Here is a 144,179-nt window from a genome sequence, read left to right as displayed (position 1 = left end):
CCATGATGGCTCATGCTGAAAATTCTAGCACTGCAGAGTCTGAGACAAGAGGATCACAAGGAGTAAGGGCCAGTCTGGGCTACACAGCTAATTTCAAGATAGCCTAGGCTACAAAGTGAGACCCTGCCAGAAAAAAAAAAAAAAAAGCAATAAAAATTTAGCACCAAACATTCCAGAGTGCCATGCCAATGACTTCATACATACTGTTTTTTTTTACCTGGTCTTTTGGTTGTGTCATTTCTCCTGTTTGGCTTAATCTCATGGTTTTTGTTTTCGTTTTCGTTTTTGTTTTTTTTGTTTTTTTTTTTCTTTATGGTCCCTAAGCATACAAGATCCACTGCTAACATCATCAGTGATTGACATGGGAATGACAGTACAAAGAACTAAGGACCACAGTGGTGGAACACTGACGGGTATTTCTTGGCAACTAAACAAACCCCATCCCATAATCCTGCGATCCTGAAGAACAGAAACCAAATGACAAAAGTTGTTAAAGAACATGCCTCCTCAAGGAATTAAGAAGGGCCTATATTTTAGTATTTTTGTTTTTGTTTTTATTTGAGACAGAGTTTCTCTGTGTAGCCTTGACTGTCCTGGACTCGCTTTGTAGACCAGGCTGGCCTCAAACTCACAATGATCTGCCTGCCTCTGCCTCCCAAGTGCTGGGTTAAAGGCGTGCACCACCACGCCTGACTAAGAAGGCCCTATATTATAAGCAGAGATACTTCTAATAACCTGGACTGAGGACCAGAAACAGAAATATATTCCATGACCATCACAGCCGAAGCAAAAAGCCAGACAGTTAAGGAAAAGTTTTGACAGGTATGGTAATACAGGCCTCTGCAATCCCAGAGCGCAGGGAACAGAGGCAGGAGGTAGAGCCCCAGACCAGCCTGGCTACATAGTCAGACTTCACCTCAACCACTCCTAGCTCAGGCTGATTTGCACAACTCAAAAATTGAGCCAGGTATGGTGGCACACATCTGTAATTTCAGCATTTGGGAGACAGAGTATCTCTGTGTAGCCTTGACTGTTCTGGACTCTCTTTGTAGAGAGAGTCAAACTCACAGAGATCCACCTGCCTCTGCCTCTCGAGTGCTGGGATTAAAGGCGTGAGCCACCACTGCCCAGTTTATAAACCAAAGGTTTGTAGCATCCTACATCAAGGGAGTCTCTAAGCATTAACTCCAATGATGCCGAGCACATTATCAGCACATTGCTCACGGAGACCCCTCATCAGTGCTCTTTGATGTTACAGAAGTTTTTGCTGTCCTCACATTTTTTTTATATGCATGTGTGTGATCCAGAAGAGGGTACTGGATCCCTTGGTGACATTACAGGCTGTGTGAGCCATCCAACCTGTCTTCTGGTAACCAACTCTGATCATCTATCTGCAAGAGTAGCAAGTGCTCTTTTTTTTGTTATTTTTTTGTTTTGTTTTGTTTTGTTTTTCGAGACAGGGGTTCTCTATGTAGCCTTGGCTGTTCTGGACTCGCATTGTAGACCAGGCTGGCCTCGAACTCACAGTGATCTGCCTGCCTCTGCCTCCCGAGTGCTGGGATTAAAGGCGTGCACCACCACGCCCGGCTTAGCAAGTGTTCTTAAGCACTGAGCCTTCTCTCCACTCTGGAATGTTACAATAATTTTGAGGTGACACAGATCAAATCCATATAAGAAAGAGAAGTTAGTCGATGTGTGTTCTTTAACTAGAGTTTTTGGGGAAACTCCATCTCCACCAGCCCCGCAGCCTAGGCTCAGCATTCACCTCTAACCCCAGTTTATCTTCAGGGTGCTGAAATGAGGCTTAGGAGAAGGGAGATGGCAAGAGCAACGTGTAGCGAAGCCATACCGGTGAGTATAGTCCATCCTCCATCATCAGCTGTCAATCTGCTGGTCATTGTCATCCCCAAAGGGGACCAATCTGCTTCTTATAAAATGATAACCTTAGCTGGGTGTGGTGGCACATGCCTTTAATCCCAGCACTCAGGAGGCAGAGGCAGGTGGACTGCTGTGAGTTCGAGTCCAGGATGGCCAAGATAACATAGAGGAACCCTGTCTCAAAAAACCCAAAAAATTAAAAAATAAAATTAAATAAATAAAAGGATAACTTTTTTTTTATGTCACCTGGGAATGATCCAGAGCCTCAGACATGCTAAACAAATGTTCACCACCACCACCACCATGACCCCAACCTAAATCCCCAGTTCTGAGTGCTCCGTTTGGTCCATATGAGGAGGTGTCATCCTCGTGGGTGACTGACTGCCTCCCCGCAGGTGAGGGAGGATAAATGCCTCCTCTGGGTGAGAAGCAGAAGCCCACTCTTCCTGGGACCAAAAGGGACTACAGACTTTAGGCAATGAGCTGTTCATCTGCCTTCAGAGAACAAAGGAGATAGACAACAGAGACAAAGGTGACAATCTGTCATCTGTGTTTAGTCACCTGCCCAAGTGAGCAGTCAAAGCTTTTCAGCAAAAGCAAAGTGTGCCTGTTTCACCGAGACTGAACCAATTACAAGCTGCTCCCAAGGGACTCTAGTCTTTGCTACTATCTCCTTCCTGAGACAGCACTGTTGAAATTGGTCATTGTGCCAAGTGGTGGTAATGCAAGCCTTTAAACCAAGCATGGGGAGGCAGAGACAAGTGGAATTCTATGAGTTCTAGGACAGCCTGGTCTACAAAAGCAAGTCCAAGACAGCTAGAGCTGTTTCACAGAGAAACCCTATCTCAAAGAAACCTAAAAAACAACAACAACAACAAAAGAAAGAAAGAAAGAAAAAGAATGAGTTCCAGAAATTCCAGGGGTACACAGTGAAATACTGTCTCAAAAAAATGAAGACTGGGTGTGGTGGTGCACACTTTTAATCCCAACACTCCCCAAGCATGGGGAGGCAGAGGCAGTTGTATCGCTGTGATTTTGAGGCCAGCTTGGTCTACAAAGTGAGTCTAGGACAGCCATGACTACACAGAGAAACCCTGTCTCGAAAAACCAAAAAAATAAAAAATAATACAAAATAAATAAAGAGGGGAAGAAAGGAAGAAAAGGAAGAGGAGATGGAGAGATGGCTCAGCCATTAAAGGCTAGGCTCACAACCAAAAAAATATAAGAACACTGGGCAGTGGTGGCACATACCTTTAATCACAGCACCCAGGAGGAAGAGACAGGTGGATCTCTGTGAGTTCAAGGCTAGCCTGGTCTAAAATGTGAGTCTAGGACATCCAGAGCTGTTACATAGAGAAACCTTTCCCTAAAAAGAAAGAAAAAAAGAAGGAAAGAGGGAGGGAGGGAGGAAGGGAGGAAGGGAGGGTAAGAAGGAGGGGAAGGAAGGAAGGAAGAAGCTGGGCACTTCACCATGAGTTCTAAGCATTCAAATGAAAGGAAAGCCCTCAGTTTAAATCAAAAGCTAGGGCTGGGCAGTAGTAGCGCGTGCCTTTGATCCCAGCACTCAGGAGGCAGAGGCAAGTGGATCCCTGTGAGTTCAAGGCCAGCCTGGTCTACAAAGTGAGCCCAGGACAACCAAGGCTACACAGAGAAACCCTGTCTCAAAAAACAAACAAACAAACAAAAACCCAAAAACAAAAGCAAAAGCAAAAACAAAATCAAAAACAAAAAAAACAAAACAAAAATCAAAAGCTAGGAAAGAATACGAGGTGGTGGCATGTATCTATACTCCCAACACTCAAGTCAACCTTATAGCTCATAAAGAGAAGGCTTAGGTATACCAAACCAGCCAGAGTCTTCCCTTAATCCCAAACCTAAGCCAATTCGCTTCAGTTCCAGGAAAGAGGAAAATTTAGAGTCAGTTCTCATGTCACACCTCTAATCCCAGTACTCAGAAAAATGACTGTTTCTACCTCCCTAGTGCTTGGTTTAAAGGTGTGCAGCAGCAGCAGCACCACCACCACCACTAACTACCACCACCTCCACCATCACCACCACTACCACCACCACCCAGGTGGTGCCCAATTTCAACAGCACTGCCTCAGGAAGTAGATGAAACCAAAGACTAGAGTCCCTGGAGAGCAGCTTGTAATTGGTTCAGTCTCAATGAAACAGGCACACTCTAGCTTATGTGAGGTTGACATAAAACTAGGCAGCATAGCATCACTCTGTAACACCTCGTGTAACACCCTGCAATACCACATAGCACCCCTAACAACACTACGTACTACCCCATACTACGCAGTAACACCCCATGCAGCTCCAAATGTGCACACTACTCTGTAACAATGCAATGCACAGCCTACACAAGAGCCCTAGACAGATGTGCAGTGAGATTGAAGCTGTTTTCATGATTTCTAACACAACAGCCACTCTGCCCTCTGTGGCCCAAGGAATATTTTTGCTTTATTTTTTTAAATTTTGATTATTTATTTACTTATTTTGGTTTTTCGAGACAGGGTTTCTCTGTTTATCCCTGGTTGCCCTGGAACTCTCTTTGTAGACTAGGCTGCCCTTGAACTCATAGAGATCTGTCTGCCTCTGCCTCCTGAGTGCTGGGATTAAAGGCGTGTGCCACCAGGTCCAGCTTACTCATAACCATTTATTTTTTTTAAAGATATATGTATTGATTATTATGTATGTATACAGGGCTCTGCTTACATGTACACCTGCAGGCCAGAAGAGGGCATCATATCACATTAAAGATGATTGTAAGTCACCATGTGGTTGCTAGGAATTGAACTAAGAACCTTTGGAAGAGCAGACAGTGCTCTTAACCTCTGAGCCATCTCTCCAGGTCCTCATAACCATTTATAATGAGATTTGTTGCCCTCTTCTGGCCTGCAGGTACACATGCAGGCAGAATACTGTATAAATAAATAAATAAATAAATAAATAAATAAATAAATAAATAAATCTTTTAAAACATTAGGCCGGGCAATGGTGGCACACACCTATAATCCCAGCACTCTTGTCTACAACGGCAGTCCAGGACAGCAAAGCCTACACAGAGAAACCTTGCCTCAAAAAGAATTTAATTAATTAATTAACTAATTAATTAATTAAAAATTTTTAAAAAGAGAAATAGATTTTTGTAAGCATCCAGGAAAAAAATCTTTATTCTTTTTGAAGTTATTCTCATTCATGATTGTTGTTGAGATATGCTATCATGTAACCCAGCCTGGTCTCACACTGATTGTGTAACCCAGGGTGACCTTGAACTCCCAATCCTCTTGCCTTAGCTTCCTGAGTACTGGGATTTTTATTTTTATTCATCCATTTTTAATTGTTATTATTACATATATGATACTTGTATGTGTGTGCCATTGTGCATATGTGACTTTGAGAAGAAAATGTTTGGCATCAGTTCTCTTACTCCAACTTTACATGGGTGTCATCAGCGGGCTTAGTCATCAAATACCCACCGAGCCATTCCACTTGCCCCAGTAGTGCTTTGTTTTGAGACATGGTCTCAAGAAACCCAAGCTGGTCTGAAACTCACTATGAAGCTGAAGATGACCTTGAATTCCTGATTTCATGCATCCACCTCCCACGTGCTCAGATTATAGGAGTACGTCATAACCTAGACAAGGACTTCTGGTCCATAACCCATAAAAACGTTTATGGTTCAAGGCAGGTGTGCTGGGTCACAGTTTTGACCCCAGCATTTGAGAGGATGGAACAGGAATACATAGGTGGATTGCTATGGGTTTAAGGCCATCCTGGACTACATAGTAAATTTCAAATAAGTCTGAGCTTCTGAGTCAGACTCTGCCTCAAAAGGGCAGAGTTTGGGGGAGGACAGTCATGATTCAAAATGAACAGTAATTTGAAAGTTGATCCAACCCTTGTGGAACTCTGAAAGCCTGAGTAACTGCCTGTGTTGTAGACATAGATCTTGAAGAATTGACTGGGAAAATCCTTTCTCAAGATTGAACGAAGTTAGGGTCTGGAGCAATGACTCAGTGGTTAAAATGAGTGGTTAAATTTTTTTTAAAGATATATTTATTGATTATTATATATGTATACAGTGCTCTGCTTACATGTACACCTGCAGGCCAGAAGAGGGCAACAGATCTCATTATAAATGGTTATAAGGGCCTGGAGAGATGGCTCAGAGGTTGAGAGCACTGTCTACTCTTCCAAAGGTCCTGAGTTCAATTCCCAGCAACCACATGGTGGCTCACAACCATCTATAATATAATCTGATGCCCTCTTCTGACATACAGATGTGCATGCAGATACAGCACTCATTATCATAAGATGAATAAATAAATCTTTTTTTTTAAAGGATAAATGAGACTGATATCTTAAAAAAAAAAATTGAACAAAGTCATTTCTTGAGATGGGCACTCTCCCCCATGAAAGTGATATAAACATTCTTGGAAACAACAAGAACAACAGCAGATGACCGTGATTTATCACAGCTTGTTAAGAAGAGCAGCTTCAGAGCAGGATGTGCCAGCGCCCACCTTTACTCCCAGCACTTGGGAGGCAGAGACAGGAGGATCTCTGTGAGTTCAAGGCCAGCCTGGTCCTCAACGTGAGTCCAGGGCAAGCCCTGTCTTGGAAAAGAAAATCGTGGACTAAACATATCAAAAACACTTAGGTCTACTGGGAAACCATAATATACCTATGCTTGTCCTACTGTGACAGTCTCTATTCTAGTGACAGGGAAATAAGCCACAATGTTTGCCAAGTGTGCTCATAGCTTAATGTTCCTCACTCAGCTACATGCACATGCAACACGTCACTGTGCAGGACACTGTAGCCAATTAATTAAAGGGCAATGGCAAGAATGTGGATATCTCAACACATGTAAAAGATAAAGCCTAGGGGCTAGGCGATGGATCAGCAGTTAAGACCACATATTGTTCTTGCAGAGGACCTAGGTTCAATTGCCAGCACCCACATGGTGGTTCACAATAGTCTGTAACTCCAATCCCAGGGAAGCTAGCTGCCACTTCTGGCTTCTGTTAGCACGGCACAAATGTGGTGCACAGACACACATGCAGGCAAAGTACCCCCTCACACACACAAAACATATAAATAAATAAACAAAATAAAATAAATAAGTTAAAAAGTTTAAAACTAATCATATCTAAACACAGAAGAGGTACAGTAAAAATAGAGCATTCAAAATGAAAAGTCAACAAACAAAGAAGGCGAAGTGCTAAATCTGCAAAAAAAGCGGGTCCTCATTTGATTTGTGCTATGATAAGCATCATTACCAAATACAAGTGAGAGGAGTTTATTTCATCTTGCACTTCAAGTCATATGACTGAGGAAAGCTGGAGTAGGAGCTGAAGAGGGAACTGAAGAGAGACTTTGAAGAATTACTGTTTGCTGGCTCATGTTCAGCTAGCTTCCTTACATAGCCCAGGAGCTCCTGCCTAGGGATAGTAGTATTCCCACAGTGGGAATCGTCAGTCCCGACAACTTCTCATGGGCATGTCGATAGGCCAATATGATCTGTGAAATTTTGCAGTTGAGGGCCGTTCTTCCAAGGAAGTCACCTAGGTTTGTGTCAAGTTGACAACAAATATTGATCAAGGGCAGAGCGGAGAATGGGAGTAGAGTGGAGCGTCTGAGCACCACACCAATCTCCTCTCCCCCTCTTCACCTCACTCCAGCAGCCTGTCCACCCCCACCACCATCCCACTGCTCAGACACCTTCCATCATGGCCACCTCAGGAAGTTCCCACTTGAACAAAGGCATCAAACTTTGTACATTTCCCTGCCTCGGGCTGAGAAAGTCCAAGCCATGTATAACTTGTGTTGATGGTACCAGAGAAGAACTATGCTGAGAGGCCTGTAACTGGACTGCTGAGCCCAAGTGTGTTACCTGAGTGGAATTTTGATGACCGAAGGCCCCAACAGTGACATGAATCTCAGCCCTGTTGCCATGTTTTGGGACCCCTTCCGGAAAAAACCCAACAAGCTGGTTTTCTGTGAAGTCTTCAAGTATAACCAGAAGCCTGCAGAGACCAATTAAGGGCATGTCTGTAAATGGATAATGGACGTGATGAACAACCAGCTCCCCTGATTCTGGAAAGAACTGGAATATACTCTCATGGGAACAGATGGACACCCTTTTGCTTAGCCTTCCAGTGGTTTCCCTGGGCCCCAAGGTCCATATTACTGTGGTGTGGGAACAGAGGTCTACAGCAGGGATAGAGTAGAGGCTCACTACCAGGCCTTCTTGTTTGCCGGAGTCAAGATAAAAGGGACAAATGCTGAGGTCATGCCCACCCAGTAGGAATTCCAAATAGGACCCTGTGAAGGGATCAGTACAGGAGATCATCTCTGGGTGTCTTGCTTCATCTTGCTTTTGCTTGTTTGTTTTTGCTTTTGCTTTTCTAGACAAGACAGGGTTTCCCTGTGTAGCCCTGGCTGTCCTGGATTCGCCGTGTAGACCAGGCTGGCCTTGAAATCACAGAGATCCACCTGCCTCTGCCTCCCAAGTGCTGGGATCACAGGTGTGTGCCACCACGCCCGGCTTCTGCTTCATCTTGCATTGTGTATGAAGACTTGGGATGATAGCAACTTTTGACCTCAAGCCCATTCCTGCGAACTGCATTCGTACAGGCTACCATACCAACTTTAGCACCAAGGCCATGTGGGAAGAGAATGGTCTGAAGTACATTTAGGAAACCATTGAGACACTAAGCAAGTGACACCAGTACCATATTGGCACCTACGAACCCAAGGGGGAAGGGGGGATGTACAATGCCCAGTGTTTCTGACTGGATTCCATGAAACCTCCAATATCAATGACTTTTCCGCTGGTGTTGCCAACCGCAATGCCAGCATCCATATTCCCCAGACTGTTGGCCAGGAAAAGAAGGGTTACTTTGAAGACTGTCGCCCTTCTGCCAATTGTGAACTCTTTTCAGTGACAGAAGCTGTCATCTTTCACAAGCCTTCTCAATGAGCCCTTCCAATACAAAAACTAAGTGGACTGGACTTCCAGTGATCTTGAGCCTTCCTAGTTCACCCTACTGCAACTTTTCCCTCTCTCAGTTGTCCCCATTATAACTCAGTCCTTTTATTCTTCACGTTCAGTTAATCTTGATGTTATTGGTCAGAAGAGAGGGGTCAAGTTCTTAATCTCTACATTCCCACCTCTCCCCCTTTTTTCCCCTATCATTAGGAATGCGTGTCCGCTAGACATCACTGTCTCAAAGCTGGTATATTTGCAGTGAGGGAGGACTTTTTTTCTTCAGGATAGTTGAAAGGGCAGGTCAATGGCTTAGACTGACATTTCCCCTGTTGGTGGAGAACTGTTATTTTTTCAGGTGAAATCAACTTTCTATTCCAATTGTACCATGCTTCTCTTGCTTGGGGGCGGGGAGTTTCTGCTGCCCCCACCATAAACACGGTTCAATGTGTCGCTTGATAGATAGCCCTACCATAAAGGAAGAAAAGGTTTCTATTTCTTGGTCCTCCATTTATAACACAAAGCAGAGTAGTATTTTTATATTGAAATATCAAAACAAAACAGTTAGAGCTGGGAATGATTGTGAACGCCTTTAATCCCAGAACTCTGCAGGCAGAGGCAGGTGGATCTCTTGAGTTCCAGACCAGCCTGGTCTACAAAGCAAGTCCAGAACAGCCAGGGTTACACACTGAAACCCTGTTTTGAAAAACCAATAAATAAATAAATAACATCATATGGATGTGTAGATATATGTTTTTCTAATTTCTAATTAAGAAAACCATCCTTGTTACTGGGTGCCAAGTTTAAGTGAAGAGCTTGTCCGGGCTCTCTTGAGTAGTGTGGGAATGCAGTACCAGGAAAGTTGGTTATCTGAGGTTCAGCTTCTTCGTCACGACTTAGGGTTTCTCTGCCCACTTTGCAGGAGCAGGTGCTGGACAGATAGCAGGTGGGATGGCGCAGCTTACTACCACCTATTCCTGTGCTTAGGTTTAGAAGATGCATATTTATCCACACATGAGTCAGAAGTATGAACTGGCTGGTCAGTTTGGACATTGTTACTGACAGGGGTGGGTGAGTGTTATTGCGTTTTTTTGGGGTTTTGTGTGTGTGTGTGTGTGTGTGTGTGTGTGTGTGTGTGTCTTGTTTTGGTGGGACTAGCATGTCACTAAAGCAGGTCACTTTTGATATACTATATGCTTAAAAGCAAAACAAGTTTAGATTTTAACCAACTCTGTAGGTTTGTCTGGTTGTTTGTTTGTTTCAGTATGTCCTTCCACTTGGCTCTGGGAGGACCTGAGGACAGGCCTGGAGTTAAACCCTTGCCATTTTGTGTCCTTGTGTCTTCTCCCTGGGCAGAACAATATTCTTTTCCTCCTTAAAAAAAATTATAGAGTCCTATTTTTTTTTATTTTATAATAAACATACCTCACCTCCAAAAACAATACGTTGATCAAAACAGAAAGAAAACTTGCAGTTGTTGAAGCTTTCAGGATCAGGGGCTGCTTGAGGAAAGCCAGTGAATGAGGGTCCAGAGGACACAAAGGTCTGGGGCACTGGTATAGACCATTTTGAAACCACAATAATGTACCACAAGCCATCACAACTGCCAGAGCTATTAAAAAAAAAAAAAAAAAAAAGAGGCAGGCAGATCTCTGTGAGTTCAAAGCCACCTTGAGCTCTAGGAAGCCAGGGCTACCCAGGGACACTCTGTCTAGAAAAACCAAATAAATAAATTTTTTAAATTAATTTATTCTTGTTATATCTCAATGTTTATCCCATCCCTTGTATCCTCCCATTCTTCCCTCCCTTGTATCCTCCCATTCTTCCCTCCCTCCCATTTTCCCCTGATTCCCCTCCCTTATGACTGTTCCTGAGGGGGATTACCTCCCCCTGTATATGCTCATAGGGTATCAAGTCTCTTCTTGGTAACCTGCTGTCCTTCCTCTGAGTGCCACCAGGTCTCCCCCTCCAGGGGACGTGGTCAAATGTGAGGCACTAGAGTACGTGAGAAAGTCATATCCCACTCTCCACTCAACTGTGGATAATGTTCTGACCATTGGTTAGATCTGGGTAGGGGTTTAAAGTTTACCGCCAAAGCCTTCACTTACCAGGAAACTGGGATAGAGGGGACTCTAGATGAGAGAAGCATGGGAGATTAGCAAAGTAGAAGGATCCAGAGGGTCCTAGAAACCTACAAGTAGAACATTATGATAGGCACATTTGGGCCCAGGGGGCCCGCTCAAACTAAGGCACCAGCCAAGGACAATACAAATAAATAAATTTTTAAAAATCTAATCTTGTATATGTGACATTACACATTGCATGGTTATGTTTTCACATTATTAGAACACCCAAGATCTTCAGACTCTAACTCATCCACCACCTAACCTGGGGGCAGGTGCAGCCTGAGTATTGTTATGCCTGACACATCTCACATTAACCATTCTTTTTTTTGTTTTTCAGCCTTTAGAGGCAGGGTCTCTCTGTGTAGCCTTGGCTGTCCTGGCCTCACTTTGTAGACCAGGCTGGCCTTGAACTCACAGAGATCTGCCTCCCAGGTACTGGAACTAAAGGCCTGCACCACCACACCAGCCTCACATTAACCATTCTTCTATTCAGAAAAAGAGTGACATGTACCATATACCCCACCCCACACACTGACCTATATTATACAAACTAAGTTTTGGGGGAACTTTGGTGTTTTTGGTTTGATTTGGTTTGGTTTTTTGAGACAAGGTTTCTCTGAGTAACAGAGGCCTGACTGTCCTGGACTCACATTGTAGACCAGGCTAGCCCCGTACTCATAGAGATCTACCTACCTCTGCGTTCAAATGCTAGGATTAAAGGGGTGTGCCACCACACCTGGCGACACTATTTAAGTTTCATTCCTATACCTTTATAACATGACATAGCTCACATATTAACTAGGTCTGCTTCCCTGTGGTGTGGGGTCTCCCCTTCCCTAAGAAACCTTTAAGAGTAGAAGTGCTGCTGAGTGTGTGTGTGTGTGTGTGTGTGTGTGTGTGTGTGTGTGTGTGTCCTTATTGAGGAGTTGGAGAGATAGCTAAGCAGTTAAGAGCATTTGTTCTAGAGGGGCGTAGTGGCGCATGTCTTTAATCCCAGCACTCGGGAGGCAGAGGCAGGTGGATCTCTGAGTTCGAGGCCAGCCTGGTCTACAAAGTTAGTCCAGGATACCCAAGGCTACACAGAGAAACCCTGTCTCAAAAAGACAAAAGAGAGAGAGAGAGAGAGAGAGAGAGAGAGAGAGAGAGAGAGAGAGAGAGAGAGAGAGAGAGAGAGCTTGTTCTTCCAGAGGAGGCAGGTGCAACTCCAAGCACCTACCTGGTGGCTCACAACTATTTGTAACTCCAGTTCCAAGGGATCCAATACTCTCTTATGACCTCTGAGGGCATACACACTCACAAGAAAAATAAACATAAATGAGTTTTTTAAAACATAAAACAGTGGTCAGGCACTGTGGCACATGCCTGTACTCCCAGCACTCCAGGAGGCAGAGGCAGGCAGATCTCTGTGAGTTCAAGGCGAGGCTGGTCTACAAAGTTAGTCCAGGAAAGCCAAAGCTACACAGAGAAATCCTGTCTCAGAAAAACCAAAAAGAGCCAGGTATGGTGGCACATGCTTTTAATCCCAGCACTCAGGAGGCAGAGGCAGGTGGATCTCTGTGAGTTCGAGGCCAGCCTGGTCTACAAAGCAAGTCTAGGACAGCCAAGGCTACACAGAGAAACCCTGTCTCGAAAAACCAAACCAAAAACAAAAAAATTTTTAAAAAAACACAAAATTGTGTGTTTGTGTGTGTGTGTGTGTGTGTGTGTGTGTGTGTGCAGGTGAGGGGAGGCGGGACGGGCGTGTTTGAGTGCATGCACACACCAGCAAAGCATACTGAAAGAGAAAGGCCCCCATAGTCTCATGTACTTGAGTACTTTTGAATACTTTGTATCCAGTTGGCGGTGCTCTTTCAGGAGGTTTAGGAAGTACATCTTGCTGAAAAATGTAAGCCACTGGAGACAGGGTGGGAGGATGTGAACAATCTCCATGATCCCACTTCACTCTCTCAGCTTCCTGAGTTTAAGATGGAAGGTCTAAACTTCCTGCTCCTACTGTTATGCTGCTTGCTGCCATGTCTTGCCACCAACATGGATTCGTATGCCTCTGGAACCATAAGCCAAAATACACCCTTTCTTCTATAAATTGCCTTGTTTGTGGTGTTTTTTGTTTTTGTTTTTGTTTTTTTTGGTTTTGTTTGTTTGTTTGTGGTTTTTCAAGACAGGGTTTCTCTGTGTAGCCTTGGCCATCCTGGACTTACTTTGTAGACCAGGCTGGCCTCGAACTCACAGCGATCCGCCTGCCTATGCCTCCCGAGTGCTGGAATTAAAGGCGTGCGCCACCACGCCCGGCTCGTTTGTGGTGTTTTATAACAGCAACAGAAAAGTAACTAACACAACATATAAATGAAGGTAGTGAGCACAGGTATTCTGCCTGGTGACAGTGCTTCCGCTAGAAGACATGGGTTATGAAATGAAAACTTCGATACCATGTATGGGCATGCTTGTGACTCTGGTAGTCTCCAGAGCATCAAAAAAATAAAAACAACAAGAAAACTGAACCCACAGACTGTTACCATTGCTTTTCAGGTCTTGTTGATAAGACATTATTGCAAACAGCCTAATGCACTTTGATTGCAGAATAATGAAAAATCACACTAGAAATTAAATAAATAAAACCTTCTGCCAGATATGGTGGTGCTTGCCTTTAATCCCGGTTCTTGGGAGGCAGAGGCAGGAGGATTACTGTGAGTTTGAGGTCAGCCTGTGTTCGGAGCCAGCCCGGGGTCATTCAAGGTTAAAAGAGTCTACTGCCTATGGAAAGATACTGATGCCCCGTTCCAAAGCTAACTTCCTCCTTTCAGCCCCTGCAGATGTTGTTTAGCAGGTTAGCTAACTTCCTCCTTTCAGCCCCTGCAGATATTGTTTAGCTGGTTAGCTCGGGACTTTCCGAGAGATAGTTAGCTAAGATAAAATAGAAACTGTTCCGAGATAAACCACAGGATGTTCCCCTGATGGTATTATCTAGAGACATTCTCGGGCCCTTCCTACTGCTTAGTTCCTACCTCCACCTCATATAAGCTTCTGTTTTTGATTCAATAAACGGACCTTGATAGGAACGCTACTTGGTCTCGCCTCTTTCTTTCCCATCCCATCCCTCAGGTATGGCTCCCCTCGCAACCCGGTAATTACTGGTCCTGCTGGACGGGACAAGTGGCGCCCAACGTGGCCACGAGGTATGAACCCTCTACCATGACAGAGACCCTTCGTGGGCAATAGTTCGAACCGCCACGGTCAAGTCTCTCGCCGAGGTCAAACTGAAAGTACCTCCGATTGTCTCCAGTGCGGGCCTGCTGCTCACAGGACCTCTCCTCACTTCAGTAAGTGTTCATCTCAATACGATGGGTAAAAGTCTCTCGAAGGAGGCACAATTTATTCGCCACCTTAAAACTTGTCTCAGGGAAAGAGGAGTTAGAGTTATGGGAAAAAGACCTTGTACATTTTTTCTTATTTGTTTCCCAAGCCTGTCCCTGGTTTGTCACTGATGGTCCTACTATTAATCCTGACCGTTGGGACTGTGTTCATCGAGAGTTAGACTCCTATTCTTCCCAACATGGTCCTGAGACTGTTCCTCTTCAAACTTTTAATTACTGGACTTTAATTAAAGATCTTATCTCTTCTGATGCCCCTGACATTTCTTCTGCGGTTGCTTCAGCTGAGGCCTTTATTCGGCCCTTATCTCGTTCCGCTTCCTTGGCCTCCCTTCGGTCGCACGGCTCCAAGTCGTTACAGTCCCTGAAATCCCCCTGTCCCTCCCTTGTCGTAGACATGGGGGATGACCCTCTCACCTCCAATAAGCCTGTATATCCTTCCCTGTCCAAGTTCTCTCTGGCGGATGATGCCCCCACAGACCAGAGCCCTGCAACCCAGGCTTATCCTGTTGTTAAGACAGTCCCCACCTCGGATGATTTAAGCCCCTCTGAGGAAGCTACCTTAGAGGAAGAGGCTGCCAAGTACCATAACCCAGATTGGCCGCCCCTTTCCTGCCTGCCCCCTTATCGGCCCCCTCCCTTTATTGCCCCCGCACTTCAGCCTCACCTTCCCGGTAAATCCTCCTTACATTTGACTAAATGCAACTTAAAACTACAGATTCAAGACCTTAAAGAGGTTCTTAGTCTTCAAAAAGAATACTCTGAACTTTCTATGGAGGTCCAATCCCTCCAAGATACCCTCCGACAAGCTCTTCTACCGCCCGCCCCCACGACAGGGGCCACAATTCAGCGCCCCAGGGCCCCCTCTAAAAAACGCCCTATGCTAATGTTTCCTGTGATGACCCAGCTTCAAGCCAATTCCAGAGAGTTTTCCAGCGCCGAGGCCTCTACTGAGGATTCTCCGCCACAGGGTGACGAGACGGCCAATGATTTAGAAGATACTAATGGTGTTGGCTCAGATGATGAGGAACAGGGGGGCTCTGACCTCTCCCCTTCAGACCCCAATCCAACTTTTAAGCCCCTAAAATTCAAGATCCTAAAGGAACTCCATAGTGAGGGTAAAAGCTATGGGCCCACTGCTCCCTTTACTCTTTCTCTGCTCGATTCTCTTGCCCCCGAGGGCTACCTCATCCCAGGAGAATGGCTCAAACTTGGCCAATCGGTCCTCCAGCGTGGACAGTATTTACTATGGAAAGCTGATTTCATGGACCACTGTCAAGAAACGGCAAAAAATAATCAAAGAAAATCCACTTCTTCTTCCTGGACTTTTGATATTTAACGGGGCAGGGCCGCTATTCTTCAGAAACAAGGCAAGCGGCATTGCCTCCTGGGCTTCTTGCCCAAGTTAAAAATGCAGCCTTGGGGGCATGATGCGCTCTACCAGGGAAGGGTTCTCTTACCACCCCGTTAACCAAAGTAGTTCAGAGCCCCCATGAACCTTACAGTGATTTCATTGCACGTCTATTTGAGACCGCAGAGAGAGTCTTGGGGCCAGATGAATCTGAAAATAAGCTTTTAAAACAGCTTGCTTATGAAAATGCTAATGGTGCCTGTAAAACCGCCTTGCGAGGCCATAGGAGGGGTAAGGATATTAAAGATTATATCAGACTCTGTGCTGATGTTGACTCCTTTGCCCATAAAGTATCTCAAAGTGCACATCTGGCAATAGGAGCCACCCTCCAGGCGGCCTATTCTGGCCTCGGGACCTGTTTCCGCTGTAAGCAGCCCGGTCATTTTGCTACACAATGCACTGTCTCAGCCACCACCACCGGTCTCCCCGACAATGCGCCTTCGCCTACCTCGAGCGCTGCACCAGCAACTGTTTGCCTGTGCTGTAAACGTGGAAAACATTGGGCAAACCTTTGCCGTTCCAAAACCGATATTCAAGGTAATCCCTTGCCTCTACTGCAGGGAAACAGATGGAGGGGCCAGCCCTGGGCCCCAAGACCCATACCTTTTTGCCCAGCCTCAGGGACACGGACAGGCTCGACACAATCAGTCCCCCTACAATCAGCCCCACCTCCTCGCTCTGCCGAGCCACTGCAGGGAGCGCAGGACTGGACCTGTGTACCTCCACCGACACAATATTGACCCCTGAAGATGGTGTCCAGGCCCTCCCTACTGGGATATGTGGGCCTCCGCCCCAAGATATGTTCTTTCTTATTCTTGGCAGAGCCTCAACTACGCTCAAGGGTTTGACTGGTCACCCCTCGATCTTAGACAACGATTATACTGGGGAAATAAACGTATTGGTCGGTGCTCCCTCTGGCCCTGTGACCATTGCTAAGGGACAGAGATTGGCCCAAGCCTTGCCATTGCCTATGTCTCACCAATTCCCTCATATGTCACGTCTTCGAGGTGCATCCTCCCCTGGGTCCTCAGATGTCTATTGGATACAGGCCATTTCCCAGAGCTGCCCCACCCTCCGGCTACATCTGGATGGGAAACCTTTTGAGAGTATTATAGATACTGGGGCTGATGCTTCGGTCATCTCCGAGGCCCATTGGCCATCTACATGGCCTCTCCAGCCCTCTCTTACCCATCTACAAGGGATAGGCCACTCCAACAATACTCTCCAGTGTTCCAAAATTCTAACTTGGACTGATTCAGAGGGTAACACAGGAACGGTGCAACCCTATGTTATCAAACACCTCCCCGTTAATCTTTGGGGCAGAGACATCCTCTCTCAAATGAAACTTCTGATGTGTAGCCCTAATGAAGTTATAGCCCAACAGATGCTTGCCAATGGGTCCCTGCCAGGTCAAGGCCTGGGAAAAAAATAATCAAGGCATTGTCCAACCCCTCCCCATGTCATCAAAATCCAATAGAAAAGGGCTGGGATATGAGGGTTTTTCCTAGGGGTCACTGTGTCCCCTGCACCCCAGGCAGATAAGATCTCTTGGAAAAGTGATGCCCCTGTCTGGGTAGACCAGTGTCCCCTGACACCCCCTAAATTACAGGCTGCCACAACACTTGTGCAGGAGCAGTTGTCTGCCAGCCACATTGAACCCTCCACTTCCCCTTGGAATACACCCATTTTTGTTATCCAAAAAAAGACAGGTAAATGGAGGCTCCTGCAGGATTTAAGAAAAATAAATGAAACTATGATGCCCATGGGAGCCCTCCAACCCGGCCTTCCGTCACCTGTAGCAATTCCTAAAGGATATCATAAAATTGTTATCGATCTCAAATACTGTTTTTTCTCCATACCTCTCCACCCAGATGATTGTAAACGTTTTGCGTTTAGCCTCCCAGTCCCTAATTTTGCTGGCCCCATGCGACGATACCAATGGAGAGTTCTCCCTCAAGGCGTGGCAAATAGCCCTACTCTTTGCCAAAAGTTCGTTGCACAAGCTGCTGATCCTCTTTGGGGCTCTTGGCCTTCCATTTGTTTTATACATTATATGGACGACATACTACTAGCTGGCCCTGATATTCGCTCTCAATATAATGCCTTACAACAGCTTACCTGTCGCCTTCAGGCACTGGGCCTTCAAATATCCCCTGAGAAAATTCAATTAAAACCTCTTCATTTATTTTTAGGATTTGAACTCTTTCCTCATAAAGTCCTATCCCAAAAAATGAAACTTAGAAGAGACTCTCTTCATACCTTAAATGATTTCCAATGCCTTTTAGGCGATATTAATTGGCTACGACCGTATCTAAAACTTACTACAGGGGATCTAAAACCACTTTTTGACATTTTACGTAGAGACTCTAACCCGACCTCTCAACGAGCTCTTACCCCAGAGGCTGAGGCTGCCCTAGCTCACGTTGAGTCTTCCATTAACAACCAAAATATCTCCTTTTTTGACCCTGCTAAACCCTTGCAATTCATTGTCCTTCCCACCCCTTTTACGCCCACAGGGGTGTTTTGGCAGGGCGCCCCCCTTTATTGGATACACCTTCCTTCAGAATCGTCTAAGGTTCTTGCCACCTACCCATCTCTGGTGGCCCAGCTCATAAAGGATGGCCGCCTAAAATCAAGAAAGACCTTTGGAAAAGACTCCGACATTTTGATCCTCCCCTATACTCCAGCTCAGATTAATTGGCTATTTATCAATTCCGATATCTGGGCCATTAATTGCATAGATTTTCAAGGCAAAATTGATAACCGTTATCCCCCCGATAGGCTGCTTCAATTCCTTTACAAAACGCCTATTATTTTCCCTAAAAGGACAAAATCATCCCCTATCTCCCAGGCTCATGTCGGGAGCCGAGAGACCCTGGCTGAGCTGAGAGACCCGGGTTGCGTTGAACTCCAGCTGACCCTTTCCAGCCAGCCTATACAGAAAGAACTTATCAAACATTTTGCCTGGCAACGGACAAACCGCAAACGTCGTGCTTGGCCCTAGGAGAAGGAACTTGGCCCTGAGAAAAGGAACACTCAGCGTACCGTGGCTTTGTAGCCTTTCACAGGAGTCACGGTACATGAACATCTGACGTGCTGTGCTCTCTGGGAGAGGACCGCGGGGCCACCTGTCTCCTCCCCCGCCCCATACATTGTCCCAGGGGTTCCTACCCCAGAAGATTCTGTACTTTCCCACTGCTCTCCCTCCTTCGCCCGCCCTTCCTGAAGCACACTTTAAAAATCATACACCTGCTTTCAGTAAATGACTCTTGATAAGACCAACCTTTCAAGGGTCGTGTCTCTCTCTCACCCGTTCTTATTTACAGGCCGCGACCCCCTTCGAGAACCCGAATAACTAAACCCGCGGGACGGGGACAGGCTCATTTAGTTTTTAGAGATGGTTCTTCTAGTGGTATAGCAGCTTATTCCATTGATGGAGTAACCACCCATGTGTCTTCCCCTTTTCTTTCGGCACAGCTAGTTGAGTTATATGCTATAACACAGGTATTTACAGCCCTCCCAGACCATTCCTTTTACCTATATACCGACAGCGCCTACATTACCTGTTCGGTCCCCTTGCTAGAAACAGTGCCTCACATAAAACCCACCACCAACGCTGCCCCATTATTTGCGGCATTACAAAGCGTTATCCATCGGCACACTGCCCCTTTTTTTGTTGGACATATTAGGGCACATCCTAGACTCCCTGGACCTCTTGCCCAGGGAAACCGGTTAGTCAATGCTGCCACCCAAATGGTCAGGTCAATTCAGGTTCAAGATGATCCCTCTGATCTAATTTCCCAAGCCCAACAGGCCCACGAGCTCCATCATCTTAAGGCCCATACCCTTAGGTTGTAGTTCAAAATCACCACAGAACAGACTAGACAGATAGTTCGGAATTGCAAGAGTTGTCTGACTTTTCTTCCCGAAGCCCATTTTGGGGTCAACCCTTGAGGGCTGGTCCCAGGTGAATTGTGGCAAATGGACGTTACCCATGTTGCCTCCTTTGGAAAACAAAAATATGTCCATGTTACCGTTGATACATATAGTGGTTTTCTTTACGTCTCCCTTCGAATGGGAGAGGCCACTAAAAATGTCATCAACCATGTACTGACTTGCCTTTCAGTCATGGGACAACCCAAAACTATCAAAACAGACAATGGACCTGGGTATACCAGCACCAAGTTTAAACAATTTTGTGCCCAATTAAACATCAAACATATTACTGGCATTCCCTACAACCCACAAGGACAGGGAATTGTCGAGCGTGCTCACCAAACGCTTAAAAATACGCTGCTCAAATTACAAGGTACAGGGGGAATACTCTTCCCCACATTGGCAATAACAAAACCCTTCTGTGCCATGCACTTTTTGTCCTAAATTTCCTTACCCTAGACAAAAATCACAGATCAGCAGCGGATCGCTTATGGCACGCTACAACCTCTCAGACTTACACCCAAGCCTTATGGAAAGATCCATTCACCTCCCAGTGGCAGGGTCCCGACCCTATTCTTATTTGGGGAAAGGGACATGCCTGTATCTATGACTCAAGGAGGGGAATGCCCATTGGCTGCCTGAGCACCTAATTAAACAGATTGATTCACCCAGGGAAGAATGCCCTGAGGAAAGGCTTTAATTGTGCCTTGTTACAGAAATATGACTTGATTCAGCCTTTTCCTGCTCCTGGCCTGCCTCAGATGCACAGCCTCATCTGCCTCATATCAGGTGTACAACTATACCTGGGTAATTATGAATGGGGCAGGGGACATCGTTAACTCCTCTTCCTCTACCACTCATCAAACACCCTGGCCTACTTTGGAAGTGGGCTTATGTATGCTGGCCTTGCGGGCCAGCGAGGCCTGGGGAACACCCTCCCATTATATGCCCCAAGATAAGCCATTGGATCTCCAGCCTAAGATTGTCCAAGCAGGATGTGATGGACAAGTGCCCAGGCGCTTTTTGGGAGTAATACCCATTTATGTGTGTCCTGGGGGACACAGAGACCGCTCCCTTGGTCACAAATGCGGCTTCTCTAGTGACTTTTACTGTGCCGCTTGAGGATGTGAGACCATGGGAGATACCTATTAGAAACCTTCATCTTCTTGGGATTATATAACTATTAAAAGAAAAGATCCCCCAGAGACAGTTGACCCCTCTGGCACGCGTGACTGTAGTAAATGGTGTAACCCCCTTGTGATTACCTTTACTGACAAAGGAAAGAGGGCCACATGGGAGGATCGAGACCTAGAGTGGGGACTTAGGTTATATACAATTGGATATGATCCTGGCCTCACTTTTAAAATTAAACTACTCAAGACCATTCCCAATTCAAAACCAGTGGCCATTGGCCCAAATCAGGTCTTACAGAACCAGCGGTCTGATACTGATGCACGCCACCCAACAGCCACTGTTACACCCCATACCACCCTGTTTCAACCCACCATACCTCCCAGTCCCTCACCTTCTATTAATATTATCCTGACCATGGTTAATGAATCCTGGTCTGCCCTGCACTCTGTTCGTCCCAACCTTGCAGATGATTGTTGGTTATGTTACCATGCTCCCCCCTACCTTTTTTATGAGGGCATTGCTATCCTTGGCAATCTTACTGCTACCAACGACTCTTCCCTGGTTCGCTGGAACCTGGAGGCCAGGGAAGGCATGACCCTGGCCCAAGTTTCAGGCCTGGGTCTCTGCATCAGAGGACCCAGGATGTGTTTACCCTCCATTATTTCCCCTTTGTGTAATCAGACCGTTGAGGTCAGTGGCGGCTCCGCCTACCTGTTAGCCCCAAATGATACCTATTTGGCATGTTCCATTGGCCTAACCCTGTTTATTGTGATACAGTCCTTCTTACGCCAATATGATTACTGTGTGCTTGTTCAACTACTCCCCCGATTAACAGTTTATTCTACAGATGAATTTCTCCACTTCTGGACTTCTCCGGGTACACTGTCCAGGGTCAAGCATGAGCCTATTATGGCCGCAAGGATCGCCGTCCTACAGGGGCTCGGAACCATAGGGGCTGGGACAGGCATCTCCTCCCTGGTGCTCTCCAACCAAAGCTACCATCAACTTAGCGCAGCCATAGATCAAGATATTGCTGAAATACAGACTGCTATGGCTGCCTTAAAAGAGTCCCTCTCCTCCCTCGAGGAGGTGGTTCTCCAAAACAGGCGTGGCTTGGATTTGCTGTTTTTACAACAGGGGGGATTTTGTGCAGCACTCAAAGAAGAATGCTGTTTCTATACCGATAAAACCGGGATCGTAGAAGATAGCATGAGGAAGGTCAGAGAAAGTCTAGAAAATCGCAAGCAGGAGCGAGATAGAGCTGAATCCTGGTATAAAAATTGGTTTTCTGCTTCCCCTCTTCTGACTACCCTCCTCCCTTCACTGCTGGGACCTCTTATAGGGTTCTTGCTACTAGTATCTTTTGGACCGTGGGCTTTCAGAAAGATTACTGACTTTGTCAAACGCCAGATAGACTCTGCCATAAAGGGACCCACCCATGTGGAGGTTCATTACCACAGGCTCGAACGACTCAACCCCGAGGCGGAAGACTATGCCGCCCCTGATAATGCGGCTAAAAGTGGTCTCGACTTCAACAAGCTGAGACCTAAAGGCTTGAGTCGATTGTTCACTTGAGAGGGTGCGAGGCTAAGCACTTCAGGGAACCATGCCAGATACCTCGGTAGGTTCCTCAGGAGCACGCCTGACTGCATACAGGATGACGGGCATAAAGGATGTTACTATCCTTTCCCTGTCCTCCGCAAATGCACCTGAAAAAATGGCCACGCATTGACCTCTGAATGCAACGCCCATCTCGAGGGGGGCGTTAGGCCCTCTACTCCCCCCTCTCTTTCTCTCTCCCCCCCCTCTGCCTCCACTTAATAAAGAAGGGGGAGATGTTGGGAGCCAGCGTGGGGTCATTCAAGGTTAAAAGAGTCTACTGCCTATGGAAAGATCCTGATGCCCCGTTCCAAAGCTAACTTCCTCCTTTCAGCCCCTGCAGATGTTGTTTAGCAGGTTAGCTCGGGACTTTCCGAGAGATAGTTAGCTAAAATAAGATAGAAACTGTTCCGAGATAAACCACAGGATGTTCCCCTGATGGTATTATCTAGAGACATTCTCGGGCCCTTCCTACTGCTTAGTTCCTGCCTCCACCCCATATAAGCTTCTGTTTTTGATTCAATAAACGGACCTTGATAGGAACGCTACTTGGTTTCGCCTCTTTCTTTCTTTCCTATCCCATCCCTCAGGTATGGCTCCCCTCACGACCCCGTAATTACTGGTCCTGCTGGATGGGACAAGCCTGGTCTACAACATTAGTTCAGGACACCCTGTCTCAAAAAGCCAAAATAAATGAATAAATAGATATACAACTTTCTTCCTATTGTCTATAGGGGCAAAGTTGATGCCATATCTGAAGGAAAGACAAACCTGTTTTTTAGGATCCCAAGTGCAGGATCAGAATGGTCTTGTGAGAGAACAGGTGAGGTTAATCCATTAGAAGACCAACCACCTCCTGCAGGAGCTTAATTGTTGTCAGCTGAAAAGATCTCATGACCAGACTCTGGGAGGAGATATATAAAAGAGCCCAGAACTGGAGGCGGGGCTTTTTGGAGACTTCTCATAGTTTTGGCTGATCATCGAGATGGTCCAAGAGAGAACCTGCTGGAGGGAAGGCTTTGGGGCTCTGGCTCCTGCTGAGGTTCCGGGTTCTGGTTACTCCAGGTTCCAGCAGATTAAATCCTGCTGATTACGCCAGGAGAATCGTTCCTCAGAACTGATATCCTTTCAGTTTTGTTATTGTGTTCCTTAATCCTCTTTCCCTATTGTGTTGGTTACTCGGGTATAAGTGACATATGCTCAGTTAATAAGCTGTAATAAAATATATTGGATAAGAAAATTGAGCTCGAGCCGGGCGTGGTGGCGCACGCCTTTAATCCCAGCACTCGGGAGGCAGAGGCAGGCGGATCGCTGTGAGTTCGAGGCCAGCCTGGTCTACAAAGTGAGTCCAGGATGGCCAAGGCTACGCAGAGAAACCCTGTCTCGAAAAACCAAAAAAAAAAAAAAAAAAAAGAAAGAAAGAAAGAAAAGAAAATTGAGCTTACACATATCCTATATGTAATTTATATTCTACAATTAATGATAGTCTATATGAGAACTTGTTGTCTAGGTGCCCTTCCCCCTGCATTCTGGGAATGACACCTGCCAACACTTTCCAGAAACTGCACCGGAACAATTTGGATACAGTTAACACCCAATGATCCTCTGAGATGGGACAGCTTCATTGGAGTTTCAGCCTCCTGGACCCAGCCTGCTGGAAGGTCTGTATTCCTGAGACTCACAACTTTCCCTGGAGATCCGGTCCCCACCCAGCCTGCCTAAAGGACTGCATTCCTGAGACTCACAACCCCCACTTATGGTTTAGTCCTTGCTTCCCTATGACTCCCACCCCTAATTACAGTTGTTCCTTATAAGCCCATTGCCCTTGAAGCTCCAGCATCACTCTCCTATTCTGCTGCGTCAGGAAGGATTGTGACCAGAAGCTCTGAGCCCGTAATACAGCACCCTGTGTTTGTTGCATCGGTATCGAGTCCTGAGGGGGAAAATGTCTGTTGAGTGCTCATGCCTAAACAGAATGTCCATATCACCTTTCCCTTTTCCAGGTTTCAGGGAGCATTCTAGAAGAGAAAGCAGAAAGACTGTAAGAACTGGCAGGTGGAAAGGAATGACGTGAAATGTTTCTCAGACATGAATGACCATTGCGTTCACAAACTCCACTCGCTGCAGCTGTGCTTATCTATCTGTGTAAGGCTGGTGAAAGATCAAGCCAACAAAGCAAACCTCAGTGGGGAGCACTAACTGCATTTGGTGGGTTTTTCAAAGAGAGAGGAGGCATATTTGACCATGTCCCCTGGAGGGGGAGGCCTGGTGGCACTCAGAGGAAGGACAGCAGGTTACCAAGAAGAGACTTGATACCCTATGAGCATATGGGGGGGGGGAGGTAATCCCCCTCAGGCACAGTCATAGGGGAGGGGAATAAGGGGAAAATGGGAGGGAGGGAAGAATGGGAGGATACAAGGGATGGGATAACCATTGAGATGTAACAAGAATAAATTAATAAAAATTTTTTTAAAAGTCTGGGCGTGGTGGTGCACGCCTTTAATCCCAGCACTCAGGAGGCAGAGGCAGGCGGATTGATGTGAGTTCAAGGCCAGCCTGGTATACAAAGTGAGACCAGGACAGCCCAGGCTACACAGAGAAACTGTCTCAAAAAAAAAAAAAATTTAAAAACATAATAAAGTGCTGAAGGTGCTCATCTAAAAGAGAGAGAGAGAGAGAGAGAGAGAGAGAGAGAGAGAGAGAGAGAGAGAGAGAGGAGGGAAAGAAAAGAAGGGGGAAGATGTGTTGGAGGGGGCCAATCGGAGTGGTGGAAGGAGGGTAATATAATTAAGATATACTGTATACATATATGGAGTTCTCAAAGGCTAAATAAAATATATTTTAATTTTTAAATTTGTTATTTAATTTTAACCAGCAGGGAGGCACATGCCTATAATCCCAGCACTCAGGGAGGCAGACTTACTTTGTAGACCAGGCTGGCCTCGAACTCAAAAGTGATCTGCCTGCCTCTGCCCCTCAAGTACTGAGATTATAGGCATGTGCCACCAGACCTGGCAATTAAAGTATTTTTTTGGGGGCTGGGCGTGGTGGTGCACGCCTTTAATCCCAGCACTCGGGAGGCAGAGGCAGGCGGATCGCTGTGAGTTCGAGGCCAGCCTGGTCTACAAAGTGAGTCCAGGATGGCCAAGGCTACACAGAGAAACCCTGTCTCGAAAAACCAAAAAAAAAAAAAAAAAAAAAAAAAAAATTTTTTTTTATGCTGGGAGTGGTGGCGCATGCCTGTAATCCCAGCACTTCAGAGGCAGAGGCAGAGGCAGGTAGATTGCCATAAATTCAAGGCCAGCCTGGCCTACAAAGGGAGTCCAGGACAGCCAAGGCTACACAGAGAAACCCTCTCTTAGGGGGAAAAAAAAGAAGAAAAAAATTTTATTAAGATTGTTTTTAAAATATAAGTCTGTCCTAGCAGACAATTTGATTTAATGCTTTTCTCCCAGATCCCACTTCTCTCTTGTCCTACCTCAAAACATAATACACATAACCTATGCATATATATGGGTCTTTAAGCATGCGTGTGTGTATGTGTGTATGTGGGTGTCTGTGTATGTATTTTGATACAGGATCTCTCTACATAGTACTGATATCCTAGATCAGACTTGTCTCTAACGAGATCTGTTTCTGCCTCTTGGATGCTGATATCAGAAATGTGCAACATTACACTTGGCTTTCACATTATTGTTTATATAATATTCATTTATTATTATGTTCATATTTATTGAAAACAATGTCTTACCTAGACTAGGCTGGCTTCAAGTTCTTTATGTAGCCAGGGCTGACCTTGAACTCCTAATCCTCCTGCCTCCACCTCCCACATAGTGAGGAAAGGCCTGATCACCTGGGTTTCCCCTAAACTTTTTAATTTTGTTTGAAACAGAGACTCAGTAGCTCAGGCTGTCCTCAAACTCCGCATTTAGATAAGGATGTCCTTGAATTCTCCTGTGTTTACCTCACAAGTGCAAGGATTGCAGGCATGTATGTGCCAGAATGCTCAGCTGATCCTTACACTTGTCACCTTTACATTATCTATAATAACTAACAATTCCATATAAGTTGTGGTGTTCCCTTTATTGCAGAGGAGGGAGGGAGAAAGAGGGAATAGTAAGAATAGCAGAAGCCGGGGGGGGGGGGGGGGGGGGGGGGTGGCGCACGCCTTTAATCCCAGCACTCGGGAGGCAGAGGCAGGCGGATCGCTGTGAGTTCGAGGCCAGCCTGGTCTACAAAGTGAGTCCAGGATGGCCAAGGCTACACAGAGAAACCCTGTCTCAAAAAACCAAAAAAAAAAAAAAAAAAAAAAAAAAAAAAAGAATAGCAGAGAACAGCAAGGTTATAGGAGAGTGGTTGGTGGGGTAGGGAAACCTGTGCGTTGGAGCATGCTTAGGGTAAGGGTGGAGGTGAGAAAGGCTAGGATGCCTATACGGATTTGTAAATGTGTAACAGGTACTTGTGACTGTGGGAACCTGAAGGCCAGCATAAAGAAGCTTTGATACACTAATAGGCACCACAGGTAGCTAGAGAGGAGGGAAATGACTCCTTTCAGTAGGCAGGAAGCAGTTTCACAAGTTCCTGAGGAATGCTGCCTTGCAGGAGGGGGTGTTTAAGATAGGGTTTCTCTGTGTAACAGCCTTGGCTGTCCTGTACTTTGTAGACCAGGCTGGCCTTGAACTCAGAGATCCTCCTGCCTCTGCCTCCCAAGTGCTGGGATTAAAGGGGTGCACCACCACCACCACCACCAGGATATGTCCTGTTTTTGAGATCTCATGCTTGCCTATGAAAAAAAAAAAAAAAGGATATCTTTGCCCCTCAAAGAGAGTAAGAGAGATAATTTATTCTGTGACCACACCCTGGGAACACTAATTCAGGTTGCCACAAATACAATATTCCACTGGAGGAAACAAAAGAGTGTCATAAACCAAAGTGTTTCTCTAGTGCGTTGGTGGGGGCCGGGGAAAAGCAGATTGCAGCAAAGCAGGGGAAATGCTATTTTAGGTTTTGTACAATAGCTGATAGCATTCTTAGCTTTATGATTGCTGAAAGCAGCTGGGCATGGTGGCACACACTTTTAACCCCAGCATTTGGGGAGGCAGAGGCAGGTTGATCTCTGAGTTTGACACCAGCCTGGTCTACAAAACAAGTCCAGGACAGCCAAGGCTACATAGAGAACCCCTTTCTTGAAACAAAACAAAACAAAAAAGACTGATGAAAGCTAGTGGTCTGCCAAAAATAGATTATAAAGTTTTCATAGTCACAGGAGGCTAGGTCCAACACAGATATGTGCAGTGGATGGCATACAAGGGAGCTAAAAGGCAGCCTGAGATAGTTGGCTCTGGCCTGCAATGTTTTTGTTTGTGTGTTTGTTTTATAGTTTAATGTATTTTTTTCTTTTTTCTTTTTTTAGTTTTTTTGTTTGTTTGGTTGGTTTGGTTTTTCAAGGCAGGGTCTCTCTGTGTAGCCTTGGCTGTCCTGGACTGGCTTTGTAGACTAGGCTGGCCTTGAACTCACAGCAATTGGCCTGCCTCTGCCTCCCCAGTGCTGATTAAAGGCGTGTGCCACTATGCCTGGCCTTTTTGTAGCATTTTAATCATATAGTACATTGCATCCATTCACTATGCTTTTCTAACTGAGTTGTCCTATATGCAAATACATGTTTTTAATGTTGTTTATCTTCTGTGCTCTTCCTGTAAGTTAGCTATTAAAATACATTAAACCAGCCGGGTGTGGTAATTCCAGCACTCAGGATTGTCACATGGTTCTCCCTGCTGTATGTAGTTGTTTTATACATGTATAATAAAATAAAAGTATTAAAAAAATTTATTTAGCCGGGCGCCTAAATTTATTTAGGTGGCACACGCCTTTAATCCCAGCACTTGGGAGGCAGAGGCAGGTGGATTGCTGTGAGTTCAAGGCCAGCCTGGTCTACAAAGTGAGTCCAGGATGGCCAAGGCTACACAGAGAGACCCTGTCTCAAAAAACCAAAAAAAAAAAAAAAAAAATCTATTTATGTATGAATGTGCATGTGCACCTGCAGGCCAGAAGAGGGCATCAGATCCCATTATAGATGGTTGTGAGCCACCACATGGTTGCTGACAGTTGAACTCAGGACCTTTGGAAGAGCAGCCAGTGCGCTTAACCACTGAGCCATCTCTCCAGCTCTGGAATTTCTCTGTGTAACAGCCTTGGCTGTCCTAGACTTGCTTTGTAGACAAGGCTGGCCTAGAACTCACAGATCTACCTGCCTCTGCCTCCAGAGTGCTGGGATTAAAGTCATGTACCGCCACGCCTGGCTCATCATCATCATTATTATAATTTTTTAGTGTCGTACTATGTAGCCCTAGGTGGCCGGGAATGCTTTATGTAGACCCAGACTCTCCTTAAACTCACAGAGGTACCTGCCTCTCTCCCTGAGGGCTGGATCAAAGAGGATTAAAGAGATGAAGATGCTGCACCTCTTTGCCTGGTTTATGGGATACCAGAGATCTAATACAGGGCTTTGTGGGTACAGGCAAGCTCTCTACAACCTGAACTACATTCCCAACCCTGAAATTTATTTTTACTTATTTCTTACCACCTATTATGCACAATGTGGCCTTAAAATGATAATAGAAATGTTTATGGAGAGTAGTGATAAAAGTTCTTAGGACCACCAGGCATGGTGGTGCACAACTTTAATCCCAGCACTCGGGAGGGAGAGGTAGGCAGGTCCTATATACCCTTAGCTATCCTGGACTCACTTTATAAACCAGGCTGGCCTCAAACTCACAGAGATCTGTCTGCTTCTGCCTCCTGAGTGCTGGGATTAAAGGTGTGTACTACCTTAATGAATGTTAACCACCTGTTTCCTCTCCACCAATGTCTACTTTATAAAGAATCTGCCCAACCCTTCCCCTTTCATCCTATTTATCACAAATGAAGAACCCACCAAGTAAAAAATAAAGTGCCCAACTAGGCATGGTGGTACACACTTTTATTCCCAACACTCAGGAGGTAGAGGCAGGTAGATCTCCAAATCTGAAGCCAGTCTGATCTACATAGCAAATTCCAGGCCAGCTAAGTCTGCAAAGTAAGGTACTGTCTCAAAAAGAGGAGGAGGAGCAGCAGCAGCAGCCTAATTTACTTCAGGGACAAATTGCCTACCTGTCTGCATTTTACATGGGAAATCTCTGATTTTCAGAGGTAACACATTATTTTCATAGCTGACATGAAAGACGACTACCCCTTCCTTCCAGACTATGATATCCACATTTTACTTTGTTATGGGCATCCTGAGGGACAAGTTCTCTTCAACTAACTGCAGCTTCCCTGCAGATGGCATTAGCCTGATTGTAGATCCCAAATGTCCCTTGCTACAGCAGGAAGAGTTGCTTTGGTTCCATGGAGCCTTGACCCTTAGCAAGTCAGGCCAAGGCTTTGTCCTTCTGATCTCAAATTGGGGAAAGAAAAAACAAAGAACTACTTATTGGGCATTAAAATAAATTACTGTTAATTGTGGTGTCCTTGAAACTCCCTACAGCTTTGTTTGGGCGTGTAAGGACCCAATCACCTTGAAAAGGTTATGGAAGTTTCTGTAGGCAAGGCTGCCTGGCTCCCTTTGCCTGCTTTCCCTTGTCATTGTTTGGAACTCCCAGTCTAGAGTACAATAGCCTCTTTGTTGCAGAGCCACAGGTAAAAACTATACATGTTCAAAGGTGACAGGATCGCTTCATCATTAATCCCAGAGTGACCCCACCCCACACTGCAGAAGCTTAGACTAGAAAGGTTCTCAAGTGTCTGCCTGTTAAAACCAAGTCCTCTTAGCCTCCTCCTTGCTCCTCGTCCCACCTCCTCTGTGCCTAATTTTTCCTTTAGGCATTTCAAGTGGAGGTTCAACCTTACATAAAGGAGACAAAGAACATTTTCTTAGCCTTCCAACTAGAGTTACCTTCTGAAAATAAGTTTAAGACAGGATTAGAAAAAAGAGAAAACCTCCTGCCAAAAAAAGAAGAAAAAAGTTGTCAGTGGTGCCCAGAATTAATTAGATGGGCATTAATTTAACATCAAAATGGCATTTTGGATGTTTTCCCCTTAACTTCAGCATTTACAAGACTGACTTTGCAGGCATATTTCCAGGCCAAACATTATTCCTGTGGAAATTTTTGCTTTATCTAGGCAAAGCACATAAAAGGATGGATTATTAGAATAGATACATTTCCAAAGGATGAACTGGGCCCGAGTAGAGAGAGAATTCAGTGGCTCTGCTCAGCGGTTGGGTCACATGAAAGCTTTGTAGGGTGTTCCCACAGCGCCAGCTCTTTGGTCTGCTTGGCTGCTACCATGGGTTATCTTATAGTAACTAACTGATGCTTTACAGCAACGTCATGCACCCTATGTCCATTAGCATATGGACACCTCCCAAAGTTGGACATTGTCACGATGAGCTCACAGTCACCTTTAAACACCCTGGAGTGTGCTAGCACCTGTTGGATGGGTTTAGAAGCTTCCACAGCAAAGGTTCTGAGAAGTTACAGCCTTGTCCCTACCAACTTGCTCTTTTTGTACACTAATTTTGCAGCCTTTCTGCCAGATTGTGGTGATACCCATCTCTACCCTGTTCTCCAGACTCAGCAGGAGTTACTGAAGGTTGGTATCAGTCCTACTTGTATTTGGAGTGAAAGGACACAGCCCCAGGGACCCCAATCTGCCACCGCTCCGCCAGTGACCCCAGTTGCTTGACTAGACCAACTCCATGACAGGCTTCAAGTTTTCACTCTGCCTAACAAGGCCAAGTTTCTAGCAATTCCTGAAGAAAAGAAAAACAAAACAAAAAACCACAAGATACAGACAGCTCATGGGCAGCTAATCAGCTTATAGAACAAGTTGACTAGATAACGTGTATTTATTACTTCATGGCCTTGGTAAAGAACACAGCTGGGGGCTGGACAGATGGCTCAGAGGTTAAGAGCACTGGCTGCTCTTCCAGAGGTCATGAGTTCAACTCCCAGAAACCACATGGTGGCTCACAACCACCTGTAATGAGATCTAGATCTCTTCTGGCATGTAGGCATACATGCAGACAGAACTGTATACATAATAAATAAATAAATCTTGGGGGGCAAAAACAACACAGCTGGGGGCTAGACAGATGGCTCAGAGGTTAAGAGCACTGGCTGTTCTTCCAGAGGTCCTGAGTTCAAATCCCAGCAACCACATGGTGGCTCACAACCATCTGTAATGAGATTTGGTGCCCTCTTTTGTAGTGCAGGTGTACATGCAGGTAGAACACTGTATACATAATAAATAAATCTAAAAAAAAAAAAAACACAGTTAGCCAACTTCTGAGTAAGAGCCAAAATTTCATTGACTCAAGAGTCCACAAGAAGCAAACAAACAGCCAGTCCTGAATCCCCTCGTATACTCTGACTCAATTCTGTCGTCACAGATCCCTCCAACTATCTATAAACCAAGCCTGCGTGCTCATTTCGGGGTTGCCCTCCAGAGGAGAGAAGTGACCCTAGTGTGCTAGAATAAAAACACTCTTTGTTTTTACATACTGCCTTGGTTGGAGTCTTTCTTCAGCAGATAGCCTGAATCCTAACAGGAGGCCTAATCATGGCACACAGGCGAACATAACGACAATCTTAAATTTTCCATAGGGTAAATCTTCCCTGAGTTACAACCATAGATACAATGGTGCCCAACAATGCATGTAATTTAAGCACTGAGAGGCTCAGGCAGCAGGAACCACATGAGATAAAAGCCTACAGTGTCAGGCCCTGCCTCACAAAAACAAACAGAAATGAGAGAACAACAAAAGACCTGCTCAAGGAAAAACACAAATGGCCAGTTAATATTTGCGAAAGCTGGAATATCTTATTCAGAGGAAAATATAACTTAAAACTGTTTTGAGATTCCCATCTCACCCCAATAACAATGGTTATAATCAAGCAGACAAAAGACCACAAATGCTGGTGAGATCATGGGGCAGTTTTGGTAGGAATGCAAACGGATGCAGCCACTATGGACATCATCAGTGTACAGGTGACTCAAATGATGAAAAGTAGAACTGCCATAGGACCCAGACTCCAAGGATGCAGCTGAAGGACTGATCATAAGTCAGGATGCCCTGAAGATATTTGCAAGCCCATATTTGTTATTGCTCTATTCACTGTAGCCAAGATACAGAGCTGCCTGGATGTCCACACATGAGTGAGTGAAGAAAATGGGTATAGTATAGTTGGCAGTGGTGCAGGGGGTAAAAGAGCTTGCAATGTGCTTGGCATGGTATCACACTCCTTTAATCCCAGAACTCAGGAGGCAGAGGCAGGCAGATTTCTTTGAGTTCAAGGCCAGCCTGGTCTGTAAAATGAGTTCAGGACTGCTAAGGCTACACAGAGAAACCCTGTCTCGAAAAAACAAAGACGAGCTGGCCATCCAACACTAACAACCTGGCTATAATCTCTACAACCCACATCAGGTGGAGAAGCCACTCCCCAAAGTTGTTCTCTGATCTCCACATATACTATGGCCCCACACACATACAGTAAATAAATATATTAATTAATTAATTAGCAAACCAGTGTAAAGAAGGGGTGGAGGCTTCTTTGCCACATTGGCTTAATTTTGTCTTTCATATAATTTTACATGCTAAGCTGCACTATCTCCTAATACCTCTGAACTCTTCTGTCTATCCCCAAAGCCAGTCCTAATATCTAGAAATAATTAAGAGTGAAAACAGTCCACCTGCTGCTTTATTTGCTCCTGGTTCCCTCAGAATCACTCTTCTGGTAATTAATTAGCCTAAAAGAAGGCATGTATCCACACTCTTTTCCAGTCCTAATCCTAGCCAATGTAGGGTTTGTTTTTTTCGTTTGTTTGTTTGTTTTTCGGGACAGGGTTTCTCTGTGTAGTCTTGGCCATCCTGGACTCACTTTGTAGACCAGACTGGCCTCGAACTCACAGCGATCCGCCTGTCTCTGCCTCCCGAGTGCTGGGATTAAAGGCGTGCGCCACCCAATGTAGGTTTTTTAAAAGGCCAAATGAGCCAGGCAGTGGTGGAGCATGCCTTTAATCCCAGCACTCCAAGACGGAGGCAGGTGGAGCTCTGTGAGTTCCAGGACAGCCTGGTCTACAAAGAGAGTCCACAATAGCCAGGATCTTAAGAGAAACCCTTGTCTAGAACTGAAAAGGAAAAAAGAAAAGATCTTCAGCAAAGAAAGGAAAAATGGAACAATAGTAAATAATTTACAGGTTTAGTCCATAGACTAAAACTGTGGTTCTAAACTACAATTGATTGAATCCTCTTAGAAGACTGGGATAGCTGCGCTGTGGTGGCGCACACCTTTAATCCCAGCACTTGGGAGGCAGAGGCAGGCAGATCTCCATGAGTTCAAGGCTAGCCTGGTCTACAAAGTGAGTCCAGGACAGCCAAGGTTACACAGAGAAACCCTGTCATGAAAAACAAACAAACAAAAAGACTGGGATGATATAAATATCTAGAGCTATGTAAACTTGTGACTGATAGTTAATAAGGAAGCCTGGCTAAATAAGTCTAGCCCACTTCAGTTTCTTGTTCGCTTGGAGCAAGCCTGAGCCTCCAGTCTTCAGAAATGAGCTCAGCAGTTACTCGGGAAACCACAGATAATGGGCAGCCACTCAGGAACAGGCTAGCCACCTGGCCTGAAGATAAGGCTTCTCAAGGTTAGTTTACTGCCTGTCTTAAAAATCTCTTGTCTTTTTTTTTTTTTTTTTTTTAAATGTATATAGCACTCTCCCTGCATGGACAGAAGAGGGCATTAGATCACATCTATAAATGGTTGTGAGCCACCATGTGCTTGCTGGGAATTGAACTCAGACCTCTGGAAGAGGAGGCAGTGCTTTTAACCTCGGAGCCATCTCTCCAGCCCGAAATCTCTTGTCTTATGATTAACTTGTGACTGCTGACTAAGGTTGCCTGTACCTTTCCAGTCTGCCTGTACTTTTTTAGTTTGAATGGTCCCATCATAATAAGGTCACCAACCCCTCCCTTGGAATTCCCCCCAAAAGCCTTTAAGAGCCTGCAAGCTCACCTCAGGATTGCCATTTTCTCTAAATGATGACACCAGCATGCTGGACTTTTGCCAAAATAAGGACCTCTAGCTTTTGCATACGGCTTCGGACTGCTGGTAGTCTTTGGGGATCTGGCAATCTGGGCATAACATTAATCTGTGGTGGGGACTTCCTAACAGCATGAATACTGATAGCCAGGGTTTCAACACTGAGCCACTAGATTTTGTAAGTATAGAAATTGATGATATTACCTATACATAAACACTCAGCACAGTGTCTAGCCTACGGTAAATGCTCCATAAATGTCTTAAGATTTTATTTTGTTATATGTGTGTGATTTGTACACATGAATAGAGCACTCTTAGAAGTCAGAAGAAAACACTGGGTCCCTTGCATCTGGATTTCCAGATACTGCTGAGCGTCTCAATGTGAGTTCTGGCTGAATCCCGGTCTCCTAGAAAAGCTGCTCATGCTCTTAGCCACTAAGCCAACTCTTCCTAACCCAAAATATCTGGGATTTTATTGTTTGTTTGTTTTAGTCAGAAACTCAAAATATAGACCAGACTGGCTTTGAACTGAGAAATTAGAAAAGACGGTGAAGTAGCCATTTTAACAGAACTTTTGACTTGACTCGGCCCCTGGAATAGATAACCACTTGACCCGGCCCCTGGTTCCAGGAATAGATAACCACAAAATTGCCCCAGGTCAGATGTCCTAATGTCCATATGGTTTCCAGTGATAAGCAACCCCACCTGCTTTGCGGTTTTTGCCTTTAAAACTAGCCTGTAACAGTCACCCAAGGTCCTTCACCTCCCGAGTGCTGAGTCAGAAATAAACCTTTGCTTTTGCGTCAGTGCTCCGTGTTTCGAGTGGTCTCTCACGGCGACCCCCTTCCCAAGTTGGACATGAGGGTCCAACAGAACTCCATCAGCCTGAGCTTCTGCCTCTCAGGTGCTGGGGTTAAAGGTGTGTAACACCACACCCATAAATGTTAGAATTTAAATAACAATTTACAAACAACAACTTACTTAATAGTTTGCAAAAGTCTGACATATACAATAGTTAGCCCATTTTTTGACCTTCAGACACTACAACAACGGTCAATATTTACTCCACCATCAAAAATTATTCAATGGTCCCAGTGTGGTGGTGCCTACCTGTAATCCCAGCACTTGTGGAGGCAGAGGCAGTAATTCTGTGAGTTCAAGGCCAGCCTGGTCTACAAAGCAAGTTTAGGACAGCTAAGGCTACACAGAAACCCTGCCTCAAAAACAAACAAAGAAAATAGAGCTGGGTGTGATGGTGCACGCCTGTAATCCCAGCATTTGGGAGGCAGAAGCAGGTGGATCTCTTGTGTTTGAGGTCAGCCTGGTCTACAAAGTGAGTTCAGGACAGCTAAAGATACACAGAGAAACCCTGTCTATAAAAACAAAAAACAAAATAAAAACAAAAAGTGTCTCTTTCAGATGGAATGAAATAGCAACCTGGAGGTCTCTTTAAAATAAAGCCTAGGAGTTGGGTGTGGTGGCACACACCTTTAATCCAGAACAGCTAAGGCTACACAGAGAAACCCCATCTTGAAAAACTAAAACAAAAACAAACAAACAAACAAACAAAGCCTGGGAGCCAGGCAGGCTGTGGTAACTCATTCCTGTAATCCTAGAAAGAAAATTGATTAAGACCAGGGTGGGCTAGATAGCAAGCTCCAGGCCAGTCTGGCTACCACCATGTGTGTGAGAGCTTGTCTACAAAGGGAGCCTAGGACAGCCAAAGCTACACAGAGAAACCCTGTCTCAAAAAAACAAAAACAAAAATAAATAAATAAATAAATAAACAAAAGAAAAAAGAAAGTATTTTTCAGTCTGAAAAAAAAAAAAAGACTATGTGCTCTTCCAATGGCTTCATATAAGCACTGGACTTTGAATAACACAGTCTCTAGGATATCTAAGAGGTATTGAGAAAATAGACGGCATGGTGCCCAGCTATACTCCCTACACTTGGTAGGTAGAGGCAAGAAGAAGTTCAAGAAAGCCTTCCCAGACAAAGGAAAATAAGGGAGGGGGAAGGAGAGAGAGAGAGGAGAAAAGAGGAGAGGTGTTGAAAGTCCTTAGACCCACTGATAATTAGAAGGTTGAAAGGAAGAATGGCGGTTGGGCAAGCAACGCTCTCCTCCCTGTATGGAAGATGGAAGGAAGATCATAGTCCAAATGCATCCATGGGGGTGCTGCACCTACACTTCGCTGAAGAGCAGGACACATAAGCTGCTCACAGAATCAGAGCCCAGACTGTGCAGTTCCTATCTACTCACTGCACAGCTCCAGAAATCACCAGGCAAATTTGTTCAGATCCTTGCTTCTGCGAAGCCCAGCTGAGTGGTGTAGACTTGAAAGTGAGGACAGTAAACGAGTGTGCCTGATAGAGGGAGCAAGCTCTGTTGGTAAGCGACTACAAGGCACGCACACAAACAAATATGTTAACACTAGGTAAGGAAAATCTACTATAATCCTGGCAGGGATGGAGAGCCCAGCAATTTACATGTGAAGATTAAAAAGTATGAAGAGGAGCCGGGCGTGGTGGCGCACGCCTTTAATCCCAGCACTCGGGAGGCAGAGGCAGGCGGATCGTTGTGAGTTCGAGGCCAGCCTGGTCTACAAAGTGAGTCCAGGACAGCCAAGGCTACACAGAGAAACCCTGTCTCGAAAAACAAAACAAACAAAAAACAAAACAAAACAACAAAAAAAGAGCATTCATATAGAAACTCATCTGAAGTTGGTTTTCTAGCTTATAATTTACAGTAATGCAGAACACCCACTTTCAATGATGTTTAGTAACTCTTGGGAACAGGTCCTGACAGGTGTGCTGTAAAAGTCTAATTCTGAGATAACAATGATAATTCTCAATTTCAAAAAGTGTTCTAGAATGAGTTGTGTGCCAATATGTTGACAACTTAAAACAATCATTGATCGGTGACCAAAAATTGAGTTGTGTGGCAAACAGTCCTGACTATTCTTACTCTATTACACAATTTTCTTTTCTCTTTTCTTCCTATGTTTCTTTTCTTTTTTTCCCTTGTCTTTTTTTGTTCGTTTGTTTTTCTTTTTTCTTTTTTGTTTTTGTTTTTGTTTTTCCAGATAGGGTTTCTCTGTGTAGCCTTGGCTGTCCTAGACTTGCTTTGTAGACCAGGCTGGCCTTGAACTCACAGAGATCCTCCTGCTTCCCAAGTGCTGGGGTTAAAGCATGTGCCACCACACCCAGCTCTTTCTTGTCTTTTTGCGGGGAGGGAGGTTTTTTTTTTTTAAAGATTGATTTATTTGGGTTATGAATATGAGTGCTCTACCAGCATGTACACCTGCAGGCCAGAAGATGGCATCAGATCACATTACAGATGATTGTGAGCAACTATGTGGTTCCTGGGAATTGAACTCAGGACCTCTGGAAGAGCAGTCAGTGCTCTTAACCACTGAGCCATCTCTCCTTTCTTTCTTTTCTTTTTTTTTTTTTTTTTTTTTTTTTGAGACAAGGTTTCTCTGCCTTCACTATCCTGGACTCACTTTGTAGACCAAGCTAGTCACAAACTCACAGAGATTGGCCTGCCTCTGCCTCCCCAAGTACCAGGATTACAGTTCTGTACCACTGCTCCCGTCTTGCACAATTTCCTTAACTACACTAAATTATTCACATTGAGTTTACAAAATTTTAAACAAAATATATCTTTTTGTTAGGATTTTTTGTTTGTTTTGACATTGAATCTCATTGTGCAGTCGGGGCTGGCAGGGAGCTCAGTATCCCCTGCCTCACCTCTCAAATACTGAGATTATATAGTCAGATGCTACTATGTCTGGCCCTGGTAGCTGTCACTTCACCAAATATTTTCATTTACAGATAAGATATTTAAATGAATAATAATGGTAATATTTTACTAAGGTGTTTGTCTGTGCAACATCAACTAAACACATGGTTTCATTCCTGGTTTTTGAGACCGGGTTTTTCTGTGTACTCTTCAATGTCCTGGAACTTTCTCTGTAGACCAGCTTGGCCTTGAGCTCAGAGATCTGCCTGTATGTAAGTGGAACAGGAACCATTTCCACCTTTTTTTTTTTTTTTCTTTTTTCCCTTGAGACAGGATTTCTCTCTGTATACTTGGCTATCCTGGACTTACTTTGTAGACCAGGCAGGCCTGGAACTCACATTGATCCGCCTGCCTCCGAGTGATGGGATTAAAGGCGTGCTCCACCAGGCCTGGCCACTTCCACCTTTGTAACAGCAGAGTCTTCACTCTCTAAAATGCCGACTAATTTACATACTCGTTATTGTATTGTTATGTTAGGTGATTTTCCTATTCACACACATCTTGAGCTGGGATTAGAATATGCATCTCCTTCTACGGGTTAACAAATAACCTGCATAACTATTGAGCTGCACTGTGCAATCCACCCACAAGTTCCCTCTTTGCTTTCAGGAGGAGGAAAATGCTTTGAAATGCCGATGTAGTGGCCCCACACCAGAATGAGTGCGGGGAGTTCAAGGTCAGCCCGATTTACATAGCAAGTTCCAGGCCAGCCAGAGCTACATAGGAAGACCCTGTCTCAGAAACACAAATCAGAACATCAAAGAAGGGGCTGGAGAGATGGCTTAGCAGCTAACAACACTAAATCCCAGCACCCAAATGGCAGCTCACACCTGTCTATAACTTCGTGATCTGACACCCTCACACAGACACACGTGCAGACAAAATACTAATGCATGTAAAATAAAAATAAATAAATGTTTTTTTTTAAAAAATCAAAAGACAGAGGTAGATAGATAGATAGAGAAGAGAGCGTGTGATTTGAAAGCTTGTACTTTAGAAGCCGAGTGCCAGGCCTTTCGTCGTACAGCATTCACACTCACGATTAGCTATGTGATTAGCAACTAGAACTGAGGCACAGTGTAGAGCTGTTGTGACTCACCCAGCATAGGTTTTTGGGTGGCTCTTTGCCTGTGGCAGTTCAGGCCTGTAATGGCAGATCATCACAGGAATAATGATTTTCTACCTCCCGGTTGAAATTCTCTATCAAATGGATATAACAAGCGGAGTACTGCAAACATAGATGGTGGCTTATGCTATTAATGTGCCTTTCCCAAAATATTCCCCAGGAGTTGATATTTAAGCACTTATAGTTTGGTCACCAGCTTGTCCTTGTATAAACAATTCTATACTACGACTCCAAGTTCAAAGGTGTTTATATAACAGATCACTCTTCTTTTTTTGGTTTTTCGAGACAGGGTTTCTCTGTGTAGCCTTGGCCGTCCTGGACTCACTTTGTAGACCAGGCTGGCCTCGAACTCACAGCGATCCGCCTGCCTCTGCCTCCTGAGTGCTGGGATTAAAGGCATGCGCCACCACGCCCGGCTCATAACAGATCACTTAAACCTTTCCTAATTTTTTGTTTTGTTTTTTGAGACAGGCTTTCTCTGTGCAGCCCTGGCTGTCCTGGACTCGCTTTGTAGACCAGCCTGTTCTGGAACTCACAGTAATCTGCCTCCTGAGTGCTGGCATTAAAAGTCTGTGCCACCATGCCCCTGCTCTAATTTTATTTTGTTTTTTATTCAGTTTTGATTGGTGAGCTTCACTCTGAACTCACTTTATATAGCTTAGGGAATAAGAGAAGGAACAGAGTAATTACAACCAGCTCTTGGTTTATTTGAGACAGTCCATGTGTCCCAAGCTGGCCTCCTTCCTGAGCCCCCCTTAGGACTGCTATAACGAACGCCATTGTGGGATACCAACACTTCACCTGCATACATCGCGTCCTCTAAGAACACTAGGGATGACTGAAGTAAGTCATCAAAGTCTTCACCAGAAGGCAAGGAATAGTTAAGGTTTGGGGAGGGGCATGCAGAGCAGCAAGTATAAGAGCTAGAAAAAGGCAGGGCGTGGTGGCACATACTTTTCATCCCAGCACTAGGGAGGCAGAGGCAGGCGGATCGCTGTGAGTTCAAGGCCAGCCTGGTCTACAAAGTGAGTCCAGGACAGCCAAGGCTACACAGAGAAACCCTGTCTCAAAAAACCAAAAAACAAACAAATTGTGAATGGCTATTTCCTTTAGCTGGGATATCCAGAAAACCAGTCCTTAGAGGTTTACATTTGGCGAACAACTGCACGAGGACAGAATAATAAGTTTTCTTTATTGCCAACTTAAAAAGAGATTTTATCTGCATTCATCATTCCTTGTTTGTTTGGTGGATTTTTTTCCTGTTGTTTTTCAGACAATATCTCACTACTTGGCAGTAGGTAGTCCAGAACTGGTTGTGTTGCCCATGCTGGCTTGGAGTTCATGGCAGTCCTCCGAACTAAGCTTCCAGAGAACTGGATTGCAAGGTTGAAACTCCTTGCCGGGCTGCGGTTCTTTTTGTTTGGTTGTTTGGTTTTTGTTGTTGTTTTTCAAGACAAGGTTTCTCTGTGTAGCCTTGGCTGTCCTGGATTCACTTTGTACCCCAAAGTGGCCAAACATCTATCTACCTGCCTCTGCCTCCTGAGTGCTGGGATTAAAGGCAGCTCCATCATGCCTGGCGGTTTTTTGTTTTTCTTGATCTTGTGGTAACATTTTATTTTCAAGCCTGTCTCTTCTACTTACAACAAGATCCACAGAGACTGCATGATAATGTCTTGGTACCCTTACCACCAATCTACCCTATAAGATGCTGTCAGCTGGGTAAGAAGCCAGGCCTGGTAGCTCACACCTGAAATCCCACTTTAGGGGATGAAAATGCTATATCATAGCTGTTACATGACTATATATATTTTCAAAAATTTCCAAAGTAGACACCAAAAAGAGAACAATTTTACTGTGTATAATTTGTCTTGATCAATATTTATTATAAAAGCCTAAATAGGAATAAAGGTATAAACTTGAATGCATAAAAGACACAATGAAATATTTACCTGAAATGTCACTTTCTCAAGGACCTTAGGAATGTTTGTTGTCTTTATTGCTGAGACAGGGGCCCACTAGGTCACCCTGACTGTCCTGTAACTCACCATGTTAACAAGGTTGACCTTAAACTATGGCAATCCTTTGGTCTCTGCCTCATAATGGAATTATGTGTGTGCCTTGGCTTGCTTTGCTTGTTTGTTTTATAACCTTAGGGTGACCTTGAACTCTGTATAGTTTAGGCTAGCCCTAAACTCCTGACCATCCTTCTAAGTGTTGGAGTACAGGTAACTGCCAACACACAAAGTGTCTCAGTCACTGTTGCAGTGCTTTAAAGGGAAACCATAACCATGGTAACTCTCATGAAGAAAGCATTTAACTTAGGGCCAGGACACTCAAGGCTACACAGAGAAACCCTGTTTTGGAAAAAAAAAAAAAAAGAAAGAAAGAAAGAAAAGAAAAAAAGAAAGCTTAAAGTCCACCCCAGTGACACACATCCTTCAACAAGACCATACCAGTTAATCCTTCTAATTCTTTCAAATAGTGCCACTCCCCAATGACTAAACATTCAAATAAATGAGCCTATGGGTGGGAGCATTCTTATTTAAATCACCAAACACAATTTTACTGACTTGATTTTGTTATTTGCTCCTGTTCCTCCCCCAATTCTTTTTTCTTTTTTCTTTTTTTTTTTTTCTTTTTTAAAGACAGGGTCTTTCTGTGTAGCCTTAGCTAGCCTCTGCCTCTGCCTCCGACTTCTTCTTTTTTTTTTTTTTTTTTTTTTTTTGGTTTTTCGAGACAGGGTTTCTCTGTGTAGCCTTGGCCATCCTGGACACACTTTGTAGACCAGGCTGGCCTTGAACTCACAGCGATCCGCCTGCCTCTGCCTCCCGAGTGCTGGGATTAAAGGCGTGTGCCACCACGCCCGGCTCCCCACTTCTTTTCTGAAAACATTTTTTTTTTCATAAAGTATATTCTGATTATGGTTTCCTTTCCCTCAACTCCTCCCAGACACTCCCTGTGCACCCAAATGCACATCCTTTCCTGCTATCTCTCTCTTTTTAGGAAACATATATCTAAAAAAGAAGGAAGTAATAATACGATAAGGTAAAACATAAACAGACAAACAAAAAACTGGATAGGATAAAACAAACAAATTAACTGAAATATAAACTAGACAAAGACAAGGAATAAGAAACACAGATGCACTGACACATTTGCACACATAGAAAACCCACAGTGACACAAAGACATACAAGAAAACGATTTAAAAGAAAGGAGGAGAGATGGGCATGGTAGCATACGCCTGTAATCCCAGCACCTGGGAGGCAGAGGAGGTGAAGACTCCAAGTCAGCTTCAGTTAGCTATAGCTCAGCCATGTTACTTATATGCTTGCTGCTGAAAGTAGCCAAATAGGTCAAGTTCAGAAAAATTTCCACTAGTACACCCCACAGCCCTTACCCGACCTTAACCGGAATCGGTAGCCTGAGGTAGTGTAAGATTCCAGGTGGCCTGAGCTCAGCCACCTTAACAACAGCATCGTAGGCTGATAGCAAGAACAGAGTAAGTTAGCATTGTTAGCCTAGCAAGAGCCCTCTACCCCACCCTGCTGTTCAGAATGTATTGCCTCCACCTCACCCTCACCCTGCTTGGAATTTATGAGCCTCTGAGAAAAGGCTACATCCATTTCTTACCTCAAACATTTGCCAGAATCAACTGTCCCTAACCCTCAAAATGTCCACTTTGTTAGCCAATCAGTTGTTAACTAATCATTATGCTGAGTTCTGCTTATGTAAAGAGCATTTAAAAAGCATTTGCTTTTGCAGGATGGGGTCCCCAACTCTTCTGAGCTTGATGGACCCTGACATGTCAGCTAATTCATTTGCTTTTACATCAACTCTGGACTCTGACTCTCAATTGGGCTTCCAAGAATAGACTCTGACTATGTGAATCTAACAGAGGCAGGCAGACTGCTGTGAGTTCGAGGCCAGGACAGCCAGGCATACACACAGAAAAACCCTGTCTCAAAAAAACCAGGAAAAAAAAAATCAGTAACATCAACAGACTTTTATCCAAATTAACTAAAAGAGAGATGGCTTTAGCACAGAATTCTACCAGACTGTCAAAGGAGAGTTAATGCCAATATTTCTGAGATTATTCCACAAAATAGAACCAAAAGGAACATTTCTCATTTTGTTTTTTAAAAAACATTTATTTATTTATTTATTATTCAGTATTCTGCCTGCACACCAGGAGAGGGCACCAGATCTCATGTATAGATGGTTGTGAGCCACCATGTGGTCGCTGGGAATTAAACTCAGGACCTTTGGAAGAACAGCCAGTGCTCTTAAACTCAGCCAACTCTCCAAATCCTATTTTGTTTTAAGGACACAGTTACCTTGATACCCAAAAAACATAAAGACCCAATAAAAAGAATAACAGTTCACCTATCTCTCTCTCTTTCTTTCTTTCTTGCTATTTTTTTGGTACACAGATGCAAAAATTCTCAATGAAATACTTTCAAACTGAATCCAACAACATATTAAAAAGGTCATCTGCCATGATCAAGTAGACTTCAACTCAACAGGAATGGTATGATTACTTCATTATATATATAAAAGACATTTGACAAAATACAACATCCCTTTGTGATAAAAATCCTTGAGAAAGTAGGGATGCAAGGGGCATACCTCAACACAATAAAGGCTCTTTACAAGAAGATCATAGCCAATATCAACTAACATGGAGAGACTCAAAGCTATTCCACTAAAATCAGGAACAAGACAAGGTTGTCTACTCTCTATATCTATTCAACATGGTTCTTGAAGTCATAGCTAGAACAATAAGACAACTGAAGGAGATAAAGGGGATACAAATTGGAAAGAAAGAAGTCAAAGTTTCTTTGCAGATATGATAGTATTCTGTCTTAGTTAGGGTTCCTATTGCTGCAATGAAACACCATGACCAAAACGTAAGTTGAAGAGGAAAGGATTTATTTGGCTTATCCTTTCTTACCAATTTATGATCAAAGGAAGTCAGGCTGGGAGCTCAAACAGGCAGGAACTAATGCAGAGGCCATGGAGGGCTGCTGCTTACTGGCTTGCTCCACATGATTTGCTCAGCCTGCTTTTTTCTGTTTTTTTTTTTTTTTTTTTTTTTTTTGAGACAGAGTTTCTCTGTGTAGCCCTGGTTGTCCTGGAACTCTCTTTGTAGACCAGGCTGGCCTCAAACTCAGAGATCTACCCGCCTCTGCCTCCCAAGTGCTGGGATTAAAGGCATGTGCCATGATACCCAGCAGCAGCCTACTTTCTTATAGAAGCCAGGACTACCAACCCAGAGATAGCACTACCCACAATGGACTGGGCCCTCCTCTATCAATCATTAATTAAGAAAGTGCTCTATAGGCTGGCTCACAGCCCATTCTTCTTCTTTTTTTTTTTTTTTTTTCTTTCTTTTTGATTTTTTCGAGACAAAGATTTCTTTGTGTAGCCTTGGCTGTCCTGGACTTGTTTTGTAGACGAACCAAACTGGCCTTGAACTCACAGCAATCCACCTGCCTCTGCATCCTGAGTGCTAGTATTAAAGGTGTGCGCCACCATGCCCTGCTAAACTCCATATTTAAAAAAAAAAATGGAGTACACATCTAAATAGAGAATTTTCAAAAGATGAACTCAAATGTCTGAGAAGCACTTAAAAATGTTCACCATCCATCGGGGACATGCAAACCAAAACTATATTCAGATTTCATCTTATACTGTCAGACTAACTAATAATAAATCTGCTCCCTGAAATAATTTCATAGTGTACTTCAGATCTCTGAGAAAATGTTGTTTCCTCTTCTTCTTCTTCTTCTTCTTCTTCTTCTTCTTCTTCTTCTTCTTCTTCTTCTTCTTCTTCTGCAAAGTTTGTCTTTGTAGCGCTTACCTCTGGCTGTCCTGGGTCCTGGTACTCACTTTGTAGACCAGTCTGGCCTTGAACTCATAGCAATCTACCTGCCTCTGCTTTTGTTTGTTTTTGTTTTTTGTTTTTTGTTTTTTGTTTTTTGTTTTTTTTTTTTTTTTTGATATAGGGGTTCTCTGTATAGCCTTGGCTGTCCTGGATTCCCTTTATAGATCAGGCTGGCCTCGAACTCATGCAGATCTACCTGCCTCTTCCTCCCTGAGTGCTGGGATTATAGGTGTGTGCCGCCAACACGGTACCATTGCTTCTCCTCTTTCTTTCATATGGGTCTAGGTGGCCATCAAGTTTAGCTAACAAACGCCTTTCTTTGCCCACCCAGCCATCTCGATAGCCAGGCCTCAGCTTTTTTATTTCTTAAAACTATCATGTAATGATTGAGCTTATACAATTAAAACTATCAGGTCCAGCCGGGCGTGGTGGCGCAGGCCTTTAATCCCAGCACTCGGGAGGCAGAGGCAGGCGGATCGCTGTGAGTTTGAGGCCAGCCTGGTCTACAAAGCGAGTCCAGGATGGCCAAGGCTACACAGAGAAACCCTGTCTCGAAATACAAACAAACAAACAAACAACAAAACAAAACAAAACAAAACCCCATCAGGTCCAAAATGAGAAACAGTTATAGTAAAAAAAAATTATATTGCATATCTGACTTTGTGGAACACGGTTAGCAAACCATGTTTTAGTTATATATTACGACGCCATTTGTTATTGTTGTGCTTGCTATTGTTCTACTAGCTCCGTAGTTAGCGTGGAGAAAGGAACCAAGGAACAATCCCACCCTTTGGAACCTAGCAGAGGTAGACACGAGTTACCATGACAACAGCGCGCTCAGACATTTTCCTGACCACGCGACGCTAGGAAGGAGAAGGCCTGGGTTGCGTGTTGCGTCATCACTACGCGCTCCGCAGCTTGCTCGGCGCTGTCTTGAAAGGCCCCGGCCAGGATACCGTCTTCTCCCGCTAGGGATTGTTTTGTTCTTTCCCACCTTTGTTACAACGCGGAGCCTGCGAGGCTGTAAGTGCGGGCGGCCGGGCGGACGGCGGGCTCCCTTCGGCGGTGCGCCGGCCTGTCAGCTTCCTCCTAGCCGGGGCCTCGCCGCGTCTACTTCCGGGCGGTGCGCCGCTCCCCGCTCGGCCCTTTGTGTCCCTGCGGCTTGGAGGCGCGGGGCCTGGCGGGCCGTGTGTGTGGTTTGTATGTGTGTGGTGTGTGTGCGTGTGTGCGTGTGTATGTGGAGGCGGCTGGCGCCCGGTGCGGGCGGCGCGGCGGGAAGGCGGGCGCGCGCCCCTGCTGCCCGGGTGAGGACCGGGACCGTGAGGGTCTGCTCGTGGGGCCGCGCGGGCCGGGACGACGACGCGAGGGCGCGATGGGCATTTGGCAGGGACCGCCCGTCGGCCACCTCCGTGTGGCCTAACAAAGCGCAGCCGGAACCGAGCCCCGGTAGACGTGTGCCGACCCCCTTTCTCCGGGAGCCAAGTGTGGTGGCTTTGTGTTCTTCCTTGTTTTCACGACCTCATTCCCGCCCCCCCTTTTTTTGTTCCCTCCCTGCAGCTAGTTCATTGAAAGCTGTCAGCCCCCCCCTTCAGGGAGGTGGTTTCTTATCAATATGAATCTTTTCAACTTGGACCGTTTTCGCTTTGAGAAAAGGAGTAAGATCGAGGAAGCTCCCGAAGCAGCCCCTCAGCCCCCCCAGCCCGGTCCATCGTCACCAATTTCTCTTAGTGCTGAAGAGGAGAATGCTGAAGGGGAAGTTAGCAGGGCAAACACCCCAGACTCAGATGTAACTGAAAAAACAGGTGAGTTACAATGTTGCAAACTGATAAAGCACCCAAAGGTGGCAGGCAGGAGGGAATCTATGTATCTCTCTCTCTCTCTCTCTATTTTTTTTTTCCATAATGTTACACAGCTTGATTCAATCAGTGCCTCCAATTTTGCCCTTTGGAGTACAGCATTGGGACTGCCGTAGGGGCTGAGTACCTAGTACCTGCCAACCGAGCACACCTCCATTGTTATTTCACTTGGAGGCTCTCTGGCTACAGCGCAATGACGCACACTGAAAGCTGAGTTGACTGGATTCTTAGATCAGCATGGCTACCCAGAGAGGCATGTAGGCAGTTTTGTCCTCTAGTAAACCTTGAGGCTATTAAAGTACTTCAGGTCTTCATTCATTCTAGTATTCCTTAAAATATTTTTTTTTTTTTCCTGTCTCTTTGTTTCTGAGAGAAGATCTGACTGAAGCCTTGAGCAGGTGTGGTACTCAGCAAGGGGACTGGATCCTTCTGCCTCTGCCTCCCAAGTGCTGGGATTACAGCAGCCTGTCACCACACCTGGCGACATTTCCTGGCTTTTGCAGGCTGTTCTTGCTGTGTGCTCAGTGCAGCTTGCTACTCACTTTGTAGCCCCAAACAGTACCCCTGTCTCACCTCCAGTTCTGAGGTTGCAGGGGTGGCTCAAGGCTTCACCTACCGCTGACCACCTCTGTGAGCTGGATGCATGGAAAGCTTAAAGTTAACTTATGTGTCCAAGTAAAGATTAGGTACTGCTTTCATCTAGTTGCTTGGAAATCTTTAGAATTCACCTGAGTACTTAGTGAATAAAACATTTTAAGGCAACTGTAGTAGATTGTTATGAACAAGCAGAGCTGAGGAGAGTTAGGCCAAAATGAGGATTTTGGACTGAGAATGTAACTTCCATTACACGTGGAGGTCATAGCACAACTTAGGAGGTTGGTTCTGTGCATCTTGTTTATCAGGGTGCCAGGTGAGTGGGGTAGATGCTTTTATTTGCTGACCCATGTCACTGGCTTCAAAATATGTTAGCCACTTATTTATTTATTTATTTATTTATTTATTTATTTATTTATTTATGTGTGGTGGTAAGTGCTGTTCATTGTCTCTTAATAATTTTGTGAGGCAAATAGTCACACTTTGGTTTTTTTTTTTTTTTTTTTGGTTCTGGCTTTTCGAGCCAGGGTTTCTCTGTGTAGCCTTGACTGCCCTAGACTCAACTTTGTAGACCAGGCTGGCCTCAAACTCACAGCGATCCGCCTGCCTCTGCCTCCCGAGTACTGGGATTAAAGGCGTGCGCCAACACGCCCGGCTTTTTTTTTTGTTTTTTTGAGACAGGATTTCTCTGGCTGTCCTGGACCTCTCTTTTGTAGACCAGGCTGGCCTGGTCTCACAGCCATCTGCCTGCCTCTGCCTCCCAAGTCTCCCAAGTGCTGGGATTAAAGGTGTATACCACCACTGCCCAGCTAAATACACCCAGCCAGGGAGGTTAAGTTTGAAGAGACTTAGCTGGGCATTGTGGCGCACACCTTTAATCCTAGCGCTTGGGAGGCGATCTTTGTGAGTTCAAGGCCAGCCTGGTCAACAAAGAGAGTCCAGGACAACCAGAGTGGTTGCACAGAGAAACCCTGTATCAGAAAAAGAAAAAAACTTGAAGAGACTTAATAGAACCTATTACAAATTCAAACATTCTGATTCCTGAGAATGAGCCAGGAATCACATTAGGCAGTTTCTTATGAATGTGATGGTAATGTTAGGCATCTACCAATAATATGTTTCTAATGGCAAACAGTGTTTCAAAAGTTTTTGAATCAATGTAGCCAGGAAGATTGATAACATGTATTTTCACCCATTGTAGTAGATAATTTGTGGAAGTTATGAGAAGGGAGAAGCTCAATTAAAGAAAAACGCCTTTAATCCCGGCACTTGGGAGGCAGTGGTAGGCGGATCTCTGTGAGTTCCAGGCCAGCTTGGTCTACAAAGTGAATCCAGGACAGCTAGGTTATTACACAGAAACTCTTGTCTTGAAAAAACAAAACAAAAGCTGGGCTATGGTGGTGGGTGCCTTTAATCCCAGCACTTGGGAGGCAGTGGTAGGCGGATCTCTGAGAGTAGGAGGCCAGCCTGGTCTACAAAGTGAGTTCAGGACTTCCAGGGCTACACAGGGTTACCCTGTTTGGAAAAACAAAACAAAAAACCCAAACCAAACCAACCAAACAAAAAAGCTTGCATGTGATCATGCTATTGGCAAGCCTGTAGGGCATTTTCTTAGTGATTGATGGGGGAAAGCCCAGCCTTAGAGGTAGTGCCACCCTGGGCTGATGGTCCAGTGTTATATAAGAAAGCAGGTTGAGCAAGCCATGAAGAGCAGTCCTGTAAGGATTGCTACCCTCTGCATGGCCTCTGCATCAGCTCCTGCCTCCAAGTCTCTGCCATGTTAGTTCTAGTCTTGAACTCCTTCAGTGATGGACATCAATGGGAAAATGTGCTCTTAACTGATGAGCTAACTCTGTAGCCCCAATCTTTTTGTTTTGTTTTGGTGTTTTCCTTTCTTTTAGGTTTGTCAAGACAGAGTTTCTCTGTGTATCCTTGGCTGTATTGGACTCACTTTGTAGACCAGGCTGGCCTTCCAACGCAGAGATACGCCTGTCTCTGCCTCCAGGTGCTGGGATTAAAGTTGTGTGCCAGTATGCCCTGCTTGTAGTCCCTTTTTGTTTTGTTTTGTTTTGGTTTTGGAGACAGGGTTTCTCTGTGTAGCATTGATTGTCCTGGACTCGCTTTGTAGACCAGGCCAGCCTTGAACTCATAGCAATCCACCTGCCCCTGACCCCCAAGTGCTGGGATTAAAGGCTTGTGCCAACACACCCAGGTTTATTTCCTTTTGTTTGAGCTAGCCACTTACCCCTGGCTGCCCTGGAATTGAAGACCATGCTGCCTCTTCCTTAGTATCAAAGATAAGAATGACCTTGACTTTCTCCTGCCTAAACTTTCTAAATGCTGGGAATACAAACCTTTTGTTACTCCTTATGTTTTTTTTTTAAACGATTATGTATTTGTTTACTTATTTGTGTATATGAACCTGTTCCCTTGCCCTTTCCTTCTCTCCTCCCTCTTTCATCCACCTCTCCCCTTGCTTCCCTCTTTCCATCTGTCCCTTCCCTTGGCCTTATGCTTGCTATGCAAGCACTGAGCCACATAGCCTTATAAGCATTCTTTAGCTTTTAGACTTGAAAGCGTATGATTAATTTGTGGGTATTTATTTATTTATTTATTTACTTACTTATTATGCAGAACAAGCCCAGAACAAGTATAATATGATCATCATGTTAGGGGAAATATTAAGCAAAGTAAAATTAAATCTGAGTCACAGGTTCAAAGCAATCAGCATAGCATGGTTGAGGAGTATATATGTTGATAGAGGGAGGAGTTGAAGGTAAGGAAATAGAGCACACTCTTAAAATTTATTCTCAGAAAGATGATGAAAAGTCTCAAGTAATCTTTGGAGTAGACTGTCAACAACGGAATCACTATGAAATCATTGTTGAATGAAAAATTGATGAAAGTTTTGAAAATACATGTTGCCTTGAAACAATGTGATGTTTTTTGTTATCTGGTAAAGAGGTTTAGTTAGAAAGTAAGAAATGTAGTACGGAGTGTAGGGGTGCACACCTATAATTCTAGCACTTGGGAGGCATTGATGGGGAGATCAGTTGAGAGGGTCATCCTTAGTTATGTAACAAATTTGAGGCCAGTCTAGGATATTCAACCACAAAAGCAATGTATGGAAAAAAGAAAGAGTTGGGTGAGGTAGTACACGCCATTAATCTCAGGACTCTGAGAGGCAGAGGCAGGTGGATTTCTGTGAGTTCGAGGCCAACCTGGTCTACAAAGTGAGTCAAGGACAGCCAAGGCTACACAGAGAAACTGTCTATTCTCTGGTAACTACCATAGATTGGGTAGTTTATAGATTGCAAAAATTTAACCCTCAAGCTGAAGATTAGAAATCCAGTTCAAGGCACCAGGATATTTAGTGTTTGAGGAGGGCCCACATCCTGGAGGTCTTTTTGTCTGGAAACTCACATAGTTGATCCCAGATGCTTTTGTGTGCCAAAGGCCAAGCCTTTAACTGCCATCATCTTGGCTGTTAAATGTTTTTATACATTAGCCTGATGTGAGGTATGCCTGTAATTCGAGCACTGGGAAATTTGATGCAGAGGCTTCATATATTGGAGGCAGTGTGGCCTTTGTAGTGAAACTGTTCCAAATAAAACTAAGAGCTGGGTGTGGTGGCGCACGCCTTTAATCCCAGCACTTGGGAGGCAGAGGCAGGCGGATCACTGAGTTTGAGGCCAGTCTTGTCTACAAAGGGAGGCCAGGACAGCCAAGGCTAACAGAGACCCTGTCTCAAAAAAACAAAAACAAACAAACAAAAAAAACTGGGCTGGAGAGTTGGCTCAGTGGTTAAGAGCACTGTCTGCTAATCCAAAGGTCCCAGGTTCAATTCCCAGCAACCACATGGCAGCTCTCAACTGTCTGTAACTCCAAGATCTGACACCCTCACACCAATGCACATAAATTAAAATTAAATAAAAATATTAAAAAAAAAAAAAAAAAAAAAACCACCACCACCACAACAAAAAACCAAAAAGAAGCTGGGCGTGGTGGTGCACGCCTATAATCCCAGCACTCGGGAGGCAGAGGCAGGTGGATCACTGTAAGTTTGAGGCCAGCCTGGTCTACAAAGCGGGTCTAGGACAGCCAAGGCTACACAGAGAAACCCTGTCTCGAAAAACAAACAAACACACAACAACAACAACAAAGCTCCAACCCAACATCAAAGAGTTTTGGATTCTGAATGGGTGGCATACTCTAATCCCTGATCACTTCAGTCATTTTGTTTGTTGCTTATGAGAAGGGTCTCACCATGCAGCACTGGCCAGCTTGGCGATCTCTCTATAGAGCTAGAACTGGTTTAGAACTCAAGAGACCAACCTGCCTCTGCAACCAAGGTGCTAGGACAAGAGGTATGTACTACCACATCCAGACATTTTTACCATTTTAAAAAGCATAGTTTGGTAGCCAGCTGGTGGTGTGTGTCATGGCACCCAGATCAAAAGCAGGTGGATCAATGTGAGTTCAAGGCCTGTCTGGTCTACAGACTTGAGTTCCAGAACATTGAGGGCTACACAGAGAAACCTTGCCATAAAAAACAACAAGAAGAGAGTACAGTTTAATGTTTGAAACATTTGATTTAGATCATTTCCAGCATTTTGCAGACAATCTGTAGAAGTCTTTTCATCTTAAATCTGATAACTGTGCCCTGCCCCTGGAAACTCCACTCTCTGAATTTCCTTACTCTGTGTACCTTATAAGTAGAGCCATACACAGCTGGTTTTTTCTGTTTGTTTTGTTTTGTTTTTTCAAGACAAGGTTTCTCTATGGAGCCTTGGCTGTCTTGGACTCTGTAAACCAGGCTGGCCTTGAACTCAGAGTGATCTGCCTGCCTCTGCCTCTGTTGAGATTAAAGACGTGCACCTCCACGCTCAGCCAAAGCTGGTCTTTTTGACTAGTTCTTCTGATTAGCACAGTGTCCACATGGTTTATCCAAACTTTAGAAGGTATCAGAATTTCTTTTTTTTTTTTAAGGTGATTTTATTTTATGTATGGGTGTTTTGCCAGCATGTATGTCTGCACCAGGTGCATGCTGTGCCCTAATAGGCCAGAAGAGGGCATCATATTCCCTGGAACTGGAGTTACAGTTTTGAGGCACCAGGTGAGTGCTGGGACTCAAACTTAGGTCTTAATGTGAAAAAACACAGAAATCATGGAAGAGGTTCAGGTTTCTCCATTAAAAAACAGACAGACAAGCCGGGTGGTGGTGGTGCACACCTTTAATCCCAGCACTCTGGAGGCAGAGGCAGGCAGATCGGTGTGAGTTCGAGGCCAGCCTGGTCTACAAAGGGAGCCCAGGACAGCCAAGGCTGCACAGAGAAACCCTGTCTCGAAAAACCAAAAAAACAAAACAAAACAAAAACAAAAACAAAACCAGACAGACAAACCCTGGGGTTATGTCTCAGGTTAGAGGCAGGAAGATCTGAGAGTCCAGGCCATTCTGAGCCAGCTGCCCCTGTGACTGAGGATTCCATGCTTTTGTTCATTTGCATGCTAAGAGGTCCAAGACAAAGGAGCTCTCCAGGGACAGGAGTCCCAACCATGTAGCCCTTTGTCTCCTGAGGTAGCTTTTCTACCTGCAAGGAGCTCTGTTCCCCATTTGTTAATCATAAGTGTTCAAACTATGGATCACAAATATTTTTGTCAAAAAATTAATCCTTGAGTTCTGACAAATAAATGTAACCTTTTTGTTTTGAGACAGTGCTTGTAGGTAGCCAGCTAGATCTTGACCTTATAGTCTTCCCTTAGCTCCCTCCAGCATAAATACCTAACAATATGTGTTCGAGTGACAACCAAAAATGTTTTACAGAGCGTCCAGTCACAGACATTTGTAAAACTATATCTTTGTCCTTTGCTTTACTGAGCCTTGCGCTTTATTGCCTTATACATTCTGCACTGTTGGTGCATTTTGTTATTAGCATCAACTGAGATTTCCCATTTGGACTTTCATTATCTGAAATTCTATGATATCCTCTCACAGGCTGGCAGCTTTCCTTTTCCACACGGGATGGAAGTCAGGGCTCCACACATGCTAGACAAGCACTTTACCACTTGGCTGTATACCAACTCTACCCATTTTGTTTTTCTCTCACTTGAAGTCATTCTTTATTCACATTTTATCTTGGAATATGGTATTAGAAATGGCTCTTCAGTCCTGTATTTAGTGTATTCATTGCTTTTTTTCCTTTCTAGAGGCAGACAGCTCACAATATCTACTAGAAAGTATTGTAAAGTAGTAAGATGATTTTCCTATTATATCCTTCAAATTAAAATGGTCCAGTTTTATAGTGGATTGATTGGCTTTACATTCTAGTTGTTCTTTTGTTTATTTTGATATTTTGACACAGGGCTTCATTCTAATACCAACTTGGCCTCAAATGCAAGATCCTCCTGCCTCAACCTCTTGTTGTGAGTGCTCAGGTTATTACTAAGCCTGTCTGTGTGTCTGTGTGTGTCTGCCCGCCTGTGCTTGCACCTAAGTATATGTACATGATCATTTGCATGCTGGTGCCAGAAAGGGGCATTGAATAGTATGGAGCAGGAGTTGGTATGATGTGGGTGCTTGGAACTAAAGACTTATGCAACAACAACTGGTTTTAACTGCTGAGCCATCTTTCTAGATTGTAGAGGAATTTTAATCCAACAATTTGGCTACTCTGGCTGGAATAGAGACATGCCTTTAAGCCCTGGGGACAGAGGCAGGCAGATTTCTTGAGTTCAAGGCCAGCCTGGTACAGTGCAAGTTTCAGGTAAACAAAAGCTTAGGTCCAGTTGTGGTGGTACATGCATTTAATCCCAGCACATAGGAGATAGACATGCAGATCTCTGAGTTCTAGTCACTTCTCTTCTGACAGTTTGGTTGAGTCATTGGGGTGGGGTTGGGGTAGTACAGGCTTGTGGACTTCATGGCATTTCAGTTTGTGAACTTCAGAGACAGTTTTTTGTTTGTTTGTTTGATTTTTTTTTAATTGTTTTTTTTTTTTTTTTTTTTTTTTTTGGTCTTTTTTTTTTGGTCTTTTTTTTTTTTTTTTTTTTTTTTTGGTTTTTCGAGACAGGGTTTCTCTGTGTACCCTTGGCTGTCCTAGACTCACTTTGTAGACCAGGCTGGCTTCGAACTCACAGCGATCCGCCTGCCTCTGCCTCCCGAGTGCTGGGATTAAAGGCGTGCGCCACCACGCCCGGCTCTTAAATTGGTTTTTTGAGACAGGGTTTCTCTGTGTAGCCTTGGCTGTCCTGGACTCCCCTTGTAGACCAGGCTAGCCTCAAACTCATGGTGACCTGCCCGCATCTGCCTCCCGAGTGCTGGCATTAAAGGCATGTGCCACCATGCCCAGCTCAGAGACTTTTTACTAGGAGAGCTTTACAGAGACAGATTGAAGAGAGAACAATCCAGGCACAGGTAAAGACAAGAATCCAGAGAATGAGAAAGAGCCAGAAGGTTAGAACACATTCCTAGTTTGAGGCCAAACAGTACTATTCAGTGAGAAATTGAGAGAAGCCAGATTGAATCAGTCAGCTTGGAAAGGCGTTTGAGCCAGAACAGCTAGTTGAACCAGCTCCCCAGAGTTCAGAAAGAGCTAGAAAGGGTGAGCTTGTTCAGAAGTAAATCTCAGAGGATGAAAATATTCTAGGCCTAGATAAGATTGTACAGAGGCTAGAAGCTTCCAGGACTGTGCCTAGGATAGCAAGCCTCTAAGACAATTACATCTGAAGAATAAAAGCTACTTTAACACTAGATCTTTTATTTGTTTGGTTTTGGCTTTTTGATGCATGGTTTTATGCTACCCAGGCTACCTTCAAACACTCAAAAATAAGACTGGCCTTGTGTTCCTGCTCCTTCTGCATTCACCGTCTAAGTTCAGGAATTACAAACATGTGTCACTACACTGGTGCATGCCTAACTTCTGCCCCTATATGTATTATTTTATTTGTTTATTTATTTAAATTTGTATGGTGGGGAAAGGGTGCATATGTGCCACTGTGCACATGGAATTGTGGACTTATTTCTTTTTACACTTCGATGTGTCTTCTATCTCAGGTCACCAGGCAGGGGCAGCAAATATTGCCCACGTGGTGAACCATTCCACTAGCCCTGTTTGTTCTTCTAGAAGGAAAAATATGTGGTTTAATCGATATTTGAGGGAGTTGTCTTATAAATAAATTGTCATGCCGGGCAGTGGTGGCACATGCCTTTAATCCCAGCACTTGGGAGACAGAGGCAGGCGGATGGCTGTGAGTTTGAGGCTAGCCTGGTCTACAAAGTGAGTCCCGGCATGCCAAAGCTGCACAGACAAACCCTGTCTCAAGGAACAAAACAAAACAAAAAAGCCCAAAAAGCTAAAAACAAATACTTTTCACATGCCTTGTCTTGCTGGGGCTAAAATAGGGCTCTGAGTGAGTTTTCTTGTGTGAGTCACTGTGTTCCATTCCTAGAACTGTATGGGGAAGTAAACGAGTGACCATAACGATGGGTATTGTGGTTCTGAAGTTTCAGAACATGCTAATTCAGACTTCAGAATGGGGGTCAGAGCTACTCCTTTCTTATCATGTAGCAGAGCCGCTTTTTTTGGGCGGGGGGTTTGAGACAAGGTTTCTCTGTGTAGCCTTGGCCTTCCTGGACTCACTTTGTAGACCAGGCTGGCCTCAAACTCACAGCGATCCACCTGCCTCTGCCTCCCGAGTGCTGGGATTAAAGGTGTGTGCCTCCACGCCCGGCTCTTCACCATAGTTTTATCTACAAGATAGTGATAAACTGTGTGTCCTACAAGGTTATGGTTGAAGACTTAAAGTCATTAATCCAGTTATAATTGTTATTTAGCTTTTAAAAAGTTGATTTTGACACTTAAAAAAATTTATCTATTACATATACAGGGTTCTGCTTACATGTAGGCCTGCACACCAGAAGAGGGCACCAGGTATAGATGGTTGTGAGCCACCATATGGTTGCTGGGAATTGAAAGAGCAGGCAGTGCTCTTAACCACTGAGCCATCTCTCCAGTCCGATTTTGACACTTTTATACATGTATATGGTATATTCTGGCTTTCCCATCTATTTCTCAGCCTTATTAATTCTCACCCACTCATGCCTACCAACCTTTTCACAGATTCATGGCTGTTGGTTGTGTTCTGTGACACATTTAGTTTAGCCAGGCTGTCTGTGTGATCATTGGATTAGAGCTCTTCTTTGGAGCATAGTAGGGCCATCTGGTGGTTACCTCTCTTCCTGAATCTATTAGTATCGAGGGTTAGCAATTATTATTTTTTTTTGTTTTTTTGTTTTTTTTTTTTTTGTTTTTCGAGACAGGGTTTCTCTGTGTAGCCTTGGCCTTCCTGGACTCACTTTGTAGACCAGGCTGGCCTCGAACTCAACAGGGATCCGCCTGCCTCTCCCTCCCGAGTGCTGGAATTAAAGGTGTGCGCCACCACGCCCAGCGCAATTATTTTTTAAGTTTTTCGTTTTATTTGATATTTAAAGTTGTACGAAAGTTGGATATATTGGCTTGTGCCTTGTAATCCCAGCACTTGGATAGCTGAAGTATGCGGATCCAGGGAAACTGGGTTTTGAATATGGGGGGGGGGGCTTTTCTCAAAGTGGTGTCAGAGTGGTGGGGGCAGACAGAGCTCCAGGCTGTCCCTCTTATCAGCCTGAGGAATTCCTTTAATGTTTTTGTACCTCTTGTCTTCCTGCAGAGAATAATACTGGATAAGCCTGGGGAAATCAGATTGAGTGGTATTAAAAGATAATTCTTTTTTGTGTTTCTTTATTTTTTTTTTTCTGAGTCAGGGTTTCTCTTGGCTGCCCTGGACTCTCTTTGTAGACCAGGCTAACCTCGAATACAGAGAGATCCTCCTGCCTCTGGCTTCCAAGTGCTGAGATTAAAGGCGTGTAGCACCACACCTGGCATTAAAAGATACTTCTAAGCATGAGGGCTAAGAGAAAGAGAGGTGCTTGGGTAGAAACTAAGTCACACCCAGAATGTGACTGTGGTTAGGGTGTCCTCTAAGTCACACCCAGAACGTGACCGTGGATAGGGTGTCCTCTCTCTACTTAGTCCTCTTTTGATAACTGAGATTATTAGATGACTCTATCAGTGGATTTATAGTCAGATAAGTTAAAACTAAGCCACTAAGCTTGCACAAGGGAGTTATAACTTACTGTAAATCTCTGGTGAGAGTGTGGAAAACTTCAGATTTACAGTTGGGAAGGCAGAAAACCTTAAGCAAATGTTGATTATATTGTAATTCTTGATTCTCAACTGGGGCAAGGCTTTAGCCAGACTTTGGAGTGAGGGACTAGTTTTCTTTTTATGTCCTCATAGTTTTTCCTATCCTGTCTTTTTTTTTTGGTTTTTCGAGTTTCAAGGTTTCTCTATGTAGCCTTGGCTGTCCTGGACTCACTTTGTAGACCAGGCTGGCCTCGAACTCACAGCGATCTGCCTGCCTCTACCTCCCGATTGCTGGGATTAAAGGCGTGCACCACCACGCCCGTCTCCTATCCTGTCTTAATGGAAGGAAATTTTAGTTTTAAAACAGTAACAATGCATGGAATTGGTGATTTTAAAATTTTCATTATTTATTTATTTGTTTTTGAGATAGGCTTTCTCTTTGTAGCCTTGGCTGTCCTGGAGTCACTTTGTAGACCACCAGGCTGGCCTCGATTTTTTTTTTTTTTTTTTTCCTTTAATAATATCACATGAATGAAGTTAATAAAAGTTTGGTCTTGCTCAGAATGTCTCTCTTTTTCTTTTTCAGAAGATTCTAGTGTTCCAGACACTCCAGAAAATGAAAGAAAAGCAAGTTTATCATATGTCCAAAATCAAAGTGGAATACAGTATATTGACTTGTCTTCTGATAGTGAAGATGGTTCCCCAAATTGTTCCAGTACGGTTCAAGAGAAAAAATTCAACAAAGACACAGTGATCATAGTGTAAGCCACCTAGCAGTCATTATGCTCGCATATCATATAGTAGTTTACTGTCTTTTGTCTTCTAGAAAACGATTAGTTAAGTTTGTTTGTTTGTTTGTTTGTTTGTTTTGAGACAGGGGTTTCTCTGTGTAGCCTTGGCTGTCTTGGACTCACTTTGTAGACCAGGCTGGCCTAGAATTTACAGCGATCTGCCTGCCTCTACTTCCTGAGTACTGGAATTAAAGGCATGCACCACTATGCCTGGCCTTAGAAAATGATTTTTTCTTTTTTTCTTTTTTTTGTTTCTCAAGACAGGATTACTCTGTATAATAGTCCTGATTGTCCTGGACTCTTTGTAGACCATGCTAGCCTCGAACTTACAGATCTGCCTGCCTCTGCCTCCCAAGTGCTGAAATTAAATGCATGCGCCTCCACGCCTAGCTGAAAATGATTTTTTTAATTCTTTTTTTTTTGGTTGTTTTTTTTTTGAGACAGGGACTCTCAGTGTTTGCCTTGGCTGTCTTGGTCTCACTTTATAGACCAGGGTGGCCTCAAACTCACAGCGATCCACCTGCCTCTGCCTCCCGAGTGCTGGGATTAAAGGTGTGCGCTACCACACCTGGCCTGAAAATGATTTTTTTTTTTTTTTTTTTTGGTTTTTCGAGACAGGGTTTCTCTATGTAGCCTTGGCCATCCTGGACTCACTTTGTAGACCAGGCTGGCCTCGAACTCATAGCGATCCACCTGCCTCTGCCTCCCGAGTGCTGGGATTAAAGGCGTGCGCCACCACGCCTGGCCTGAAAATGATTTTTAACAAAAGGCTTAGTGGGAAAAATCTGATACTAACCCTCTATAGATAAGGAAATGATTTTAACTAGTACCTTTAGTCATCTATAATTATAGCCAGGAGTGTCCAGGATAACCAGGACTCTATTACACAGAGAAACCTATCCCAAAAAATAAAAACAAGAATAAATATCTATAATTGCTTTATAAGCAGTTATTGAGTTCATTAATAACTACTTATAAAGCAATTACAGATATTTATTCTTGTCTTTATTTCTATAATTGCTTTATAATTTGTTACTGAGTTCAGGAATTTTTGCTTTGTTTTTTTTTCTGAGATGGAGTTTTGCTCTGTAGCCCTGGCTGTCCTGGAACGTATTCTGTAGACCAGGCTGGCCCTCTAACTCACAGAGATCTGCCTGCCTCTGCCTCCTGAGTGCTGAGGTTAAAGGTGTACACCTTGGCATGGAAAGCAATTAGCTGAACTAAGTAAGCAATGTCCTTAATAAGTCTGGTTGTTCTCATCAGGTGTTAAATTGCTTATGTTGTATGGGTCTGTAAGCAGTTAGCAATTGGAGCGCTAGCAGTCAGCCCTTGGGCCATGAATTGAATGAGAGTTTATAGTAATTTTTTCCCAGAAGCATAGAGTGGATTGCTTCATTGTTAATATTCTGAGACAGCTATCATTTTCTCACTCTGTAGTCCAGGCTGGCCTCAGATAACTAGCAGTTGTGCTGTGCTTGCATGCTCATCTCTGTCATGTCTCTTTAGTTTCATTCACTATGAAGTGTATCTCAGCAGGATTTTCATTATGACTATATATATGTAAAGGTAAAAGGTCAGCTTTTCTTAGGATATATCTAAATTTCAATGTTCTGCTTTTTCTTTATGATTAAATGTAGTTAGGGGAAGGGATACTAAAGAAATGATATTGTGCCCTCAATCATGCCCTGTTATAGGAAGTACATGGTATCCACTTGTCCCAGTTTTTCCTCTTTATTTTTTCTGGCCTGAGCTGGGTTTCCTTGATGAATTACCATTTTTACCTTTGCAGTGATTAAACAGACTGTGGAGAGATTCAAGATAGGGTAGCACTCATGTCCATTTTTATTCTGTAATTCTTGCCATCGTTAGTTACATAGCAGGCTCAAGGCCAGCCTAGGTGAGATGAGAGCCTGTGTCTTAGTTTCGTTCCCTGTTGCTGTGATAGAATGCTCTGATAAGCAGTGTGTGTTTACTTATGCTCAGCTTGTTTTCTCACCTACACAGTCAAGGATCCCTTGAACAGGAAATGACCCTACCCATAATTAATGAGGATCTTCCTGCATCAGTTAACATGACCAAGTTAATTCTTCATAGATATCTCCAGAGGCCCACCTCTCAGGTGACTCTAGATTTTTGTCAAGTTGACAATTAACTTACCCTATCTCTGAAGAAAAAGAGATAAAAAATACAAAGTATAAGTGAGCCGAGTGGTGGTGGCACATGACTTCAATCCCCTGGGAGGCAGAGGCAGGTGGATCTCTGTGAGTTTGAGGCTAGCCTGGTCTACAAAGTGAGTCCAGGACAGCCAAGGCCACATAAAGAAACCCTGTCTTGAAACCCAAAAACAAACAAACAAACAAACAACAACAACAACAAAAAATAAAAAAGCAAACAAAAAAGTAAAGGTGAAAGAGAAAGTGTGTGTTCTAGTTTTAGGTTACATGCATGCGTGTGTGTGTGTGTGTGTGTGTGTGTGTGTGTGTGTGTGTGTTCTTCCCCCCACCCCCACCCCCCAAGACAGAGTTTCTCTGTAGAATTGCCTGTCCTGGCCTTTCTTTGTGGACCTGGCAGGCCTCCACAGTGCTCCACTTGCCTCTGCCTCCCGAGTGCTGCGATTACAGGCATGCGCCACCACGCCTGGTTGTGTTCGCCTCTTAGAAAACCAAAAGCTGACAATGAGTTTGCTTGGGGAATAAGTGAGTTAAATTTGCTCTAGATGTCAAACATAGCAGAGTAGAACAAGAGTAAAATTGGTTATTATAGTATAAACCCTCTTGTTGAATACACACTTTGTTTGGTGAAATTTTTTTTTCTCTGATAGTCAAGTAGGCTCTCTGTGATCTTTATCTCTGAGGTCCTAATCACCTAGCTATTCAAAGGAATATTTTGTCTCTTTGTGTCAGTGTGTAGGTCTCATACTGCCTAAGGGGCAGATGATCAGCATCATCTAACATGCTGAACATGGACAAAAGCTTACGAAAGATAAAGTGGGAAATTGAAAAATGTGTGTAGATATATCAATGTAAGACAAATTCTCTCTTTTACTTTACGGTCAAAATAATCTGAGAAGTTTTTTCAATGTATTCTTGTATAATGTTGAAATAGTAAAAGTTCTTTTCCTTTGAGAAGTATTGATTACATTTAATATTCCTATTAATGTTCTCTGTATCATGACAAAGCATTAGTAGGTTGCATTAAAATTGTGGTTTCTCATGTGATAATTTTTGTAGTTCAGAGCCATCTGAAGATGAAGAGTCCCGTGACATTCCTTCTGTTACACAAAGAAATGATATTTCAGAACTGGATGACCTTTCAGAATTGGAAGATCTTAAAGATGCTAAGCTTCAGACATTGAAGGAGCTTTTCCCACAAAGAAGTGACAGTGATCTCCTAAAGGTTTTACCTTTTTAAAAATTGTTCTTCATTTTACTTATTTTTTCAAGACTTTTTTCTTTCAGTTTATGTGTATGCATGTTTTGCTTCCATGTGTGCATGTGCATTGCTTACATGCCTGGTGCTGGTAGAGACCAGAAGAGGGTGCCAGGTCCCCTTGAACTGGATTCATGGTCAATTGTAAACTGTCATGTGAGTGCTGGTGATTAAGCCTGAGTCCTGCAAAAGCAACAGCTGCTCTCAACTTAGGTCAGACAGTTTGTTTGGCAAACTGTGTGCCCACTTACCTATTTAGATTATTCCGGTTATTATAGCTTTTATGGCAGTTATTTGCAGCTGTAATGATAAAAAAAAATCTCTCCTGAATTCCATGTTGTAGTTGTATTACATAGCTATTTCAAAAAAGATATCTTGCCCCCTGTGGAGGCCTGCTGGGAGCAGGACCTCTAAAAGGCAGATGTGTCTGGAAGGCAATGCTGCAAGGCCATTTTTGCTGGCTAGAAGTGAGTTCCTGAGAACCAAAGGGAATATAGTGCTCTTAAAATTGAAGGCATCTATGCTGGTGTTGAAACTGAATTCTACTCAGGCTAGGGATGAGCTTATGTGTATAAAGCAAAGAGAAAACAGCACAGTGGCTCCTGGAGGTAAACTGAGCAAAACCAGAGTATTCTGAGGAAACATAACTCAGACTGTGGAAACAGTCGCATGTTCAAGCCAAATTCTAAAGCAACTTTTATACAAAGGTTGTTGGATACAGAGCTTGTCTGATGCTGTACCTGTCGGGTTAAACTAATGAAAAATCAAGTGGATTTGTGAGCTGGAAGGTAGTGAGTGGCACATACCTTTACCCTCAGCACTTGGGAGGAGGAAGCAGATGGACCTCTGAATTTGAGGATCTACAAAGTGAGTTCTAGGACAGCCAGGACTGTTAAACACAGAAACCATCTTGGGAGGACAGGGCTTCTTGCTCTTATTTTTTTTCTTTTCTTTTTGTTTGTTTGTTTTTTAATCTTTTAATAATTTATTTATTTTATTTTCATTGGTGTTTTGCCTACATGTATGTCTGTGTGAGTGTTTTGCGTCCCCTGGAACTGCAGCTATAGACAGTTGTGAGCGGCTATGTGTGTCCTGGGAATTGAACTCAGGACCTCTGGAGGACCATCCAGTGCTCTTAACCGCTGAACCATTTCTCCAGCCCCCATGTTGTTTTTGTATTTTGAAACAGGATTTCACGGGATAGCCTTGGCTGTCCTGGACTCATTTTGTAGACCAGGCAGCCTTTGAACTCACATCGATCTGTCTGCCTCTGACCCTCCCTTGTGCTGGGATTAAAGGTGTGTGCCACCATGCCCAGCTTGCTCTTGTTTTTTTTTTTTTTTTTTTTTTTTTAAAGATATCTTATGTTTGAATTTTCAGTAACATGTGTAAGCTCCCAAAATTTACCTAAGGGCTTAAACACTGATCACACATTGCCTCACCTAGATGATGCTTCCTATGTTTTTGTTTTGTTTTGTTTTGTTTTTCGAGACAGGGTTTCTCTGTGTAGCCTTGGCCATCCTGGACTCACTTTGTAGACTAGGCTGGCCTCGAACTCACAGCGATCGCCTCCTCTGCTTCCTGAGTGCTGGGATTAAAGGCGTGCGCCACCACGCCTGGCTGTTTGTTCTTACTTAATGAGGTCTTTGTGAAATAGTTCTTCAGGTGTTTATTTTCAGACATCAATCTTTTTTCCTTGTTAGTTGATTGAATCAACAAGCACCATGGATGGAGCCATTGCTGCTGCCTTGCTGATGTTTGGTGATGCAGGTATGTTTTCTTTAGCCTTAAGTACTTATCACAAATACCATCTGTTAATGTTTGTCTACCAGTTACTCCCAGCTTTGTGAAGTATCAGTAGCTTCAGTTTCTGGGTGAAGAAATCAGCTTAGAAAGGTGAAGTAAAGTCACACAGCTGTTTGTTGACTCCTCCCCCCGCCCCTCTTTACATCAGAGTTCATAATTCAAACTTTTGGAAGTCATGTTTACTAAATTCTCTTTTCTGATTGCATAGTCATTTTGTTTATGGGCCTAGAAACCTGAGCCTGTATAGCAGTCCTGACTGTCCTAGACTGGTTTTGTAGGCCAGGCTGTCCTTGAGTTTATGGGGATCTGCCTGCCTCTGCCGCCCAAGTTCTGGGATTAAAGGTGTGCACCACCATGCCTGGGTTATAGTATGTTCTTCTAGGAGTGTGCCTCATTTTCCTCCTCACTGGATTGTCTGTAGTGGATTCTTTTTTTTTTTTTTTAAAGATTTATTTATTTTTTTACGTGTACAGTATTCTGCCTGCTTGCCAGAAGAGTGCATCAGATCTCATTATAGATGGTTGTGAGCCACCATGTGGTTTCTGGGAATTGAACTCAGGACCTTTGGAAGAGCAGCCAGTGCTTTTAATCTCTGAGCCATCTCTCCAGCCCCATTGTAATGGATTCTTAGTATGGTATCATTTCCTCTTCATTAAATGCTTGTATGCCTTTAACTTCCTCTAGTTTTGAGAAGGGATCAGTATTGTCTGTGTTCCATGTGCACAGAGTGCTGAGGATAGTTTTGTATCCACTTCAGTGGCCTGGACAGTCCTGCCCAGCTCTTTTGGATCTTGGTCTCCTTTGTAGTGCGTGGTCTAAATAATAGTGTCAGACTCATGGGTCGTGAAGAGTTGATGAAGCTGATGCTGTTTCACTGTGATGACTGGTACATGCTGTAGCTCTTAGACCATCTAGGCAGAGAAATGCTACAGGAGCAGATCGACTGTCTTTTTGTTTAATGCAAGGGTGGCATGATGGCCTTGGAAATTTTATATATATATATTTTTACTTTCATATTGTTCTTTTATTCTTCCATTGAAAATGGGTTGTAGGCCGGGCGTGGTAGCGCACGCCTTTAATCCCAGCACTCGGGAGGCAGAGGCAGGCGGATTGCTGTGAGTTCGAGGCCAGCCTGGTCTACAGAGTGAGTCCAGGAAGGCCAAGGCTACACAGAGAAACCCTGTCTCGAAAAAAACCAAAAAAAAAAAAAAGAAAACTCAAAGTAACTTTTGAGTTGTAAATACTAGTCTTTTTCTTTTTGTTTTAGACAACATCTCTTAGTTTAACAAGTATTTTATTATTAATAATAATAATAATTAATTATTATTATTATTATTATTATTATTATTATTATTATTATTATTATTATTATTATTATTATTATTATTAAACTAGTAGCATCTGCTAGTTAAGGTACTGAAGATTTATAAAGAAAACTGATGTGCCCACTCCTGGCCTTGGTGAAGGCTACAGTCACATTGAACTCTAATCAGGGTTGGTTCCTTTAACTTTGCCTGGTTTTCATATGTCACATGTTAAATGGCAAATTATAGGGAAACAAGAAATTGGGACTTTCTTGTAATTTAAGTAACTTTGTCTTCTAAATCTTGGCATGAACAAGGCAGTGATATCAGACATTTTTGTTTGTAGTAAAGCAGACAGCTTTATCTGTGCTGAAAATAAGCTGTTCTTCCCTGTACCATATGTCTTTAAGATAGAACATTATTTTGGACATTTACGATTTATTTATTTATTTATTTATTTGGGGGGGGGGTTATTCAAGACAGGATTTCTCTGTGTAGCCTTGGCTGTCCTGGACTTGCTTTGTATACCAGCCTGGCCTCAAACTTACAGCAATCTGCCTGCCACTGCCTCCCGAGTGCTGGGATTAAAGACATGCGCCACTACGCCCAGCTCTATTCCTACTATTTTTAAAAGCCCATCACTTGCCAGTCTGATGACTCTGAGGTGGCTTCTGCTCCATCAGTCTGTCCTCAGGGCAAACTTTTTCTTGGCCACATGCTCCCAGTCCATCCCATCCAATAGTAAGCTCCTTCCTCTGTCTTCTTTCTTCCTTTTGTACCACCCCTTCCCCCAACCATGCCCCTGGTGGTCCCGTGACCTCAAGCCCAGGAACCTAAGCTCCGCATGCTTCTCTTCTGGCCAGCCATAGGCTGTTAGCAACTTTATTTACAGTTACAGAATATTGGCGAGCAAAGTTCACACAAAATCACTTGATGTCCACGAGAATGTCTGTAGGGCATGGTGGCACACACCTTTGATGCCAGTACTCTAGGTGAGTTCGAGTCTGCCTGGTCTATAAAGTGAGTCCAGGACAGCCAAGGCGACACAGGGAAACCTTATTTGAGAAACAGCAAAAAAATGTGCTGTTTGGGCTGCAATCAGATCTTAGGGGCCAGGAATTTAGCATTTGAATGTACCAACCCCCAACAAGTTATGTCTTCTCTTTAGTTAAAAATTAGCCTTCTGGACAGCAGGTTGCCAATAAGAGACTTGATACCCTATGAGCATATACAGGGGGAGGTAATCCCCCTCAGGAACAGTCATAGGGGAGGGGAATAATGGGAGGATACAAGGGATGGGATAAACATTGAGATGTAACAAGAATAAATTAATAAATAAAAAAAATAGAAAAAAAATTAGCCTTCTGCATGTTACATAACAGAAACTGCCTAGATTGGAACTTTTTTATGAGTAAAATATTACCATCAGTGCTCACTTAACTCTACCAACCAAGAGCTGAGCGTGGTGACTCAACCCACCTGTAGTCCCGGCATTCCGGAGGCAGAGGCAGGCAGATCTCTAAGTTTGAAGCCAGCCTGGTCTACAAAGTGAGTCCAGGACAGCCAGGGCTGTTGCACAGAGAAATCCTGTCTTGAACCCCCGCCCCCAGCCCCCCAAAAAATCGATCAACCAAATGTGTGAGGATGTAGGTCTTTTTCCCCCTTTCAAAATTAGATGCCCTTGCCGGGCATTGTGGCTCACACCTTTCCTAGCACTCAGGAGGCAGGGGCAGGCGGGTCTCTGAGTTCAAGGCCAGCCTGGTCTGCAAAAAGAATTCCAGAACAAAAACTCTGTCTCAAAACCAAAAAAGAGGGGGAAAGTAGATGCTGAAGACTAGTTGGGTATATAGTAGGGGATGTGTTACGAAATGAACCAGGAGGGCACACACGTGCTCATACTAACATGATTGTTAGTCTATAGAAAACCAGGAGGGCACACACGTGCTCATACTAACATGATTGTTAGTCTATAGAAAACCAGGAGGGCACACACGTGCTCATACTAACATGATTGTTAGTCTATAGAAAACCAGGAGGGCACACACGTGCTCATACTAACATGATTGTTAGTCTATAGAAAACCAGGAGGGCACACACGTGCTCATACTAACATGATTGTTAGTCTGTAGAAAACCAGGAGGGCACCAGGAGGGCACACACGTGCTCATACTAACATGATTGTTAGTCTGTAGAAAACCAGGAGGGCACACACGTGCTCATACTAACATGATTGTTAGTCTGTAGAAAACCAGGAGGGCACACACGTGCTCATACTAACATGATTGTTAGTCTGTAGAAAACCAGGAGGGCACACACGTGCTCATACTAACATGATTGTTAGTCTGTAGAAAACCAGGAGGGCACACACGTGCTCATACTAACATGATTGTTAGTCTGTAGAAAACCAGGAGGGCACACACGTGCTCATACTAACATGATTGTTAGTCTGTAGAAAACCAGGAGGGCACACACGTGCTCATACTAACATGATTGTTAGTCTGTAGAAAACCAGGAGGGCACACACGTGCTCATACTAACATGATTGTTAGTCTGTAGAAAACCAGGAGGGCACACACGTGCTCATACTAACATGATGTTAGTCTGTAGAAAACCAGGAGGGCACACACGTGCTCATACTAACATGATTGTTAGTCTGTAGAAAACCAGGAGGGCACACACGTGCTCATACTAACATGATTGTTAGTCTGTAGAAAACCAGGAGGGCACACACGTGCTCATACTAACATGATTGTTAGTCTGTAGAAAACCAGGAGGGCACACACGTGCTCATACTAACATGATTGTTAGTCTGTAGAAAACCAGGAGGGCACACACGTGCTCATACTAACATGATTGTTAGTCTGTAGAAAACCAGGAGGGCACACACGTGCTCATACTAACATGATTGTTAGTCTGTAGAAAACCAGGAGGGCACACACGTGCTCATACTAACATGATTGTTAGTCTGTAGAAAACCAGGAGGGCACACACGTGCTCATACTAACATGATTGTTAGTCTGTAGAAAACCAGGAGGGCACACACGTGCTCATACTAACATGATTGTTAGTCTGTAGAAAACCAGGAGGGCACACACGTGCTCATACTAACATGATTGTTAGTGTGTAGAAAACCAGGAGGGCACACACGTGCTCATACTAACATGATTGTTAGTCTGTAGAAAACCAGGAGGGCACACACGTGCTCATACTAACATGATTGTTAGTCTGTAGAAAACCAGGAGGGCACACACGTGCTCATACTAACATGATTGTTAGTCTGTAGAAAACCAGGAGGGCACACACGTGCTCATACTAACATGATTGTTAGTCTATAGAAAACCAGGAGGGCACACACGTGCTCATACTAACATGATTGTTAGTCTATAGAAAACCGGGAGGGCACACACCTGCTCATACTAACATGATTGTTAGTCTATAGAAAACCGGGAGGGCACACACGTGCTCATACTAACATGATTGTTAGTCTATAGAAAACCGGGAGGGCACACACGTGCTCATACTAACATGATTGTTAGTCTATAGAAAACCGGGAGGGCACACACGTGCTCATACTAACATGATTGTTAGTCTATAGAAAACCGGGAGGGCACACACGGGCTCATACTAACATGATTGTTAGTCTATAGAAAACCAGGGTTCAGTTTTCTCTAGGAACCATCGCTTTGTGAAGCTTTAAACTTAGAACTCCAAAGCTGCCATGCATGTGTTCACATTGAGTAAGTGCACTTTAAAAACACGGAACAGCTTACTCTGTATCTTGATACCTTCTGATAAAGATATTGCCCATTTGTAGGATTGTTGTGGAGAGTAAGTGAAGAAGTAGTTTATAAAAGGCCTTGAATAAATCCTAATATACAGCAGGCGCTTTTTTTTTTTTTTTCTCCCCGAGATAGGGTCTCTCTGTGTAGCCTTGACTGTCCTGGACTCAGTTTGTAGACCAGGCTGGCCTCGAACTCACAGTGATCCGCCTGTCTCTGCCTTCCAAGTGCTGGGTTTAAAGGTGTGTGCCACCACCGCCCGGCTACAGCAGGTGCTTTTTTAATGGTATCAGTGATGCTGTTCTGATAGCTTATGCTTGATGACTATACTTCTGAACAGTCAGTCATTGGTGAGAACCCGTAGTCTCAGTAGTATTGTCAAGAATTACATGTCAGACAGAAGAGATAATATTTTTAGCATCAGTTATGTAATATTTTTTAAATGCAGTGTACGAATGGCTTACCTTTGGAAAGATTGCAAAGTCTTTTCCTTTAATCTACTCATGTAGCTGTAGAAGAAAGAATGATAGCCCCTGTCTGGGCCGCCATATCCATACAGTAAGGACAGTAAGTATAGTGTGAATTGATTCTTGTTACTTCTGTAGAAAATCTGAGTGTGAGCTTGTCTCTTTTAAAAGGTGGTGGACCCAGGAAAAGAAAATTATCTTCTTCTTCTGAGGCATATGAGGAGGATGAATTTAATGATGATCAGTCTTTAAAAAAGCCACGAGTGGATCGTGTAAGTTACATTTGAATTGCTATATCAAACTTAGAGGATGTTGAGTGTGGGGCTAGTGACATGACTCAGAATTTAAGAGCACTGGGTTGCTCTTCTAGAGGACCTGGGTTCAATTCCTGTCATGGATGTGACCTCCCCCCCCCCCCTTTTAAGATTTATTTATTTATTTATCTATTTATTTATTTATTATGTATGCTGTGTCTAGCTTGCATGTGTACCTGCAGGCCAGAAGGGGGCACCAGATCTCATTATAGATGGTTGTGAACCATCATGTGGTTGCTGGGAATTGAACTCAGGACCTTTGGAAGAGCAGTCAATGCCCTTAATCTCTGAGCCATCTCTCCAGCCCAGAATTCTGACTCTTTAACTCCAGTCCCAGGGGATGCAATGCTCTCTTCTGACTCAGTAGGCATTGAAACTGTATGCATGTAGTGCATACATGCAGGTGTAAAACCACCATTCTCATCAAATAAAAATAAAGTTAAAAAAAAAAAAAAAAAAAGGCTATGCAGAATGTGTGGCTGAAAGTCCAGCTGTGTCAGTTTTCTCTTTTTTAGCTAAGTGGTTTGGTCTATACTATAGTAGTTTATTTCTGTTATGGTACTATATGGTTCTAGTATTCAAGCAAATGTTCTATAAACCATGTGGTCATAAGCAACTTTCCACAGTACTATAAATATTGATTGAAGAACTGTTGTGTGAATTGTTAGAGCATGGGCCTGGACAACCCTAGGAAGCTAAACTCAGCCAACTGACCAAATAAAGACAGTAGAAACCTAAAATCACAGCTTACAAAGCATTGCACTCACACACGTACCCACAGAAATACATGCCCTCTTGATATGACTGAGGATTAGGAATATGTATTGTGGAAAATAACTGTTTATTTTGCCCTGCTACTTGACTGTTTTTTCTCATCTGTGATTTGTTGTTTTTCAAGGCTGGGTTTCTTTGTGTAGCCTTGGCTGCCCTGCAACTCACTCTGTAGACCAGGCTGGCCTGAACTCACAGAATTCTGCCTACCTCTGCCTCCCAAGTGCTGGGATTAAAGATATGTGCCACCACACCCGGGTCCTTTTGTAATCTTTAAAGTATCTGTTCTGGAGGATTCAGTGTCCTCATGGAACGCAATGTTTCAGTTCCTTAATATCCCATTAATTTTGTCTGTTTCTCAGGTAAGATGATTAGCTCAGGGTCATGAATGCTAAGTGATGCTGTAGGTACCAGTTACATTTCTGAAGGTTTGTAACTGTTTTCTCCAGATCATGTTTTCTTTCTGGTCAAAATTGTACTACTTATGTGCTTCTGAATAGAGACTTGGAGCCTGTGGAGCTCACTGTATTCTAGCCCATCGCATCACTTTCCATTAGGAAATGCATTCAGTTTTCTTCCTTTTGTTGCCAGTGCTCATGGTTTGTTTTTATAGTGTTGGTGATTTAACCCAGTGCCTTGTGCAGGTGAGGTACAAACATTCTCATGCTTTATGCCCCATACTTCTAAAGAACTTGATTTCCATGTGTGTCATGTTGTCCTTCTGTGCTAGAGAGTAACAATCACAATTCCTTATTTCTTCTTTGGCTAGTAAAAGAGAAATGTAAGCAAGGCAGTGGCGCATGCCTTTAATCCCAGCACTTGCGAGGCAGAGGCAGGCAGATCACCGTGAGTTCAAGGCCAGACTGGTCTATAAAGTGAGTTCTACGACAGCCACGGCTATGCAGAGAAACTTTGTCTCAAAAAACCCTGAGAGAGAGGGAGGAAGGGAAGAGAAGGGAATGAGAAGGAGTGAGGGGAAGAGAAGAAAAGAGAAGAGAGAGAAAGCTAGCAGCTCAATTGCTAGATAATACAGACAGAGGAATAATAGAGAAGGTTTGATCTTACTTGCTTTCCTCTTTCCCTCTTCCCCTCCTTCCTGCCTCGTAGGGAGAAGAATCAAAAGAGTCTGCAGAAGCTAGCACCAATTGGGAGAAGCAGGAAAGTATTGTGTTGAAGTTACAAAAGGAATTCCCAAACTTTGATAAACAGGTAAGCAGAGAAGTGTTAAAATATTTCGTGTGTACTGCATGTTTGTCTCACAGAATAGAGTTTGAGTTAAACCACATGCAAACTTAAGGTGAGCTTTGTATTTTTTGAATTCTATACTCTGATTAGCATTATGTAAATATTTTAAGTTACCTTATTTACTGTGTTTACTAGTTGTGGTGTCAGCATTATAAATGAAACACAGTAAACATAGTAAAATTGTGAATTCTTAACAGTAAAAAGCTGTCCTAACCTCCTCCATCATGCTTTTATTCTCAACTTTGTCATAAATTGTTTGTTTATTTTTTTGAGGTAGAGATTCTCTGTGTAGCCTTGGCAGTCCTGGAGTCACAAGACCAGGCTGGCCTTGAACTCACGGAGACCCCCCCCCCCCCTGCTTCGCTAAGTGCTGGGATTAGGCACGTACCACCCTGCCTGGCTATTCATAAGAATTTTTAAATTATTTATCTTTAATTTTTATTTTTTGGGGGTTGCATTTTTAAAACATACACATTTATATTATTACACATATATACAGTAAACTGCCTACAGCAAGAAGAACCATGACACAATCAGGAATTATATAAATGTTACATTCTTAGTGTTTTGGCTATTTGTATTTGGCAGCCTTGAAGAAAACATCTTTCCTATCTTAGTGCATCTAAAATTCTGAATGTAAATCAATATCTACCATATCTCATCATAATCAACTTAAAACATATATCTAGTCCTAAAAACATCTTAACCCCTAAACAGCTAAGCTTAATTGTAAAACTAAACTATCTGGTCTTAAATCCCATTAGAGAATTGAGAAGGAATAAAATTAATTACCTGAGTATACAGGAGTGCAGGTTAGCAGCTTCCCAAATGAGAAGAAGACAGAGACAGTTTGCTGTCTAATCAGTCATCCAAACTCTATAACATTGGAGCATCATCTTCATCCTTCTTGCCCAATATATCTGACAGACATATTTGTGAGGCAGGAACTATTAAAGACTTGCTTACCCAGTCTTGGCAGAGTTTGGCTGTCGACTCTGCCTGCATCCAAGCTTGCACACTTTTAGGCAGAATTCTGTCTTTGGTAGAAGCGAGGACATTTTCCCCAGTGGCTAGTTTGCCACATTTTAAGCTATGTCCATAAGGAAGTTCTTTGATGTTCATCATCTTCTTTGAGGCAAGCTGGGTGTTGCCAGGAATTAACCTGTCTCACTGTCAATGACTCTTATTTATAACAATTTTCAAGTCTTGCATTACAGTATCTTAATGCTCCATAAATGTCGTTCCCGTTCTTAGTTAATATGAACCTATTCAGGGCCAGTATGATCTATGTCAAGCATGCCAATGCTTTGGTCTCTGCTCTCGTTACTGCATATTGAAGCATATACTTGTTTAACATATGAGCAATGTTTACATTTGGTAGATGTATTCCATTTTGTGTTCAGGCAATCCCATCTGAATTCTGGTGAACCGCACACAACCCTGTTAGTCTGTCCTTTACATGTGTTGCATCTCTATGTTTCTCAGTTGGGGATATAGTACAGTTGGTAGAGCAGACTTGTCACATAACCATCCCCAGAAACATGTTAAGTTGTGTATACTGATGCATGCCTATTACCTAAGTCCTAGAGAGGTTGGGCAGGAGGAGCTGATGGAGTTCAAGGGCATCTTTTGGTACATAGCAAGTTGGAGGCCAGTATGGACTACGTGAGATCCTGTCTTACAGGAAGACAAAAACGAACAGAAATAACTCTGAATTATATGTTTTTACTGATCTGGTAATAAAATAACCTATATTCTTAAGTTGAAGGAGGATCAGGAATTCAGTGTCATATCTGGCTACATAATCCCAGTCTCAAAGAAACAAAAGCAAACAAACAGAAAACCCTAGCAACAACAGAGGTTGAAGTTGGCAGTTTATGAAATATCTGTTTAAGTTACTTAAATAGATTTTGGTCCTAAGTGTTTAAAGAGAGCTAGAAAACATGTTTTCCTTCCTGTTGAAGACTGTATTTGTGAGGTAAAATTAAACAGAAAGCATTTATAAAATAGCACTGAACAAGGCAGTGCTAGGTAGCACATACCGTTAATCATAGTGCTTGTGTGCGCGGGGGGTTGGCAGAGGCTGGTGAATTTCTGTCAGTCAAGGCCCTCCTGGCTTACATAGAGAGGTCCAGGACAGCCAATGCTACATAGCGAGGGTGAGGCCCTGTCTACAAAAAACATCCCCTCAACAAAGATAATAGTAGTGCTATGAATTCTTATTTTTCCAGTGATTAAATTTTAAAAGAACAGAATAATTTTTCTATATTGCTAATTTCACATTTTTAACAGAAAAATAAATAACTTACTTTCAGGAACTAAGAGAAGTTCTTAAGGAGCATGAGTGGATGTACACAGAAGCCTTGGAGTCTCTTAAAGTGTTTGCTGAAGATCAAGGTATCAGTAATGGCTCCTTCATTCAGCCTGTGTCTTACTCTAGAAGAGCAGAGCCTGTCAGCATCTGACTTGCAAGTGATGCAGGAAGTAATGATATGAAATGTTCTAAAGGATGAATTCCCAAATATTTTGACTTGTTCTTCACCATAGTAAAAGTCAAGACAGTATATAACTTTTTCTTCTTGTACAGTCTTTTCTGACTCATAAGGCAGCCTTTAAATTGTCTTGTTTAGTTGTTTACATTTTGACACGTGTCACTCCAGTATGGATCTTGCAGTAGGTTGCCACTTACATGAATGTGGAAAGCACTAACTGTAAGAACTCAGAGTATCATCACCCTGGAGGAGCAGTCTCTCAGTTCATAATAGAGCTCTGGACTGCAGAAAGTGGTGGAGGGGAGACAGTGAAACAAAGTTAGGCTGTACATATTCAGAGAAGAAGTTTGTAACCAAGATCCAAATAGACTTAGCATTTGATAATTATAAAGATGGCTTTTAAAGTCTAGCATAGCAATTTTATTTAATTCATTTAATTAAGTTTTTACATGGGCAAAAATCATGAACATATAATTTATAACTATGGAAATTCTTTGAATAAGTAGAAAATTAAAAATTTTAAATAAAGTACAGTCACCTCTTATTATCTGTGGGGTTTGTTCAGAACCTATGATGATACTAGAAGTTCACTGGCACCCAATTTCCTTATGTGAAATGGTGTGATATTTGCATATGACCTATACACATTTTCCCATATGCTTTGAATCATCTTAAGATTACTTATAACACCTGATGTGACAAATGCTGTGCAGGTTGTTTGTATGTTTTGTATTCAATTCTTTTCCTAATGTATTTTTATATGGCTTGTTGGATTCATAAATTTGGATCCCACAGATACAGAAGGCCAGGGACAACAGTATACATTTACACATTATTTAGTGCCTATTTTCTTATAAAAATAATGTAAGAAAAACTGTACCTTCTCTCACAGGAAGCTTAGACTTCAATGAAATACAGAGTAGTGGCATTAAATATTAAAACATTAAATAATGTTTAAATGGTGATAAATTAGTAGTCAAAGTGATAGGAAAAAATGTTTTTCCTCAGTGAACGACACTGCTCGCTGCTCCCATCAGGCTACAGTGAGGCCTGGCCTCCTTTGTGCTTTTGCACATGCAGCTGCTACCTGCATCTTCAGGACTGTAGTTAGAAAGCAGATTTATATTTAAAAGGAAGTCACCACCTACTTTTGAAATAAGTCAGTCTAGCTTATTGAATCTTCAGATTCTGTTTTATAATACTCTTAATGTATGTAAAGATTTGCTGAAGTTGTAGTTGAATTCTTCAGTATTTACAAGGAAAATATAATGTTTACACACTCTCTAGTTGACTTCTTATGTTTCATATTTTATTTAATTTATTTATTACTAAGTTAGTTAGAACTTTTGTAATGTTTTTGTACACAGACACCCAGAGTGCTTCACAAAGTGAGGTTATGAATGGAAAAGAAGTTGCAAGGAATCAGAATCATTCTAAAAACACAGCTAAAACAAAAATGAAACAGAAAGTTTCTGTGAAAACACAAAATGGCTTTAACAAGAAACGTAAGAAAAATGTATTTAATCCTAAGAAAGCTGTAGAGGACTCTGAGTACGACTCGGGCTCTGATGTGGGGAGCTCCCTGGATGAGGACTACAGCAGTTGTGAGGAAGTGATGGAGGACGGCTATCGAGGGAAAATTCTCCACTTCCTTCAAGATGCTTCAATTGCTGAACTGACTTTAATTCCTAAGTGTTCTCAGAAAAAGGCTCAGAAAATAACAGAACTCCGGCCCTTTAATAGTTGGGAAGCTCTGGTAAGGCGTGAGTGAGTGTGTCTGTGTCTGCCTGTGTCTGTCCGTGTGTGTTTAATTTACAGTACCTTTTATAGTCAGATTGTCTTCAGCCCAGGGAAGCATAGATGGGTGGCCTTATCCTGTGTAGAGTCAAACATTACTTTCATTGTAAGCCAATAGTATTTCAAATAGTGTCATATGACCTAATTTTGAATGAATTAAGGGGTGATTTTCCTGAAAAAACCCAAGCTGATTGGCTGGGAATGCTGTCACTCATCCTTTTGCATAGAAACTTGGTTCATTTCACTGCAGAAGAAGAAATTAGAGCTTACTTTTAGAAAGGAGTTGTTTTGCTAGCCAGTTCTGCTCTGTTAGTGCTGAGACACCATGCAGAAGGCAAGAATGTGGCAGACATTTGACTACACCTGCTTGGAAGAGTAGTAGCAGCGGCCAGAGGCGTTCCATGGCCCACATGCTTTATGCTTCCCTACAAAGAAGCAGTTGTTTATTTTCTTTTCCTTGTAAATGTGACAGCTGAGTTTCTAACATGTTTCTCCTGGTTAAACAACGTGGCCATTTGATGGAATGTACAGGCTGCAGCATTTTTAATTGGAAAAGTAGAAAGTTGTGGAAACATAGAATTCAAGTGTAGGCGGAAGAAGGGCATGAGGTCTGTCTGGTGAGTACCCTTTGCACGGTCATTTTGTGGTGTTTGACTTCTTGTGAATGAGTTTTGTCTGAAATACCTGCCTTTTGATTTTTCTAAATCTCATCAGTTATCAAACCTTACTCCTATAAATACTGTTTTTGTGTTTATAGTCAACTTTTGTGAAAATGTGGGGCTTTATTCATGAGTTGTGTATAGGCCCTCCAAGCAAAGCAATATGGATGGTTGTTTACAGCTTTGAGAGACGAAGTGGCTCTTCTTGCTTTGTGGAGGTTTCTGAGTTTTACTGTTTGTGCTGTGGAGGATAGATGCATATACATTTGTGAATCACTTCGTGTCTGTAACAAATCTAAATGAGCGCGAGTGACTTTGGTAAATGTCTCGAAGTGTTGATGGGAGAGGTGTCTGGACAAAAATTTTTTAAAAGTATTTTAAAAAATTAAAGTATTTCAGCATATAGAAAAATACTGGTCCAGCACAACCTTTAAAAAAGAAGACACACAACCAGACATAAAACCTTCATTTTGCCTCAAGCGTAAGCCTTTCCAGAGAACATCTGTCAAAGCACATCCTTTCAAAACTTGTTTGACTTTGCCTGAGTGATTATTTGTTGTGGTATTTGCTGAAGGGCTTTCTTGTTCTTTTCTCTCTTTTTATTTTTCTTTTAATCTTTAATGGTCTCCTGTTATTACGGGGTTTTGTTGCTCAGGCTTGTTAGGATTCTAATTTATTTAATAAGGGATATAGTTATCTATACTAGTTTGTGTAGTCACTGTAACTACTTGCCCAGGGAGCTTATAATAAAAGCAGATTATACAGTTTTACCAAGGTATATGTGCCAGATGTTTAAAAAATATTCAGCAACTTTACATGGAGAAGACATATTTCCTTAATTAATTGGCAGAGTTTATATCAGTCTTGACATGAATTTGGAGATTATGCATTACTTAAGTCTCCTGACTTCTTTTCTCTTCAAAAAATTGAACATAAAGACTATACTGTTTGTCCTATCCTATCTTAATGCTGAACATTTTATGAGTAGTGAAAAAGTACCTTTTAAAGTAGACTTTCAAAAAAAACCAAAAACAACAAAAAAGTAGACTTCATCAAGGCCAGCTTGGTCTACAAAGAGTCCAGGACAACCAGGACCTGTTATACAAACAAAACAAACAAAAGTAGACTTCACAGTGTTTTGTAATCCTGGACAAAGAGTATAACAAAAGCTATTGCAAATAGGTAATTAGACAAGTAAATATCTAAGCCTACATCTTTAATTTTGTTAGAGCTTTTAGTTTCTACTTTCCAGGAACCAGTATTTTGAATGTGACTAGATTATAGAATAATTTAATATATTAGTAAAAATTATCAATAGAAAAGGTTAATTTGTACAGTTCTATAAAAGCTATATAATTTACTCCGCCTGTTTTTATTAGTAATGTGTGATAATATATCTAGCATTCAAGTTAACAATAGAAAAAATACTCTCATCCTTTGTTTTGATACCCGCTGCACTCAGAAATTACTATGACAGTTGAAGTTTTAATTGTAAACAAAGCTAAATGAATTTACAAGATATTACAGATTTAGGACAGCCTTTTTTTTTCTTTCTTTTTTTTTTAAGGACAGCCTTCTTAAACTTCAATTCCTAAAGTAATTGTTGAAGTTTAGTTTTAACGATTGTAAGACGGTCTAACAGTGTTTGAATAAACTGTAAATTCATAAATGTTTGATCAAAGATGCGGCTTGAGTGTAAAAGTGTTAGCGACGTCTTTAAACCACACTTGAAAAGTTGTAGATCATTGGTTTTCTTTAAAGCCTTAGATATATAATATAATGTAAATTTGATTCATATAATATATAGCATATATATAATACTAGCCATTTAAAAATATCACAATAATCCAAATGCTGAGATTGCACTTTTCTGCATTGCTTTAATCCTCTTTCCAGAGGACTTCTCTTCCTCCTTTCTTTTCTTCCTTCTTTAAATTAAAATGTTTCCAATTTAATCACCTTCATTTTATTTGAGGAAAAAAATGGTTATTTAAAAGATGTGAATTGAAAGTATTTATATTTGTAGCTTTATTCATTCCTTTTTCCTTGTATTGTGATTTCAGTGTTAGATTTTATTTATGATTTTTCTCTTTTACCTAAAGTTTTTTTTTTGAATAGTAATGCTTTACATGCTAATTGTAAAGAAAGTACAGCATTAACTATAATAGCCTTTGAAATGTAGCAAGCATTTAGTTTAAAAGTTAGCATTGTTAAAATAATGAAAATGGAATTTTTATTGGCAAAGTTTATAATTGATAGCTTTAGCTCACCAACAACTTCCTGAATTTTCAAGCTTAGTATAAAATAGGATATGGGCACTATTATGTCCAAATTGTATTTTTATTTTCTTTCTTCTTCTTCTTTTTCTTCTTCTCCTTCTCCTTCTTTTTCTTTTCTTTTCTTTTTTTTAAGGTTTCTCTGTCCTATACTCTCTTTGTAGACCAGGCTGGCCTTGAACTCACAGAGACCCACCTGCCTCTCCCTCCCTACTGCTGGGATCAAAGGGATGCCTCATCACGCCAGGTCCGTAATTGCTTTTTTTTTTTTTTTTTGGTTTTTTCGAGACAGGGTTTCTCTGTGTAGCCTTGGCCATCCTGGACTCACTTTGTAGACCAGGCTGGCCTCGAACTCACAGCGATCTGCCTGCCTCTGCCTCCCGAGTGCTGGGATTAAAGGCATGCGCCACCACCCACGCCCGGCTCCCATAATTGCATTTTAAAATGCTAATTAGAGTATTATTAGTGGGGACCGGAGATACAGCTCAATTGTCACAGGGCAAGCCCTGTGCACATGAAGTCTATGGTTCAATCCACAGCACCAAATCAATCAGGCATGGAGGCACACACCAGTGATTACTGCACTTGGAAGCTAGAAATTGGAGGATCAGAAGTTCAAGGTTCTCCTTGGCCATGGAACAAATTTTAGGCCATATTGGGCTACAGGAGACCTTCCTTTAAAATAAATAAAGTAATAAAATATACTTTGTTCAAAAGGCATGTGTATTTATACTGTTCAGTGTAGTATTTATGAATAGCTTGTTTTGTGAATATTTACCTCCCACCTTTATAGAGTCATATCTCCTTTATGAATGCAGTGTTCAGAGTAGATGTGGTTTTAACATTGGCACAGTTTCTGCTCATGCTTTGTTCTGCTAGTGCTGCTTTGTTTCCTAAGAACTTGTAGAACCACGGTGCCTGACTTTACTTTGTTTGACCCTATAAAGTGCCTGTTTTTCTTTTTCTTTTTCCCCTTTCCTTTCTTTTCCTACCTTCCTTCCCTTTCCCTCCCTCCCTCCCTCTCTTCCTTCCTTCCTTTTTTGTTTGTTTTTGTTTTTCAAGAGAGGGTTTCTCTGTTAGCTCTGGCTGTCCTGGAATTCAGTGTGTGGACCAGGATGGCTCGAACTCACAGAGGTTCACCAGTGTCTGCCTCTTGAGGCCTGGCATTAAAGGTGTGTGCTACCACACCCAGCTGTGATTATTTCTTTCTTTGAGATAAGAGTGGATTCATTGCTTTTTAAGATTACTGTACTGGGGCTATGTTTTAATTTGAACAAGTTTGAGAAACTTCCACTTAAAAAGTTATAAGTGGCCCATGCTTTTAATCCCAGCACTCAGGGAGGCAGAGGCAGGAGATTGGCTGTGTGTTCGAGCCCAGCCTAGTCTACAAAAGGGAAGTCCAGGACTGCTAGGACTGTTACACAGAGAAACCCTGTCTTGAAAAACCTTTAAAAAATTACAAATTTATTTTGAGTAGCTTGTAGGCTGTTGTAATAATGAATAAGACTGTTTCTTAGCAGTTTCTTGAGTAGGAAGTAAATAATTAAAAAATTTGCCTTTAAACAATTTTTTTTTTCTTTTTACTAAAAAAAAAAAAGTCAAAACTATTTGTTTTGCAAGAGTGACACACTGTGGCAGTAAAGAGGTACTTCACTTCCAGGGTCTACCATTCACCTCTCTTTTCAGTCCTGAGCCTCACCTCAGACTCAGGGGGAACTCCTGCTTGCTCTTCTGTAGTGATGGCCCCACCCCCAGACTCACCTTTCAGAGAAGGGAGTTCTTGGGATACTACTTGAGGTTTTAATCAGAGATGCTAGTCAGTGGCATATTGATAGTCTATTTGCGTGTAGCTATCCAATAAGTAGGAATTGTATGTTTCCTTTATTCTCCCTGAGTAAATCCTGGTTTTGAAGATGATTTTATTCATGTAAAATTGAAACTGTAGGAATGAAAAATGTAGTTTATCTAAAATTCTACCGAAGATACCCACCACTTAAGATAGTTTCGGTGCCGTCTATTCATTTATACATTTTATGCCATGTAAAAATTTTTTTTTAATTTATTTTTTTATTTATTATTTGTATAGTATTCTGCCTGCATGTGTGCCTGCATGCCAGAAGAGAGGACCAGATCTCATTACAGATGTTGTAAGCCACCATGTGGTTGCTGGGAATTGAACTTGGGACCTTTTGGAAGAACAGACAGTGCTCTTAACTTCTAAGCCATCTCTCCAGCCCAAGATCTATTTTCTGTGCCTATCTGTGACCTGAGGTTTACTAAAAGTTCTGTTTATAGGGTGACCTTGTCTTGTTTAAATTTGTATTTAAAATTCTAATTGTTTTGGCTTGCCTTTTGCTCTTTTGTGCATCTTTTCTGCATTATAATTACCACATTACTTTGTTTTTCATATTTTCATACTCAGGGCCCATTTCGCAGCAAGAATAACAGCCGCCTTTCTAGTACATAAAATGTAGAGGACATGGTTTTGGTGCTTAACAAGATCCCTTTTTAAAGAAAATAAACGAGCTGGGTGTGGTGGCACACACCTTAATCCCAGCACTCTGGAGACTGAGGCAGATGGATCTCTGTGTGTTGGAGGCCAGCCTAGTCTGGAGAGTGAGTCCAGGCCAGCCAAGGCTACACAGAGAAACCCTGTCTTGGAAAACTAAAACCAAAGACATTTTGCTTAATTATTATTATTTTTTTATGTGCATGGGCATTTTGCCTGCCTGTATGTTTGTGTAACATATGTGCTGTGTACCACAGAGGCCAGAAGAAGAGGATGTTGATCCCTTGGGGTTACAACTGTAACCTACTTTGTGGGTGCTGTGAATTAAACCCAAATTCTTTGAAAGAATAGCTAGCTAGTGAGTTCTTGTAACTGCCAAGCCATCTCATGAATCTCTTTTATTTTACTTTTTAAGACAAGACTCTGTTGCCTTGTTTGACATCAAGCCTCCTGACTGCTAGGATTGAAAGTATATGTAGGATCTTAGGTAGCTTCATCTCATTGTATAGTTGAATTGGGCCTTAAACTCTTGATCTTCCTGCCCCTCTCTCTCAAGTGCTGCATTCACAAGCATGTGCCACGGGATCTTGCATTAAATGTTTTTTCATAGAACTAAGGTACTTACCAGGATTAATGCTTTTTGTCTTCAAGCTTTCATAGTGTTCTTTCAAAACAGGAAATCTTACCCTTTTTTGGCCATTTTTTTATGTTTCTTTTTTAACATACATTTATATTATTACACATGAATAAAATAAACTACACACAGCAGGAAGAAGAACCATGAGACAATCAGGAATTATATAAATGTTACATTCATAGTGATTTGGCTATTTGTATTTGGCAAACTTGAAGTAAACCTTTTTCCTGTCTTGTTGGGTCTAACTTTCTGAATGAAAAATCAATATCTATCATATCTCATCTCTTTTTTGTTGTTGTTGTTTTTTGTTTTTCAAGACAGGGTTTCTCTGTATAGCCTTGGCTGTCCTGGACTCCCTTTGTGTAGATCATGCTGCCTCAAACTCACTGCCTCCTGAGTGCTGGGATTACAGGTGTGAACCACCACACCTGGCATATCTCATCTCTTTTAAATTAAAACATCTTATCTTGATTTAAAGAAATCTTAACCCTTAACCAACTAAGCTTAATTGTAAGACTAAACTATCTGGTCTTCAACCCCATCAAAGACTAGAGAAGAAATAAAACTTAAATATCTGAGTGAGTCAGGAGTGCAGGTTAGTAGCTTCCAAAATGAAAAAAATGACTGAGACAGTTTACTGCCTGAACAGTCACCCAACACTCTATAACATTGGAGCATCATCCTCGGCCTTGTAGCACAATATATCTGACAGACATATTTGTGAGGCAGAAACTATTGAGGACTTTCTTACCCTGTCTTGGCAGAGTTTGGCCGTCAACTCTGCCTTCATTTAAGCTTGCCCATTTTTAGGCAGAATTCTGTGTCTGGCAGAAACGAGGACATTTTGCCCAGTGGCTGGTTTGCCACAATTGAAGCCAACTCCATAAGGAGGAAGTTCTTTGATGCTCATCATCTTCTTTGAGGCAGGCTGGTTAACTTGTCTTGTTGTCAAAGAATCTTTAGAATAATAAATGTCTTTGAATGCCATATTCTGTAGGTTTCTGAGGCCTTTGAAGACCCTATTTAACTATTTTTCCTTATATCTGTAGAATCATATCTATCTGTTAGACCTAGGATACATATTCTTGTGATAAAATTAGACTAGTATTTGACATGAGCATGATTTGTGTCAGTATACAAAATTCTATACCAATGAATTAAAAATAACAGTATTTGTTAGTATCAATTAAGACCTTGAGTAGATTCAATAATCTACCTTTTGTTCTATCCTCCCTCTATATTTCTATATCGCCTTTTTTCTTTTTAGCACCTGTCTTCTTACCTACAAAAAGGAAGATAAAGGAAGAGAGAGAAGTCTCTGAGTCCAACCTAGTTTTCTCTTTGTATAAGACCAATAATAACCTATAACCAACTCCTGAGGAAAATAAGCATATGTACACCAAGTGAACAAACAGAAACCTACCCAGTGCCCCTTAAAGGAAATGAGATGTTGTTCTCTTAAGGTTTCTTTAGGCTGATTTAGGGCAAATAAACCTTTAAAAGGGGCTCCCCAAAATTGAGGGAAATGCTTAAGCATCAATCTTTATCCTCCTGCCTCTATCTTGTAAGTGTTGGCTTTACAAGCATGTACCACAGGACCTTGAATTGTTTTTTGATAGAACTAAGAAACTTACCAGGATTAATGCTTTTTGTCTCCACGCTTTCACAGTGTTCTTTCAAAACAGGGAATCTTAATCCTCTTTTGACTTAAAACTTTTTAGTTGCTTTGCAGTGTTCATAACCTTTCCCACTTGTTGAAATAATATGTTCCTCCAGGCTCTGACACACTGATCTGAAGGTTGAAACAGTTCCTTATTACACCGGGGCTTATTGCACTGGAAGGATTTTCTAGATTTGAGAAGTCGGCCTGTGATACAGCCCTGTGAAATTCTATCCCCCCCCCCTCTTTTTTTCTTTTTTAAACTCTTAGATTGTCTTTCTACTAGCAGTAAGCCATGTGAGGGTGAGACTGTTTCTATATAGCAGATACTTTTACCAGTTGGAGAGTCATATTCACTAAAGAACTAAACAAACAAAATACCCTAAACTCTTATAGTAAATACAGAAAAAATGATCAATTTAGTGGCATGATATCGCTTTACCACTTGTTTTGAGCTTAAATTTTTTTTTACCTTTTCTCTTTGTCATGCATTTATGTGTGCATGTACATATGTATGTGTATGTACATGTGTATGGGTGCTTGCAGAGGTCAAAAGGGGGTGGTGGATACTCTGGAGCTGGTGTTGTAGGCGCTTGTGAGTGACTCTTAACTCTGAGCTATCTCCAGCTCTTGGTTTCAGTTATTTGAAGGAAGATCTATTTACATTGGGGCGGGGGGGGGGGGGGAAGGACAGACTTTGAATTTTTATTCAGCTTTATAACATCATAACTTGTATGGATCCAGGATTGTTGAGTAAAAATGCACCTTGTAATTTTTGCACACAATATATGTTCTTTTTTGATTTCTACTTAATTTCCGTGGTTTTCTTTCATATACAAACTTTCAACACTGCCCAGCAGATGTGACATAAGGATTTTTTGCTCTATTATTTTTTGATTGCTTGTTTGTTTTTCAAGAGAGGGCTTCTTTGTGTAGCTTTGCCTGTCCTGGACTCCCTTTGTAGACCAGGCTGGACTTGAACTCACAGGGATCCACCTGCCTCTGCCTCCCTGAGTGCTGGGTTATAGGCCTGGCTGCTCTATAATTTCTTACTTTATTCAAAAATTGATATTTTAATGAGGAATCCCAGTCGAAATTCTCTTCACCTACTGATTATGGATAGTTTCCCCCTGAATGAACCAAGAGGGCAAGGGGTCCCTCGTGATTGTGAATATTGTCCCTGTAGTGTAATATACAAAAATCATATGTTTAGCATTACAGAGTCATCTCAGTGATTAAAAACATGTGCTGCTCCTCACGAGGATCAGATTTGATTCCCAGCATTCATGTGGGAGCTCACAACTGTCTGTAAGTTCACAACTCCGTAACTCTCAGAGTACTTGACACCATCTTTTGGCCTCTGTCAGCACTGCACACATGCAGTACACATACATGAAAGCAAAACACTCATACATATAAAATAAATATCGATAAATTTTAAGAATAAAAGATAAGTATATCGATGTCTCAAATTCTGTTTGGAATATGGTGGGTATGGTAGCACATGCCTTTAATGCCACCACAGGGGAGCCAGAGATAGGCTGATCTCTGTGTTCAAGGTCTTAAGGTCTATAGAGTAAGTTCTAGCCTAGTCAGGCATACATTGTGAGAGATCTGTCTCAACAACAAAAATCCTACCAACTCTAATGTAAATATGGAAATGTATTTTGTTATGAATTGCACCTTTTCTTTCTTTTTTAACAAAAAAGCATATTTCAGAAATGTTGAATTTCTATTGTGTGGGTTTCTCATTGCACTTAGAACACCATAGTTACAAGGGCGATTTTTATTAACAGTGTATGGTAAATATTATATGTGATATAAATCAAAATCTTCTGTTTTTATTCCAGCAGATGGCTGTGTGTTAGCTTCCTCTCTTCAGTTCTGGACTGTAGGGTTTTTCTTCTCAACAGGCTGCCAAGTGGCTGCTGAGCTTTGTCATCCTTTGTGGAAGAATACTTTGGCTCTGTTCTTTCGGGACTAGGTTTTCAGCTACCTATATGAAATATTCTATTCAGGGTCTCTTTTTGAAAACATTCTCTTAAAATTTCACACAGAATTGTTTACACAGGTGCTATATTGTAAATGGTTTTAAAGAGTTTTTTTTTTTTTTTTTTTTAATTATTTAATTGGTCATAGTTAACCTCTGTGTGTGTTGCTTGTGATCAAACTCGGGGTCTCACATGCTGGCAAATGCTTTCCTGCTGAGGCATACACTTAAACCCATAAAATTATCTTTTGACCTGTGATACTTTTCTAAATAATCTCCAGTTAAAAGTAAGATATCAGTCTTTGTAGTGGTGCATGCCTTTAATGCTTTCACTAAGGAGGTAGATTCAAGCAGGTCTCTATGAGTTCCAGTCCAGCCAAGGCAATATAATGAGACCCTGCATCAATACAAACAAATAAATAAAAAATCAGTTTAGGATGTTGAAAGATAAATATGTGGGGCTTTGTTTTTTTAAACTTGTAGGGTTTTACTTTGATAGATTGGTCTTAAGGCTATTCTTTTTTTTTTTTTTTTTTCCTTAAGATTTATTTATTTATCATATATACACAGTATTTTGCCTGCGTGGATACCAGAAGAGGGCACCAGATTTCACTATAGATGGTGTGAGCCATCATGTGGTTGCTGGGAATTGAACTCAGGACCTTTGGAAGAGCAAACAGCGCTCTTAACTTCTAAGCCATCTCTTCAGCTTCTTAAGGCTAATCTTGATGTTAAGTAGTCATAGAAAGTGACAGGAATGGAACTGAGTTTAGACCCACAGAACATTTTGCTGTTATGTTTACTAATAAGGGTGAAGCTGAGCTTTTAGGGGGAAATTAATGGATAGGAATTGGGCTGCCTAGCATGAGTGGTGTACTCCTGCTATCCAGTGTTTGGGAGGCAGAGATGAGATGGTTACAATTTTGTGGCGAGTCTGAGTCATGGCACAAAATCTTTAATTAAGTAAGTAGAAAAGAAATGGCATTCTGATTACTAGATTTGAACTGTTAAACTATTTTTCTTTTTATGTCATAGTTTACAAAGATGTCCAAAATCAATGGCTTATCTGAAGATTTGATATGGAGTTGTAAAACGGTAATTCAAGAAAGAGATGTAGTTATAAGACTTATGAATAAATGTGAAGACATTTCAAATAAATTGACCAAACAAGTTACCATGCTCACTGGAAATGGAAGCGGATGGAACATAGAACAGCCCTCCATTCTAAACCAAAGGTATCATTAATTGAACACAGTTGCATTGATCTCACTTGTATAAAGTGTCTGAACTTTTATTTACACTGTGACTAGGGAGACCAAATGTGATCCAGCAATCACTCCCTAAGGTTTTCAGTGGCGCACAGTGCTATACCAGTGTATCTTCACTGGTCCCCTCCCTAGCAGGGTATTTTATTCTGTCATACCATTATGTAGTCTTCCGTAACCTTCATCTTCCTTATCTGTTAACTGAGAGTTTTAGGTGTGTCCTCAGTAATTATAAGAATGCTTTAGCTATGCTTGTGTAAACTGAGTGTTTTGCTCTTTGTGTTTCTTAAGTACTTTGAAAAGTTCAGATTTTTCAGTCTCCTTGTGGGTAGAAACACTTCAGAAAGGACAGAGAAGACATGCCAAATGGTAACTGTACACAGTACCTTGCCAGAGCCCTGGCAAAAACTAAACACAGAGAACCATCTAACCATTAGTAACTACTCAAGTGGCATTTTGCAGTTCTGAATTCCTTATACGGTATTGGAGGATTGTGGTAGGAGAAAGTACATTTCGAATTTCTTTTAATAATAATTTGCTTAGTTTTAAGTAGCTTGGAAATGTAGAGCTGTGCAGAATACTTCCTTTTCATAAAATGATGCAATTACTCTTTTTGATATTTGCTTGTTTTTCATGTTGTTTTTGTTCTTTCTGTTTTTGAAACAGGCTTCCTAGACACAGCCTTAGCTGGCTTAGTGCTCATTATGAAGTCTAATCTGGTCTCAAACTAATGGCAATCCTTCTGACTGGCTTACTGAGTGCTGAGTTTCTATCTGTACTCCCCTGCACCACTACACTTGGCTTGTGATACTTTATGTAGTGGCAAAACCATGAAAATAGCCCAAGTTCCTAAAATCAAGGAATAGTTGTAGTAAATTATGAAAGGCCTATACTATGCAGTGTCAATGCTAATTAGAGTCAGGCATGGTGCCTGAGCCAGGAAGACCTCCTGAGTTTGAGTCCAGTCTAGGCTACGCTTTTTGAGTTCTAGGCCAGCTTGGGCCACAGGGGAATAAAACGAAACAAAACAAAAAACTTGTTTTATAATCAGAGAGGAAGAGAATGAGAGGTTTGTTTAGGTTATTTATACTTTTTGTTGAAAATATTTTGATTTTTGGTTTTTTTTTTTTTTTTTAAGCACTAGGGTTTTGGCAAAATGATGACTTTAGTTCCTGATTTTACTTATGTCTGGTATAAGTTAATGATCAAAGCTTATTTGCTGATGATCATTGGTTAATACTTCAAAATCATAGCATGAAGCGAACAGAAGCTATGGATATTGGCCTTTAATAGTAAGCGCGAATCTTTTCTGTGCCCTTCTAGGGTGCTATGTGGTGGTGTAGGGAAACGTGATGCAGCTCCCACAAAAGAAGCTCTTTGTGTGTTGCATAGACAGAACTATGTCAGCAAAGTCATCTCCTAAGTGTAGTTGGAGCTGCTGCTGCTTCTTGTTCTTCAGCGTGGATGTGGGGAGTTCTTCACTCTGCCAGACTGTCCCAGTTGAGTCCACTTTATCATAACTTGGAGTTTTAAAATAAGTACTTTACTGCATCACTTAAAAACTCTCAACCCACATTCACAAATTCCTCTTCTAAATAGTGTGGTCAGGTAAAATTGTCCTTACCCTAAGACTGAGGTTTTAAAGGCCTATTCTAATTATTTAAATTAATGGGTTTCTTTATGACATTTTTATTTTTAATAAAATACTTGATGAGAAATTAAATTTTAAGTTCTTCTTAGAGTAAAGTCGGAGCTATACCCCAGATTTTTATTTGCTAGACTGACTGGCCTTTGCAGTTGCCAGTGTAGAAACAGTTGCATTGAGCTGGGCACAGTGTCACATGTCTGTAATCGCAGCACTTCGGGAGGCAGAGGCAGGCAGATCTCTGTGAGTTCAAGGCCATCCTAGTCTACAAAGTGAGTCCAGGACAGCCAAAGCTACACCAAGAAATCCTGTCTGGGAAAACCAAAAAGAAAAAAAGAAACATTTGCAGTTGATCTTTATCTTACAGAGGTAAACAGTGTCCAGACAATAACTGCCACACTTGTATCTTTACTTATCTTTGATAGCTCTGGGGAAAGACCCAGGCTCCCTCACTGAGCACAGGTGCTGTGTTACAACTGCTCTTAACAGAGCACATCTTTTCTGGCAAATATACATGGAAGCAATTAATGCTAAGTGTTTAGTTTTCCATTACCAATTGATGTGATTTGTAATAGGAGAAATGTTTCCTTTGGGGGCATAAACATTCCAGAACTTCTTGTTAGAAATAAAATATCACGACTGTAGAGACGGCTCAACTGTTACAAGTGCTGCTATCTCACAGAACTTGAGCTCAGTTCTCTAAATCCATCCAGCTTGAAAGGTTTGTGCCCTCTTCTACCTCTGTGAGCACCACCATACTCCTCTATTCTCATATACATTAATAATAAATATAAAACCTTTGTAGAGAAAGATAAAATCTGTCATATGTACTTCAAACCCATTGCTTTTTATACTCATTTCAAAATGTTAAGCTTGTTTAAAGTTAAAATGTAATGATGTAAGGAACAGTGGCACCCGACATCAGCTTAATTAGTTCACTTTTAGACTAAGTATGTTGAGCTTCGTTTTCATGTTTTTTCTTACTGTAGCTATACCCATATGTAAGGTTTTAGTTGTTGATGTGGAATTGATCAGCTTTAAATTCTTCTCACTAAAAGGTTTCTAATTTGTTCAGCAAACAGTATGTTCTGTCTTTTCCAAGCCAAACCTATGAAGTCCTTACCTTGTTTGACAGGAGGGGCTTTCTGTCCTGTTTTTAAACAGGAGTTGAGACAAGTACATGGTATCAGTGCAAATAGTTTGACTTGAATAGTTCTATTGAAATAACTAATATTTTAGGAGTCATAAAGCTCTTAAAAGACATGAACTTTGGTTGGATGGCAGACTTAGACTTTGTGTGGAACATCTTCTCCAGCTCTCCATCTGCATTTCACACTCTGCTTCTCTCCTTCCATTCTTTTGAAACTAGCTTTTCTCACAGCAGATGTAGACTTTGCTTCATTTCATGCTGAAAAAAAATCATAATTTTTCCCCATAGCAGAAAAGCAGCTTCCAAATAATCCCATTACTTTTTCATCATCACAGCAGCTCTTAAAAACCATTTCCTTCAGTGGCAGGCAAGAGAATCTACAGCCTAGAGATGTTTGTTAGACTGCACATTTAGAGTTCTGAACACTTTCTACAATTGTGTCAGAAAATGAGCCATTGGTCTTCACATGTAATTTTTTAAATTCTTAGGAAATTGTCAAAGTAAGTGGGAAGGAGGTTTGATTACATAATACCTAAATGATCGGATCTGCTAGAGAAAGAATATAGTCTGCCTATTGCAGAATGTTTTCATATTAAATATTTGTTTAAATGGTACTGGTGATTTTACACAGGACCTCATGTGTGCTAGGTAAAAGCTCTTAACAGTTGAGCCATATCCCTATCTAGTAAATATAATTCAAATTGTCTTTGTTAAACCTACCCACATCTTCATTGATCTTTTACGTTGAACCATTTGTGTTCTGGAGAAAGGGTCTGTATCAGGCAGCAATTTTGTCATACTATGCAACATAGTCATATGATGTAGACAGAATTAGCCAAAGAGCATATGTATAAATATACATACACATATATACACACTTATGTATGAATATGTATTTTTGAAATAAACACTCCAATTTAATAAAACTATTTAGTCAAATATCTAAGTGCCTTATCCTGGCTTCCTTGTGATTGTAAACAAGTCAATATTCATTGAATGAATATTTCTGTACACATTTAAATATTTGTGTAAAAGTATTTTGCCAAAGTTTAAAAACCTATATTAGTGATGAAAACTTTTGTAATTTTGGTTGAAGAATATTCCTTGTTTTTTTGTGATAGGTTGTATGTTGGAGTGTTATGGTGGCCCTCAGATGCTTTTATAAATGTTGTAATGCTCCTCCCTTATCAAAATTTCATTTTCATGAAATGTCAACCATACATCTATATGATGACTAAAGAAAGCATTGGTAAGAACTCAAAAATAATAGAGAATTAAGTGTTGACTTGACCACAGGAAAGAGCAGTGAAAGCTTTTGCTATTTTAGGAGTAAAGGAGGTTTGGGGCTAGAGAAGTGACTCGGCATTTAAGAGCACGTACTGCTTTTGCGGAAGACCCATGTTCAGTTCCAGTGCATTTCTACCCATAGCAGCTTAACTTCTGCTCTCTGTAGACCCCAAGAGTGCATGTGTTGCACAGACACACACACACATACACACACACACACACACACACACACACACACACATACATGCATGCAAGCAACACCTGTAAACAATTTTCTTTAAAAGGCGGCCATAGAGTAGTTCTGATTGAATACTAGGCTTTGGAAAAGTCTTTACACATTTTTGAAGGCTTTGGTGCTGCATCTGTAGGATCATTGCCTCTGTCAGATCATAGAATTGTGCTGGTAAACAGCATTTTTTGGGGGGGGGGGCGGGTAAGGCAGGCACACAGTATGATGACTTTAGCAATGCTGACAGTTTCTCGTCTCTGTATTGTTATTTTTAATAAGAATGTTTTTTATGTATTGTAATTCCCCTCTCACTGGAATAAAGATGTATTGGTTTCAGAGTTTGACCCCATAGCTACTGACATGCCACAGCTTATGTCCAGACCTCTTTTCTGTGTATACACTGAATGTTTTAGGGGAAACTTAAGGGGGTAGAGGAAAGCTTCCACATTTATGTGTGGTGAGTGCTGTCCTCCTCAGTATGAGACTAGGCTTTGGTTTGAGTGAGACTTCCCAAATTTAAATCTGAGATTTGACATTTTGTAGATGTACAGCCCCATATTCTGGAGTCTCATTCTTTTCATCTGAAAAACCATGACGATAGCTATTTATAATATTCTTAAAAAGTTAATAAAATGACACCTGAAAAATGATGTGCATTCTTTATATAGTAGATTTTCAGTGTTAATATTTTAGCCATTTAAACATCTAGGAAAATGTTTTCATCCATTATTCTCTCTGTAATAATGTAAACAAATTGTTCCTGGCGATTATTTTGTTTGTGCCTTTCCAAGTTAAGACGATAAAAACACTTGCATAATACTTCGGTACACATCAGCGCTTAGCATATTTGTATATGTAAATATATGCATATGTTCATACGTGTTACTCTAGAACTACATAAAGCCATTATTAAGCAACCTAGCAAAAGAACAAATTATGTTTGTGAGTTTAGTTCTAAAACATAATTATTTTAACACGCTGAAAGCCTAGTCAATATAATCTACTTTGTATAATAAATACTACTTTAATAATACATTATCATAGTTAATATTCTGGTCATTTATGGAATTCAGTAACTTGGTGAAATTATGATTTGACCAAACATAGAAGTGTTTTTTGTATTTGTACTGCCAAAAGAAATAAACACAAAACATTGAGTAAATTTTTATGAGATTTTAAAAAGTTATTGTGGGTTATATTTTAGATTTGCTTTTTAAAAATGTACATAGCTTACCAGGTGTGGTGGCGCACGCCTTTAAACCCAGCACTTGGGAGGCAGAGGCAGGTGGATCACTGAGTTCGAGGCCGTCCTGATCTACAAAGTGAGTCCAGGACAGCCAAGGCTATGCAGAAAAACCCTGCCTTGAAAAAACAAAAAACAAACAAACAAAAAATTATATAGCTTATAAAAATCAGATTGAAAGGTAAGCTCATTTAGATCTAGTATTTTTTGCTTATAACTTCTTTATAACCTAAATGTCAGAAAAATAGTATAGAAAATTAATAAAAGTATAAATCTGTAATATTTGTTGTTTCTTCATCAGTTTGCTACTTAAGCCCTATCAGAAGGTTGGTTTGAATTGGCTGGCATTGTTGCATAAACATGGACTTAATGGCATTTTAGCAGATGAAATGGTAAGTGTACACCATTAACAGAATTTTTATTCAGCATGTCATAAAAAGATATTTGTCATCTAAGACATAGCATTTTTCCCTTGCTGTTGTTTTATTTTCTTTGTGTTCTTTGATTGGCTGGTTGTATTTGTGGAGTTAACAAACTCAGGGCATGCTAGGCAGACATTCTACCACTGAGCTGCATCCCTAGCCCTCTATTGGGTATTGTAGTTTTAACTGCTCTCATTATAGGATCTTTTACTTCTTTTGCCTTTCTTTGTTTTTATTGCTTTAGTTTTAGTCCTCCAGAATTGAAATAGATTTGTCTTTCTGGTTATAATTATTACATGAAAGTATCAGCAAAATCATTTTATTTGGATGTCTCTCTGAGTTAGTTTTTTTCCAACTTACATTTGCTTTAGGCTAAGCTCATGAAGTTTGTTGCAGCCATTAGTCCAGATATAGTCATATATGAATTTAACAGTCATATGTGACCTTCACCTTCCTTCAACTATACTTGTAAAAAGTATTTATTAAGCATGAGTTATATGCTGGCTGTGTCACCTTCAGCCCTTGGGAGACAAAAGCCGGAGGATTTCAAGTCTGAGGACAGCCTGGCTACACATAGACCCTACCACAAAAAGTCAAGCAAACAAAAGAAAAAGTATTCAGTGAATTAACACCAAGTACATTAAATCACATTGTGTATTGAAGTCTCAAAATGAACAAACATAATAATGCTATTTCTTTATACTCACTCTCACTTTGTACTTATTAAAAGAAAGATGCCATTCATTCGGTATAAAAGTAAGTAATGCCTGGGACATTTCAAAATGCTTACAGTTGATGTAAAGAGCATGACAGTGTGTAACTGAACTTGGGAACCAGACCTGGCCTTTGGTTGTCAGCCTTGCCTTCAGGGCTATCAAAGTGTTGCCTGATGGCATAATCTTTCAGAACTATAGTAATAAAGATATATAATTTCTATACTGTAAGATTATATTTGGCATCAGAATATATGGTGTGAAGTTATTTTTGTTACCTGTGACAAATACCATGTTTATACCATACAGGTTTGTTTCCCATGGTTCTGGAGTCTAGAAGTCCAACGATTAAGGTGCTAGCAGGCTTAGTTTCTTTTGAGGCCTCTCTTCTTACCTTGCTAGCAGTGATATTGCTTCTGTGTCCTCAGATGTCATTGCTTCTTTGTGCCAATTCCTGGTCTCTCTTCTTTCTTTCTTTCTTTTGGGTTTTGTTTGTTTTTGTTTTTGTGTTTTTGTTTTTTTGAGACAGAGTTTCTCTGTGTAGCCTTCGCTGTCCTGGGCTTGCTTTAAAGACTGGCGATCTGCCTGCCTCTGCCTCCCAAGTGCTGGGAGTAAAGGTGTGCGCCAGCAAGCCTGCTGATCTCTCTTCTTAAAAGACGTGAACTTGACTGGTTTTGAATACCATCTTTATGACTGCATTACCCTGAGTCTCTTCCTTATGGCTGGTCCACTAAGTACTGTATCTTTGAGTGTTAGGAATCCAGCATATGTATTTTGAGCGAAGAATAAGAACACGTTCAGCTTGTAATAGCTGGCTGGTAGTACTCAGCTCTTTTGATGTGCTAATTCCGTGGCCTTCGTGTTTTGCCTTGTTTTTGTTTTGAAGTCGGATTTTATACTATTTCCCAAGCCAGCCTAGGACGGTAGCCCCAGCTGGCTGTTCTCTAACTGGCATAGATCATCCTGCCTCAGCCTCCCATTTGACTGGCATTACAGATGTGAGCCACCAAGGCCAGCTCTGCACCTCAGTTCTAAAACCTATTAGTAAAGGCTAACCTCAGGCATAGTATGAACTGTGCTGTTCATACTGCTCTGTCTGGCTCACTCAATGTAATATAATATGCCACTGGAGTTCGTCTGTTACTATTATGTCAGAGTTTATTTTCTTTTGATTGTCATGTGACATGGTGCTCTTATCTGTCCTTAAGAGTAATTGCAGAATAATAGAGTTGGGTATATATTTTTCTGTAGTTATGAAACAGCCCACAGGCCACATTAATTTCTGGCTCTATATAAATAATATAGAATTAGGCTCTTTCTACAAAATTATTCCTTATTAATGTGTATCGTGTATAAACCAACTATTAAGATCCATCATCCATGCTGCTCATTAAAAAAAGTTATAAAACCATTTGTAGATTCTACTCAACTCATTCCAACTTCATAGGAATTCTCAGAAATGGATTATGGGAAATGGAAAAAATCAATCCTGCTTAGTAATAATCCTTTTCCTTTTGTACTTTCAAACATTTGTTTATTTTCATTCATTTAAAATTTTCATATATTGTCTTTTAAACTTTTGGTTTTAGGGCCTAGGAAAAACCATCCAAGCCATTGCATTCCTGGCATACCTCTTTCAGGAGGGTAACAAAGGGCCTCATTTGATTGTTGTTCCGGCCTCAACCATAGGTTTGTAATACTGGGGACAACTGGTTTTCTGTTTGTGGTGTTTTATATTGATGTGTATGTGCGATGATGAACATTAATTTTTTTGGCCCATTTCCTTTTCTTTTGAAAAGGTACATGTATGTGTGTTTTGATTACATAGGTAATATTTTCCAGGAACCCGACATGGTCATTTATTTTGGTTCCCAATACTTATAAATTCCTTTTCAGAGTTAAAGGAGCTAGATGTGCCAGTATAACTCTGCAACCTTAAGTACCTGGAAGGTGGAGTCAGGGGGATCAGGGGCTCAACGTCATCTTCATAGTGTAGTGAGTTTAATGTCAGCCTGGGTTACATGAGGTCTGTGTGTGGGAAAAATAGCCAAATGCAAAATATAAACAAAAGAGTATATTATAATTTGGGGAGATTGGGGTTGTGAAGAAGTCTTACTATGTTGCCTATCTATGCTTGCCTGAACTCTTGGAGTTGGGTGATCCTCCTGCCTCAGCTCCTGAGTAGCTACCCTGCCCAACTTTAAAAAGTTATTTGAATCTAAAAGGATGCCATTTAATTCCTACTTAATCAATAATCCATTATTTCTGAATTAATTTAATATACAAGTTGGGGTGAGGAAGTTTTGTGCATATAAGTATAAAATAATTTACATCTTTCCCTAAGTTGGAATTATCTCTTAAATAAGCTTGTCTTCTGCCCCTTACTCCTGACCTTGACACTTCAGAACCTCTCTCTTTTTTTTTTTTTAAAGACTTGTTTATATTTATACTGTATTCTGCTTGCATGTGAGCCAGCAGGCCAGAAGAGGGCATCAGATCTCATTATAGATGGTCAGGAGCCACCATGTGGTTGCTGGAAATTGAACTCAGGACCTTTGGAAGAATAGCCAGTGCTCTTAACCTCTGAGCCATCTCTCTAGCTCCCAGAACCTCTCTTCTTAATCATGGGGGATAGTATTCATAGTGTTTTTTTTTTTTTTTTTTTTTAAACAAAAATACAAATCTTACAATAGCAGATTCAAAAAATCTCTTGTGTTTTGTAGATAACTGGTTAAGAGAAGTTAATTTATGGTGCCCCAGTTTAAATGTGCTCTGTTATTATGGTAAGTCACTTTGCTTTTCATTTTGAAATTTAAAAAAATTAAAATATGTAATTAAACACAACGAGTATAGTCAAAGTATACATTTTTAAATTCTAGGTTCTCAAGAAGAACGTAAACAAATTAGATTCAATATCCATAATAAATATGAAGATTACAATGTAATTGTTACTACGTAAGTATTGAAATCTGGGAGGTGGTGGGGAGAATTTGTACAGTACCCCCATTTTAAAAAGCAGGGTTTCACTATGTAGTCCTGGCTGGTCTGGAACTCTGTATGGACCATGCTAACCTTGAACTTGCCTGCCTCAGCCTCCCAAGTACTAGGACCAAAGGCTTCTGCATGCCACCACGCCCAGCTAGAAAAATACCTTGTAGTTGTAATATTTAGGTTAGTTTATTCTGGGACTGTGAAGTAGGATCAGTGATTTATGCTGCTAATGAAGGCTTTAAAAAAAAATTTAGTGTATAAAACCTTTTGTTTGAGTGAGTTTGCTAGCTCACTATAAATGGAGGTAAAATTTCTGTTCATTTAATTGAAAGCATAGCAGAACTCAGTTAAGCTTAAGATAAAATTTGCCAAAGATTTATATTTCTAACTTGCAAATAAATGTTGATAATAAATACAATGAGATCTCCTGTTCCCACTGAAAGTTCTGAATTAGAGCAGCAGAAGGATGACAAGAAACTAACTCTTTGTTTGGGGGTCTCCTTTAGTTAGCTGACTGGTCTCCGGGTCAGTTAACGGAACTTTCGATCCTTTCGCCTCCTACCACCAAGTGCTAGCATTTCAGCTATCACCAAGCCCAGCTTCAATATGTCTTTGAGTAGTCACTATGTAGTTGGAACTATTGAGTGTAAACACGTGGTAGAAAACAATGTTTTTATAGTTCATTTAAATTTTTATTGCTACCATCTTCTATAAGGGTCCATTTTGGAAAGAATTTATCCAAAATTTCATTTTTCCTTTTTATTTCATTTTATTACTATTTTTCTTTTTTTGGTTTTTCAAGACAGGGTTTCTCTGTGTAGCCTTGGCTGTCCTGGACTCGCTTTGTAGACCAGGCTGGCCTTGAACTAAGCGATCCACCTCCCTCTGCCTCCCGAGTGCTGGGATTAAAGGTGTGTACTACCACACCTGGCTCTTTTCTGCTTCTTAGATATACTTAAGAGGCAAAGTATACAGCAGTGCTAGATTATTTCTGTTATTCTCAAGTTGCCTGCTTCCCAAGTGTATCAAAGTTGCCTGAAACGGTTACATTTAAATTTTCTTTAGGTTAGTACTGCATAATTTGGTTACATGTATGTGAATATTCCATAAGAATACATCAGTATTTGGGAGCTGACTGTGTTTAGTGCTGTCTTATGTAAGAGCTATTTGAAATTAAAAAACAAAAAAATGTTTAGAGGCCTGTGAAATAGCTTGGTGGGTAAGGCAATTGTCATTGTACCTGAGAACCCGAGGAAGAAAAAAACATGACCGCTACACCTGTGTCTTTGGTGGCAACACATGTACTTACAAAACATACAAATAAGTTTAATTAAATAAAAATGTCAAGAAAAATAGTTCTAGAGACTGGAGAGATGGCTCAGAGGTTAAAAGCACTGGCTGCTTTTCTAAAGGTCTTGAGTTCAATTCCCAGCAACCACATGGTGGCTCACAACCATCTATAATGAGATCTGCTGCCCTCTTTTGGCATGCAGGAGTAAATGCAGGTAGAACACTGTATGCATAATAAATAAATCTTGAAAAAAAAGTTTATGTCTAAATAAACTCAAAGCTCCTAAAAGGCATAATAAAAAATAATTCATTTTCTTTGGCATGGCAACAGGTATAATTGTGCAATCAGCAGCTCTGATGACCGTGGTCTCTTTCGACGGCTAAAACTGAATTATGCAATTTTTGATGAAGGCCATATGCTGAAGAATATGGGCTCTATCCGCTACCAGCACCTAATGACAATTAATGTAAGAGTTGCTTTGTAAATAGTTGTGATAAAATTTACCTTTCCTAATTTAACATAAACATAATTTTATATTGGATGTTAACAATTCCCCTTCCCCCCCTCCCCCCTTCCCCCCACTCCCAGACAGGCTTTTTAAAAAAAGGTCTTTTTGCTTTGTGGGCCTTGTGGCCTCTATCATGTATTTCTAGTTTGTTTTTTCTTTCTTTTTCTTCAGTAATTCTTTAAATATGTAATATATATATATTCTTAGGGGGCTGGAGAGATGGCTCAGAGGATAAGAGCACTGTCTGCTCTTCCAGAGGTCCTGAATTCAATTTCCAGCAACCACATGGTGTCTCACAACCATCTATACTGGAATCTGATGCCCTCTTCTGGCATATAGGTTCACATGTAGATTGAGCACTCATACATAAAATAAATAAAGTCTGAGAAAATACTCTTAGTACCATATTGCAATAAGCTCCAATTCATATAAGATAGATATATATATCAAATATAGTGTATTTTTTTACCACCTCATAGGAATTATTTGAAGGTACAAATTAGTACTTTTAAATTGTGACCAGCAGTTTCACATTCTAACTGAAGTATAGTAGATGATAGTAACTGACATAAAATATCCCAACTTCTATCACAGAATATAAAATTATAAATGATGATTATAATTTTCCCCTTGTATCCTTTACTGATCAGATGGGTGGGAGAGGCACTTAAAAATGGAAACTAACTTAAGCTTTGTCTTCACTCTAAGGCAAATAACCGCTTACTGCTCACGGGCACACCTGTGCAGAATAATCTGCTAGAACTCATGTCATTGTTGAATTTTGTTATGCCACACATGTTTAGTAGTAGCACCAGTGAAATCCGAAGGATGTTTTCTTCTAAAACGGTAAGCGTGCATGTATGTTTCCCCTACATGTGAAGGTGTTTTTTGTCTTTTCAGTACATGCTCTATTAAGTGAGCTTAAGATCTTGATATGCCTCTATATGGACATAGAAGCCAGAGTATGGAGGAAAATAAATTCTATGACCAGTACTCAGGAGTTTTGAGGTTCAGTTTCCTAATGAGCAGCTGAATATTAATTTTAAATTGGTTGAGAGCTCAGATATATATGGTATCTTGGGCTATGTGTATGTTTCTTTTTTAACATTTTTTTATATCATTTATTTAGCCTCTACTAATTTTTATACCATATAAAATTGTGGTGCCATTATCAAAATAAAACTGGTATAATACAACCAACTAAAAAACAAAAACTGAAAACTAGTACCTAATACCTAAATTAAGAAGGTCATTCCTTTTGGGAAGGGTGAGTGGCCTTTCTAAAACTAGAAAGTCTCTTGTTTGCATAGTCATTGTCTTGGGAACATAGAGGCTTCTATAGGTAGAGTTTAGAGGGCTTACCCAGAAAGCTGATATTAACCCAGTGACTTTCTACATGGTAGATCTATTCATTTCCTAAGAATCTTTTGTAGGCTCTGATTGGATAGTATAAGGCGACTGATCATTAAATTGTTAGATTTTAGTGGACAGCTGAGCATATGAGGACGCCCAGTGCTCTGCAGCAAGCTCCGGTTTACTGCTGCACTCCATGCTTGTTGTTTCCACCTGCTGCAGTGAAGAGCTGACTGGACTCAGGTGGTCCAGTTCTCTGCTTGGAGCTCAGTGGCCGTATATAAGCAGCTTCATTCTTGAGCCTCTTGCTTGAAACTTGAGAGAATGCCCACCCTGGAGTCCTTAAGATGACCTCCCTTTGACTTTTGTATTTGTGAACGTGTGCATGTGCATGGTTAGGCTAGCTATTGTTCTACTATTATTACTTTAACCCTTGATAATTGCATACATGTGTGTGATGGTTCTGGTCATATTCATTCCCCAGCCCTTCTCAACTCCTTGCTGCCTCTATCTGCTATTCTCTTCTCAGCGACTTCCCATCCTACTTTAGTGGAAATTGTCTTTTTGGGGGCAAGTGGGGGGGAGCTGGAGGTTTCAAGACAGGGTTTCTCTGTGTGGCCTTGGCTGTCCTGGAACTCACTCTGTAGACCAGGGTGGCTTCGAACTCCACCTTCCTCTGCCTCTCAAGTGCTGGGATTATAGGCATGCGCCACCACCCCTGGTCTTGTGACAATGGTTTTTACTTGGTAACCCACTGGGCTTAACCAAAGCTATCATTCACCAGAGCGTAGGTAACTCTCCAGTGGCTACCCCATGAATACAGTGACTTCAATTTCCCTAGCAACGCTTGACTATTATTAGTGCTTCTGGACCAGGCTTATGAGCCCTGCTCTCATCTATGACTAAATGTTTAGGGCCTCTGCATCCTGCAGACTCCTAGGCAATCTGTATTGCTGAGTTCATGAGTGCCATCCACGGTCATGCTGTGCCCATAGGACAGCATTTCGTGGCCCTCTTTTCCTATCATCTGACTTACACGCTTTCTGTTTCCTCTTCCAGGACAGCCTGTCAGCCTTGCAGGGGGTGATAAGAGTGTCTTGTTCAAAGCCGAGCACTTGTTTAGGGCTGATGGCCACACTAATCTGCTGTACACTGGGATGTACAATAACCTTTGCTTGCTGTCTAGCGCTCTATGAACTTGTCTCTTTCTTTTGTTTTGTTTTTTGAGACAGGGTCTCTCTGTGTAGCCTTGGTTGTCTTGGACTCACTTTGTAGACCAGGCTGGCCTTGAACTCACAGTGATCCACCTGTCTCTGCCTCCCAAGTGCTAGGATTAAAGGCGTGCTCCATCATGCTTGGCTTGTCTGTTTCTTAAACTTGTCTCATCTCTGGACCACTGGTCCAAGTGCCCACTAGCACTTGGTGCCTCTCCACGAACTAAATGACCATTTCTGCTAGACTTGATATCTGTATTTTTATTTTAAATGTATCCATTATGTATACAGTGTTCTTGCCTGCATGTACACCTGCACACCAGAAGAGGACACTAGATCTCATTATAGATGGTTGAGAGCCACCATGTGTTTGCTGGGAATTGAACCTGGGACACATTTTCCTTCCATGTGATTTATTCAGTCAATGACTGAATTGGATGTTTGGATCTAAATACCAACTAGGCATGTTCAGATTTACCACTAGAGTAAAGCACATGATAACGTACAACAAAACCTCAAACTATATATGGAGCTTCAAATAGATTGCAGCTCAGAATTTAAAAATGAGTTTCTGGTCCTAGACAGTAGTAACTCAGTGTAAAGGCACCTGCCTCTCATATCCAAGGCCATGAGTTTGACTCATGTTTCTATATAGGAAAAGCCCAAACAGTCAAATGTGTAATTCTACCTGTGAATTGAGGGTCTGATGACTATGCATATTGCAATGTGGGGTTATTGTTATGACTTAAAGATATTTCTAAAGTGTTGGGTTTTTATTTCGCTTAGAAACCAGCAGATGAGCAGAGTATATATGAAAAGGAGAGAATAGCACACGCAAAGCAAATCATAAAGCCTTTTATTCTCAGAAGAGTGAAAGAGGAGGTAATTCTTTATTTGGGGAGGTTTTGGTTGCAATTTTTTTCCTAAGAATTCTGTTTTCTTAGAAAAATCACATGAAGTGATTTATTTTTCCAAGGTTCTTAAGCAGCTGCCTCCCAAGAAGGATCAGATTGAGCTTTGTGCAATGTCAGAGAAGCAGGAGCAACTCTACTCCAGCCTTTTCAACAGATTGAAAAAGTCTATCAACAACCTGGGTAACACCTGGCTTCCATAGCTTATGGAAAAGTGATTGTAGACTGGGGCATATGATAATTTTAGGGTTGTTCTTTTTTAGTTAGTTGGTATTTGGAGAAACATTTTTGAGACTTAAAAAATTGAGATAGGCTTTAGTAAATAGCTTTCTATCAATCACTTTGATGTTTAAAAAAATATATACTCTTTGGATCACAGAGAAAAACACAGAAATGTGCAATGTCATGATGCAATTGAGAAAAATGGCCAATCACCCTTTACTACACCGCCAGTATTACACAGCTGAGAAGCTGAAGGAGATGTCTCAGCTAATGCTGAAGGTAAGGACTTATGCTATACTCAGGCTGGGATTTGCTAGTAACACTGGGAAATGCTTAGGATGGTCTTAGGCTGAAAGTCAGGCTGCTAAACTATCAGACATATTCGTGTTTGAGCCACTGATGCACCTGCTGAACAAGTTCTCTACCTTCCACCATCCACACTGCTGTAGCCCTAGCCTGAAGTACATTTTCTAGGCAAAGATAGTTGGAGGGACAAAGAGAATGGATTGGTAGTTAGCAAACTGGACCACTTACTTTGTTGTTGTTGGAACATAAGCATACCCATTTATCTGGGTATCTCTTAGGGTTTCTCACTGTAGGGGCTGAGCTGGGTAAATACAGTATACACCACTCTACCTACCAAGCCAAAAATACTAGTTGCCTGTTGGCCTGTAGTCCTTTATGGGAAGAATTTGCTAGGTTCTCACCTAGATTTATGATACATAGTTTTAAAAAAGTTTTTTATAAAAACAAAAACAAAAACCCAAAAAAACTACAGCTAGAGAGATGGTTTAGAAGTTAAGAGCACTGCTTGCTTCCAGAGGTCCTGAGTTCAATTCCCAGCAATCACATGGTGGTTCACAACCATCTAGAATGAGATCTGGTGCCCTGTTCTAGCATGCAGGCACACATGAGGGCAGAATACTGTATAAATAATAAATCTTAAAAAACTATTATTAGAAAAAAGAAGAAAGAAACCAAACTAAAAGATCCCTCATATTTGTGTCTTGCCTAATGGAACAGTTTTTCCATATTTTATTTTTGTTTTTCTTTTGTTGTATTTCTTTTGTCAGTTTATTCATTCTTTCTTAACTCCTTATTCTTCTTTTTGTAGCTATATCTGTGTTGAATGCAACAAGTTGTCTTTTTAATTATTTTGTGATTTTAAACATGTGAAAATGCAAAAAATTTTTATAAAGAACCTTCTGTCAATATTGCTTTCAATTTAGCATTTATAACTATACTACTCTTATTTCCTGTAAACCTGTAGATACTTTGCTAGGATTATTTTGAACTAAATTCTAAATTGTGGAATCATTATTTACATAGTAAGGACAAAGGCTGTTTTTATACATTAGTAATATCTATCTTAATAAATGTTTGGACAGAATGAGAAAAAAAGTTTTTCACCTATAAATGAACATACTATTTCTAGAAGAGGTAAAAAATCTCCCTTTCTGTAGGATACACAAAATTATTTCTTACGCTTAATCTATTGTACTAAAATGTCTGATTTGGGTATTTTTTCAAATGTGGAGTTTTTATTAAATTATTCTGATTATTTTATAAATTGTGTATTTATGTTTTGTTGTGTTTCATTTGTAAAAAGGAACCTACACATTGTGAGGCTAACCCTGACCTGATCTTTGAAGACATGGAAGTTATGACAGACTTTGAACTACATGTACTTTGTAAACAGTATCGACACATTAATGATTACCAGTTAGATATGGATTTAATTTTAGATTCTGGCAAGTTCCGAGCCTTAGGATGCATCTTGTCTGAGTTAAAACAGAAGGTATTAAAAAGAATTGACTATCTCCTTGTATCTTCCCAGTTGGTTGAACTTCTGAAACAGAAACTATTAGAAAGCATGTCTCTGGTTTTGTTCTTGTCCCAGGCAGTTCTACTTCCTAAAAGTTAGTTTATGTTCTACATTCCTCTAGAACCTAGTATTTTTGTTTGTTTTGTTTTTTGATTTTTGTTTTTCGAGACAGGCTTTCTCTGTGAGCCATGGCTGTCCTACGTTCACTTTGTAGACCAGGCTGGCCTCAAACTCACATCAACATCGATCTACCTGCCTCTGCCTCCCAACTGCTGGGATTAAAGGTGTGTACCACCTCACCTGGCAGAACCTAGTTAGTATTTTAAACACTTGTTTCCACATATTTTTTCCTGTTTATTTTCTTTTTTAGACCTTCCAAGAAAAGATTAAAAGTCAGATTAGATCACATCTGTATTAGTTTAAGTTTTAATTTTTGTTTTCTTTTTTTTTGTGGGGAGGAGATTGAGACAGGGTTTCTTTGTGTGGCCTTGGTTGTGCTGGCTTTGAACTCACAGCAATCCACCTGCCTCTGCCTCCCAAGTGCTAGGATTAAAGGCATGCGCCACCACACGTGGCCCAGCTTTAATTATTTTTTGAAGGTAATTTCTGTGAATGATGCTGCAATTTGTATGAAGTAGCTCAAATTTTGAGTATTAACATCCAAGCAGTGATTATGTAGCTGCTCTTAGTGAATGATGCTGTTTTATTAGGAAAGGAAGTAATGACTAACTTCCTTAACTTAAAAACTGAGACTTAAACTTCAGAAGATAAAGCAATATATCCATGTGTAAGGAAAAATAAATTTATTCTTGGTACTGTTACTTTACTTTTAAAACTTTTAAGCAACTGAGCATTAAATAAATATATCATGGGGAATTTTCTGCAAAGTTGCCAGAAGGCTCTTTAAGAATGCCTTATTTTGTAGGGCTTAAGGCTTTGGGTGGTGTAATGGTTTTACTTTCCTGTTTCTAATTCATACATATATTTCCACAGGGTGATAGAGTTGTGTTATTCAGCCAGTTTACCATGATGCTGGATATATTAGAGGTTCTCTTAAAGCATCATCAGCATAGATACCTCCGATTAGATGGAAAGACTCAGATTTCTGAAAGGTTAGTATTATCTACCAAGTACCATTCACTTTTGCATGTGCTAGCATTTTAAATATAAGAAGCATTTTGTAGAAATTTCTTGTCTTAAGTCTTAGCTCTGATATTTCAAATATTCAATATTCAAATATTCAAATATTACCTTTTGGGAGAGTTGCTTTCCTTTATTTTTTTTCTAGAATTATATACAAATGTTTTCCTAGAAACTATGAGAATTGTATGCTTTTTTAATTTTTTATTCTTTTCTTTATGTAATTTGTATTTTCTGCAGTGTTAGGGATCACACTCGGTGTATTTCATATGCTAGGCAAGCACTCTATAACTGAACCACAGCCTCAGCTCTGAATTTTTCCCCTTTAAAGAACCATTCAAGGGAGGTTTCATTCAGTGACTGGTAGAAACAGATTCAGAAACTCACAGCCAAACACTAGTCAGAGCTTGGGGAGTCCTGCAGAAGAGGGGAAGAAGGGCTGCAGGAGCCAGAGTGGTCAAGGACACCACAAGAAACCACAGAGTCAACTAACCTGGGCTCATAGGAGCCCACAGAGACTGAACTGACAGGGAGCCTCTATAGGAATGATCCAGGCCCTCTGTATATATGTTACAGTCTTGTAGTTCAGTGTTCTTGTGGGACTTTTAACAGTAGGATCTGGGGCAATCTCTGACTCCTTGACCTGCTCTTGGGACCCTTTTCCTCATATTGGGCAGTCTCATCTAGCTTTAATATGAGGAGAGGTGCCTAGTCTTACTGCAACTTGGTATGTCATGTTTGCTTGATAACCATGGGAGGCCTGCCCTTTCCTAAAGAGAAATGAAGGAAGAGTGGTGGATGTGGGGGACTGACAGGCATGGGAAACTGGTTAGGGTGTTAAAAAAAAATTATAATCAGTACTAAACAAATTGAAAGTTTAAAATATCTTACTGTTTAATCAGCATTGTTTTAAGATCAGATTTTTCTTATTTTGAAGGTTAATTAAATGTTTAGAAAAACATTCTTGTTCAGCAGGAGGATCTAACATTTGAGGCCAACCTAGGTTGCATAGTGAGACATCCCCAAAGCCCACCCCCCTAAATACAACCGAAGAACCAGTTCTTAAAGGTTTTCATAAAAATTAAGAGAGTAGAATACTTTTTTAGTCTGTTAAATGGTTTATTTTTTATCAGCTATGCTAATTTTCCCCCAATTATTAGTGTTAAGGGTCAAAGTTATATGAGAAACAAATCCTGGGATACAATGAGATTGTGCAGTCCTTGGCTCATCTTGTGTATTGCTCATCCTGTCAGATTGCTCAGAAAGTTAAGACTGTATAAGTATTACTTAGCTAAATCATGAAATTAGAATGGTTGAATTGACTTAAGGGATCCTTCAGTGATAGTTGAGAAGAAAGTAAGTGTATTGGGAAGAGCAGTCTCGTAGGTTTTCAGTTCTACATACTTATCCTTTAGTGAAACTGAAACTAATCCATTTGTCTTACAGGATTCATCTAATTGATGAATTTAATACAGATATGGATATCTTTGTATTTCTCTTGTCAACCAAAGCTGGTGGGTTAGGAATAAATCTGACTTCAGCAAATGTTGTTATACTTCATGACATTGACTGTAATCCATACAATGACAAACAAGCAGAAGACAGGTGCCATAGAGTTGGTCAGACTAAGTAAGTATTGTCAGTTGAAATTTAGTTTTCAACAAGTACCAGCTTGATTAGTACAAAATCTGAAAGAAGGTGTGATATCCTGTCTTTAGGTTTTATTTTTTTTTCTAGCAAAATATAGCTGCTGTGTTTAGCATACATTGATGCTGTCATGTAAATTACTGTGTACTCATTTTCTAGTAATTAAATTAACCTCCACTTCCTTACCAAATAATTTTACAGTTTATGAAATGTATATTATCAGTAGTGTTAGTTCATGTCTGTAATCCCATCAATGGAGAGGCTTCAGGCCAGACAGCCTGTCCCTGCAGAGCAAGTTCTAGGTCAGCCTGATCCTCATAGAGACTTGGGCTACAAACACAGGAAAAGTAGTATAATAAGACAACAGTGCTTATCTAACATGCTCCAAAGCAATTTTCAAAGCATACATATGTTTTTCTTTTGGATCAGGAGGAGAGAATGGATGTCTGTATGTTTTAATGCTTGTAAATGCCAATCTCAAGTATTTTGATTAAAAGAAATTAATTATGGGTCTGTCTTAGTCACTGTTCTTGCTGTGAAGAGATACTATGACCAAGGCAACTCTTAAAGGAAAACATTTAGCTAGGCATAGTGGTGCATGCCTTTAATCCCAGCACTTGAGAGGCAGAGACAGTTGAAGCCAGCCTGGTCTACAGAGTGAATTCTAGGACAGCCAGGGCTGCACACAGACGGCCTGTCTCATTAACAAGGGGGGGGGGGGACCCACCACAACAAAACCAGTGAATAAATAAGTAAGTAAATAATAAAAGAAAGCACTTAATTTGGGGCTTGCTTACAGTTTCAGAGGCTTAGTCCATTGTCATCATGGCAGCAGGCATGGCAGACATGGTGATGGAGCAGTAGTTGAGAGTTACATCCTGGTCCATAGGCTGAGAGGTACTGGGCCTGTTCTGGGCTTTTGAAAGCCCAAAGGCTAGCCCTAGTAACACAGTTCCTCCAACAAGGCCACGCTTCCTAGACCTTCTAATCCTTTCACACAGTGCCAATCCCTGGTGACTGAGCATTCAAATATATGAGTGTGTGGGAACCATCTTATGCAAACCACCAGAGTCATTAACTTATTAACTTTTCTTATTCTCCTTGTTGAACTGTTAGTTTAAATAACTTTAGTGACCTGTACACATGTCGTATGTTTATTTCTAGAGAAGTATTAGTTATTAAATTAATAAGCCAAGGAACTATTGAAGAGTCCATGCTAAAAATTAACCAACAGAAGCTGAAACTAGAGCAAGACATGACCACAGTAGATGAAGGTAAGCTTTTTGCACATAGAAATACTGATATTTATTAAAATATAGATGACCAGAGTTCTTAACTAGTATGTATAGTTTGGAGGACAAAAATAGAAGATATGCATATTTATGCTAAGTGCAACTATAATGAAAATTTGTTTTGTCAGAATTGATTAAAAACAAAAACAAAAACAAACCTTGATTTTTGAAATGTCTGTCTCTTCCATCTCGTATAATACATACCATGATATCCTCAAAATCAAGTTTGAATCTAAAGCTTCACTCACAATTTTATGATTTGTTTACTAAATGAGTAATACCATCAACTCAAAGGTTGAAAACTTACTTTATAGTGTAAGTAACTTTAAGAGCCCTAATACTTACATAATTTTATTTTGACCAGTAAATATTTATCAAAATATAGTTCAAGGCCAGGTGTGGTGGTGCACGCCTTTAATCCCAGCACTTGGAAGGCAGAAGCAGGCACATCTCTGTGAGTTCAAGGCCAGCCTGGTCTACAAAGTCATCCTAGAACAGCCGAGGCTACACAGAGAAACCCTGTCTCGAAAAACCAAAAAATTAAAATTAAAATTATTAATTACTACTACTACCACCACCACCACCTCCTCCTCTACCTCCTCCTCCTCCTCCTCCACCTCCACCTCCTCCTCCTCCTCCTCCACCTCCTCCTCCACCTCCTCCACCTCCTCCTCCACCTCCTCCTCCTCCTCCTCCTCCTCCTCCTCCTCCACCTCCTCCTCCACCTCCTCCTCCACCTCCTCCACCTCCTCCTCCTCCACCTCCTCCTCCTCCTACCACCACCACCACGACCTACGACCACCACCACCATCTCCTCTTCCTCCTCCCCCTCCTCCTTACTACTACTACTTCTTGGGCCTTAGAAACCTCAAGTAAATGGCTCCTTTCTGTTGTCAGAAATGATAATTTTATGTTTTGTAAGTTTACATGTGGTATTTATGTGTGTAATTTTTATCGAGAAGTATACGCACATAATTTAAAATTCAAGGGAGAGAAATGTGCAAATGGGGCTGAAAGGTGGCTTAGTTGTTATGAGACTGTTTTGTTTGTTTTTCTTTTTTCAAGACAGGGTTTCTCTGTGTAGCCTTGGCTATCCTGGACTCACTTTGTAGACCAGGCTGGCCTTGAACTCACAGTGATCTGCCTGCCTCTGCCTCCCGAGTGCTGCGATGAAAGGCTTGCAGCACCATGCCTGGCCGCGAGACTTTAAGTTCATGAGTTCATTTCCAAACATGGGGCAGCTCATAGCGGTACTCCCATAGGTGGTCCCTTTGTTTTGGGAAGATGTTTGTTTGTTTTGTTTTGTTTTTCCACAGGGGATGCTTTATTTCTTGTCCAATAAAACCAGGGATACAATATTGTCATTTATTTACTTTCAACTTTAGCTGTGTCCCAGTTTCATGTTTAAAACTAGAGTTGTGTGTATTCCTTTCCTGCTTACACTGAGAGTTCTTTTGCCCTGTAAATGAAAGGTGTATTTGCAGATGAGTGTGTGTATCAGCAGTCTTTGTGAAAACTCTGGAAAATCAGCATGGCTAAAGACCATGACTGCTCACGGCCTGCTTCTTTAGAGTCTGTTTCTTTAGAGCTGGCCTTTGTCTCAGGATCTGCATCTACGACACCTGGGCACTTGGCAATGGAAATGCAGATTTCTGAATTCTCTATTAGATATACTAGGCACTCTGTATTGTAATTTAATAAGCTTTCCACTTGATTCTGCTGTACATTAACTGGAGAACCATTGCTTTATGATAAAAATTGTGGGATTCTTTGTTTCTTGAGTAACTAGTTAATTACACTTTTGAACTTTTATTACAGATTTTTTTTGTTTTTGAGACTGGGCTTCTCTGTGTAGCCTTACCTGTCCCAGAACTCACTCTGTAGATGAGGCTGGCCTTGACTTAGAGATCCACCTGCCTCTGCTGCTGGATTGCTGGGATTAAAGGCATGTGCCACCACCATCTGGGTTTATTACAGAAAATTTTATATGAAAATTCAGAAAGCATGGTATGAAGGAAAGCTCACTGACTGACACCCATGTTTCCCCTGTCCCCTCCAGCACTAGTATGAAGTTAGTTATCAGTATGGCACTTCACACTCAAGATTTTAGATGAATATTTTCAGAGTTTGTTACGAACAAGTTATGTTCAGATATAATCACATTTCCTACTCAGATTTCTCCCAGTTGTCCTTTTAGGTTTTGGGGTTTTTTTTTTTTTTTGTTTTGCTTTTTTTAAATGAGAAACTGAAAGACTACTATTTTTCTCCTTGCATTTCTCTATTATGGTGTCAGTTTAGGATGAGTGTTAACTTCATGCCATGCGTTGTCTTCAAGTCTGTTGAATAAGCGTGGAGGAAGGGGCTCTGTGAGCTCCTGAAGGGTTTGCCCAGTGCTCTGCGTTTTGTGCGGGTGTCTTATCAGTACAGCAGGTGAAAGTGCTCCTGTGGTTTTGATTGTGTCTCAGGTTTTTGTGAGAGAAGTGATTCATTCTGCTGTATTTCAGCCATCTTTAGTTTATGGCTGCATACATCAGAAATATTTGTGACTTTACAGCTATGCCATTGCCAGTAGGAAGGGAAGTAACTCAGTTGCAAAGGGTAGGGCAGGCTTTTATGAGATGACATTGAAATAAACTGGGAATTAGTTATAAATAGGAATTCACCAAAGAAAGAAAAAGTTGAGAGAAAATATGTCTTAGAAGTCCAGTATTTCTACATAACTTTCATATCATTTTCTGGCCTGCAGCTGATGAAGGAAGTATGCCAGCAGATATAGCCACGTTACTAAAAACGTCAATGGGTCTGTGAAAGGAAAACTCAGAATTCCTGACTGATGAGGAGGTATCAACTTGGTGCACTCAAGGCCATTCACATCGCAGTGACCATGGGGTTTATGAGCATTTGTAACTTTTTATAATTTCATGTTGCATTTCTCATAGTATGGACAACTTTTTGCCACTAACTGGATTCTCCAGACATTCACATCCTGAAGATGCTGAATAATCATTTTACAAAGCAGTTTTCTGAATGGGGATTAGTTGGTGATTGTTTGTAACAAATATGCTAATGCTTTAGAAATGTCAGTATTTTTGTAATTATTTCTACCTCCAAATATATATATATATATATATATATTGTCTTTCACTGGATACTGTGTGTAGATTTACATGTGCCTTATTTGACAATGCTTATGTCTTGTTTTTGCCTGTCTCATTTGAAGTTTTTATTGTTAAAAAATGCAGCAGTATAGGTTGTTTAGCCTTCATTTTATTGCTATTTGAAGCAGATGTTCACCAATGTCAGTAAGAACTCAGCCTGAATCAAAAGGTGGCATTCCATCTACTAACATCCCCAGGTCCTCTTCCTCCTTCTGGTAACACACGTTTGGCTAGGCACTAAGTTGTTTTCCAGTGAGTAGTGACCTGATCCTTTGTCCTGCTCTGTGGCTCAGTTCCTTCTCGTTTTCTTGCTGCGCTCTGTGCTCATTAGCTCCGCCTACTCCTGTATGTGCTACCATCAGTTTCCTTTCCCGCTTTTGCTTCTCTTAACTGTTGTTGCCCAGTCACTTCAGCTCCAGTTTTCCCCCCTCTGCTGTGTGACCATAGATGAGCAAATGCTGCTGACATTGTCTAGTCCAGCAGGGCACATTAACTTAATGCTACTGCACTTCAAAGGAGGTGACTTCATACTGAAGCAGCATTAGGTACTGCATGGAAATAGGTCATTAACTTTAAATTCTCAAAAAAATATAATTTACCAGTTCCCAGAATTTCCAATACGTGACCACCTGAAGAGAAGCCATTGTTCAATTTCAGTTCAGTGTGGGTGACAAAGTGAAATTTAGAAGTAAAATTGTCTGATATTTCAGTCTTTATTAACTATTCCTTTAAAATTTGCCTGTCAGTCTATATTGCTGTTTTTATACCCCAGACTATTTGTCCTACTTGTGAGCTTTATGTATTTTGTTTTTATTATGTAAATATCATTATAAATAAACTTATTTATAAATGAGAGATTTGTTAATTATTGGAGCTCATACTTCTCGAGACGTCCTGGTTCGTAAGGTGCTAGGTAAACTGTTAGATAGTTGACATGATTTGCAATGTCTTTTTTAGGTATGTAAGACCTTGAATAGAACTCAGTAGATAGAATTTTGAAGATACACAAATATATCAGATATCTCTCAGCACTACAGGGCTACCAGGACTCTGCAGGTATTAATGCTACCTCCTCCTGATCACAGTACCCAGGTCACTTAGTCAAGTTGTTGGGAATTGTACCTCTTAAACACACAGTGAATTACTCCTAGCTTTTCTGTATAAATTGTATCTCCCATAGTAGGCTCTTTTATTGTGGTGGTGTTATACCCATATTTCTTATAATTAAATGTAGTTGGATTCTCCTTGTAATATCCTATTATTATGTCTTGGGTTTATTAATAAACATATTTGTGATCATTAAGTTGTATTTTACACCCTTTGTGATAGTTTCTAACCCTTTCTCTTTCCCCATTAGAAGTATATAATGAGTAGAAATGGGATCATCTTATGTTCAAGATATTGCTTGGCAGTAGGTAGAGATTTGTTACTCAGGATGAATCTTCACTTATCCCTTCAATAGGCTGGCACCATTACACATCACAGGCATACAAAACCCAGTTGTTAATATCATGATAACTGTAGCAGGCTTTTTCCCTCACGAGACAGGGGTTTCTCTGTGTAGCCCTGGTTGTCCTGGACTTGACTTTAGTGTAAATTTATAATTTACATCATTATTATAGAGAGCATCACAGAATAGTGAGATTTTTCCAGACCGCCCATCTGCCACTGCCTTCCCCATGTCACCACTGACCTGGACAGCTTCTCATCCTCTACTGTTCCCATCATTTTTGCCTTTTCTAGTATTTTACGTAGTTGTGGCCTTAATTGTGTAGGCTCCTTTGACTTGGTTGTGTGTTAATAGCTCATGTTCTGTTCATGCCTCTTTACTAAGCTTGGGTTACCATCTTTGATCTGTAGGTACCACGCTTTATTTCTTCATTTCCTGCTCACAACGTCTTTGAGTTTTTAGAGTTTTGACAGCTACATCGAACAACCATGTTCAAACTTAGTGTGGACATACTTTCAGCTCATTTGTGTAGATGACACAGTGTGAGACTACTAGGCCCCACAGTAAGAGGACATTTTGTTTGTTTTGGGGGAGAAGCTACGTCTTTTGCATTGCCATCAGCAGTTAGTCCCAGTTCACATTACTTCACTGCCCCTTTAGTGTTTATTTGGTGTTTAAAATTTTTACCCATTCTAGTCTGTGCTGCAGTTATTTTGGCACCTCTTCACATGCCTATGGCTACTGGTATATCTTCTTTAAGTGTCAGCTTCTCAGCTGACATTTTAGTCAGGGTATTATTATTGTTTTTTACTATATGTTTTCACAGTTCTTTATGTATTTTCAATTACAATTCCTTATCATGTCAAAGTTCTGTACACCCACTTTACCCTAGTCTGTAGGTTGTCTTCTCATTCCACTGACTTCTGGATTTTTGTCATATTTTTTGTTTTGTTTTGTTTTGATGTTAGGGATTACTGTAATCCACTATCTATTGTCTGTAGAGCACCTAACTTTTTATGCCAGTGAGCTGATGGAGGCCCTTTATCTACAGTCCCCTGAATTGCAACAGTTCTGAATTCAGAGTCATATTTTTTCTGTACCTCCATTTCTGTTGAATTTGAATTAAGCTCTAACATACCTTCCTTAGCTGTACTTTCATCTTTTTGAGTTATGTCTTGTTAGCACCTATGTTGTGACATGTCAGACGTGTGTTTTTGTGAAGCAACCTGTACCCTTTGGTGTATACCTGAATAGCATGTACAGTGATGGCTAGTGATATGGTTGGCCACTGAGCATTATAGGCATTGCTTTCTGTGTAGCAATTTGTTGATTGAAGAGCTGGCTGCAAAATCTGTATTTCACATAATTACAGTTAAAACTGTGGTAACTGACACAATAGCCAGGAAAACTAGTATTGTTTAGCAAAAGCATGCGTGACAATTGATATCAATGCAAAGCAGCATGTATTGTGAACTATTTCCCTCCAATTATAAAGAAAAGTATAAAGTTCTGGAAAAGTAAAATACTGGAGACTAAATGCCTACAGAAATAAAGACAAAACCATACAACAAAAGAATTATGCATAGCAAGCAGAAAGCAACCGAGAGTCCTAGTGGTAGTGAGAAGCATGCTGATCATCTAGCAGGCTGATGGAGCGCTCTCATCTGGTGCTGGGGCCTGTATCATCTACAGTTTGGTCTGTGGCCTCTTTTGTATCCAAGTAGCAATGGCAGGGATAGCTTGGACTTTGTTCCGTAATGATACCAGCCTGGGGTGGACGTCCAGCAAGTCAGGCTTTAATGCCAAAAGTGTGGTGCTGCAGACATCCCAGTAGAAGTCTGCCCAAGTTACCTGCTTAAAGGAAAACAAAGACTTGGCTATTGAATATAAGAAGCTATCAGCATTCCAAAAGTGAACTTAATTTCTTGCAAGGAACATTTCCCTTCGATTTCAAAACAATTCTTTCTTGGTACAAAAGCTGAACATGATGAAATTAGAAACCAACAAACATTACAATGCCCAGGGGACACTCAGATGACTGCTGTCTGATTTAATATAGATGCCTGAGATAGACAGGTGACAGCATTCAGTCCAGTGCTACATTGTTTTGAAGGCCTGTCCAATCTCCACAAGTCCGACAGCACATTTTCATCTGACTTAACTCAGAGATTTCCATCTTTGCCAAAAGCCCTCTGTAGAAAAAGGTAGGGTCATTCCAGTTGTGTACCTGTCCAGTGTACACGCTTTAATTTTGTATTTGAAAATAGTTTGTTCCTTTTTGTATGTTACCACTGATGATTCTGTATTAGTCTTGCAGGTATCCCGTGTGACGTCTGTGCTTATTTCATTATGTTGTTTACGACATTATTTCACTGTTGTCTTAACACAACCTACTCTGTGTTTTAAGGTAGAAAGGAATAAATGGTGTGTGGGTTATTCTTTCAGGGTCTATAATTCCAAATAAAAGATTTGGGGTAAAATAGGTTATCTTTGCATCATATCAAGACAACTATATGGGTATCTGGCCTTTAATGGAATACTGGAGTTGGCCAAGGTGAAGCCTGGGTCAGCTGAGTGGTCTTCATTGTTATTTGAGCTTCATCATTGGAGTGTTACATTGGTTCCATAATCACATTAGCACAGTGAAGTTTGTCTTGTTATTTGCTCACTTTCAAATTTTTATTCTTGGGAGATAGTCTGACACTGTAGAATGTTTTACTGGAACTCTCTGGAGACCAGGCTGCCCGAGACCAGCATGTTTCTCCAAGACCAGCTCTAGAGTGAGATTTAATGTCGACTAAGTTTGTTTGTGTGTGCATAAATTACTAGAGTTGTTTGCTGGTGTTTCACAAGCTTGCTGCCATCTAAGAAAGATTGCTGTGCCGGGTGTGGTGGAGCATGCCTTTAATCCCAGCACTTGGGAAGCAGAGGCAGGCAGATTGCTGTGAGTTTGAGGCCAGCCTGGTCTACAAAGGGTTCCAGGATAACTGAATCTATTACACAGAGAAACCCTGTCTCACAAACAAAAACAAAACAAGAATAGAAAGATTGCTGCCTAGAGAATTTACAGTTTAGCTAAGGAATATTTATTTTCAGGTGCCTATTGTGTGGCATACCCATATCTAGGTGTTAGGGATGCAGTGCCCTCCTCTGATGTACATTTGTTTGTTTGCAGTGCTGTGGCTCAAATTCAGAGCCCTCAGACACCACTAAACCTCATCCCCAGCCTGGGGTTTTGTTTTAGAAGAGATCTATCAAACAGTGAAACCGATGATGAAGGAAAAGTGCAGTAACTAATATGGGGAGAGGGACCCTCTAAGAGATGAAATACGTTTAACCTGAGGGTTCAGAAACACCAAGCTTAGCAGCCTTTATCTGATAGTGCGAGATGTCTAGTTTGGAGCTCAGTAGAGAACAAAGAGTGCTCAGGAAATACTAGTTCCTAGAACTACTCAGAAAATAGGAAATGAAAAGAGTTTAGAAAAAGCTAGTGAGAAGACGAGTGGGATTGTATATTGCAGTGGAAAACAAGATGTAGGGACAAGGTAGACTGATCAGAACCATCCAAAGCACAGACAGCCCCTTTTCCTGTCTTCCATATAGAGTAGCCCAAAAAGCTGGGAAACTCCACCTACAACAGCACTGAAGTCAGATTTGACTTCGGTGGAGCTTCGGTCTGGGTGTTGTGTGTTTGGATGTAGCGTAAGCTGTCATAAGCTCCTCTGTTTTGACTTGTTCCAATACTCTGCTATTAACATTCTCATTGAAGCCCAGATGGCTCCATCTCTAGTCAGTCTCCAGCTCATGTCTGAATCCTTGTGATACCAACTCTGGTTGCTTTGGTAGCTTATTTACTTCTAGCATGAAAAAGTACTTATCTTCCTTGTCTCAAATTGACAGTCATTTGCCTCTGAATCCCCAGCTTGTTTCTGTATTTAAGGGCTGGAGAGATGGCTCAGCGGTTAAGAGCACTGACTGCTCTTCCAAAGGTCATGAGTTCAATTCCCAGCAACCACATGGTGGCTCACAACCATCTATAATGCGATCTGATGCCCTCCTCTGACCTGCAGACGTACATGCAGGCAGAGCACTGTATACATAATAATAAATAAATAGATCTTTAAAAAAGCCGGGCGTGGTGGCACACGCCTTTAATCCCAGCACTCGGGAGGCAGAGGCAGGCGGATCGCTGTGAGTTCGAGGCCAGCCTGGTCTACAAAGTGAGTCCAGGATGGCCAAGGCTACACAGAGAAACCCTGTCTCAAAAAAAAAAAAAAAAAAAAAAAAGACCAGAGTCTGGTTATAAGGAGGTAATTATTCACACTGACTGGATTTATCTTTGTCTCCTCCCGTACCAAAGACCCTGCTTTTTACTAACATCAGTATAATTTCTGATTTTTGCACTCACAATGTACAAATCATAAGACTGTTAAAGCAATACAAATAGTGCCCAGGACTAATAATTCTAATAATGTATTAGCATTCTGAAAATGGTGTGTGAGTTTGTTTTTCTGAGATTGTTGAGTTCAGACTACCATACCTTGCATTGAAGGTAGTTTTTTAAATTTTATTATTCAGATTACAACTCAATTGTTATCCCATCACCTGTATCCTCCTGTTCCTCCCTCCCTCCCACTTTCACCCTATTCCCCTCCCCTAGGTCTATGACTGAGGGGGCCCTCCTCCCCCTCTCTATGGTCATAGGCTATCAAGTCTCATCTTGGTAGCTGCTTATTCTTTCTCTGAATGCCATTAGGCCTCCCCACCCAGAAGAGGTGGTCAAATATGGGGCACCAGAGTTCATGTCAGAGTCAGTCCTCGCTCGCCACATAACTCTGGAGAATGTCTTGAACATTGGGTAGATCAGAAGGTAGGGTTTTTTGTTTGTTTGTTTGAGAATGCAACATAAAGGCTGGGGAAATAGCTTGTTTGGTAAAGTGCTTGCTGTGCAGTGTTGTGAGGAGCCATGTTTGAGCCTGAGAACCCACGGACAAAAGCTGGGTATGGTGGCAGAGATTTGTGATCCCAGCACTGGGAAGGCAGAGACAGGAACAACCCAGGGCCTCCTTGTCCAGCCAGCCTAGCTTGATTGTAAGACACTTTGTCTCAGAAAACAAGGTAGACAGTGTAAACAGTGAAGTCAACCTATGGCCTCCATATCATACACACACACACATCCTTACATGCATGTGCACATGTACACACACATGCACAAATAACCCAGTAAGTAGCCTTTATGTACTCTTACATATGTGACACAGATTGCTTCACTTTCTTTTGATTTTTAAGATAGCTTTAAAAAAATTAATGTATATAATTATATAAAGTACTTCATGACTCCAGGTCAGACCTGTGTAAAGAGTTAAGTTTAAAGAAGCTTAGCGAGTTTTTTCTTCTCTAGTGTAGTTTCTGAGTAATTATTGCCCCTTGCCCCCCGCCACAATCCTCCTTTCCTTTTTGGGACCGGGGCTCAGGTAGCCCAGGCTGGCATCAAACTCGTTATGCAGCTTCTCATGTGCTGGGGGAGCGGTGTACCGTCATACCTGGCTGGAATAACATTTTTAGTTTTAGTTCCTTGACTTCTCTAAATATAATTGCTGACATTTTTAAACACACAAAACATACTCACATAGTTGCCAATAAACCACTCCTTGTCCCCTAAGTATGTGTCCAAGTCTTTGAGAAGGCGAGGTGCATGACGTGTGAGCAACTCCTCGAACATCCGCTCCTAGGAGAGAGCAGACATTCTTGTGACTAATAAGAAAAGTAAGTGCAATTTGAATAGCAAGTTACACAGAGCGAAAGTAGATATGCATTGGTTTCTTCATAGTTATGACCTTATTGAGACCCAGGCCTGACTCAGTCATTTATTACTCAAGTTTTACAAGTACATTTATTGTTGTGTTTGGTGTGTTTGTATACTTGTGCCACAGAGCCTGTGTGGAAACCAGAAGGCAGCTTTTGGGAGTCATTTCTCTCCTTCCGCCAAGGAAGAGAGCAAACCCAGCCACTCAGGCTGGGTACTGCCCAAGCACCTTGTACCCGCTGACCCATCTTGCCAACCCTATTACTATAATTCTAAGTGTCCTTTCTTTGACTTGATAGCTCTGAGTTTCCGGTCTCTTCTTCAGAAGACTTGTGAGCTGAGTTTTGTACCGGAGAAGGATATAGAAAGTTGTCTGTTTCTTACTATTTCCAAGTCCTCACCACCGCTGCCATTCAGTGTTGAAATCAGAACATCATAATTACCTCTGTCCTACTTGTCTCCAACCTGCGCATTGCTCTTTAGATGAGAAAACAAATATAGACACATTATGTAGTTAATTAATACTCATACTGAATTCAAGGGCAGATCTAGTGACCAGTATCCGGAGACATATTGTTTCATTTAGTCCTTTAAAATTGGAACAAATTTTAGCAACAAATACAGAAATGTCAGCAATTGTTATAGCTCATGCATTTTTTCCAGCATGATGATATTTTCAGGCAGGCTTGTGGGATGGCCACGCTTCTAATACCTGCACTCAGGAGGCTGGGGCAGCGGAGCTACAAGTCCAGCCTGGGCTGCATAGATGTCATACTTGTCTCACCAACAAGAATGCTTGTACTGCCATCTTACTGCAGTATTTTGATAAGGCCACCTGACCAGTAGGTGGCAGCAACCGCCTCTGATGCCCAGGCAGAGACGCTGTAGTCCTTAGCTATTGATGCCTCTGCAACATGCTCTTTTGCATAATGTGCTCCTGAAACCAAGTTCAAGTCTTCTGAACCTGTTTGAGAGACGTAAGATAGCACTGCTGACCGTGTTCCACACAAAGCTGGGGTGTACGTTTTATCGGCAATGGCCAGAGGACACACTCATTTGGGAAGTGCCCTCTGTCGCAGATCCTCAGCCATGGAAAGGTAGAAAAGGAGAGAAAAGCAAGCTGAGAAGGTGGCAGACTGCCTAGCAGTGGAGTCTTTGGGACACTGGACAAAAATCTTTATACCCAAGTTTTTTCTATATTGGGGAGCATGATGTATTTGTCTGTGGGTTTATAATAATATGTGAAATAGATGCCACACAGATAAATATAAGGGCAAAGTAACATTTAACTAATGTAATTATAGTAGCTGATGTTTAGTGAACACTGTCTCCTTGTTATATAGATACCTATACACTGTCATTTAATGCTTCCAACATACTTCGAAGGAGAGCCCCTTTTATCTATACTTCACACTCAAAGAACTTGAGCTGTGATAAGGGAATTCTCTGTTAAAAAGGCAATGGGATTCAAATAAATTGTGCCAAAAAGTCTGTTACCCTTCTGTCATCAAAGCTGAGCTTTTAAAGATTTTGTCCTGGGGTTCTCTCCTCTCTCTCTCTCTCTCTCTCTCTCTCTCTCTCTCTCTCTCTCTCTCTCTCTCTTTCTCTCTCTCCTCTCCTCCCTCCTTCTCCTTTTTCTCTCTCTCCCCATATTCCTAACATACTTTATTTATATAAATACTCTAAATATCTTCAACCATCTAAATAGTATTTAGAATGCAGATGCTTAAGTAACGTGACGAGCGTCACATTGGTTGTTCCAGTCTGTGGCTTTTGGGCTTGGGCTGGCTCTCATGTCTACTCATGTTCAGGGCAGCTGCTGGCACAGTGACATCATACCCCAAGAGTTAAGACCACACAGTCTGAGGGAGACCACTGGTTTGCATGCCTTTCACGGTCCTTCCCATCTAAACCCCTGAGCCCAAGAGAGTCTTCCCTGTCCTCAGCTGGGAAATAAGCTCCTGCTGGAGCAGTCATGCCCTGTGTGATCGGACCAAGCATTCTAGAGTTTTGCCAGGTGGGCGGCTCAGGTCACATTCTTACACTTGTCTGACTCTAAGCACCTTCCAAACTACCATGGCTGCCGCTGCCTCTTGAGCATGACAATGAAATCCCTTTCTATCCACTGGAGATACTGCCAGTGAGAGGACCAGAGGGTTGCCTGGTGATGAGATCTGATAATGCGGGATCCTGGCAGTTAAAGAATTTGTCAATCTGTCCATTTCCCTTAGGGCTTCCCCCAAGACCCAGCTATTCAACTCCTTGGAATATACCCAGAATATGCTCCACCACACAAGGACATATGCTCAGCCATGTTCATAGCAGCCCTATTCATAATAGCCAGAACCTGGAAACAGCCTAAATGTCCCTCAGTTGAAGAATGGATAAAGAAACTGTGGTTCATTTACACTATGGAATACTACTCAGCTATTAAAAACAAGGAAATCCCAATATTTGTGGACAAATGGATGGAACTAGAAATGATCATACTGAGTGATTTAACCCAGAAGCAGAAAGACTCACATGGTATATACTCACTTATAATTGGGCACTAGCCCAAAAGGCATGTCCCATGAAAGTCTTTACTCACCAGGAGATTGGGATAGATGTGAGGACATCCTACTGGGACTCTAGGTAAGAGAAATATAGGAGATGGGGAAATAGAAGGATCCAGAGGGTCCTAGAAACCTATAAGAAGAACATCGTGATGGGTGAATTGGGGCCCAGGGGCACCTGCTCAAACTATTGTACTAACAAAGGACAATACAAGTATTAAACATCGAACCCCTACTCTGATCTAGCCAATGGACAGGACATTCTCCACAGTTATGTGGAGAGTGGGGACTGACTCTGACATGAACTCTGGTGCTCCATATTTGATGACCTCCCCTTGGTGGGGAGGCCTGATGGCACTCTGAGACTTGATAGCCTATGATGGGAGGAGGTCCCCCTCACTCATAGACGTAGGGGAAGGGAATAGGGTGAAAGTGGGAGGGAGGGAGGAATGGGAGGATACAAGTGATGGGATAACAATTGAGTTGTAATCTGAATAAATTAATTAAATAAAAAAAAATAAAAATTTAAAAAAGAGTTTGTCAATCTGATATCTGTCAAGGGGACACTTCCTATTGAAGTATCCCAAATGAGGCCACTAGAGGGCCAGAATAAAGAAACTGGATAACGGTGACGGATTTGACATTTGTACACAAGCTTATCTCCAACCCAACTCAACACTGGTGCACTATGCTTTACAAGATGAAATCTATATGGAGGTGAAAAGAGGAGAGGATGAGAACAAACAGAGTTTGAAGCTGTGTAGGTGAGTAGACGGGGAAAACTGGGAACTAACTCTATGCTTATTCAAGAAACAGTCTGGGCCCGAGGAGGAAGGAAGCTGAGACTGGTGAGAATTGCCGAGAAGCAGTTTTGAGAGGCTTCTCCTTCACTTCGGGCTAATTGACAGGACTCCATCCTTTTCTACAGGAGGCTAGAGGGGCCAGAACAGCGTATAGGACAGAGGGTACCGCGAATAATATATTTAAAATAGAAGAATGGGATGAGTATACCCACACTGAAGAGTACATTCTGAAGCCACTGTTGTTCTCTTCCCATTGTTTCTAGATCACCGTCTTCTCCAGGAGCTCTTCCCATTACAAGACCAGATGCTGGGAGCGGGAGACATTGGGAAGAACCTCACATAGCACAGTGTCACTCAAAATCAATAAATTATCTGTGCATGTACAGATGTAAACCACAGTCCTTCACACTACCATGGATTCTAGAGGATGGCCTAACTCCTGACAGGGACTACAGCAAACTGGAAGTAAAGCAACTTTTGTTGGGCAAGCAATGGTTAGACAGATGACATCGTATCCGTAAAATGAATACAAAATACCCCCAGAGTGAAACCAAGCTCTATACAAAAAGAAACAAGCTTGTCAGGCAGTCTCCAGAAGTAGATATGATCAAGATACATTGTATACCTGCATCAAGTGTCAAGAGATAGTCTATTTAAAACCCTGTTAAGTTTTAAAGGGGGGAAATGTAGAACTCAAATGTCCAGGAGTCAAGAAGAGGGTGTTTTCCTGAAAGCACAACAAAACAAAACAAAACAAAAAACAAAACCAAAAAAGCAAAAAATGGGAGGTAGAAAAAAACCTCAGCCTCTCAAATCAGGACTTCTACATGACAAAGAGAATAAAGAGGTTTGGAGACAGTGAAGGAATTTTAAGAGAATTCAAGGATGTTTGACTTTTTTGTTGTTGTTTTTCAAGACAGGGTTTCTCTTTGTAGCCTTGGCTGTCCTGGAACCCTCTTTGTAGACCAGGCTGGCCTCAAACTCACAGAGAGCCACCTCTCTCTGCCTCCTGAGTGCTGGGATTAATGGTGTGAGCCACCACCTCCCAGATGATTTTGATTTTTTTTAAACACAGTGTCATACTGAATGGGCCCAAATAAGTTGGTGCCAGGCTCATTAATAAGATGCGTTCTCTTCAAACACAGGGACTCAAGCTTGGATCCCTAGTGCCCATGGAGAACCCAGGCTCCCTAACACACGGCTGTAACCCCAGCATGGAGGAGGAGGAGGAATGGAAGGGTGTGTTGGCTTTGCTGGCCAGTCAGTCTAGGTGAATTAGTGACTCTGTCTCAATAAGCGAGCCAGGGAAGGACTGAGGAAGCTATTGGACATTGATCTCTGGCCTACACATGCATGTGCACACATATGTACATTCAGACACACACAGGAAAGAAAACGAATGGCACATAAACCTCTCCATTTCTTTCTTTTCCCTTAAAGAAAAAAATATATTTTCTTGTTTGTTTTGTGAGGTAGGCTCTCGCTATAGAGCCTTGGCTGGCCCAAAGTTTTCTGTGTAGACCCAGCTTGCCATGAACTCATAGAGATCTGCATGTTTCTGCCTCCAGAGTGCTGAGATTAGAGGTGTGTGCCAGTGCACACAACAAAACTTACCCTTCTAAAACATCTAGAACTTTAAGGAAAATAATTAGATTAGCCAAACATGTCAACGGCCCAGAGCCTGCAGTGTCCTCAGATGCTGATAGAAACACTGCTTGCCACAGAGAATTCCTTACCCAACTGTCTTAGGATTTTTAATGCTGTGATAAACACTGACCAAAAGAAACAGAGAAAGGGGTTCATTTCAGCTTACGGCTTTCAGGTTGTACTCTCACTGAGAGCAATCAGGGAAGAAACTTCAGGCAGGAGTCTGGTGGCAGGAACGGATGACACAGAATCTGAAGTCCCAGAGGAGAGCTGCTTATCAGCTCCTATGGTTTTCTCAGCCTACTTTCTTAGAGAAGAGGACCGCCTACCCAGGGGTAGTCCCACCCACAACAGGTCCCTCCCCATCAATCCCTAATTAAGGAAATGCCTCACAGCATTACCTACAAGCCATTTTTTCTCCCTAACCTACTTTGTCTTCTGCCCATACATATGTTCCAATATCCTGTCAGGCCCAAGTGTTTCCTACATCAAAGACAGCGCCAAAGCGGCTACCCACAGGTGCCTCACGGATTGCTTCAGCTGGACCTGAATTTTCCTTCCTAGCCTCACAGATAATTCTTACAGACCCTGAACAGCAAGTAGGACAGCCTGCTCTTCCTGGACATGACCAACATTCCAACTCTCTGCCCATCCCCCCACCCTAATATCAACTCCCCAATGCCAGGAGGAAGAAGTCATAGATGAATATGCCTTCCCAATTGACAGAAGGCTGGGATGTCATGCTTTAGACGCAGGACAAGCAGCTCCAGGATCTCCCAGCATCCCTTGTTCTCTACCTGCTGCAGGGCACAGGGCATGGGCTACATACCCGGCTCTCTACCCTGAACTTTTCAGGGCAGGGGCTTCCCCTCCCCTTCCCCCTTCACCATACAACCCAGACATTTTGATTCTCTCTCTCATGGTGGCCAAGAACAGTTTCCAATGAACCTGCATTTTTATACTTTAGCTTGTCTCGCATGAGAAGAAGTCCAATGTCCTCATTCCTGTTTCAGCACCCCTTCCTACTTCCTCATTTTCTTCTCAAGACATGGTTTCTCGGTGTAGCCCTTGCTGACCTGGACTCGCTTTATAGACCAGGCTGGCCTCGAATTCACATGGCCTCAAACTCACAGAGATCTGCCTGCCTCTGCCTCCCAAGTGCTTGGATTAAAGGGAGGAATGTTAAGAGGTTCCACTAGCCTGTTTCTAGATTGCCTAGCAACTGCTGATGTCATCACCTGCCTCTGCCAGGTGTGGCCCAGGCGCACTCCAAGTATGTGCAGGATAAAAAGGACCTGCTAGCCTTTTTCTTTTTCTCTCTTACCTCTCCTTCTGCCTCTCTCCTGGTCTCTGCTGGCCTCTCTCAGTCTCTCCCACTATCTCCCTCTGTCGTGGGCTGCCACCCCTTTTGTCCCCTCTTCCCCCTTTCCCATTATAAATCCCCTTTCATACCAGATCTGTGCATGACATCTCTATATATTATAACAAGGTTAACCATAGTAATGATAGTAAGCTTATCACATTACTTTTACATCTTGATTTTTCTCTGCCCATGGAAAAAGTGACATGAAATCATCCAGTGTGTCCACCACTGCATCAGCTTGACATCGCTCCAACTCCGTCTTCCCAGCCAAATCTATGGGATAGAAAGAGGCTATTTTTGTATCTACCAACATGCTCAATTTAATTTACTCCTAATTTATCAATTAGGCAACATGTTCACGCCTTAGAAAACTCAATGTAAAACAGTCGCAAGCCAGAAGACAGAGGTCAGCCACGGGGCTGGGAGAAAATTCTAAAATTCTATTCCCTATTCTTCTTTGTGCAGCCTGAAAAACTCCTGTAAGTATCTGGTCCTGGCTTTCACCATAAAATGTCAACTTAAAAAATAATACAATGTCTTAACCTTGGGACAAGAAAATGCCTTGACGGAAAGCCACATGCTGTGGGATCCTAAGTATCTCACCATGAAGCTAGATAGAAGACAACCATAGCAACTACTGTGGTGTCCTGGGAGCTGGGGCTCCTGTTGGTCAAATACCTACTGTGGTTCAGCTGCCTGAGGCTACAGTACATCGGTTCTGTGTGTTGGATGGCATGTTTCTTCCAGTTACCACATTCCCTTCAAATTGAAACACTTCCTTCAGAAGGAAAACCGAGGGCTCAAGAGCCTTGGGAGGTAAACAAAAATGAAAACTGGGATTAAAAAAGAAAAAAAAAGTCACAAAAACTTGCAAGTGTCTTCAGACATTTAAAAAATTTTAATTTTTATGTGCATGAGCGATTGCTTGCTTATCTGCTGGTGTACCATATGCCAGTGGTTCAGAAGAGGGTGTTGGATCCCCTACAGCTGGCGACAGTTGTGAGCTGCCATGTAGGTGCTGGGAACCCAGCCCAGCTACTCTGGAAGAGCAGCCAGTACTCTTAATTGCTGAGCCATTTCTCCTGCCTCAACTTACAAGATCTTCAAAGCGTTCAATTAAAAAAAAAAAAAAAAGTAAACAGTGGCTGATGATTTCTTTTTATTTTATTTTTTTCGTCATTTGTTAATCGTTTTTTCAAACAAGTCATTGATCTTTCTAATCTTTTCCTCAGGGCTGTCAATTTGAAATGATTCAGTATGAAAGTCTTGTAAAATTGACTGATTTTGTACAACTGTATCAAATTTCTAAGTGTCAATGAACTATGCTGACGATGAGTGTCTCTTATAAACACCTCCTCAGTGATGTTGTTCAGGGTGAAGGAACATGCTTGTTTCACTTTCCTGTAACTCTCACATATGATTTCCAAGAACCGATTCTCCTCATTAACCTGAAACTGCCTCTCACCATCCCCCTCACACTCCCTCAGGCCTGGTTTGACTTCAGTCTTCCAGGCTTTAGCAGTTATTTTCCAGAAGCTGATGCCTTGGTCTAAGCCTATGTCTAAGCCATAGGCATCTGTAAAGCTCCTTTGCAAATATTTGGAGCTTTGTTCCCTCCTGAACTTTTAGGCATCAAATCACCCAGACACCACACCTCAAACCAACTGTTGCCTTTTCAATCCAGGAGGGCATGGCTCCCACAGTGAGTTAGGCCCACAGGAGCTTGGGCATGCCTCCAGATAAAGTGAAAGGTATTGTAGACTGAGGAAGCTTTTTACACAGACCAGAGAGGAAGAACACAGGAGTGCTTGTGGGTGTTTGTGACCCTCCCCTACCCCCAACCCCCTGAGAATGACTAAGCCTACCTCCTGCGCTCTCCTGCCCTTTCCTGTAGTCTAGCTCTACAAAGCTTCTGCAGACTTTCTCAGATTTTCTATATACTTTCTGAGGCCACTGGGGCTATTTCAAAAATCTCTACAGTGTGTCCCACAGTCAGGCCATTCAAGAAGAAAGTATCAACAGGATATTTGTTCTACAGGTGTGCCTGATTATACTTCAATCGTTAGGGAAGTCCAAGTCTTGGATTTTCTAACCAGGTTCAATGTATTTTGCTAAGTAATCCTCCTTCTCTACCCTACAAACACGATGAAGGTTTTTTGTTTGTTTGACTGGTTGTTGTTGGGATTTTTGTTTGTTTTGTTTTGGTCTTCTTCTTCTTCTTCTTCATCTTCCTCCTCCTCCTCCTCCTTCTTCTTCCTTTTTCTGTTTACTTGTAATGCTCTAAGATGCTGTAAGTCTAGTGAGTCTAAGTGAGGTCGATTTGCCTGCTTCCTCAGCACTATCTGGGAAATCGTTAATGATGCATATTTTTCAGGGTCCTTCCCCAGCCTCCGGAATCAAATATGGAAGCAAGGAAGAGTGCGTATGTGGTATGCAGCCCTCCAGATGACCTTGCTGCACATGAATAATGGAGGTCTTGGAACCCTACGGTAGCCACAGAAGCACCATTCAAATACCCCTGTCTCTTCTAAGCCTGACTTCCATAGACATATTCCATGTCCTTTGACTCTTAAACTTGTTGAAATATCTGTTAGTACAATTTTGTGTGTGTGTGCTTAAATTTTTAAGATGTATCTCATCTTATGTATATTATTATTTTGCCCTCATGTATATATGTATGCTCACTATGTGTATCCACAAAGGTAAAATAGTTCTTATCAGATACCCTGGGCAAGGAGTTATGAGTAGTTGAGAGCCACCATGTGGATGCTGGGAACCAAACCCAGGTCTTCTGCAAGAATAACAAATACTCTTAATGCCGAAACAAGTATCCAGCCCCATGTATGTGTTTAAAATAAACAACTTTGTTTTCAAGATAGGGGTCTAATCATGATGGGTTACTTGGGTGCTCAGCATGTTTGGATGATGTCATAGTAGCAGTGAGATGGAATGAAAAGGTTAGGAGTGCAAAAATGGTCATTCTAGTAGATTGTTTAAAAAGAAAAAGGCTTCTTCAAAAGCTCAAAGTTGCATCATCATCATCATCATCATTATTATTTTATTGTTTAAGTAGGAATAGCAGAAGAGGGGAAGCAGGAAGTGGAGCATGCTGAGAGGAAGGCAGGAGTCATCTCTGTTACCCCCTACTCACTGCCCTGGTGGGGTGTTAAGGAGGCCTCGGTGATACCCAGTAGAGTTAAGTGTACTGCCTTCATATGTTTTTCAGCACGATCAGCATGAAGGATACTGAATTATAATTACAACAGTCCAATAAGGCCCAGCGTTCACGTGCTGTATGCATTTCTAGCTATTTTTGCCTAAATCATAATACTTAACACTACCGTGACATATCAGACCAAATTTCTAGATTCTAGAAAGGACATGGTGGCAATGTACTGTGATATAGGAGGGGGAAGGCACAGTGTAAATGAGAATATGTAGTCTGATGTGGCAGCACACACCTGTCATCCAAGCACAGGGAAGGCTGTTACAGCAGGGACAGGGGTTTAAGGCCCACATGGGCTGAATAACAAATGTTAGGCAAGGCAAGACTACATAAGATGACCCTGTACATAAAAATATAAAATAGCAAAGTAAAATAGCTGTCTACAGTATTCTTAGAAAGTTCTACTACCATAGATGCTGAATTTATATTGTTCCAATCTCCACAGCCATTCTTAATTGCACCATAGTTAAAAAAAATACAGTTTTGGGGTTCTTTTTGCTTTTGCTTTTTTGTTTTGTTTTGGTTTGGTTTGGATTTTGTTTTTCAAGACAGGGTTTCTCTGTGTAACAGCTCTGGCTGTCCTGGACTTACATTGTAGACCAGGCTGTCTTGGAACGCACAGAGATCTGCCTTCCTCTGCCTCCTGAGTGTTGGGATTAAAGGCGTTCACCACCATGCCCGGTTAAAATACACAGTTATTAAGTAAGTAGTATAAAGAAGCATCAGTTGAGTGGAGAGTGGGGACTGACTTTCACACGAACTCTGGTGCCCCATATTTGACCACGTCTCCTGGATGGGGAGACCTGGTGGCACTCAGAGGAAGGATAGCAGGCTACCAAGAAGAGACTTGATACCCTATGAGCATATACAGGGGGAGGAGGTCCCCCTCAGTCACAGTCATAGGGTAGGGGAGTAAGGGCAAAATGGGAGGGAGGGAGGAATGGGAGGATACAAGGGAGGGGATAACCATTGAGATGTAACATGAATATATTAATTAAAAAAATTGAAAAAAAAAGCATCACATTTTTTTCAGTTATCTAAAGCTTTAGCGACAATAAGTATATTACCTGTGTTTTTGGTCAAATATCTTGCTATTGCGAGGCTCTGATGAAGCTTAAGTCCTTCTACCTCCAAAACAGGGATTTTGCCAAATGGAAGAGCTACAACAGAACAAGTGTCAAGTCAGTAGCAGAGCGGAGCACAGAAGGATGGGAGAACTCAGGATGACAGACACAAGGTATCTCTTAAGACCATGGAAATCTTAAATATACAATATATGCACACACGCATGTAAACTTAAAAATATACTCACTTTAAAGAACACTATACTGTTTGGGCTATATCCAACCCCCTCAAAACAGTTCTTCTTAAAGGGGACAATTTTATATTCTCTAGTGCCGTCTTTTACATTTTGTTAGCTTTGAAACCGGATACAAAGTCGGTTAAAAAGTTGGTTGTACAAATCATGTTTGTGGGCAGGGCATGTAGCCCAGTTGGTAGAGTGCCTGACTAACAGGCGGAAGGCCTCACAAGTCTCTGAGCTTGATCCCCGGCACTGCATAAACTGAGGTTGCTGGCTTATGCTTATACCCTTAGCAGATTAAAAAATAATAATAACAAAAATGTTTATGGGGATGCCATGTGTTATACTGCCTTATTGTCTCATTATAGGTTGATTTAAAAGACTTTCTTAGTCGTATTTTTTTGTGTTATGAGTGTTTTGCCTGCATGTATGTAAGTGCACCATGTGTGTGCAACGCCTTTGGAAGCCAGAAGGGAGAGTCAGGTGCCCTTGGGACTGAAGTTACAAATAGCTGTGAGCCTCCACATGGGTGCTGGAAACTGAACCCCAACACCCTGCAAGAACGCCGACTGCTCTTAACCACTGAGCCATCTTTTTCATCCCATACTTAACATTTTATAAAACCTGTGTTTTGAAACTTCATCAATTTTGTAATCTCAAAACAGATCTCATGAGTTATATTAAAAAGTACTTAAACAATTATAGAGTTTGATTTACACATGAACTGAGAAAGTTTTAACCTATAATAATTGAGATGTAATCTGAATAAATTACTTAAACAAACATTAAAAACCGAAAGTTTTAACCTAATCTTATTTTGATGAAAAGCGATTTGAAGTGTACAATAAAAGATGAAAGAACTTTGTAAAAATATAAGTCATAGAAGACAACATTAATACTCTATCAGTAAATTTCACTTTTTTCTGACTTGAACTTCTTACTTTTATGAGAAAGTAATGTGCTGCTATTATAGAAAATTCATAAAATTTAAAGCAAGAATATTTCTGCCAGACAGCTATTACTTTGTCCATATTGTGTTAGTTAATCTCACAAACTTCATTAGATTGTGAGCCACCTGCATTAATATCCATATCTATCTGTGAGGGTCTTTCCACAGATGACCAGATGGTCCATTGGGCCATTCTAGCTTTGGATTCACTGTTATGAGGTGGTGGGTGTGTGGGAGTGGCCTTGCTGGTGAAAACAGGCTGCTGGGACTTTGCCTTTCTTCTCAGCTAGAGCCTCTCCATCAGTTACTTTCTCCCAGCCCTCACATGTTGAGCAGCTTTGTTCCATCACACCCTTTCTAGCGTGATGTTTCTCTCTTCAGGCCCTGAGCAGTGAGCTGACTGCACTGAGACCTCTGACTAAATCCATCCTTTAAATTCTTCCCCCCATTTCTGTCACAATCATGAAACACTAAATATTTTTATTTTAAATATTAAGAATACTTTTAAATATCAAAACAGTCAAATATTTTAAATATTTAAAATAAACTATAAACCAAATTATGCAAAGTCCTTTTCTCTTACTTGACAGCATTGTTAAAACTGTTCTGTATCAATGGGCCTCCACCATTTGAATGACCATGAGGTCGTCACCACGTGTACTTCCTACAAGCCTCTAAAAAGTATCCTGGGTTTGGGTGCATAATTAAAGAATAAAGTGTCACTTATAAGTCATGTACTTCACACAAGCACTGGGAACAGGCCTCCATGCACACACTGGGTAAATACAAGTTCAGTTTCACTCACTTTGGGCAGAAGCAAAGTTTTGATCACCGACCCAGTGAGCGCACCAACTACTTCCCAAGGCCCCGAGGTGCTGTGAGCAAATCAGAGTTCCAGATAAAATGAATGTGATCTGATGGGCTTCATTTGAAGCACACGTGTAGTCAAGAGGAAGGCGGTATAAGAAGCTTGAGAGGAAAGATGGGCCTGGCCATGTAACATGCCACCAAGTCTTCAAGCACTCAACTCTGAGAGATGGCTGTTAACTGTGGCCTTATTTTGTAAACAGGGACCTGATGTTTGGGGAAGTTTGAATAGCACCTCTGTAGAGGCGATATTCAAGTGTGGTCAGCTGCCCAGGTGTTTCTACAGTTCTATGAGCCACATATTGAGAAAAAGTAAAGGCAGAGCAAGCTCAGAGAGCAGTATGCATCTGTTCAGCTTACCTACCTGAACAGCTGCTTCTCAGTGTGAAGCACTATGGAATCAGGCTTGCATTTCTTGGAGGAAGAATGGAAAACCCTGAAATACACTCTCCCTGAATGAGCTGGAATGGTTTGTGCCACTTACTTGGCTTGATGTTTGGCCAGTCAGCTTGTTCTATTCTGTAATCTTCATACTTTATGTCCAGGTAAGCAAATATATAACGAATAATTTCTGCTCTCCCCCTCATATTAAAATAAAACAGTTTGTAGTTTGGCATGGTGCAATTCTGGAAGGAGGAAAAAAAAAAAAAAGGATGACAGCATTTTTTTTTTTAATTTTAAAAAGTTCTTTGATAGTTTTATACTTATACGCATATATAATAAATTTTAGTCATTCTTGTCAATTACTCTCTTTTGTCCCACCTCTCTCTCCATCTGAAACTGCTCCTCTTCCCAGCAAAATTTGAGATCATTGATTGCTCATAAAAACACAAAGTGAGACCATAGAAAACTCACAAAGTTTGAATGACTTACATCCCACAAATATAGCTGTGGAATGCATAAAGTTTTATAATGACCAGAAAACTGACAGACATTTTCACTTGAGACTGAAGTATACTGCTGTTACTCTATATCTTTGGGCTAGTTTATAGTGGTTCCCTGAATTTTAAAGTCAACTTTAAAATTACAGATATCAATATAGATTTAAAGATGAATATGTATATATGTAAAATTCTTAGTATAATACCAAAGCATTGTTAACATTATTCATTACCTTAAGCTTTCATGTTGTAGACAACAATAATCATTGGCCACCATCCACTGATGCAATAATTGTAGCAGTTACATGAAAATTGTTCACTTATGTGAGAATTAAAATGATTTGTTTTCTGGGCTGGAGGAATGGCTCAGCGGGCAAGTGCACCTGGTGACCAGAGTTCAGTACTTGGAACTCACGTTAAAAAGTCAGATGCAGCAGCTCATGTCTGCGATCCTAGGTCCAGCACTACTCTGGTCACAGGGAATGTGGAGACAGGCGAATGGGCCTAAAGCTTAGTGCACACAGCACAGTGGCAGAAATAACAGGAGAGATCCTGCCTCAAAAACTAGATGGAGGCTCTGGAGAGATGGCTCAGTGGTTAAGAGTGCCACCTGCTTTTCTAGAGGTCCTGAGTTCAATTCCCAGCAACCACATGGTGGCTCACAACCATGTATAATGTGATCTGATGTCCTCTTCTGGCCTTCAGGTATTCATGAAGATAAAGCACCCATATACATTAAATAAATAAATAAATCTTTGAAACAAAAAACAAACAAACAAACCCCCCCAAACAAAAACAAGGTAGGGAGGGAGGGGACAGGAAGAATTGCCCCAAAAGCCAGTAAGCTTGTTTGCTGGCTAGGCCAGGCCATCTGTGCTCTATCTCCAGAACCTTCATGAAGGAGAAGGGAAGGGAAAGAACTCACTCTGTAAATATATCCTCCAGCCTCTACCTTCACACAATGGCACATAGACATAATGTACACACACACACACACACACACACACACACACACACACACACACCTCACAAATTAATTAACTATTTAAAAATGTTAACTGATAAAGATCCTTTAAAAATATACATTATGAAATTGTAACTCTTACTGGAAAATGAAAATGTATTTGTTATAACTTCTTAATACATTATTTCAAATATCAAAAGAAAATAAATAGCCCGCCGAGTGTGAAATTGTTATTCCTAATTGAAGTTTGAATTCAAGAGCTTTTTATAAAATTTTGTTATCATATATCATTTTCTACAATTCAAAAAACAATTATCTCTCCTTAAACACGTTGTATACATGCTTGGCTGCATATGTCCACTTCACTAAAAATTAAATATGCAACCCTTTTTCAGTCAAATATCCCCAAATAACAGTGCCCACCCTGTGAATCATGCTCATAAGGGTTGTTTTGTTAGTAGTATGTGGTTATGCTATTTTGTATTGTAGCTCACTCAAAGAAGACTTTAAATCTTTCAGCTCTCTGTGTTTCTTTGGAAACATATTGTTCAGTATGAGCTTTGGAGATACAAGTCCATCTGACAGATGCTTATCTTTCCCTCTGGAACATTCTTTCAACAGCTGTAACATTAAAGTCACTGTGCTTTGCATAGTACATTCCTCAGCCCTTGTATGACCACATTCCACTTAAAGGAGCAGCTTCTTGGTGTACGGGTGCTGAGTTTCCAATTTGCAGGCTTGTGCTTTGCAGGCAACACGCATGTACTTTGGCAGTATTAAAAGATAGACAAAGTTTAAATGCGGATGGAAATAATTATTGATTCTAAAATATTTTAATGTATTTGATAAGGATTTGCACAAAAAATAAAGAACTGCAAGTGAATGTGTGCATGACCAACTAAATATTGAAAGAATTTTTACAATAAACACTGAGAGAAGGCTTAGTGGATTATCTAGCTATCTATAATAATTATTATTATTAATAGTAGTAGTAGTAGTAGTAGAATTAGTATCATTATTAGTATCATTATCATTATCTTCACTTCACTTAGCAGTTCATCTCTGTATCTCTGTGGTCATAATCCCACTCTATTAAAGCATTCTTGCTTCAAAGGATAGAGGCAGGATGTGTCCCTACCAAGTTCACTGAGTGGAGAAACAGCGTGGGGCTGTGTGTGCCTATGTGTGTGTGTGTGTGTGTGTGTGTGTGTGTGTGTGTGTGTGTGAGTGTGTGTGTGTGTGTGTGTGAGTGTGTGTGTCTGTGTGTGTGTGAGTGTGTGTGTGTCTGTGTGTGTGAGTGTGTGTGTCTGTGTGTGTGTGAGTGTGTGTCTGTGTGTGTGTGAGTGAGTGTGTGTGTCTGTGTGTGTGTGAGTGTGTCTGTGTGTGAGTGTGTGTGTGTCTGTGTGTGTGAGTGAGTGTGTGTGTCTGTGTGTGTGTGAGTGTGTCTGTGTGTGAGTGTGTGTGTCTCTGTGTGTGTGTATGAGCGTGTGTGTGTGTGTGTGTGTGTGTGTGATTCCCCACCCCACCATGGACTATCTCGGTGGCCTAGGGTACTTCTTTTCTAGCTTTAGCATCTTCACCTAAAGAGTTGTATTGAAAATAACCTAACAAGCTCCATTCGCTGAAGCTCAAGGAGCCCGGCACCTCCTCTAGGAGCAGTCATGGTCGTGAGTCCTGTGGTCACCATGCTCTAGTGCACAGCCCCACGCCCATGTCCATGGGGGCAGCCATATTCAAACAAGTGAAACAAAGACACAGAAAGTGGAGGAGACTGGTTCCTAGAAAGAGCCTTGGTGGAGAGAGATGAAGGAGGCAGGGTGTACGTGGCTGGAAGTTATTATACACATGAACGAAATTGCCAAAGAGTGCATTAAACAAAAGTTTCCATACAGCATGTGACACACAGTGTGATCTCAGAAGACATGAAAAGGAGGAAGGGGTCTCTACAGAGTTCTTTCCCATAGTGAAGGGTATGAGGCTGACTTAGGTGATTTCACTGGACTCAGGTCTTCAAGATCATGTCATTTGAGAACTCACTCTGAGGCCATCACAAAGAAATGAAAAGCTGAAATATAAAAGGAAACTTAAAACATATATGATTGAGTTCAAAACAATGACAAACCACAGCAAGCTAACACTACAGTCCAATACCTAAAGGAAAAACTTTAGAAGTGTGAGATGTGACCAGGCAAATAAAAAAGAAACAAGTACTGGCTTGGCAATTAGCTATTGCTGTGGTTTTACAGGGAAAGTTTATTCAGTCACACAGAGAAGGGTGATCCTTATCTCCTAAAGTAATCTCAGAGAAGACAACATTAGGAAAAAGGCAGACATTTAAAAGAAAATTCTGGATCATTTTATTAGCATATGTTTATGCTAATATTGGTTATTCAAGCTAGGCGTGGTGGTGCACTTGGGAGGCAGAGGGCAGGCGGATTGCTGCGAGTTTGAGGCCAGCCTGGTCTACAAAGTGAGTCCAGGACAGCCAAGGTTACACAGGGAAACCCTGTCTTGAAAACAAACAAACAAACAAACAAACAAATTAGTTAATCAAAGTTAGCAGCATATGAGTAGACAGAAAAGGATTAATGGCAGGGTCACAGTGTTCGAATGGATGTCCAGCTATGTGACAGGCTATACTGACAGGCAAAAGCAAGCCACACTAATTGTAACAAAGGCCAAGTAATGACTTTCAAAGGCATTTATGGGCTGGAGGGATGGATCTAGGCTTAAGACCTTGCAGAGGACCCAGGTTCAGTTACCCACGTCTAGTTTGGATGACCCACAACTTCAAATCCAGGGGATCTGATGCCTTTTGGCTTCTGACCGTGTCTGTACTCATGTGCACATACCCACACACATGCACATAATTAAACTAAATCATTTTAAAGTACATTAACATCACCATTCAGTTGTGATCAAAACTCTTAAGAAAACAAAACAAAACAAACTCCTTAGCTAGCCAAGAATTGAAAAAAAGTTCCTGGGCCCCAACTGAAAACTTAGAGCAAATTGTACATGACTATGAAACAAAAGACTTAGTTTTTTTTCTTTCTCTCTTTCTCTCTTTCTTTTCTGTTTTATTTTAGAATTCTTTTCTTTTTTTCCCCAATCATAATACTTTTTATTGATTATTTGGAAATTTTACATAAAGCACCCTATTGCACTCACTTCCCAGGTATCCAAGGTCCTTGTGACTTTCCCCCACCCCCGACAAAATAAGAGGAAGGAGAAAGAAACAAAAACAACAGCAACAACAAACAAAACTCAGTTTCTTTAATATCAGGACTAACCATACTTGTTGCACCCCCATCCCTGAGCAGACCAGTTAATTTAATAAAATACGGTGGCAATAAATAATCCCAGGAATATCAAGGAGGAGTTGCCTGTTATCTACATTCAAAAGCCAAGACACTTGACCACGTCCCCTGGAAGGGGAAGCCTGGTGGCACTCAGAGGAAGGATAGCAGGCTACTGAGAAGAGACTTGATACCCTATGAGCATATGCAGGGGGAGAAAGTCTGACTCAGTCACAGTCATAGGGGAGGGGAGTAAGGGGAAAATGAGAGGGAGGGAAGAATGGGAGGATACAAGGGGTGGGATAACAACTGAGATGTAATATGAAAAAATTAGAGAAATGTATTTTTTTAAAAAGTTATCAGATTGAAAAAAAAAAAAAAAAAAAAAAAAAAAAAAAGCCGAGACAGAGCTACCATTACACCCTATCGTAAATTCCAAAGGGCAGATCAAAGGATGAAAATAGCTAAAAGAGCCAGGAGAGAACTTCACGTAACAGGCAGTCAGGCTTGTGGAAAATGCCTCGTCAATGAGGTAATGTGGTGTTTGCTCAAGTCTGGAGACGGAACACCTCAAAACAAAACTGCTCATCTATGAACACCACACTCAGTAGGGACATAGAGGGGCACGGTTAAAGAAATGCATGTCATTAGACTCTAATTTGCCTCACACGAGAAATGTGAGCTAGCTGGGTGTGATGGCACACGCTTTTAATTATAACAGCAGTCAGCAGAGGAAGTTAAAACTCTGAGTTCTAGGCCAGCATCATCTGCATAAATTCCAGAAGAGCCAGAGCTACATAGAGAGACCTTGTCCCAAAAAGGCAAAATAAATGAAAACTGCCCCTGGGTTATTTGGCTGTGATTTGACTAGAGCCGGAGACCTCTGGCACGGGCTGGGCTCTTTGTTTTTTTTTTTTTTTTTTTTTTCCTGGTGGCTTCATTTCTGAACTTTCTGCTCCCATACTGTTGTAAGCGCTCACATAGGGAGAATGGCATTTACTCCCTGAAGAGAGAGGAAAGTAAAAAAGTTTATCTACTTCCTTAATACTCCAAGCAAAATCATGTGACGTTCTTGATTGAATGGATAGATGTTTGGGAAATAACCTGTTCATTTCCTCAGCACAAGGCTGAGCAATAAAGGCCCTGGATAAAACTCCCACTTATGAACTTACATGGCTTCCTATCCAATGTAAGATTGAATCCTTAGTATTTGCTAAACAATACTTCACATGGGTTAATAGAGTTTCTTAGAAACACCCTCTCTTTCGTAATTCCATTCTATTAGATTTGGAGCTAATTTTGCTTTACACAGTACTGATATTTTCAGTTGATTGTAACAAAATTTTGGGAGCAGTCAGCACCAAGGCAGTTTTGGTGTGATTATTGATAGAGTGTGGTAAAATCATTTAAATTGGATTAGGCAGGTGTCTTATTTTGACTAAGAGAATACAGTTAAAACACAGTCTAATACTTTTCATCTGTATACTGAAAAGATGATAGAAATCAAAAGTGTGTTCTCAGGCAGAAAGAGGTTAATATTAAACTGCTATGGTAGACATTTTAATAAAGCTTTCATCAGCTAAAAAGGGGAGGAAACTTTTGAAATACATTTTTAAGGATAGAAAACTTACAAATAAGAAATATCAATACTTTCATTTTTGCCTAGTTCCTATCTTTTTATTAACTCATATCATTACCTGTTTTGTGGTTTGCGGAGGCAAGCAGTGAGACAGCATTAACCACAGTCATGTCCATCAAAGGGACTGGCCATGGAAACTGCAGCCTCATTCTTCTCTGCAGCCAGGTGGCTAGTTTTTTCATTTTTATTCTCATTCTAGTCTTTCACTATAATCAACCTAACCGTCTTCTATTTATGCTTGATTTTCTTGGAAGTAGTGTAAAGTTTCCTCCACCAGAATTCTCAACCCAAGATGAACACTGGACTGGTTTTTAATGTTGTAGTCAGACAAACAGACCCCATTTCCCAGCTGGTTATAAGAGCTTTGCTAATGGGGAGGAATTTCTTTCTTTCTTTCTTTCTTTCTTTCTTTCTTTCTTTCTTTCTTTCTTTCCCTTTCTTTTCTTTTCTTTGCTTCCTCCTTTTCTTTCTTTCTTTCTTTCTTTCTTTCCTTTCTTTTCTTTCGTTCTTTCTTTTCTTTCTTTCTTTATTTCTTTCTTTTCTTTCTTTCTTTCTTTCTTTCTTTCTTTCTTTCTTTCTTTCTTTCTTTCTTTCTTTTTTTTCTCAAGACAGATTTTCTTTGTGTAGTCTTGTCTGTCCTGGACTTGCTTGGTAGACCAGGCTGGCCCTGAACTCACAGCGATCCACCTGCCTCTGCCTCCCGAGTGCTGGGATTAATGGCGTGTACCACCACACCCGGTTGGAATCTCTTTCTTATCCTGTATCTTGGCCTTTACATCTTCTGTAGTGTCTATGGTTCAGTCTTGAGTGAGGTGGCCTTCTCTGGGAGGGTGATTACAAAATTCTGCATCTTAGCAGAATTCCACCACAGATGGCCGATGGCAGAGGCAATTTTATACTGTATTTAACAACAGTGGTCTAAGTGAGCTCTCACACTTCGATATTTGGAACTCTAAGGTATGTGGGGTTTCCTGCCAAGTTCTTTTTACATGTCTAGTAATTCTGCACTAACTTGAGTCTGAAGTACACAGCTGAAAGCATCTCTGGCCTTGCCAACAGTCCCTTTATAGTTAAAGGGCTGACCAATGTACCAACAACCTATCAAATGCAGTGGACATGGCACAATATTTACACCACTTTGTGTAGACTTTGGTACTTTAAAATGTAGAAGCTGGGTGCAGAGAGCCTCTGTGGGCCTACTGTCCACAGGAGACAAATATCTTGCACCCATTGGCACCCAGTAACAGCAACCATTGCTCCCTAACATTTAGGGGGTAGAGAGAGTACACTGACATACCTTATTTTTATAGTGCTGGGTGGGGGTCATTTTTAGTTAAAATCTGGACAATTTACCAGTTTAGAGTGAAAAGTTTAGATCAAGAGACAAATAGATGAAGGGTTTATTTACTATGCTATTCATTTCAAACATTGTATGTTTAATTTTGATCCGGTCAGCTGGGATCTCTATTTTCTATCAAAAATCAACTACATACTATTTTAGAGCCTTGTCTTCTGTTAACACCTGAGCATGTGGAATAAACAACACTGCTCTTTATTGTTGTTATTGTTGTTTTTGAGACAGGGTCTCTCTGTGTACCTTGGTTGTCCTGGACTCCCTCTGTAGAATAGGCTGGTCTCAAACTCACAGCGATCTGCCTCCCTCTGCCTCCCCAAGTACTGGGATTAGAGGTGTGCGCCATTGCACCCAGCTCAACTGCACTGCTCTTTAGGAGCTTTGAGTTCAAATTTCTGAACTGAGGTAAATGTCTTAAACTATCTTTAAAGCCAAATGGCAATATAAGGTAATTCTTGGACAAGCAAGGACACATTTCAACAAGATATGTCTTTAAGTGATAGAATGTGATTCAAATAAAACCCTGAACTTAAAAAAAAGACCATAAATGAAAATTTATATTGCTTTACAAGCTAAAGAAAGTAACCCCGGAGAGTTCTGAAAAATTAATAAAGTATGATCAAGACCGAATATTTTTCCCTCCAATAATGATGATGTTTCGGGATTTTAAAAAACCTCCCGGATCTACAGATCTTACAGATTGTCATTTGATTTTGACATGATCATGAACATAAGCAAGCTTGAAGTGAGCCCATGCCGTAAGATGGAGCAGACAGATCCCAGAACAGTCCTAAGCTGGGGAAGACAGGGAAGAAAGAATGAAGAGATCTCACTACTTACCTATGCAGACACTAGAAGCGCGGTCTTGTGCTGGGTCTTTGTGTCCCAGTTGGTGTCTGCACTGTGGTTTCTCAGATGAGTAAGTGATAGTCACAAGACAGCAAGGCGCTACTTCCTCCACCCCCAAAGCCTTCATTTCTCACATGTCTGACAGTCCGGCCTGTGAACGCTTCTGTGTGGCTTCTACAGGCATTTGATAAGCTCTCTGGGTATAAATCCAACGTATTTCCATAAAGGGCAGAAAGTCGCAGCCACAGATGCTTCTGTGTACAGATTGCTACACACTCTTTATTCTTAGCCTTGCACCATAGGCCTTTGGGAAATGAGAGAACAAGTCCAGTCACGCTTTCTCACAGCGACAAGCGTGCCTTACTTCTTCATTTCACAGTCTCCCAGGAAACTCCTTGGCTTTGTGCCTTCTCACCTGGGTCTCCCTCCAGCACCCTCACCTTTTGCTCATTGTATACTCTTCATCATGGTGTCTGAAATGTGAATTTTATTTGTATGACCCCTCCCTTCCATAAAAGTAGGTACCTGTAACATCCAGAGAGTCACCGTTTCCTCTTTAGGGGGGGGGGTCTCCTGTTTCTACAGGATTGTCACGCATGTCCTAGGCACTTGTCTCCATCTGACGACTAGAGCTCTTAGTTTTGTATTTCTGCACGTGTCACACTTTCACAAGTGTTACATTCTCACGGTGGCATTCTTGTTTCTTGGAATGAGCACACACTCATTTCTTGGAAGAAGTCCATTGTTCAGAAAAAAAAAAATTCTAGTTTGCAAGATTCAGACACTCGTTGAGAGTGTTTCTACTGGTAAAACATACCTATCAGCTTTAAAATTTAACACAAATTTGATTTGTGATAATACGAGCAACTGCTCGGTGAAAATGTCAGATAAAATATCTGCTGTGCATTACGGAGTCTACAAGTCATGCGTGTGTGACGTTGTAATGGCCGGATGCTTTTCACTTTCCCAGAAAAATCATATCCAGAGGCAACTTATCAACCATACAAGAGCTTCCTTTATTTTGAAAAAAAAAAAAACCAAAAAACAAAAAACAACTCTCTAATGATAAATACACGAGAGCAATATAAATATTAATTTGTAAAAAGTTTAAGAAGACACAGTATAGCCTCTCTTTCTACCCACTAAAAGACGCTAAACTGACATTCTCTAGGGTGAGGCCAACAGACACTGAGATGAAGGCTTTTCCCGTGAGATACTATATAAAACAAGCTGCAAAGTGAATTAACAGTGGGGTTGTGGCTGGACAAGACCAATATGGGGACTGGATCATCTTTCACCAATGTCTTCTGGGGCTTGGCTTTCCCCGAGTCTTATTAAAATCACAGCACATATCAGCTCCCCTCTATTTTGACAAGGAGGAAGTGTTTAAACCCACCTGTTCCTCCGTTGTGGCCACTGAGTTGCTGGGGAAGGAAGGTCTGGAGCGGAAGTCCACAAAGCTCCCATGACCAGCTTAGATACCATTTATTTAGATCCCTGTCATAATAAGTTACTTAAAAAATTAAAGATCTGCCTAATGAAATATTCAAACTTGGAGTAAAGGAGTCATTAAAGCCAACTGTGTTTGTTCCTTTTTCTAAACTATCTGAGTGCCTATATGTATGGAAAAGGAATTATTGTCTATTTTTCCAGATTTCAAAAGGTGACAATACTGTTTTCTTGCCTGCCTCTTCAGATACTTTAAAAACTGATAAAACTAAGACAGTATACCTGTTTTGGTCCGAAGCCTTTTGGCTAAAGAAAAATTCTCAAATGCCAGCAAATAGAAGTCATGTAAATTCACTGAAATGCTAAGTGCTCCCTGTAGGCTAGTGATTGAAAGTAGTCCTGGCCTGTGTTAGTGCCTCGTGCACATCCTTGAACGTGGCACACAACTGACCAGAGTTTGTTAAAACAGCATTTATACATCTAGAATTTTCCAGATACTTCACCCTAACTTACAAGATTTCATGATTGTTCCTTTTTAAAGAAAAATAAAAATACTGAAATCAAATACATAAACTTATTTTTTTAAAGATTGTTCCAGAATTAATTCATGTCATTTCACCATGTTCTGTGAGAGGAAGGACTAGGCAGTACCATGTCTGGCTTAAACCCATTCTGAATCCTCAAAGACATGATTCTGGAAATCGAAGGCTTGGCTTGTTGACATCTGAAGTAAGTCACTGTTGTTAGTTTCCAGGAAAAAAAAAAAAAAACCCTCTCCTACAAGATATGGAGGGAAAACCGAGGTGAAGAGAGAGCACAGTTTCTGTGGACTGACAGGCCCTCAAGCTGTTTTCAGCCTAAAGTCTAATAACCAAGACAAGATACTCAAATCAAAGGACGAGTATTCACCTTGATAATCCCCAGCACAGTATGCGTTTATCATTTATGGGTACATTGGTTATTCAGATAGGAATTTAAAGAGGATTTTGGGAAAGCTTCAAGTATCTTCCCAGAATTTTATTTATTTGTTTGTTTGTTTTTTGAGATACGGTTTCTCTGGTAATAGCCCTGACTGTCCTGGAACTCTCTTTGTAGACCAGGCTGGCCTCGAATTCACAGCAATCCACCTGCCTCTTCCTCCAGAGTGCTGGGATTAAAGGCATAAGCCGCCATGACCCCCCCCCCCCCAAGTTTATTTTTAAAATCTGTTTTTTATTCTTTGACAATTTCATACATTAGATTTTGGATCTATTCACCTATCTCCAGCCCACATTCCATATGCACCTAACTCTGTGTCTTTGTGTCTAAACAGTGCTGCCGATGCTCCCTTGGCTGTTTGACCAGTCACTGGAGCGCACTTTACCTACCAGGGGACTCACTCTTAAAGAAAACTGACTGTTTTCCTAGCAGCTATCAGTTACCCAAAGCTCCTCAGCCAGGGGTAGGACCTTGGGACTATCTCTCCCTTCCATGCTAGGATGTGTGTCTGGTCTGAGCATACGCAGATCTTGGGCATGCTGTCACAACCACTGTGAGTTCATACATGCAACTGCACTTTTACTCCAGGAAAGCACTATTGAAGTCGTCCACCACCTCAGGCTCTCATGATTACTTTCTCCGCTGCTAGTATGCATAGCTCCTTCCAGAACTATGAAGCTAGCCAGGAGGAATGAAGCTTCAAGGTCAGGTCCAGCATGATTTCTCCATGTCCCGTGACTGAAGTATGTGATATCTTCAGTAATGCAGTCTTACCTTCAAGTTCTGGAGGTGGACAAGAGAAAAGGAAATAGTCTTTAGTATTTGGGGTCTGTGGAACCTCACTTGCCATTAATTAAAATAGTAGTAACCCACTGGGTGGGGGTGGTGCATACCTTTAATCCCAGTACTTGGGAGACAGAGGCAGGCAGATCTCTGAGGCTAGCCTCGTCTACAAGAGCGAGTTTCAGGACAGCCAGGGCTACACAGAGAAACCATGTCTACAAAACAAACAAACAGAATCAACCCATTTCTGGCACTGGGCTTTTTATTTGTTAGCCCATCGTGTCTAGTAGGTGTGCAGCTACAGAGTAACTCTATTTAAATGTGTTTTGGTATATGTTTATATATTAGGATACCTGCTCTAGGAGTATTTCATATGACTGTTTCAGAAGGGGTTTTCTGTTAGCTATCCTTCCCCGTACTCCCATGATAGCCTTCCCTTCCGTCTCCCCACCCCATCTTAGCCTTTTTGTTTCATCATTCCTCTGTTCCCTCCTTCCTCCAAAAGCGCCCCCCCCCCAGAACCTTTATTTGCCAACATCTGTGAGTATTCCAAATGAAATACCTAAAGATCCTAAGCTAACATGCACATATAAGACAAAG

The 144,179-nt window shown here is 41.5% G+C and overlaps 2 protein-coding genes and 1 pseudogene across 4 annotated transcripts; 2 read left to right on the top strand and 1 right to left on the bottom strand.

The window, feature by feature from the left end:
- Positions 1-7,619: 7,619 nt before the first annotated feature.
- LOC127194160 (glutamine synthetase-like) lies at positions 7,620-8,894 on the top strand (annotated as a pseudogene).
- A 37,317-nt stretch (positions 8,895-46,211) lies between these two features.
- Smarcad1 (SWI/SNF-related, matrix-associated actin-dependent regulator of chromatin, subfamily a, containing DEAD/H box 1) lies at positions 46,212-111,699 on the top strand. Of its 2 annotated transcripts, none has more exons than XM_051152248.1 (24): positions 46,212-46,374; positions 46,909-47,153; positions 58,569-58,743; positions 62,004-62,169; positions 63,906-63,972; positions 69,730-69,830; positions 71,751-71,852; positions 74,204-74,285; positions 75,748-76,136; positions 86,944-87,143; positions 93,029-93,119; positions 95,452-95,551; positions 96,586-96,645; positions 96,742-96,817; positions 98,475-98,610; positions 99,361-99,498; positions 102,006-102,101; positions 102,196-102,313; positions 102,510-102,631; positions 103,962-104,150; positions 105,171-105,289; positions 106,764-106,946; positions 108,129-108,238; positions 111,003-111,699. In XM_051152248.1, exons 2-24 carry the CDS (start codon positions 46,964-46,966, stop codon positions 111,062-111,064), a joined length of 3,072 nt encoding a protein of 1,023 aa, XP_051008205.1. In that variant the 5' UTR covers positions 46,212-46,374; positions 46,909-46,963; the 3' UTR covers positions 111,065-111,699. The 2 variants fall into 2 exon arrangements, with proteins under 2 accessions (XP_051008205.1, XP_051008206.1); XM_051152249.1 differs by lacking the exon at positions 46,212-46,374 and adding an exon at positions 46,574-46,655.
- Positions 111,700-114,275: 2,576 nt separating this feature from the next.
- Positions 114,276-132,005, bottom strand: Hpgds (hematopoietic prostaglandin D synthase). 2 transcript variants are annotated; one of them, XM_051152251.1, is made up of 5 exons: positions 131,868-132,005; positions 129,332-129,424; positions 125,202-125,311; positions 118,494-118,592; positions 114,276-114,718 (listed from the first exon to the last, which is right to left on the bottom strand). In XM_051152251.1, the coding sequence occupies exons 1-5, from the start codon at positions 131,998-132,000 to the stop codon at positions 114,551-114,553; spliced, it is 603 nt and encodes a 200-aa protein (XP_051008208.1). In that variant the 5' UTR covers positions 132,001-132,005; the 3' UTR covers positions 114,276-114,550. The 2 variants fall into 2 exon arrangements, with proteins under 2 accessions (XP_051008208.1, XP_051008209.1); XM_051152252.1 differs by having other exon boundaries at positions 114,276-114,715.
- Positions 132,006-144,179: the final 12,174 nt, after the last annotated feature.

The sequence above is a fragment of the Acomys russatus genome, chromosome 10, assembly GCF_903995435.1.
Source record: "Acomys russatus chromosome 10, mAcoRus1.1, whole genome shotgun sequence".
Classification (NCBI taxonomy): domain Eukaryota; kingdom Metazoa; phylum Chordata; class Mammalia; order Rodentia; family Muridae; genus Acomys; species Acomys russatus.
Note: the sequence above shows the minus strand (reverse complement) of the source record. Positions and strands in the feature narration are given on the sequence as shown.

What these genes read in the sequence shown, in the direction of transcription:
- Smarcad1 (XM_051152248.1), top strand. Translation starts at nt 46,964, where the DNA reads ATGAATCTTTTCAACTTGGACCGTTTTCGCTTTGAGAAAAGGAGTAAG. An exon ending in TCCCAAACTTTGATAAACAG is followed by an intron (nt 71,853 to 74,203) that starts GTAAGCAGAGAA and finishes ACTTACTTTCAG; the next exon opens with GAACTAAGAGAAGTTCTTAA. An exon ending in TGTTCCGGCCTCAACCATAG is followed by an intron (nt 95,552 to 96,585) that starts GTTTGTAATACT and finishes TGTGTTTTGTAG; the next exon opens with ATAACTGGTTAAGAGAAGTT.
- Hpgds (XM_051152251.1), bottom strand. Translation starts at nt 132,000, where the DNA reads ATGCCAAACTACAAACTGTTTTATTTTAATATGAGGGGGAGAGCAGAA. An exon ending in ATATTTGACCAAAAACACAG is followed by an intron (nt 125,312 to 129,331) that starts GTAATATACTTA and finishes TCTATCCCATAG; the next exon opens with ATTTGGCTGGGAAGACGGAG. An exon ending in AGAAAAATCAAGATGTAAAA is followed by an intron (nt 118,593 to 125,201) that starts GTAATGTGATAA and finishes GCTCTCTCCTAG; the next exon opens with GAGCGGATGTTCGAGGAGTT.